Genomic DNA, 144179 nt, shown 5'->3' with positions numbered 1-144179 from the left:
GATTGTTTCAGCTTCATTGACTGTGGAGCAGATTGTGCAGCTTTTGGAGGTATTGAGGGAGTATAGGCGTGCTATTGGTTGGACCATAGCAGATATTCGAGGTATCCCATCTGGGATCTGTGAGCACAAAATTCAGTTGGGGGAGGGCAGCAAACCAAGTGTAGAGCATCAGAGGCGACTAAATGAGAATATGCAAGAGGTCGTCAAGAAAGAAATCATCAAATGGCTAGATGCAGGCGTGGTTTTCCCGATCGCTGAGAGTAAATGGTTGAGCCCCGTCCAATGTGTTCCTAAGAAGGGTGGTATTACTGTTGTACCGAATGCTAAGAATGAGTTGATCCCGACCAGAACTGTCACCGGTTGGAGAGTTTGCATGGATTATCGCAAGCTCAACACAGCCACGAGCAAGGACCACTTCCCTATGCCCTTCATTGATCAGATGTTGGATAGACTAGCAGGGCGTTCTTATTATTGTTTCCTTGATGGTTATTCGGGTTACAATCAGATCAACATTGCTCTGGAAGATCAAGAGAAGACCACGTTCACTTGTCCTTATGGGACATTTGCATTCAGCCGGATGCCTTTTGGTTTGTGTAATGCACCAGCGACCTTTCAGAGGTGCATGATGTCAATCTTCTCTGACATGGTGGAGGATTTCTTGGAGGTGTTCATGGATGATTTTTCCGTGGTGGGTGACTCATTTGATGATTGTCTTGGCCATCTGGGTCAAGTGCTAAAAAGGTGTGAAGAGACTAATCTGGTGCTGAACTGGGAGAAATGCCATTTTATGGTGAAGGAAGGAATCTTCCTCGATCACAAAATCTCTGAAAAAGGAATCGAGGTCGATCAAGCAAAAATTTATGTGATCTCCAAACTACCTCCACCTATCTCAGTCAAAGGAATCCGAAGTTTCTTGGGGCATGCTGGGTTCTACAGGCGCTTCATCAAATATTTCTCTAAAGTTGCCAATCCTTTGTGCAAGCTTCTTGAAAAGGAGGCTATATTTGTGTTTGATGAGAAGTGCCAGAAGGCGTTTGAGGAGTTAAAAGTGCGTCTCACTACTGCTCCTATTATTGTTGCTCCTGACTGGTCCCTACCATTCGAATTGATGTGTGATGCTAGTGGTTTTGTGATTGGTGCTGTGCTTGGGCAGAGGCACAATAAAATTATGCACCCGATCTATTATGCTAGTAGAACACCGAATGCTGCACAGATGAATTACACAGTGACGGAGCAAGAGCTGCTTGCCATTGTGTTTGCCTTCGAAAAATTTCGGGCCTACTTGTTGGGGTCCAAAGTTGTGGTTTATAATGATCATGCAGCCTTGAGATACCTCATGGCAAAGAAGGAAGCAAAGTCGCGACTGATCAGATGGGTGCTACTGCTGCAAGAGTTCAATTTTGAGGTAAAAGACCGAAAGGGCACTGAAAACCAGGTGGCTGACCATATCTCTCGGCTTGAAGAAGCTGGGAAACCGTCTGATGAGCTTGATATAGATGATGCTTTTCCAGACGAGAGGGTGTTGGCGGTGTCAAATGAGGTAGCACCATGGTATGCTGATTTTGCCAATTATTTGGTAACAGGTATAGTTCCCGATGATATCAAAACTTACCAAAAGAAGAAATTCTTGCGGGATGTTCGGCAGTACTATTGGGACGAGCCTTATTTGTTCCGCACATGCGCTGAAAACATCCTTCGGCATTGTGTTCTGGAAAGTGAAGTGATGGAAATTCTGAAGGCATGCCATGACTCTCCTGTTGGGGTTCATCATAACGGAAACCGGACTGCAGCCAAGGTACTTGAGTGCAGCTATTACTGGCCGACTATTTTTCATGATGCTAATCTTTTGGTGCGGTCCTGTGATCAATGTCAAAGGCAAGGGAATATCGGCAGAAGGAAAGAGATGCCTATGAATTTTGTTATGGAGGTGGAAGTGTTCGATGTCTGGGGGATTGACTTTATGGGACCTTTTGTGAGTTCTGGTGGAATGAAATACATCTTGGTAGCTGTGGATTATGTGTCAAAATGGGTTGAGGCGGTGGCTTTACCCAATGATGAGGCCAAGAGTGTTATGGGGTTCCTTAAGAAGAACATATTTACTCGTTTTGGTACTCCGAGGGCGATAATCAGCGATGGTGGATCCCACTTTTGCAATAAAGCGTTCGCGGGACTGATGAAGAAATATGGTGTAAAGCATAGGGTGGAAATACCTTATCACCCTCAGACAAGTGGACAGGTTGAAGTGTCCAATAGGGAGATCAAAAGTATTCAAGCAAAGACAGTGAATGCCAATAGAACTGATTGGGCCCGCAAGCACGATGACGCTCTATGGGCATACCGGACTACTTTCAAGACTCCAATTGGGACTTCACCCTTCAAGCTTGTATTCGGGAAAGCTTGTCAATTGCCGGTTGAACTTGAACACAAAGCTATGTGGGCGCTGAAGAAGTTGAACATGGATTGGGAGGAAGCAACCAAGCTGCGGTTGTTTAAATTAAATGAGATGGATGAATTTCGGTACCAGGCATATGAGAGTGCAGCCCTTTATAAAGAAAGGATGAAGCAATACCATGACAAGAAGATTCTGAAGCGAGAGTTCTACAAGGGCGACTCTGTATTACTGTTTAACTCTCGGCTGAAGTTGCTACCAGGTAAGCTTAAATCCAGGTGGTCGGGTCCGTTTGAGGTGGTAGGTGTTTCACCCCATGGCGCGGTTGAATTGAAGTCCGGAGATGGTACCCGGACATTTAAGGTGAATGGGCAGAGATTGAAGCACTATCACGGAATGGTGTCGGAGGATAGGGTTGTTGATCGCTATAGGTTGAAACACCTCGGAACGAACAATGATCTGGTGTACCAAGACAAGGAGTGATTGGTCACCACCGTCGTGCCGTGACGTTAAATTAAGCGCTTCTTGGGAGGCAAACCAAGTGTAATGTTTATTTTTCTTTGTTGTTCTTCGTCCATATAGGGTAATGGTTGTTTTGGTGCAGGAATATATGACAGGAAAAAAAAATTCTACTGAAATGCAGGTAAGTTCAGTTGTCAAACACTGTTCCGCTACATTGCAAAAGACTCCTGAAGTTTACGGACCGTATTTCACAATACGGCTCGTAAACCAGGGCGTATTTAATAATGCTTCAAAACAATGAGCACTGTAATGTAACATGCTGGTTTACGACCACGTAGGACACATCGTATTTCACAATACGGTCCGTAAACCTGAACGTAAACTAACATGAGACAATACAGTGCACTGCCCACAATAACATCTCTAAATACGGGCCGTAAATCAATTTACGGACCGTATTTAGAATAAAAAAAAAAGAATAACACAGCAATTTAAATGTAACGAGCAGTTTATATCAAGGGCAGAATAACTCAAACACCACCAACTTAATATCACCCCCACGATTTTCGCACCATTAATATTCTCCCTCCATTTTTTTCAACGGAAACGATCCCTCTTCAACTTCCCTTTCATCCCCACGACTTCCCATATTAAACCCATCACTTTCCATCTTCCTCACCACCATAAATACACAAACCCCACTCACCAACTGACCCAGCTTACCATAAATTTGTATCCCCTTCTGCCCTAGGTTTAAATTCGTTTGTGATTCAAGTATGTTCTCTCAAAATCTGTGCCTACAGTGGTCAGTTAGTTCTTCACCAAAAAGGTATGATTGGCTTTCCTTATTCTTCTACATATGTGAGTTTGAACTTGGTGGTAAGTGATTGTTTAGACTGGGTTTGTGAAGTTATGCATTTGATACCTTGGTTAATGATCTTGTGGGGGATAAATATGTTTAACTCTTTCAAATTATTGTGGGTCATTGTTAATTAAACCCAAATGGGTTGGAGGGCATTCCATACTTCAAATTAAAAATTTGAAGTTTTGGTCTGCCCACCAATGGCTTGACTCTGCGGGAATTATGAAAATTGGTAGAAAATGGGTGAAGTCTGAGTAACCTTGGCCCCGAACCCAATGTGAAACCACGATGTGCAATGAAATTTTGAAATCGAAAAAGTGTGTCTGTCTGTGGTGCGTAATACGACTTCACTTTACGGACCGTATTTCACTTTACGGTTTGTATTTAAGCATTTATAATTGAGCATGTTGTTATCCAAAAAGGAATCCCAGTTTACGATCTCACTTTACGAACCGTATTTCACTTTACGGTCCGTATTTAAGCTTATAGAATGGGACAGCATGTTATCCACTACAAAAGCTCAGTTTACGATCGTACTTTACGGACCGTAAACCAGTTTACGGTCCGTCTTTTATGTTTACGACCACAGACAGAACATGTATTCTGTGCACAGTCATATATTCTTATCTTTGGTTTATTGTTCCAAATGAATCACGCCATGCTGCAGATTAGGATAGGTTTACTGGAGACGCGCCGTGATAGGAGCATCGTCGGCGCACGTACTGTGATTATGTGTATATATAGGCGAGGTTTTCTACTGTTTGGTTTGGGTTTTACTGAATGCAGGTGCCGCTAAGGCTTTATGCTATGTTATTCCAATTCTATTATGATTATGTTGTCTAGTTTAGTTTAGCTCAGCCGACATTTTGGCCCTGAGGTCGGGTGCCTTGTCACGCCTCCCGGCGGGGGTGTGACATCTAAGTGTGAGTTTTTGCTTTGTTCCGTCGCATCTAAGGACGAGATTATGGTTGATCCCAAGAAGATCGAGGCTGTTAGGGTATTGGGAGAAGCCTACTTCAGTTACTGAGATTCGTAGTTTCGTGGGCCTTGGAGTTATTATTATCGGTTTGTGAAAGGGTTTTCACCGATTGCTTCATATTTGACTCAGAATAATGTTCCTTTCCAGTGGTCCAACGAGTGTGAAGAGAGCTTCAAAAGCTCAAGGGTTATTTGACTTCAGCCCCGATTTTGGCATTACTCGTGGAGGGTAAGGACTTCCCCGTATATTGTGATGCGTCTCGCATTAGTTTGGGCAGTGTGTTAATGAAAGAGGGCAAGGTAATCACGTATGCTTCGAGGAAATTGAAGATTCAATAGAAGAACTACCCCACTCATGATTTAGAGTTGGCGGTTGTAGTCTTCACCTTGAAGATTTGGAGGCATTATTTGTATGGGGTTCATTGTGAGGTGTTTACTAATAACCGCAGTCTTCAACATGTGTTCAATCAGAGAGAACTCAATTCGAGGCAGTGTAGATGGATGGAGTTACTTAAGGATTATGATATCACCATTCTTTACCATCCGGGCAAGGCATATGTGGTAGCTGATGCATTGAGCTGAAAGGTTGTGAGTATGGGTAGCTTAGCTCATTTGGTTGTTGAGGAGAGTCATTTAGCCATGGAGGTTCTAACTTTAGCTAATGGCTTTATGAGATCGGACATTTCGGAACCTTGCAAGGTTCTAGCTTGTGTTAAGGTGAGGTCGTCTCTTTTGGAGCAGATTAAGGCACAACAGCTCAATGATGTGAAGTTGTGTAAGATTCGGGATAAGGGGTTAAGTGGTGAGGCCAAGGAGGCCATGATTGATAGTTATTGTTTCTTGAGGATTTAAGGGGTGAATTTGCATTCCTTGTGTGGGTGGTTTGACTTGTTTGATATTAGAGGAGGTTCATAGTTCAAGATATCCTATTAATCTGGGTGTAACATAGATGTAGCGTGATTTGAGGTAGCACTATTGATGGTGTAGGATTAAGAGAGACATCAAGGATTTTTTTTCACAGTGTTTGAATTGCCAACAAGTTACAAGGATTCTCATTCACGAGTGGAAGTGGGAGAGGATCCCTATGGATTTCGTGGTTGGTCTTCTGAAGACCTTGGGAAAGTTTGATTCCATTTGGGTTATTGTAGATAGGTTGACTAAGTCTGTGCACTTCATTCCAGTTTAGATGACTTACAATGCAGAGAAATTAGCACGGATTTACATTTGAGAGATTGTCTGATTACATAGAGTGCCCATTTCTATCATCTCAGATAGAGGCACTCAGTTTAATTCTCATTTCTGGAGGACTTTGCAGAAGGAGTTGGGTACTCAGTTGGATTTTAGCACCGCATTTCATCCAAAGACCGATGGTCAGTTTGAGAGGATCGTTCAGGTGCTTAAGGAATGTTGAGAGCTTATGTTGTCGACTTTGGTGGTCATTGAGACCAGTTCTTACAGTTGGTAGAGTTTGTGCACAATGACAATTATCACTTGAGTATCGACATAGCACCGTTCGAGGCTTTGTATGGTAGAAGATGTCGTTCTCCGATTAGGTGGTTTGATGCTTTTAAGGTGAGACCTTGGGGTACGGATTTGTTGAGAGATTCCTTGGAAGAAGTGAAGTTTATCCAGGAAAATCTTCTGGCAGCTCAGAGTAGGCAAAAGAAGTATATGGACCGGAAAGTTTAATTTAGAGTTTATGGTTGAGGAGCAGGTTCAGTTAAAGGTTTCAACCATGAAAGTTGTGATGCGATTTAGGAAGAAGGGCAAGTTGAGCCCGAGGTTTATTGGTCCCTTCGAGATTCTCCGTCATGTTGGTAAGGTGGCTTATGAGTTAGCTTTGTCGCTAGGCTTGTCAGGTGTTCATCCGATATTCCATGTTTACATATTAAAGAAGTACCATTCAAACAGTTCTTAAATCATTCAGTGGGATTTGGTAGGCAGGCGAGGAAGTTGAGGTGTAAGGAGATTGCTTCAGTGAAGGTGCAATAGAAGCACCAACCAGTTGAGAAGGCTACTTGGGAGACCGAGGCAGATATACGAGAGAGATATCCCCAGCTTTTCACTGACTCAAGTACCTTTCTTTCCTTCTTCGTTCAAGGATGAAAAACTGTTTAATTGGTATCTAAGTAATGATTCTTTGGTTGTTATGTGCGTTTTTCCCCTTTTACCCCTGTTGACCTTCCCTGTTATATCCCGTGTTTTCACACGTTTGGAAAAATTTGATAAATATTGGATTCTTGAGATATAAGGTTAAATTTGATAGTTTGTCGAACATAAGAGTTATGTATGAAAGAATATTATCGTGGAAGTGTGGGATAAGGCTAAGGGCAAAACGTGGAATTTCGGAAATTGGTTTCGGGAATTGCAAAAATAAAATTTGTAGCCATTTGGGCTTGCAAAAATAAGAAGCACAATGAGGCCCATTTCTTGATATGGCCCAAACCCATGCCTTTAAGATATTTCCCATGTGCTAATTAGTGAATATTAGTCTTTAACTCTTAAGAAGGTTCAAGAGAAAAATAAGACAAGGAAAGAAAAACAAGAACAAGAGCAACACTAGAGACCATTTCGGGTTTGGCATAGAAAAATTACCCCCTCCAAATCTTGCCTCCAAAATTATTTTCTTGTTGGAATCCTACTAATTCTAGGTCCCTTCTCAACTTGGTGTAGTTGGTTTGGAAGAAAGAGGTCTTGTTCCTTCAAGTTGACCTTATATTCAAGTGAAGAAGATTGAGTAAAAAGGTAAGAATTTATCCCTTATTATTGTGTTATGAAGTCTTGTTTGTGTTGTAGTATGTAGAAATGAGTTGATTGTGTGAAGAAATGGAAGTTTGCAAAGTGGGTGTGTGTTATAGCTATATGGCCGTGAGTATGTATATGTTGTATAGCCACAATGTATAGAATTCATGTTATATCTTAGTTGTGGTTGTGTGAAATGCATATAGGAATTGAAAGTTGCATGAATTTAGTTGATGTTGATAGAAGGGCATATGGCCGTGTACTATGTTGAAGTTGGAATGGAATGGATTAAGTTTGTTTAGTATGTTAGTTGTGTTATTGAGATTCTTGTAATGTAAATGAAGTTAGAATGATAAAAGTTTGTATGGAAATGAAATATGGAAGCTTATGTCGTTTTAGTACGATTTTATGACATTATGAAAATGAAGTTATTAGGTTGCTAATTATGACAAGTATTGATGAACTTGGAAGAAGGAAACATGTTATGAATACGTATGCCAAAGATTAGGAGTTTTGGATAAATTATGACTATGGCGGAAAGTTGTATATTATGTATATCGAGTGTATAACTTAAGGAAAATGATATGAAATGTCTCTAAATCTATATTGTGATGATCTTGAGTGATAATGGATGTGAAATCAATGATGTTAGTTTGAAAGTTTGGGTTAGAATGAAGGTTATGTCAACTTGTGAGAAAAATGACTAGTTGAAGGATAATTGTGTTTTTAATGTTCTTTGTTGATGTTGATGTTGTTGTTTGGGTTGTTGTTGATTGATTTGGCCGAGTTGAATTCTCGGGGGTGCTATATGTATAGGGGAAGTGCTGCCGAAATTTCGGTAGACAAATAAGAGTTGAATTGAACTTGTAGCATCTATAACCTACAATTGGTAAATGTGACCATTTGCAGATTTTCTACGAAACGGAGAGTGAGCTTGGATAGGCTTAAAAAGCTCAAAAGGTATGTAAAGCTACCCCGATCCTTCTTTTGGCATGTCTAAGTGTTTTAGGATCGGATTCGGGCCTCAAAAGACCTTCTTGGCCATCGGAATCCGCAAGAGAAAACCTCAGTTTTTCCTTCAGTAGAATTGAACCATTTTGATATGCTTTCCTGAAATTATGCAAACTTTCTCTAAACTCCTTGAAAAGCTATAGAATGTCCGTAGAACCTTTATAGGTGACCCCATAAGCTTAAAGGGCGTAATTTGAGCCCACCGCCTTGCTTGTTCCGAGGTGGGCCCGCTATTCCCGGTTTTGCCCTTAATGTACTAAAGTCTCCTTTTCGAACGATTTTTGAAAGAAACGTTTCGACTACCCTTTTTATTACCTAACGAATATGGTTTTAAATATTCTATTAAGTCTGATAAATTATTTTGACACTCGGAACGACTTCAGGGAGGTTATGCTTCTGTAATTTATTATGATGTCCGAAATGCTTTTATTATGATCCCGTCCGACTTCATTGGATGTGTTTGTCATTAATATGCCTCATCGAGTCTCTAAAAATATTTATGATATTTTAACTGCATTTAGTTTCTCACTACTCTATTCGTGGATGCCCCAATGATTCCCACACTGAGCCCGGGCCAGGATATGTTGTCAAGCGTAATCCCCTGCATTGTTCGCCGTGCCTCGATGTGAGGGGGCAGGTATACGCGTACATGGGTTTGTGGAGTATGTTGTGCCATGTACGTTTGTTCTGATATGATTTACTATGGCCATCTGATATGACATATTGTGTTATGGGGTTATGCCCCTATTCTGATTCTTCTGTGTTGTGGCACCAGCGTCGGGAGGGTGACCACGTTCTGTCTGCCGAGTCCCTTGGCAGGGGCCGGATTTGATATGACATATGTTTCTGTACACACTCCGCATGTTTTGAAAATATATATTTGATACCTTGTATTTTCTGTTTACTTTCTGTACATTATATACCAGTTATGATTTTGTTTCTGCAACTCAGGCTTTACATATTCAGTACAGATTTCGTACTGACCCCCTTTCCTCGGGGGCTGCGTTTTCATGCCGCGCAGGTACTGACGACAGGTTTGCCGATCCGTCTGTCTAGGATATCTTTTCCGCCATTTGGAGCGCTCTTTTATTCAGAGCCATCTTTTGGTACAGTCTGTCACTTCTATATGTGTATATTCTCGTTCGTGGGTACGGCGGTGCCCTGTCCCGCCATATGATTCTGTTGGTCCATTTAGAGGTCTGTAGACATGTTTGTGGGTTGGGATCTTTCTGTACAGATATGTGTATGTGTTGTGTTTGGGCGATCCCCTTCGTCGCGGCGGCCGGTCCGCATATATCTAGATGTTGCTTTGTTGGCCCTGTGAGGCCTTTGTTGGTATTTTCTGCGTGCAGGGTATTTGGGATAGTCCGTAAAACAAAGGAAACTCTGCCGAAATTTTTCTGGAAATTATCTAAATTTAGAATAAAGCCTTGTTGGCTTCTGCCATATACTAGAATGCGTTTCAGTGCCCAGATCGGGCACTAGTCACGGCCTACGGGGTTGGGTCGTGACAAAAGTGGTATCAGAGCGGTTCGTCCTCGGAATGTCTACAGACCGTGTCTAGTAGAGTCTTGTTTATCGGTGTGTTGTGCACCACACCTATAGACGGGAGGCTACAGGGCATTTAGGATACTACCCTTCTTTCTGTCTTAGATCGTGCGATAGAACTGTGTTATCAGGATGATTCCTCCCTAACAAATTGTTACATTTGCAGTTATGCCTCCAAAAAAGGCGACAGCGGCCCAAAAGGCCAAGGCAACGGCTACGGGAGAGACTAGTCGGGCCCAGAGGGTTACCAGGGCCCATGCTCATATTGCTCCTGATGTTTTGCCCCCGGCAGAGGGCTCTTCCACACCGCCACATGTAGAGGAGATTGGAGCAGCAGCAGCTGCAGGTCGAGGGGCGGCTCCACCGCCAGCTCCCGATATTCCAGTACCTGAGCCTCCAGCTCCACGGCCAGGGACTGAGGATCAGACTATGAGAGAGGCAGTCCAGCTATTGACTAGACTTGTGGCAGGACAGGTTCAGGGGCACGGACTGGGAGGTGACCGGGCTTACAGGCGTGACAGTTCGAGAGCCCGTGAGTTCTTGACTTGTGGCCCTCCAGAGTTCTTTGGGACAAAGCCCGAGGAGGATCCCGAGGAGTTCATCAGGAAGATGCGGCGCACCTTACAGTTTATTAATGCTTCCGCGACAGAGTCAGTCACATTGGCTTCTTACCGGTTGTATGATATAGCGGCAAATTGGTACGAGTCATGGGAGTTATCCAGAGGCGACGACGCTCCCCCAGCAGTTTGGGATGATTTTTCTGAGGCTTTTCTTAGCCACTTTCTGCCTCCGGAGCTACGGCGAGCCAAGGCTGACAGATTCTTATTGCTGAGACAGAGGGGTCGCAGTGTTCGAGAGTACAGTATGGAGTTCGACCCATTGGCCCGATACGCACCTGCTGTGGTAGCTACTATGGCTGACAGGATGCACAGGTATATTATGGGGCTGGACCGTTATTTTGTCGACAGCTGTTTAGTATTGGCTGCTCAGCCCGGCATGGATATTGCCCGGATTCAGGCCCACGCCCAGGGCATGGAGGACCGGCATAGGGAGCGTCATCCTGATAGGAGCCAGGATCGGAGACAGCCCAAGAGGGCCAGATCATCTGGGTATTCTGGAGATTCTCGGGGCAGGCAGCCTCAGCAGCCGCAGCAGCCTAGCAGACATCTATCCCAGCCGGCTCAGAGCGCACCTCCACAGGCTACAGGTCGCAGATTTGATAGCCCAGGTTATTCAGGAGCAGGTCAGAGCTCCAGGGCTTCAGGTTCGCGGACAGATAGGGGTTCTGGTCAGACGAGGCCACCTAGGCCTCAGTGTTCTTATTGTGGCAGATACCATCCTGGGGAGTGCTACAGAGCCACCGGTGCATGTTTTTCTTGTGGCCGTCAGGGCCATTCTGTGAGAGATTGCCCGTATAAGGGTAGTTCGGGTGGTGCAGCGCAGCCTACCGGATCAGCCGCCAGGTCTTCATCTTCATCAGTGGCTATGTGCCCTACGGGGCCAGGTACTTCAGCACCAGCGGGTCGCGGCAGAGGCCGTGGTGGAGCTTCTAGTACTAGCGGTCCTTCGAACCGCATCTATGCTCTGTCCAGCCGCCAGGATCAGGAGGCATCGCCTAATGTCGTTACAGGTACATTATTGGTTTTCTCTCGGTCTGTGTATGCATTGATTGATCCAGGTTCGACTTTGTCATATATTTCGCCTCTGGTTGCTTGTAAAATTGGTATAATATCTGAACCTATAGAGCCGTTTGAGGTAGCCACACCGATTGGGGACTTTATTGTAGCAAAACAGGTATATAAAAACTGTTCCGTAATTGTATGTGGCCGTGACACTAAGGCAGATCTGGTGGAGTTAGGTATGGTCGAGTTCGATGTTATTATGGGAATGGACTGGCTAGCCTCCTGTTATGCTAATGTTGACTGTCAAAATAAGGTAGTTCGTTTCCAGTTTCCTGGGGAGCCAGTTATAGAATGGGCCGGTAATACAGCATCGCCGAAAGGTAAGTTTATTTCATACCTTAAGGCAAAGAAAATGATCAGAAAGGGTTATTTTTATCATCTGGTTAGGGTACAAGACTTGACAGCAGAAACGCCGACTCTTCAGTCAGTTCCCGTGGTTAATGAATTTCCAGATGTGTTCCCAGAAGAGCTTCCAGGCCTTCCTCCAGAGCGGGAGATAGATTTTACTATTGATTTGCTTCCAGATACTCAGCCGATATCTATTCCCCCGTACAGAATGGCACCGGCAGAATTGAAAGAACTGAAAGAGCAGTTGAAGGATCTGTTAGAAAAAGGCTTTATTAGACCCAGTACTTCGCCTTGGGGAGCCCCGATATTATTTGTGCGTAAGAAAGACGGGTCGTTGCGTATGTGTATTGATTATCGACAGCTGAATAAGGTAACCATAAAGAATAAATACCCCCTCCCCAGAATTGAAGATTTGTTTGATCAGTTGCAGGGCGCCAAGTATTTTTCGAAGATAGATCTTCGGTCTGGCTATCATCAGGTACGGGTACGGGAGGCCGATATTCCTAAGACAGCATTCCGGACCAGATATGGGCATTATGAATTCAGAGTTATGTCTTTTGGGCTGACTAATGCTCCTGCGGTATTCATGGATTTAATGAACCGGGTATTCAGGACATTCTTAGACATGTTCGTAATTGTATTTATCGATGATATCCTGGTTTATTCTCGGTCCGAGGCAGAGCACGCAGATCATCTGAGAGCGGTATTGGGGGTACTTCGGCATCAGGAATTATATGCAAAATTTTCTAAATGTGAATTCTGGCTGGCTTCAGTGGCATTTCTGGGGCATATTATTGCAGCTGATGGTGTCCGGGTGGATACACAGAAGATTGAGGCCGTGAAAAATTGGCCCAGACCCACGACGCCCACAGAGGTACGTAGTTTCCTGGGGTTAGCTGGCTATTACAGAAGATTTGTGGAAAAGTTTGCTTCGATTTCAGCGCCTTTGACAAGGCTAACTCAGAAGGGAGCCAAGTTCCAGTGGACTGATACTTGTGAACGAAGCTTCCAGTTGCTGAAAGAGAAGCTGACTACAGCCCCAGTTCTGACTCTTCCAGAGGGACCCGATGGATATGTTATTTATTGTGACGCTTCTGGTGTGGGATTGGGCTGTGTATTGATGCAGCACGGTAGAGTTATAGCTTATGCTTCTCGGCAATTGAAAAAGCATGAAAAGAATTATCCTACTCACGATCTGGAGCTTGCAGCGGTGATCCATGCCCTGAAGATATGGAGACATTATTTATATGGCGTTCATGTTGATATCTATACAGATCATAAGAGTCTCCAGTATATTTTCAGACAGAAAGAGCTTAATTTGCGGCAGCGGAGGTGGCTGGAGCTCCTGAAAGACTATGATGTGGATATTCTGTATCATCCGGGCAAGGCTAATGTTGTTGCAGATGCGCTTAGCCGGAAATCTATGGGCAGCCTGGTAGATTTACAGCCAGACAGGAGAGAGATAGTACGTGACATTCATCAGTTGGCTAATCTTGGGGTTCGTCTGGCCGATTCTGGAGGTACACGGATTTCTGTCCGAGGGGTTTCTGAGTCATCTATTAAGGAAGATATCAAGCGGCATCAATATGAAGATCCTGTTTTGGCACGATACAGAGACACGGCCTATGATAAGGGGAAGACTCCGTTCGAGTTCACTCCGGACGGGACTTTATTATTCAGGGGCAGGTTGTGTGTACCTGATATTGCAGGTCTTCGGCAGCAGGTTATGAGCGAGGCACATTATGCTCGCTATTCGGTCCATCCTGGGTCTACAAAGATGTACCATGATCTCCGATACTTATACTGGTGGGATGGCATGAAACGGGATATCGCAGAGTTCGTCGCCCAGTGTCCCAATTGTCAACAGGTCAAAATTGAACATCAGAAACCGGGTGGACTGTTGCAGGAAATGGAAATTCCGACGTGGAAGTGGGAGATCATTAATATGGACTTCATTACAGGGTTGCCTCGCACTCCACGAAAGTATGATTCCATCTGGGTTATTGTTGATAGGCTGACAAAATCAGCCCATTTTCTCCCCGTCAGAACTACTTATTCCGCCGAGGATTATGCCAGGCTTTATATTAAAGAAATAGTGAAGCTTCGTGGAGTTCCTATATCTATTATCACTGACAGAGGTGCTCAGTTCACAACGAACTTCTGGAGATCTTTTCAGGAAGGATTAGGGACTCAGCTGAGCCTGAGCACAGCTTTCCATCCTCAGAGTGACGGACAGGCCGAGCGCACTATCCAGACGCTTGAAGATATGTTGCGGGCCTGCGTTATTGATTTCAGAGGTAGCTGGGAGGATCACTTGCCATTGATTGAATTTTCTTATAATAACAGCTACCATTCCAGCATCCAGATGGCTCCGTACGAGGCTTTATATGGTAGGAAATGCAGGTCACCTATCGGCTGGTTTGATATTGGCGAGACAGAATTAATCAGCCCAGATATGATCCAGCAGGCCGTTGATAAGGTGAAACTTATTCGGGAACGACTATTGGCAGCCCAGAGTCGACAAAAATCATACGCTGACAAACGGCGTCGTCCTTTGGAATTCCAGGTTGGTGATTGGGTATTTCTGAAGGTATCGCCTATGAAAGGCGTAATGCGGTTCGGCAGAAAGGGTAAGCTTAGTCCGCGTTATATTGGGCCTTATCTGATCATGCGGAAAATTGGAAATGTCGCCTATGAGTTAGATTTGCCATCTGACTTGGAAGCGGTACATTCGGTATTTCACGTCTCTATGCTTCGTAAGTGCATCGGTGACCCTTCCAGAATATTCCCTGCAGATGATATTCAAGTGACGGAGCAACTATCGTACGAGGAGCAGCCTGTATCTATTTTGGATCGTCAGGTACGGAGGCTCCGTAATAAGGATGTAGCCTCTGTTAAGGTACTGTGGCGGAACGAGAATAGGGAGGAAATGACATGGGAGGCCGAAGAGGAAATGAAGAAGAAATACCCTCATCTGCTCCCTATGCCCACAGGTAACCTTGAGTCCCTACTTAATTTCATTTTAATACCAATCGTATGTCATGTGTGTTGTCTATAATTAGAAACTCCCCCAAGTTATTTTCCAAACCTATAAGATTAATTTTACATTCGAGGACGAATGTTCTAAAGGGGGGGAGGATGTTATATCCCGTGTTTTCACACGTTTGGAAAAATTTGATAAATATTGGATTCTTGAGATATAAGGTTAAATTTGATAGTTTGTCGAACATAAGAGTTATGTATGAAAGAATATTATCGTGGAAGTGTGGGATAAGGCTAAGGGCAAAACGTGGAATTTCGGAAATTGGTTTCGGGAATTGCAAAAATAAAATTTGTAGCCATTTGGGCTTGCAAAAATAAGAAGCACAATGAGGCCCATTTCTTGATATGGCCCAAACCCATGCCTTTAAGATATTTCCCATGTGCTAATTAGTGAATATTAGTCTTTAACTCTTAAGAAGGTTCAAGAGAAAAATAAGACAAGGAAAGAAAAACAAGAACAAGAGCAACACTAGAGACCATTTCGGGTTTGGCATAGAAAAATTACCCCCTCCAAATCTTGCCTCCAAAATTATTTTCTTGTTGGAATCCTACTAATTCTAGGTCCCTTCTCAACTTGGTGTAGTTGGTTTGGAAGAAAGAGGTCTTGTTCCTTCAAGTTGACCTTATATTCAAGTGAAGAAGATTGAGTAAAAAGGTAAGAATTTATCCCTTATTATTGTGTTATGAAGTCTTGTTTGTGTTGTAGTATGTAGAAATGAGTTGATTGTGTGAAGAAATGGAAGTTTGCAAAGTGGGTGTGTGTTATAGCTATATGGCCGTGAGTATGTATATGTTGTATAGCCACAATGTATAGAATTCATGTTATATCTTAGTTGTGGTTGTGTGAAATGCATATAGGAATTGAAAGTTGCATGAATTTAGTTGATGTTGATAGAAGGGCATATGGCCGTGTACTATGTTGAAGTTGGAATGGAATGGATTAAGTTTGTTTAGTATGTTAGTTGTGTTATTGAGATTCTTGTAATGTAAATGAAGTTAGAATGATAAAAGTTTGTATGGAAATGAAATATGGAAGCTTATGTCGTTTTAGTACGATTTTATGACATTATGAAAATGAAGTTATTAGGTTGCTAATTATGACAAGTATTGATGAACTTGGAAGAAGGAAACATGTTATGAATACGTATGCCAAAGATTAGGAGTTTTGGATAAATTATGACTATGGCGGAAAGTTGTATATTATGTATATCGAGTGTATAACTTAAGGAAAATGATATGAAATGTCTCTAAATCTATATTGTGATGATCTTGAGTGATAATGGATGTGAAATCAATGATGTTAGTTTGAAAGTTTGGGTTAGAATGAAGGTTATGTCAACTTGTGAGAAAAATGACTAGTTGAAGGATAATTGTGTTTTTAATGTTCTTTGTTGATGTTGATGTTGTTGTTTGGGTTGTTGTTGATTGATTTGGCCGAGTTGAATTCTCGGGGGTGCTATATGTATAGGGGAAGTGCTGCCGAAATTTCGGTAGACAAATAAGAGTTGAATTGAACTTGTAGCATCTATAACCTACAATTGGTAAATGTGACCATTTGCAGATTTTCGACGAAACGGAGAGTGAGCTTGGATAGGCTTAAAAAGCTCAAAAGGTATGTAAAGCTACCCCGATCCTTCTTTTGGCATGTCTAAGTGTTTTAGGATCGGATTCGGGCCTCAAAAGACCTTCTTGGCCATCGGAATCCGCAAGAGAAAATCTCAGTTTTTCCTTCAGTAGAATTGAACCATTTTGATATGCTTTCCTGAAATTATGCAAATTTTCTCTAAACTCCTTGAAAAGCTATAGAATGTCCGTAGAACCTTTATAGGTGACCCCATAAGCTTAAAGGGCGTAATTTGAGCCCACCGCCTTGCTTGTTCCGAGGTGGGCCCGCTATTCCCGGTTTTGCCCTTAATGTACTAAAGTCTCCTTTTCGAACGATTTTTGAAAGAAACGTTTCGACTACCCTTTTTATTACCTAACGAATATGGTTTTAAATATTCTATTAAGTCTGATAAATTATTTTGACACTCGGAACGACTTCAGGGAGGTTATGCTTCTGTAATTTATTATGATGTCCGAAATGCTTTTATTATGATCCCGTCCGACTTCATTGGATGTGTTTGTCATTAATATGCCTCATCGAGTCTCTAAAAATATTTATGATATTTTAACTGCATTTAGTTTCTCACTACTCTATTCGTGGATGCCCCAATGATTCCCACACTGAGCCCGGGCCAGGATATGTTGTCAAGCGTAATCCCCTGCATTGTTCGCCGTGCCTCGATGTGAGGGGGCAGGTATACGCGTACATGGGTTTGTGGAGTATGTTGTGCCATGTACGTTTGTTCTGATATGATTTACTATGGCCATCTGATATGACATATTGTGTTATGGGGTTATGCCCCTATTCTGATTCTTCTGTGTTGTGGCACCAGCGTCGGGAGGGTGACCACGTTCTGTCTGCCGAGTCCCTTGGCAGGGGCCGGATTTGATATGACATATGTTTCTGTACACACTCCGCATGTTTTGAAAATATATATTTGATACCTTGTATTTTCTGTTTACTTTCTGTACATTATATACCAGTTATGATTTTGTTTCTGCAACTCAGGCTTTACATATTCAGTACAGATTTCGTACTGACCCCCTTTCCTCGGGGGCTGCGTTTTCATGCCGCGCAGGTACTGACGACAGGTTTGCCGATCCGTCTGTCTAGGATATCTTTTCCGCCATTTGGAGCGCTCTTTTATTCAGAGCCATCTTTTGGTACAGTCTGTCACTTCTATATGTGTATATTCTCGTTCGTGGGTACGGCGGTGCCCTGTCCCGCCATATGATTCTGTTGGTCCATTTAGAGGTCTGTAGACATGTTTGTGGGTTGGGATCTTTCTGTACAGATATGTGTATGTGTTGTGTTTGGGCGATCCCCTTCGTCGCGGCGGCCGGTCCGCATATATCTAGATGTTGCTTTGTTGGCCCTGTGAGGCCTTTGTTGGTATTTTCTGCGTGCAGGGTATTTGGGATAGTCCGTAAAACAAAGGAAACTCTGCCGAAATTTTTCTGGAAATTATCTAAATTTAGAATAAAGCCTTGTTGGCTTCTGCCATATACTAGAATGCGTTTCAGTGCCCAGATCGGGCACTAGTCACGGCCTACGGGGTTGGGTCGTGACATTCCCCTAGCCCCGTTAGAGTACTTTTGACCCACGGGGATGGTTATGCGCTATTTTGATCATTTTACCCCCATTGACCAATTCTCGAGATTAAAAAACGATTCTAGTGAAAACTAAAGGACTTAGAATCCTTAAATCAAAGCATTTGACAAATTGTTGACTTTTGGGTAAACAAACGTTTTTCAATTTTTCGTCGATCCCGTGAGGTCCGGAGGGTCGATTATGACTTGGTAAGGTGATGGTTTGATTCCCGAGGTATTTGGTTGGGTATTGGGAACTTGGTTGGAAACTTGATTTTATCCGTTTGGGGGTTGACTTGGTAAATTAGACCTCCGTTGGGAATTTTGAGGCGACGAGTGAATTCGTAGCTTATTTTTACGTGTGTCTACATATCTGGTTTGTGTACGGGAGTCCTCGAATTGATGTCGAGATTTTGGGTGACTTGTGAAAGCCAAATTTTCTAGATTGTGGTATGTTCGCAATGGCGGGCTTAGTGCCGCCATAGCGGGACCGCCATGGCGAGGGGTTGTGCTTTAATGATTTTCGCCATGGCCATCCTTGTGACCGCCGTGGCGGATCTACTGGACTAGATCCTTATTTTATCTTCCTATGTTCGAATCATTAGTCCAAAAACACCTAAAACCTATTCCAAGAGCTAGGAGAGCTAATTTTTGAAGATATTAGCGAAAATCATCTATTTGGGGTAAGTTCCAATCTGCTATCTAGCTTTACTACCTTCTTCTTTTAGTTTCCTTCGTAGTTTATGGTCCTTGTACGGGGATGATGAGACTTAGGGTATTATTCGTGAACCCTTTTTATAAATTGATTAAGTGTTGCTTCAATTACTGTTTATATCATCTAGAAGTGTAGATTAGCACATTCTAAGATGGAATTGCTCTATAGTTCAAGAACCTAATCATAAGACTTAGGGTTTCACCCAAATTGGGGGGGGGGGGGGGGTTGACTAATTGATGAAATTGAAGGGTCTAATGTGAATAGAAACCCATGTAATTAAGGATTATGATTGTTGGGACTATGGGTAGGGTAATTTCACCCTTAATTGAACTGGTTCATTGATCTATTCCATAATTGAATATTATGCATTCATTCTCATTCCTCCTGCTTATATATGTGTTGATTTTTTAAATTGGGGTTTCTATACTTGAACCATATTGTCAAATACTCATCTTAATATATATATATATATATATAGGGGGTGAGGAGGTGGCCTATCTTGTGATATGTATAAGGCACATTTGACAAGAGGTGAGGATGTGGCCTACTTGTGAACTAGTGATCCGAAGTCTGCTTCGGAGCGAGTGGACTCGTGATCCGAGGTCTGTTCTGGAGCGAGTTGTACTTGGACACCATGGATTCACCGCGGGTCATGACTATCATGCGAACAAGGTCTTTAGTATGTGTCACGACCCGTCTAGGGGCCGTGACGAGTACCCGATACTTGTACCGAGCACCCCTTGTCTATCGTTTTACCTTTACCTCTTAGCAAGCCATGTAAACAGAGCCATTTTTTTTAACATTAACATTGGCGGCGTCATTCTGAACATAGACTAATAAACTTCGTTATCACTTATACATCAACATTAGCATGCCAAAACACCATATACCTAACTATACTTAACTGACTATACATATCTGTCTACGAGCCTCTAGACGTAGTACACTTATACATAGAAAGGGCTGAGTACTGCCATGCCCGAATATATATACACAAAATAGTACCAAGGAAGTGAGGCTCCGGAATAACTGGAGCACTGTCAACACTGCTAGTAGAGCTTCTAAGGATCAAATCCGCCTGTCTGCTGACCTGCGCGGCATGAAACGCAGCGTCCACAAGAAGGGATGTCAGTACGAATAGTGTACCGAGTATGTAAGGCATGAATAGTAATATACAGAAAATATGAATCATGTATAATGACATAAGAGAGTTACAACACATGTCCTGGGATAAAAACATAACCTGTATATATATATACCCTTGGCAGGTGCTATGCGTACTTAGCTTTCCATTAAGAATCTTTCCTTGTTCATATACATATACATATAAAATAGGACATCTCATATTGCCGAGGCGTCGGCAGCCGATCCATTTAACCATAAATATACACATCCCACGTCCGGGCATCCCGCGTCCGGGACGATATCATATCATGTAATGCCAACTGATCAGGTGGATATGCGTTCATAACGCTCTGCCCTTACCTCCATTTTCCCCGTATACACATGCATATATCATGTACATATATCAGCGTCTATAGCGCTCTAGCTCTTTTATCATATACATATACGTGTGTCGTGTAGGTACATCAGCGTCTATATAGTGCTCTAGCTCTTTCGTCATGTGCATGTTTTAAAAAAATATATACACATATCTTACATTCATTTACATGTCTTATATGCATTTACGTATCCTATATACATATGTCTCATAGGCACGCAGGAAAGCCCAAAGAAGAATCATGTAGTTATCGGAGTGACGTAAGGTCGGTGACCTCCAATTATATTATAGAATACTCGTGATCTCTTTGTCTCACCATGAAGGAACGAGTATTTTAAGGTGAGACTACCAACGGGGAATAATATTAAAGTAAACGTAGAATTAAATCGGGGCATCATAGATGATGGTTCATAGACGTTGAAATATTTAGAAAATAAAGTCATAGCTAGGAAATATAAATAAGATTCAAAAATTAGTTTATCATTTTCATGTTTACATAAGATACTTAGCTTAGTCATCTTAGTCATAGAGTCGTTCCGGTAGTACGTATCATAGGCATATTCTCTTATCTAACATCATTGTTATCATTATCGTCATGGAAGTGCCCTCGTTAGAGGAGTCATAGTATTTATCATTTGGTATTGAAATCGGGATCAAAGGTTCCCTTTGGATTCACTTCAAGTAAGTCAAGCAAGACTGTAAGGAAAAATCCGAGAGTAGCGGGCCCACCTCGGGCCGGATGAGGTAGCGTATACGATTTACGTATGTTACGTGTCATAGCGTTACTTGTGAGGGTCTTAGGGTAATCGGGTCCCATTTATACAAGTTCTAAGGGTGTAGGAGGTTTTTCCAACAATTGGCACACTTTCTAGTTCAATTCTATTGAACAAAAAGTGGGAAATTTAGGTGCGGATTCCGGGGAACCGAGTTGTCCCCGAGGCTCGTACCCAACTTATTTCAACTAAGACATGCCATAGAAAGAAGGGTGAAGCCTTACATACCTCTTTCCGCTTCTTTTGCTATTCCGAATTCACGTTGCAATCTCGTCAAAATCTGCAAATTGGTCACATTTACCCAAACTTTCATTAGGGTACTTAGAGTTAGAATCTTAAGGAACCACTTGGCTACCGAAATTTCGGCAGCACTTCCTCTGTAAATATACCATCCTCAACATTCAACATAGCCAAATTCTCATCAATCACAATCCGGGAATTCAAACCCGGCCAAACTATTAACATAATTCAACAATCACACTAAAAATTCACATATTCCATTCAAGGTGCATTCCAACACTTCAATTAACATTCTACCTCCTTCAATACTCTCCAATTCCAATGAAACAACAATAACCTTATAATACATATATTCCAACAACATCATAGTAATACCATTACATGTCTTCCATACAAAAACATTATTTTCAATTTACACAAACTTCCAATTGCCAATACTTCACCAAACTTGTCAAGTCTTTATTTGCGATATAACATCTACAACACAACGATTAAGATATTAATTACAACTCGCTCATTATTCTTTCACAACTCACCAATATACACGACTATACATCAAGTATACAAGGCCACATATACCATGCACACTCACACGGCTCCAACATGTATACACCACTACAATCTCTCCAAACTCATTCAACTTCCATTTTCCACATATCATTCACAACAATAACAACTAAACACTAATTAAAATAATTGAAGCATGACTCCCACACACATATATATATACACGGCCATATACTATATTTCTCTCCTTCATGAATTTCATCCATTTTAGCATACTACAACACATATAAACCATATATAACACATAAAACAAGATCAAAACTCACCTTTCTTCTTCAACTTCTCACTTGACTACAACTTGACAACTTGTATGATTTTGACTTTTTCTTGCTCCAACAACAACTCCACCTTGTTAATCACCCTTTACTTGGTACAAAATGATTTTTGGAGAATTTTTGCAAATTTTTCTTGTGAAAATTGCTCTTGGCCGAAATGGCCTTAAGTTTTTCTCCTCTCTCTCTTGTTCTTGCTTTTCTTGAAATTTCTAGAACATTATGTGGAATAAGATGACTTAGTCATCTTATTTATTGACCAAATTTTATTTAATATGGGCTTGGGCCATAACCATGGCCGGTTGGGCCTTATTATTTTTTTTGATTTTTTTGGGCCAACTCGGTTTGGTCCCGAGTTGGGCCTAGCCCACTGACCTTTCGACCTTAAAACGTTCATACCTCCTTGTACCGACGTCACCTGGGCACCCACGACCTATGGTTGGAAAGCTAATTCAATTATCTACAACTTCTAGTTCTTGGTACGCTTCCAAATTCCAAACTTATAATACCGTTTTTGCCCCTTGAAATCAGATCACCCAAAAACGTTTTCTTAAAATATTCATTTGGAGGACTTCCACTTTGATTTGGTCCAAGGGTCCTTCTTGAGTTGTGTTTAACTTCTCATATGTGATTCATATGAGTTTTCAGATGTCCCAAACAAATCTCGATGTGTGGGTCCCATCTCAACAAATAATCTGACGTTCAAAAATACGGGATACAACATTCTCCCCCCCTTTAGAACATTCGTCCTCGAATGTTAAACTGGCCTCATAGTGTATCATAATACTTCGGGGAGGTCTCCTTCGTAGACATCTCACATGTCGCTTAGGTCGCTTTTATGTCGTAAGTCCATTGAGTAAGCTCTGAACGTTGGCCCTACGTTAATAAGTCCCCTTTCTGTCACGCTTTCTCCTCTTCCGTTAGTCTTGTCCGTCTCAGCCTACATGACTTTTATAGGGTGTGTAACCACTCCACACACTCTAATTTACATTGGACTACCTAGCTTCACATTCGTCTCTTGTTCCCACATTTGTGAAAATTTCAGCATATTTCCAGGGGGTCACCCATCATGAAATTACTCTCACCCTAGCACGCTTAACCTTGAAACTTTAGTGCATTTCAGCGTCTTAGCGTTAGTATTTTCGCCCGCACTCCCTCGCACTACTTATATCACATATTATGGAACGAGTTGGGGTCTTAGCAGTTTTCGAAACGTCGCGTAACACATCTCTTCTTTTATTTACGGTTCTAACCTCCGCAATCTCTAGTATTCGTCTTTTTACCTGTGCGTATGGCTACCTTTCGTCCTAATTTCTGAATTCTTAATATGATCAGCAATATAAAGGCAACGTAGGATAGGATAGAATCCGAATCAATTAACATACACATCATAGAAGGTGCCGAAAAAGTACCTGTGGCCGCGTCTGCGGAAGGCTAAGGGTCCTGTCGTCCTGTCAATGCATATAGGCAGTGTGGAGGACCAGCTGAACTAGGTGTCCCTCCTCTACCTCGGTCGCGGCCCGCTGGAGCTTGGGAGGTCTGTCCAAGAGGCCGTACGGTCGACGATGAACCAACCGCGGACCCGACGGGCTGGGCTTGGTCTCCCTCATACCTCAGTGGGCAATCACGCATCAAATGGCCAACCCGCCCACAAGTATAACATGCACCTGTACCTGCGTGACACTCTCCAGAATGTGGTCTACCACATCGCGCACACCGTGGCGGGGGTGGCATCATCCTGCTAGAATCAGCTCTATACTGGGATCCTGACGCCTTAGTACCCTGATCTGGTCGTGAGTGAGTAGAACGGTCAAGTCCCCTATCCGTAAATCGAGGCGGTGCACTGGCCGCCGGTTGTTCTGAATGCCTGAATAGCTCTTGTGCCTGTCCCCCTCTGTACTCGCTTCTAGTCCTGGAAAACCTGCCCCTTTTTCTGGAACCCTTATCTGGGTAACGCTCCTCTCGCCGTGGCTGATATTGTTCCACCAGATTTTGGGCGTGGGCCTGGATTCGAGTAATAGTCATCCCGTCCTGGAGTGAAGCTGTCAAACATTCCTTAACCAAATGTGGCCCTAACACACTCACAAATCGGTGTACATGATCTCCCTTATCCGCTATCATGGCTGGGGCATACCGGGCTAATGAATTAAAACGGAGGTTGTATTCTCGAACGCTCATATTTCCCTGTCTCAGGTTCAAGAACATATCGGCTCGAGCCCGTCGAACCTCTGGCGGTAGGAAATGTCGCAGGAACGCCTCAGTGAACTCCTGCCAAACCGGAGGGGGTGCATTTGCTCCCCTCGATGATATCTAGCTACTGTACCACAGAACTGCCACATCCCGCAGCCTGTATGAAGCCAACTCTACGGACTCCGTATCCGAAGCATGTATGATCCCCAGAGTCCTCAGCATCTCATCTATAAAACTCTGCGGGTCATCCTCTGGTTTTGATCCATAAACCTCTGGAGGCTTCAGGGTTATAAAGTCGCAGGCCCTTGCACTTACCACTCTGCCTCCCAGGTCTACATCTTGCCGCTGAGCCTGTGCGGCAACGAGCTGGGTTAATAACTGGATGGCCTCTGCCATCTGCTGGCCCGGAACTGCTGGCGGTGGAACTGGAGGTGCGGGGGCTGGAGCTGGAACTCTTTCCTGCTCTGCTGGTGCAGGGGGAGCAGGAACAGTCTGAGGGGGAGCCTCATTATGAGATTATTCTTCTTCTAGCTCCTGTTCAACTCTGCTGGCCGCCACCCCCTTGGCTTTCTCGGCCATCGTAGCCTTTTTCTTTGGCGGCATTACTGAAACCATAACACAGGTTTAGGAAAAGGAATATGGAAGCCTGGCAACTTAGCTGTATCGCACGATTTCAGAATGCAAAGAAGGTCACATTTCCTAAATGCCCTGTAGCCTTCTGTTTATAAGTGTGGCGCGCTACACACCCATAAACAAGACTCTACTGGACACGGCTCGTAGACAAACCCCTAGGACCGAACTGCTCTGATACCACTTCTGTCACGACCCGTCTAGGGGCCGTGACGAGTACCCGATACTTGTACCGAGCACCCCTTGTCTATCGTTTTACCTTTACCTCTTAGCAAGCCATGTAAACAGAGCCATTTTTTTTTTAACATTAACATTAGCGGCGTCATTCTGAACATAGACTAATAAACTTCGTTATCACTTATACATCAACATTAGCATGCCAAAACACCATATACCTAACTATACTTAACTGACTGTACATATCTGTCTACGATCTTCTAGACGTAGTACACTTATACATAGAAAGGGCTGAGTACTGCCATGCCCGAATATATATACACAAAATAGTACCAAGGAAGTGAGGCTCCGGAATAACTGGAGCACTGTCAACACTGCTAGTAGAGCTTCTAAGGATCAAATCCGCCAGTCTGCTGACCTGCGCGGCATGAAACGCAGCGTCCACAAGAAGGGACGTCAGTACGAATAGTGTACCGAGTATGTAAGGCATGAATAGTAATATACAGAAAATATGAATCATGTATAATGACATAAGAGAGTTACAACACATGTCCTGGGATAGAAACATAACCTGTATATATATATACCCTTGGCAGGTGCTATGCGTACTTAGCTTTCCTTTAAGAAACTTTCCTTGTTCATATACATATACATATAAAATAGGACATCTCATATTGCCGAGGCGTCGGCAGCCGATCCATTTAACCATAATTATACACATCCCGCGTCCGGGCATCCCGCGTCCGGGACGATATCATATCATGTAATGCCAACTGATCAGGTGGATATGCGTTCATAACGCTCTGCCCTTAAATCCATTTTCCCCGTATACACATGCATATATCATGTACATATATTAGCGTCTATAGCGCTCTAGCTCTTTTATCATATACATATACGTGTGTCGTGTAGGTACATCAGCGTCTATAGCGCTCTAGCTCTTTCGTCATGTGCATTATTTAAAAAAATATATAAACATATCTTACATACATTTACATGTCTTATATGCATTTACGTATCCTATATACATATGTCTCATAGGCACGCTGGAAAGCCCAAAGAAGAATCATGTAGTCATCGGAGTGACGTAAGGTCGGTGACCTCCAATTATATTATAGAATACTCGTGATCGCTTTGTCTCACCTTGAAGGAACGAGTATTTTAAGGTGAGACTACCAACGGGGAATAATATTAAAGTAAACGTAGAATTAAATCGGGGCATCATAGATGACGGTTCATAGACTTTGAAATCTTTTAGAAAATAAAGTCATACCTAGGAAATATAAATAAGATTCAAAAATTAGTTTATCATTTTCATGTTTACATAAGATACTTAGCTTAGTCATCTTAGTCATAGAGTCGTTCCGGTAGTACGTATCATAGGCATATTCTCTTATCTAACATCATTGTTATCATTATCGTCATGGAAGTGCCCTCGTTAGAGGAGTCATAGTATTTATCATTTGGTATTGAAATCGGGATCAAAGGTTCCCTTTGGATTCACTTCAAGTAAGTCAAGCAAGACTGTAAGGAAAAATCCGAGAGTAGCGGGCCCACCTCGGGCCGGATGAGGTAGCGTATACGATTTACGTATGTTACGTGTAATAGCGTTACTTGTGAGGGTCTTAGGGTAATCGGGTCCCATTTATACAAGTTCTAAGGGTGTAGGAGGTTTTTCCAACAATTGGCACACTTTCTAGTTCAATTCTATTGAACAAAAAGTGGAAAACTTTAGGTGCAGATTCCGGGGAACCGAGTTGTCCCCGAGGCTCGTACCCAACTTATTTCAACTAAGACATGCCATAGAAAGAAGGGTGAAGCCTTACATACCTCTTTCCGCTTCTTTTCCTATTCCGAATTCACGTTGCAATCTCGTCAAAATCTGCAAATTGGTCACATTTACCCAAACTTTCATTAGGGTACTTAGAGTTAGAATCTTAAGGAACCACTTGGCTACCGAAATTTCGGCAGCACTTCCTCTATAAATATACCATCCTCAACATTCAACATAGCCAAATTCTCATCAATCACAATCCGGGAATTCAAACCCGGCCAAACTATTAACATAATTCAACAATCACACTAAAAATTCACATATTCCATTCAAGGTGCATTCCAACACTTCAATTAACATTCTACCTCCTTCAATACTCTCCAATTCCAATGAAATAACAATAACCTTATAATACATATATTCCAACAACATCATAGTAATACCATTACATGTCTTCCATACAAAAACATTATTTTCAATTTACACAAACTTCCAATTGCCAATACTTCACCAAACTTGTCAAGTCTTTATTTGCGATATAACATCTACAACACAACGATTAAGATATTAATTACAACTCGCTCATTATTCTTTCACAACTCACCAATATACACGACTATACATCAAGTATACACGGCCACATATACCATGCACACTCACACGGCTCCAACATGTATACACCACTACAATCTCTCCAAACTCATTCAACTTCCATTTTCCACATATCATTCACAACAATAACAACTAAACACTAATTAAAATAATTGAAGCATGATTCCCACACACATATATATATACACGGCCATATACTATATTTCTCTCCTTCATGAATTTCATCCATTTTAGCATACTACAACACATATAAACCATATATAACACATAAAAAAAGATCAAAACTCACCTTTCTTCTTCAACTTCTCACTTGACTACAACTTGACAACTTGTAAGATTTTGAATTTTTCTTGCTCCAACAACAACTCCACCTTGTTAATCACCTTTTACTTGGTAGAAAATGATTTTTGGAGAAATTTTGCAAATTTTTCTTGTGAAAATTGCTCGTGGCCGAAATGGCCTTAAGTTTTTCTCCTCTCTCTTGTTCTTGCTTTTCTTGAAATTTCTAGAACATTATGTGGAATAAGATGACTTAGTCATCTTATTTATTGACCAAATTTTATTTAATATGGGCTTGGGCCAGAACCATGGCCGGTTGGGCCTCACAAATTTGGGCCTTATTATTTTTTTTGATTTGTTTGGGCCAACTCGGTTTGGTCCCGAGTTGGGCCTAGCCCACTGACCTTTCGACCTTAAAACGTTCATAGCTCCGTGTACCGATGTCACCTGGGCACCCACGACCTATGGTTGGAAAGCTAATTCAATTATCTACAACTTCTAGTTCTTGGTACTTTTCCAAATGCCAAACTTATAATACCGTTTTTGCCCCTTGAAATCAGATCACCCGAAAACGTTTTCTTAAAATATTCGTTTGGAGGACTTCCACTTTGATTTGGTCCAAGGGTCCTTCTTGAGTTGTGTTTAACTTCTCATATGTGATTCATATGAGTTTTCAGATGTCCCAAAAAAATCTCGATGTGTGGGTCCCATCTCAGCAAATAATCTGACGTTCAAAAATACGGGATACAACAGTATGTGTGTACAGGTTTGAGATATTTGGCCAGTGCATTTCATTGTATCGCATTGAACATCATTACATTTCATCATGCATCATCATATGACTCTTTATTTTTAATTTGGTATAGGTTGTTTGTACAATTGTTGTGGCATAGATCTGACTATGGACTGGACCAGATTGTAGATTAGTGACTCTGCCTAGGTTCAAAATTTTAATTCATGATTATCGATTTGAGATTGTTGAGACTCGAAAAACTTGTGGTTTAGAAGCTTCACATAGGCTTATCACTTGGAAAGTGAGCTTCTGTATGATGTATGTGTGGGTAGAACTCCTTGATTAATATGATAATGTGATTTGTGAGTATGCTTAATTGCCTATTTTCCTACTTGTTGATTTCTTTCTTCGTAAATGTTAACTAATTGTTGTCGGACGGTCTATGATACCTACCAGTACTTGTTGTTTGTATTGATGCTACTCTTGCTGCACTCTTCCTTTGAGTGCAGAGTCTGTTACTAGTTCTAGTTCCCGTCCTCGAGAGTGATTAGAGTCTACATAGATTCCAGGGTGAGCTTTTGAGCTAGATCCGCAACTAGGAGACTCTTCTTTGTATTTAACGGTGTACTTTGTATTACTGAGACGGTATTGATATTTGAGATTTGCACTTTCTATCAGACTTGTATCTATGTAATAGTGGCTCTTGTACTAGTCCAGAACAGATTTTAGGGTTATTATTAATTCCATACTTATCATTTATATAATTTGAATCTGTTAGCTAAATCATTATTTATTTCCGCATGATTCTTATAGATGACTAAAATGATTTGGGAATGGTTCGCCTACCTGGGGGGAACAATGTATGTGCCATCACGATTCACGAATTGGGTCGTGACAATGGGCAACACGGTTCCCGAGTTCGTCGACCGCGTTTTGATAGGATTTGAGGAAGTTAGAACCTTAAAGTGAACAATGTTTTATCGATAATTGACTTTTGGGTAAACAGACCTTTATGGGAATTCCGTCGATTCCATGAGGTTCGGAGGGTTGATTATGACTTGATGAGAAGTTTTGTTCGGTTCCCGAGGCTTCAGGAGAGTTTTGCACCTTTGGTTAGAAACTTTGTTTTGGCGTTTGGGGGTTGATCGGGCCAAGGTGTCCTTCGTTGGGAATTCCAAGACCACGATGGACTTCGTAGCATATTTTTACATATGTCCGCATGCTTGGTTTGTACCTTGGAGGTCTCGGGTGGATGTCGGGATTTTTGGTGAAACTTGGTGAAAACTAGAAAAATCTGGTTTTCTGGTGTCCCGCTTTTGCGGGAGTGTCTCTGCCTCTACGGGTCCACCCATGTAGGACCTTGCCTGCATACGCGAGAGCTGACTCATTAAATGTGATCCGCCTTTGCAGAAGGTTATCCGTCGATACGGGATCGCGTAAGCGGGTCCTGCACCGCGTAAGCGGGCCGCTGAACAAAATTCCGTTATATTTCCAAATTCGAACCATTCCACTTCCATTCACCAAATTTAAGCCTAAAGCGTTCTAGAGGCAATTTTAAGAGCATTTAGAGTTGAATCATCTTTGAATAAGTTCCTTTGACCCTAATTTATTTATTTCCTAAGTTAGAATCTATGACAAATTAAAGGGGTTAGTGGGAAAGTAAGCTGTAAACTCTAAGTTATCATCTTGAAATCTTATGCTATAGAATTCGGTTTTGTTGATAAATCTTGTTTAACCTGGTCATGAATTCTTGGATTGAGTTGTTACTAAGTTGAATAATTCTAAATTTCTTGGTTTATTAATATGGAGAGTTAGGGTTTCATCCTAAATTGGGTGTTTTTGATTTAGGGTTGAGGTTGATGATTGATTAAGTTTATATAGCAATTGAGGTATAGTATTGGACATCCTAAGTATGGATTAACCAATTTTTGTCTAAAATGCTTTGCCCTTGTGGGCTCGGTTTCCTATTTAAAGAGGGTTTTTGTTACACCTCAGAAATTTCCCCGTGAACATACAACGAATAGACTAACGAAGAATACGAGTATATGGTGTTTTAATAAGAAGGGAACGACGTTTGACGACCCTCAGTAAGATTTCAAAGGTAATTGCAATAAGAGATAGGTTATGCTCCACAACGACTACTTATGGGTCCTGAAAATGTGAAAAGTCGCAGATTTGCACTTTGGCCCAATCGATCGTAAAATGAAATACGGACCGTAAAGTGGTATATGGCCCCGTAAACTGCCATGTCGTATTCCAACTTACAAAACTTCAACTTTCTGCGAAATGTTCAAATGGTTTAATACGACTTGGAATACGGACCGTAAATTGAAATACGGCCCGTAAACTACGATCGTAAATCACCATGATCCCCAACATACCTTTCTGGTTTTGTTATGCTTAAATACGACCACAAAATACGGCCCGTAAACTGGAATACGGATCGTAAACTGGGTTTACGACCACTGTGCACTTCAACTACTGTTCATTCTGGATTAGATTTTAAGTCATTAAAAGGAGACCCAAGCTCATTAAATTCATTTCATTTCCATGATGCTTCTCTCTAGAAACCTCCAGAATACTCTCCACTCTTCATTTACAAGAAAATCAAAGGAAATCCATGATCAATAACACCAAATCCATGAGACAAAGTGTATGAAACCTAGCTAAAGTTCATCTCTCTAAAGAAAACCCAAAGGAAGTGAAGTAGGGTTTTGATGCTAGAGGAGTAATTCCATTCAAGGCTTTTTCAAACATCATCTATGGTAAGTTTCATGACTAAACCATGTTGTTTAAAGTATTGGAAGGTTAAGATACTTGAATTGTAAAAAGACATAGGAAATGGGTCATTCATGAGTGAATATTGTCATGGTTGGATGGTAGTTGGGTTGAATTATGAATGTTGGAGTGTTGTGATTATGAATACATTATAAATTACATTTAGACCATGAAATAAGTATTATATATGAGGAAACGCGATAGTAAGCTTTAACCATAAATGTGGAGAAATTGAAGAGAAATGGTGGATTGTGGTCAATGTATATAAATGATGATTGTTGATTGCGATATTGTGAATGTTGGTGTGAGCGTGTGGGAGTTGATATAGCATATGGGAAAAGTAGTATAAACAAAGGAAGTGCTGCCCAATTTTCCCTAGAAGCAGTAGCGCGTTCTAACGTTAGTGCGAATTCTTTCTTGAAGGTAGAAACGTGGTATCGAAGGAGAACAAGCAAGCGGTAGCTTAGTCAAACGTCAAAGGTATGTGAGGCTAGTCCTTTCTTTCTAATGGCATGATTTTCTTTCCTCTTCGTGAGTTCTTATGTTTCAGAAAGCTAAAAGCCTATGTATGTGAGTAACTATATAAGATAAGAGATACGTCATGAGTCCTATAATGATAATGATGTTATTTATTACTTACACTCACCTTATGTGCTAATTCCTTCAAGGTGAGGCACAATATCAATGATTGCTCCATAATGAAATTGGGGGATCACGACCTTACGTCACCCCGATAAAGTAAAGTCGTTCTTAAGCCTTATGCATATATTATGATAAGTATGTTACGATAAGCATATGATGATGAGCATGTACGATGATGATATAACACCGCGCCTATTTGGCCGGGCAGTCACCGCTAAGGCGGGCAGCTATACGATACACCATAGCCAAATGGCATAGGCAGACACTACTAGTGGGCGGCATGAGATGGTACCCCGGACGGGGGATGCCTGGACGCAGGCTAATGTTATGATTATTACACCGATCCTATGTGGACGGGCAGCTTATATATCTATGCATACATGACATGATGAGGATTATGAATAAGCCAGCATGCATTATTTTCTTTATACTTGACAGTCAGATACAGATGTTCCATATCGATGTTTCCTTTATGTCATTGTCTTATTTCTTTGTTTATGCCTCTCATATTCAGTACAATGTTCGTACTGACGTCCGTTTTCTTTGGACGTTGTGTTCATACACACAGGTAGATAGGGAGGAGAGCTTGACCCTGATTCGTAGTAGCTGTCAGCTGATTGAAAGCACTCCTTTGTTCCGGAGGTGCTTGATTATCCTTTTGCCTATCTAGCCATGTATATGTATTTTTGGGCATGATGGGGTCTTGTCCCGTCCTTATGTTTAGCACTCCAGTAGAGGTTCGTAGATGCGCAGTGTGGGTTAGATGGTCTCACGAGATGCTATTATATGTATATATTATTTTGATGGCCGAGAGGCACATGTATATAAAAGTAATTATGTTTCCATATGAAATATGATTTTCTTACCATTTGAGTATAAAAGTTGATAAAAGAGCATTAAATGAAAAAGATGAGTAGTAGATCGAGTGGTGCTCGGTGGCTAGCCCCGGGTACCCGTCGCGGCCCCTAGCTGGGTCATGACAGTTTTTTTTGTTCGATTAGAATTGTAGCTTTACGAGTATCGTTAATCTTCTTTTCTAATATAGAATGTATTGTTGAATAGACTTCGAACATTCAGAAGCTCTCCGGAAAGGCAAGCTCGTGTTGGATAGTTCGTGGCATCCGCTCGACATCGAGGTAGGTTATGGTTTACCTTTCGGTTAGAATCCAATTAGTGAAACATATGTAGGAGTTAAATGGTACCATTTATTCTAAAAAAAATGATGTCGAAACCTTTATTAAAATTGCGAAAAAACCCAAACCTATCCGAAACAAATTAGAATTTCACCAAAACTTGGGGACACGTTTCAAATCATCATACAAGCTAGAAGGAACAATCAAATCATGAACCCAAGCTTGTTTAATCAACAGTTTGACCATTGCCAACTATTAACTTACATTTCTACTAGAATGCAACTCAAGTGTCTGAATCACTCCCTGACCCGCTCGGGTTTCGTCCCAACCATCCAACTAAGTCATAAAATGTCTTTCATATAATCATAGAACTGTTGAAATTCTTGTTCGAATTTTGAATTTTAAATAATTTTGTCATAGGGTATTAACAAGTCTATTATGTATCTATAAATATATTTCAATGCTCCTCTTCAACCATCAAAATTTGGTGTTAATTCGTATATTTTGCTCCCAAAGAAAGTGCTATTTTATTCTTCTTCTTTTAGTGTGCCTCCAAACATGACTAGGAATTTAGATGAAAGACAAAGAAAAGCCAGAAGAATAGCTAGGTTTCCCAAACAAGCATAAGAATTGTCTATCCTATGTGATATACCTATTTCCTTAATTATATTTAGTCCCGGAGAGACCATTGCTTCTATTTAGGCAACAAGTACATCACATAGTATAAACAATTCTTTTGCTTGTTTGGACAAACTAGCTATTTTTCTAGATTTTCTTTGGCGTTCATCTAAATTCCTAATCATGTTTGGTAAGACAAAAAAATGAGAACTTTCTATGGGAGAAAAATATATGAATGATTGCCTAATTGTATAGCTAGAAAGGAATCATTGGAATGTATATATAGATGCGGAATGGGAGTTGTTAATACCATATGGTAAATGATTTCAAGTAAATCAAGATAATTTGGTCCGAATTTGGTTATAATTTTATTAGGACATATTGAATTTAAAAGAATTAAGTATTTTTCTTAAAATGCTTGAATTTCAAAATTCAAACAACAATTTCAAAAAAAGATTCCAATTCCCACAATGCATCGTTTGGGAGATGAAAATCCAAATGATCAGCTTTTGAAGTTGCATATTTGAAGCATTCATGTAACCACTCGCTGGGTCATTTTGAGCGCTAAATATCTTTTTTCCTAAATGATGCTTTCTGGCGCTTCAATTTGGTTTTCTTGACTTGCAGGGATGGGTGGCACGATTCTCGAGGCTATCGGGTGAGTATCGGAGAAGAAAATCTTTTTTTTTGAAGTTGTTAAGTTATGGATGACCAAATTCAACATCGGAGGTCAACGATCTCAGATCTACTTTTTGATTGTTCCATGGGGTTTCGAACGTAATTTATGACTTAATCGAGCATCTCGGACGAGTCCCGGAGGGCTCGGGTGTGATTTAGACTTTTGATGGGAAAACTAGGTGAGTTCATGAGTTTGAGTTGACCATGGTCAACATCGGGTCAAGATAACCCGTGATCAATGTTTTGAGTATTCAACCAAGTTCATATGATAATTTTGGACTTGTCCATAAGTTTTGGGGATATTACGATGAGTTTCGGGTGAGTCTGGGTCGTGGCACACTTGTATTTGAAGATTCAATGTCGTTTTGAGCATAAACATTTCAACAACAAGAAAACGAGCTCTAAATTGTGTTTTGATTGAACTATTAGCCGGCGTGAATTGAGAAACATGAATATTTAAGCCATAAGGTATATTTCCTTGGTACTAAGTTGATGAGTTAGGTAGAATTTAGCTTTTAAATTCGAGATGATAGCTCTTCTTTGCCAAGGTGTCACGACCCATAAATAATAGCCGTGATAGAACCTACTCCTAACCCCATAGGTAATAAAAAATTTATTAACACCAATTCATTAAATTAATTAAGAGAAAATGTAAGTGATAACACGATATAAGTCAAATCAAGTCTTTACCCATAAAATTGCGGAAAATAATAAAATACCACCCAAAACCTTGTGTCATGAGTAGAAGAGCTACTAAGAATACTATTACAAGTTTGAATCGACTAAACACATTTTTCCGAATGTAAAAGAAGATGAAATATGTAAAAAGTAGGTGGAGACTGTCGTTGCAAATCACCCACAAAGCTCACCACTAAGATCTCCTAAATCAAAACCCTTAGACCAGATGGCTCAGCGAAGTCCATTAGTACTCGAGACAGACTCTACACACAAAAAGGGCAGCTAGTGTAGAGTTATTATGGAGAATGAACGTGTACTCAGCAACATTTTGGACCGACCCTAAACTGAAGCAGTGGTGATGGTTGGACTTCCAGATACTCATTCCCACACTTTAACGATTACTATCTCTAAAAGGTATAAATGTAATGCGACATGTAAAGGACAAGTAAGTCTCAACAGATCAACTAGATATCCAGATAAAAAGACAAGATAGATAATCACGAACCAATACACTTCTTTAAATTAAGCTAATATGCAGAGAGTAGTTAAAGATGATCTGATATGGAATGCAATGCACATGCCTGGGCGCAACTGGTATACACATGCTTCTTTAATAGGGAAGCGTTACTCGTAGGTGACTCAAGAGGTTAATACGCCATCCGACACTATTTCCCATCGAGTTCTAAGCCTATTAGGATATCAATCTCAATACACCGCTATGCCCGAAAGTATTTCCCATCTAGCATCACCATATGTATCCTCAAGTGCGATATGCATTAGATACTATCTGAAGGTATGAATGTAACAGGCAAAAATAAGAAATAACACTATAACAGGCAAAGGCTATAATTAGCACTTTGTCCTCCTTAAGGGAAATGGATTAGATTGCTCATGTGGATATGAATCTCATGATTGATTGCTCATGTGTTCATAAGAGAACAGTACCAGCACGGAACCTCCCTGTTTACCCATTTCCAATAACTATAGTAAATTACCAACCCCACTTCAAATAGATTCAACTAAGGTCTTAACTTGCCTTATGTCATGACCCAACCCCGTAGGTCGTGACTGGTGCCCGACCTGGACACCCGTATACATACCTACCAGACATAGTCAACTGAAACTACGAACAATATGGAACTTTACAAAAGAACTCCGGATGTTCATAGCGTTATCATATATGTATATTCAGATAAATTGTCTCCTGAGGAGTCACAACTAATCATATCATGAAAAAATATGCAAGCTGACAAGGCTGCCATCACATATCAATATCATATGCAAGCCGACAAGGCTGCCACTATAGACGAACATCATACCACAGCACATCGTATAGACACAGCTGAAACGCAGCCCCCCGAAGAAAGGAGGTCAGTACGGAATATATACTGAGCATGTAAAGCATGAATTACCATAAACAGGATCATAGCTGAAATAAGGAGTGCAGAAAACGTGTACAATAACTAGAATACCAAAATACTTGCCTTTGAAACATAAATCATGCATATCAATATCATATATCATATTCGGCCCATTATAGGACTCGGTGAACATGGTCGCTACCCCGTCTTTGGCGCCATAACACAGCATACTCCAGAATATAACATAACTCCGTAACACAGCATAACTCCATAACACAGCATAACACCATAACACAGCATAACACCATAACAGATCCTGACCCGGGACTCAGTGAAAGACATATTGAGGGATGCATGAGCAGAGTAGTGAGAAACTATATGCAATTTAAAATATTTTCAAAGACTAATTAGAATAATCAACATGAATTACCATTTGAAAATTAAGACAACAGTCGTATCAAATACCTTTCGAATGACACTCGGAAACATATCAAACATCCCTTGAACGTCATCGTAGGTATATCACAAAGCCTTAAGGATAATAGTAAAATGGCAGTATAGTATGAAACACCTTATAGAAGTCCAGTCACTAGTTATCATGGAGTTCGCAAGATTAAGAACGGATATATATCGACTATTATCCAACGTACAGAAAACTGAAAAGGGAGGCTCAATCACTTGAGAATTGCAATATCAAGAAGTGAATAAGAATCATAAATATCACTCGAAGTCTGTGAGTGGAATTACCCCAAAGTTCATATCATTCATCAGTTAAATCTAAGACATGTCAAAAGAAAGAAGGGAGAGCTTTACATACCTGTTGACGACTAATTGCAAAACCGTTCGCTTTGTCGCTCTTTTAGCCTATTTAACATAAAGGTAACGTTATCGTCAGTAACCATACTTTCTAGTTCGTAAACCGTAGCCCATCACTTTATAGAACTTGTTATTTAACCTATACATTCTCATTTAGGGTTTTCCACTAGTTAAGGGCTTAACGAAAATTGGGCAGCATTTCCCCTATATAGTCGCCTAACCTGAATTTCTAATTGTCCTCCCGTAAACACAAGAAATACCAACAACAACAATATACACATACAATTCTCACAATTCAGCCCATAACAATTCTAATAATCTAATAATCCTTTTTAACCCACAATTTCGTATAACAACGATTTCATGTGATTTCTTACTTCCAATTTCATTCAATACAATTTAGTCCTTGCATTACAACACCATCAATACAATTATACTACAAAACAAGAAAATCTTACCTTAATTTTTTGGAGCTTAATCAAACACGGAAAACAAAAATTTTCTTCAACAACCATGGCTAGCCGTGAGCAGTGGCAGCCATGGTTGCTCATGCTTTTACTTCAATAATCCACTATAATGCATTTCAGGTCTCTACATAGTCATTCCTGTAATATCTCCTCTTTCTGTTGCTTCCCGAGGTAATAATTTCACGTCATTGCCTTTACTCTTATCTTACTTCGCAGTCCGTTATCAGTTGTGTTGCGAGCTTTTCCGCTGAAATTTTACTGTCTTCCTTGTGCGCTTAGTCTTAACTCGCCTCCTTCTCCTCCTATAGTTATTCCCTTAAGATATCGTTTCCTTGATCTTACCTCTCAGACCTTAAATATGAATTTTATAACGTGCAGACGTCCCTCGTCGATTCATTAGACTTTAGTATCCCTGGAGTATCGCATGCCTCTGGTAACCTGTGGACCCTTCGCAGGTTCTACGAGTAAAACGAAATTCCATAGAGGGTAACATTTTTGTACTCCAATATCCTTGCTTTACTTTATTCTGGAATTCTCAACATCATGTGTTACTTTCTGACTTTCTTTTTAAAGGTCTTTAACTTCTTGATCTCGATCTTTAGGGTTGGCTATCAAATAGTGCTAGGATCCCCTCATATTATGGCTTCACTGTCATCCAGTAACCAGTAACCTGCTTGTCCTAACTGTCTCGGTTAAATCATTTCGTAATTTCCCTTAACATAACTGGCACTACTTTAGGCATATTACCTCGTGTCGTTTCTTTATTTTTGACTCAAATTCTTCTATTGCCCCTTTGCTCAAATTTGCTCTTAGCTCTCCTTTCACGCATCCTATTGCAATCTTTACACAAGCATGTGTAGGTGCTCAAATCAGCCTAGTAAATACCTTAGCGTTGCCTCACTTGTATTTATGCAGACCCTATATTCTTCTCTTATATCATTCAATTGATGTCAAGGCTCAACTATGGCTTTTGCCCTCAATACTAATTTCATCTCTGTAGTTTCGCTTCAAACCCTCTTACACCTTTCTTTGATGTACCCAAAATTTGCAACCGCATTATTGTTACTGAATTTTTACCCTCCTTATCAAGTACTCACTTGGCCTCGTTCTTAGTATACAAGTATTCGTAGGTTGCATAACTATTCCTGTACAATTTGTACAAAATGCGTCCAATCTTAGTCATAGTCTTTCCTTCTCCTGGCTTATTCTGCCCTACGCATCTTATTGTACTAACACTCACTTGATGCCTATTTTTCCATATTCTTTCCCCTTCCTCTATTCACCATTTGGTGTTTCTCATGTCCTACTACAGGAGAGATTTTCTATCCTTTCTCCTTTGCTACCTATGTGTCACGATATCATTAGCCAATAACTCCGTTGTCAACATCTTAACCTCTAATCCAGTACAGCCTTGCTATCCTTTATAATATCCTTTTAAGTTACTTGTTACCATTCTCTTGTCATATTTTTTCGTGTTATAAGCATCCACCTTCTGATGTCATATTATCCAAAGTCTGTACCAATAATTCTCAACACTGTCTCAATTAGCATCTTGGCTTCTATCCGTTTATCGCTGGCTTTCAGATCTCACTAACTTGTTTCAACATGGGATCTCATTTGAAGTATAAGTATTCACATCAAACGTGTTGTAGTGTCAGCTGATTTTATCTTACATTTGCATCTCTCTCATCCGCTTCCCCCCTTTTGGGTGTACTCACATCATTATCTACTTATATTCCGCTCTATGCCTTCATTTCCAACATTCAAATTCCTATGATCCTTTTTCCAATACGTTTGGTATACTGTGCCATATCCATGTATTTTCTTTATCACCTATAACTTAGCTTACCCATGTATGAAAGCCTAACACAATCACGAGGCGATGAGAACTCTCGATATATAGTACAAAATCTTATCTGATGGTTGGTACTCGTGTAACGTAATTAATGTAGCAATTTGTCAGAAGCCACATCCCATTCATCCCAATCAGTAATTAGGTAGTGCTTATCGTCGTTTCAAATTCTCCATTCAGTAGCACCTATATTTTAGTGTTAAGTGTCTCAAGCTTTCTCATAACACTATCTTTATCCCAACGGATATCGTTTGTTCCTTCTAATAAATTTATAATACATCAGTTGTTTTGCAAATCCACAACCCTTTGTCCTTTATGGATTTTCCCCCATTTCCGAGGTGCAATCACATATACATAGTACTTTTTTATACCTCATGCTCTTTCATTCTTGTTATATACTTCTAACTTACTCAAAATCATATCAAATTCGTCTCAATAGTGGTCTTGTCTTATCACCTTCTCGTCGTGCTACATCTTAAGTTCCTAGCTATATATTTCCCCTTTTGTCCTATACTCATACTTAATTAGTTATGTCTATATTGAGTGTTTCCTTTAGTATTCCTTTCATTTCCCCAGTCTATGTCCATCTTTTATTTGTGCGTGAGCAATCTCATGGTACCCCTACATCCTTCGGAAAGCACTACTTTTACATAATCCCTCTTTCGTTTTCAAAATATATTCTGTTCATTTCTATTTGTCCTTATCATGCCAGTCATTCCTGGCATTCATTCTGTCTCGTTGCTCATCTTTCTTTAGGTTGGTCTTTCACAGTTCTGTCACTTGTATTACTCATTTTCCAAGCTATACATGTCATAACGCATCGCTATGCTGTAATCTGACTCGCTTTCTCCTTATCTTCCTCTTTCTATTAACTCCTTCTCTTCCTGTGCTCGCTTTCACTTTCGTTACCACTTGACTTTTATTCTGTACTTTCCCTATAGAACTTTGTGAGTCTTTCTTATTCGTTCTACATTTGCTTTCCCATTTCACACTAATCACATCATATCCTTTAGTTACTTCCTTGCTAGGCTTCACTCACTTCTATAACACTCCTTATGGTATTCACATTACATCCTGTTCGCCATCCATCCTATAATGTAACACTTCTTAATCTTATTCATGATTCTTACTATGTTTTAATTGCACTCTGTGAAGTAGGCGTATTTAACCCTTCACCCTTTCTGGTCAATCTTATCCTTAATATCTCACAAGCTGTCTTATCAATACCTTCATAATTTGTCATAATTCTTTTTCTTCCGTACTTTTATCTCAATCATACTGTCACCCCTTTTAACTGTAAACTCGTCGTAATTTATCCCTACTTATCAGTTCATTCGATACCTGAATAAAATGTTTTGTTAAGATTTACCACCTATTCCTAAATCATCCCTTAGTATCACAAGCCCTTCCGAATTATTCTAGCATTTCATCAACAACATATGAAACACATGATCCTAGACAGCCCACAAGTTTGAGTTTTCCTTCCACAAATTCCATCTCCAATTAGTTTATTAATAACTAATAAAATGTCTCCATGAGGCATTCTCCAACCACCACCAGAAGAAAAACTAGAATCCGACAAGCACCACAGGACTTCTAGTGCTTCATTCACATAGTTTACCTCCAGATTTATTCATGAGTCGTGAACGAACCATTTAGTTCACAAACTACTTGTCGTATTCTTTGTACTCTTCCAATAGTGGAACTTAATTGCTGGACGGTTTTGCCCTTTACCCTAAGCTTTTTTTTTTGGAAAAAATTTGGCTATAAGGTATTCTAGTCCATTCAAATGAATTCCGAATTCTGCTGCTCATGTACGCTTCTTCGAAATAAGGTCTTCCAAACAAGAATGATGTCTCTTATGGATGACGTGGGGGTGTTTATTAACTCTTTAGTCCAACATAATAGATTTACCGTGTCGGTATCACCCTTCAAAACACATTATGAACCTATGTCTCATTCTCTTTCTTTTTCCTATTTCTGGGAAAATTTGGGCAGAGTTTCCTCTGTACTTCTTACTATCCCAGAACCTGCACGCAGGAAATACCAACAATGCCTCACAGGGCCAACATATGTATACATATATCATATCATATTATATCCACACAGGGCTTCCCAGTTTCCAGAAAAAGTAAAAAGGTGTCGGGACTTACCTCACATATCGCACCCCGAGGCGTACCTGATCCTTTAACGATCTGTCCTGTTATACCTTCCTATCTGCCTTCTCTTTCATCCTTCAACTTTACATTTCAATCGTATTTCAATATTCTTACCTTATCCAACATGCCTCTTTCGCACCGTAACTTACCTGCGTACTTTGTAGCTTCCAATATGATCGGTCGTTTTCTTCTGTCGATGTCGTTCTTCAGCTGAAATCAAGGGTTAGTATAAGGAATTTCATTTCCTATGGCTGGGCTCTATCGCACGATCTTAGATATGAAAGAAAGGTAACATTCTAAATGTCCTGTAGCTTCCGGTTTATAGATGTGGTGCACAACACACCGATAAACAAGACTCTACTAGACACGGTCTGTAGACACTCCGAGGACGAATTGCTCTGATACCACTTTTGTCACGACCCAACCCCGTAGGCCGTGACTGGTGCCCGACCTGGACACCCGTATACATACCTACCAGACATAGTCAACTGAAACTACGAACAATATGGAACATTACAAAAGAACTCCGGAAGTTCATAGCGTCATCATATATGAATATTGAGATAAATTGTCTCCTGAGGAGTCACAACTAATCATATCATGAAATAATACGCAAGCCGACAAGGCTGCCATCACATATCAATATCATATGCAAGCCGACAAGGCTGCCACTATAGACGAACATCATACCACAGCAGATCGTATAGACACAGCTGAACAAAACTCATACACAACCCACACATATGTCTACAGACCTCTAAGAGTACGAATAGCGAAATATGACGGGACAGGGCCCCTTCGTACGCCTGGATAACATATACATATATATATCATAAGATTCAAACCAAAAGTCTAGACTCCGGAACAACGGAGCTCTCCAAGACAGCAGAAAGGGAATCCTAAGCTGGCGGATCACCAGAGCGAGCATCTGCACCTGCGGGCATGAAACGTAGCCCCCCGAAGAAAGGGTGTCAGTACGGAATATGTACTGAGCATGTAAAGCATGAAATACCATAAACAGGATCATATCTGAAATAAGGAGTACAGAAAACGAGTACAATAACCAGAATACCAAAATACTTGCCTTTGAAACATAAATCATGTATGTCAATATCATATATCATATCCGTCCCATTATGGGACTCGGTGAACATGGTCGCCACCCCGTCTTTGGCGCCATAACACAGCATACTCCAGAATATAACATAACTCCGTAACACAGCATAACTCCATAACACAGCATAACGCCATAACACAGCATAACTCCATAACACAGCATAACGCCATAACACAGCATAACACCATAATATATATATATATATACCGTACCCGGCCCTCTAGTGAGGGACTCGGTGAACAATGCAGTGAAACTGTGCACGATAACAGATCCTGGCCCGGGACTCAGTGAAAGACATATTGAGGCATGCACGAGCAGAGTAGTGAGAAACTATATGCAATTTAAAACATTTTCAAAGACTCAATAGAATAATCAACACGAATTACCATTTGAAAATTAAGACAATAGTCGTATCAAATACCTTTCGAATGACACTCGGAAACATATCAAACATCCCTTGAATGTCATCGTATGTATATCACAAAGCCTTAAGGATCATAATAATATGGCACTATAGTATGAAACACCTTATATCACAAAAATTGGGCAGTATTTCCCCTATATAGTCGCCTAACCTGAATTTCTAATTGTCCTCCCGTAAACACAGAAATACCAACAACAACAATATACACATACAATTCTCATAATTCAGCCCATAACAATTCTAATAATCCAATAATCCTTTTTAACCCACAATATCGTATAACAACGATTTCATGTAATTACTTACTTTCAATTTCATCCAGTACAATTTTAATCCTTCCATTACAACACCATCAATACAATTATACTACAAAACAAGAAAATCTTACCTTAATTTTCTCGGAGGAATTTTCTACACTTAATTGCCCCAATTTCACAATTTCTTCTTCCTCAATTCAATATCCAATGTTGCTATCACCTCCTTGAACTTGCAAATTACTTGGAGCTTAATCAAACAAGGAAAACAAAAAATTTCTTCAACAACCATGGCTGGCCGTGAGCAGTGGCAGCCATGGTTGCTCATGCTTTTACTTCAATTACGTTCAATTTCCATGAAAAGAGGTTCTTGTATACAAATTCTATGTGAAGCTTCCCAAAGGTGAAATGTTACCTCTTTGCAAATCTTATTGTATATACATATCGTGTTAATCCTTTTCCACCAAATGATGCCACGACCAATTACTTAAGACATTAGTCACCATTTGTTCTTTTACCATGCAACACCTGGAATCACTTTATAACACTTATCCATTATTTAATTAATGTCTTGTCTCCACTACACTCCATATGTGACTAATTGCACACATAATTAATTCCTTGATGTCAATTGACTTCAATAACAATTATTTTTAATACACTTTATATACTCATTGCCATGATTATGTGACATAGCGCTAGTCCATAGTCCCTTTTGGTACACATAAAATATTATTCTCAATCACCGTGGTCACACTTGTCAAGTCCTAAATTATTTCGGGACCTCAAACTCTTTGTACACCGAGCTCTCGATTTTCATCCTTGAATATGATCGAATTTTCCGGGCTCGGGAAATTTTTACTCATATTGGACGATTAAATTTTTCTAGTCCCGAAATACGAGATATTATATCTTGGACCGTATTTCATCAAATAAATTTCGAACCTTGACAAAACTTATTTTCCTAGATTTGTTTAACTTTAAATATTTATAACACATCTGTACCATTACTACAACCGCCCACAAGCTTGGAAGACAACCTCGTTTCCATTACTAATGTCATTTAACTCGCACACCTTCCAACGCATGAGAACACGGGATGTAACACCTTAGATTTAAAATCCCAAAGCGCACGAATGGACTTGCCTTTCGTCAAAGCTTTTGAAAGATCCCAATCTCGATATGAGCAAAGATACAGTCTTTCTAAGCTCTTCCACAACTGAAGTCACCTAACTCGTTCCATCAAGTCAAAGTAGTACTCAATGAGGATCAACGAGTCCAACGATACCCATATTTATATTGTAATAATCATGGCCCAAAAAGTCAAGCCCAAGCCTCCAAGGGCAAAGCTAGAATTTTATTCGAAACCCATATGGTCTACATCTAGAAAATTGATCAACTTCATCCATGAATTCACACTCAAATCAAGGATTTACATTCTCTTAAATTTAGGGCTCAAAATCCCCCATTCTTTCAATCCAAACACGAATAAAACACTAATTAAATGATAGGAATCATGGGCAAATACAGTAACAAGAGTTACAACTTACCCTATCTTCTAGATAGGAAGAACAGTACCAAAATTGCCCTAATCGAAACTCTAGAACACCCGAAAATTGAATTTGAATGAATGAAATGAAGTCAGACTTTTAATATCCACGGTTGCCGCTGTTACGACACTTTTTACTGCATTTGTGGTCACACTGTATTAGCGCACCCACCAAGTAATTTTAATCGAACAAGCGCTAGCAACAGCCCGTCAAGACAAAATGGCCATAACTCTCTCATACGATCTCAAAATTCGGCGATTATTGTTGCTATGGTTCCAAAATCACGATATGGATCAAATGGTTAAATAAAAACAAAATTTAGTGCTCATATGCTTAAAGTGGTACAATTTATTCTAAAAAAAAATGACGTTGAAACCTTTAGTAAGACTGCGACACAACCCAAAACTAATCAGAATTTCACCAAAACTTGAGGACAAGTGCGAAAGCATCATAGAAAAAAGCAGGAACAATCAAATCAAGAACCCAAGCTTGTTTAATCAACGGTTTGATCATTGCCAACTCTTAACTCACATTTCTACAAGAATGCAACTCAAGTGTCTGAACCACTCCCCGAGCCCCTTGGGTTTCGTCCCAACCATCCAACTAAGTCATAAATGTCTTTCATATAATCATAGAACTGTTGAAATTCTTGTTTGAACTTTGAATTTTAAATTTTCAAGCATTTTAAGAAATACTTATTTCTTCCAAATTCAAATTTTCCGAGTAAATTAAAACCAAATTCGCACCAAATTATCTAGATTTACTTGAAATAATTTTACCATCGAGTATTAACAAGTCCATTATGAATCTATAAGTACATTTCAATGCTTCTCTTCTACCTTCAAAATTTGATGTTAATTCATATATGTTGCTGCCAAAGAAAGTGCTCTGTTTTTCTTTTCTTTTTTAGCATGTTACCAAACATGATTAGGAATTTAGATGAAAGACAAAGAAAAGGTAGAAGAATAGCTAGGTTTCCCAAACAAGCATAAGAATTTTCTATCCTATGTGATGTTCCTGTTGCCTTAATTATATTTAGTCCCAGAGAAACCATTCCTTCTATTGAGGAGCTAGGTATATCACATAGGATACACAATTCTTCTGCTTGTTTGGACAAACTAGCTATTCTTTTGAATTTTCTTTGGCGTTTATTTGAATTCCTAATCATGCTTTGTCACACAAAAACAACAAGGAGAAAATTGAGCACTTTCTATTGGAGCAAAATATATGAATGACTACCTAATTGTGTAGGCAGAAAGGAATCATTGGAATGTATACATAGATTCGGAATGGGAGTTGTCAAGACCATATGGTGAATGATTTCAAGTGAATAAAGATAATTTTGCTGGATTTTGGTTATAACTTTATTAGGATTCAAACAATATTTTCAAGAAAATTATTCCAATTCCCACGATGCATCGTTTGGGAGATGAAAAATCCAAATGATTAGCTTGTGAAGTTGCATATTTGAAGTATTCATGTAACGACTCGCTAGGTCATTTTGAGCATTAAAGTTTTTTCCTAAATGACCCATTCTATTGCTTTAATAGGATTTTGTTGACTTGCAAAGATTAGTGGAACAATTCCCGCGGCTATCAGATGAGTATCGCAGGAGAAACCTATTTTTTGAAGGTCTTAAGTTATGGAAATGGAAAGGTTTGACCAAAGTCAACAACGGAGGTTAACGATCTCGGATCTACTTTTCGATAGTTCCATGGGCTCTCGAACGTAATTTATGAATTAATCGGGTTTCTTGGAAGAGCCCTGGAGGGATCGAGTGTGATTTAGACTCTTGGTGGGAAAACTAGGTGAGTTCACGAGTTAGAGTTAACCATGCTCAACATCGGGTCAAGATGACCCCGGATTAGTGGTTTGAGCATTCTAGAAGGTTCGTATGATGATTTGGACTTGTTAACAAGTTTTGGGGAAATTCGGATTAGTTTCAGATGAGTTTGGGTTGTGTCACGCAGCTCGTATTTGAAGTTTCAATGTCGTCTTGAGCATAAACGTTTCCACAATATGCAAGTGAGCTCTAAATAGTGTTTTGATTGAACTATTAGCTGGTGTGAATTAAGAATCATGAATATTTAAGCCATAAGGTATATTTTCTTAAAATTAAGTTGATGATTTGTGTAGAATTCACCTTTTAAATTTGAGATAATATCTCTTCTTTTCCAAGCTGTCATGGCCCATATATAATAGCCGTGATGGCCCCTACTCCTAACCCGATAGGTAATCCAAAATTGATTAACACCAATTCATTCGATAAATTAAGAGAAAATGTAAGTGATAAGATGATATAAGTCAAATCAAGTCATTATCCATAAAAGTACGAAAAACAACAAAGGACCATCCAATACCTAGTGTCATGTGCACAAGAGCTACAAAGAATACTATTACAAGTATGAATTGACTAAATACGTTCTTTGGAATGTAAAAGAAGATAGAAATAAGTAAAAAGTAGAAAGAGACTGGTGTTGAAAATCATCCACAAAGCTAACCACCGAATCTCTTAATTAAACACCCTCTGTCACGACCCAAATCACGGGTCATGATGGCACTTAATCTATCCCTCCTGGTAGGCGAACCATCGCCAATAATATCTTGAATTAATTACACAATGCGGAAAATAACTACATTAAAGCTAGAAGAAACATCATAAAACTATAAACATACGGAAAACAACTTTATTATAAACTTTCCCTAAATCTAGTCTTAAACGGTACAAGAGCTTCTATATGAATTTACAAGGCTTGAAATGACATTCAGACTCCAATTAAAATAAAACATGTTCCCTAGAAAAATAATGGGACAGAATACGCAAGAAGAGGATTAGGGTTGCAGGTCCGGCTAGTAGCTCACTCGAACATCTCTGATGACATCCTCGGCCTAACACAAGGACTCGATCACAAACCTGGAATCAGCTCTACACTCCACAAGGAATGTAGCAAGAGCAGTATTAGTAAAACCACACGTAGTCGTAGGTATCATAGGCCAACAACGATTAGCTAATGCATATAAGTAAGCAGAAATTGACAGATAGAGCAGATAGGTAGTCAAGCATAGAACTAAGCACATTAACATAACATTTCACTACTCATGGAACATAAAAGTCTCACTATTCTCAGATCATAGGCCTAGAAGCAATTTCTAATCCTTAATTTTGTCACATTTCTAAGTAAGTACCATACAAGCAAGCATTGATGAGATAATTCACTATGCAGTAACTCACAACCAAGAATTGATGAGATAATGCACTGAGCAGTGATATGAGGATACAGATGAAATTGGATGCAATACAATGCCCCCGAGGCCTCCTCTTCGTACCATACACACATGTTAAGGACAATGTCACAATAGCCATGACCCATGGGAGACCTACGAAGTCTATGTACACCCTCTCGCTCCGGCATATGACCTCAGATCACGAGTACTCACACCGCTCTAGTAAACACCTCAGATCACGGCTTTCATATCTCTTTTGTCATCATTACCAACCAAATCATAGCAAGTCACATTGTGAAATAAGGAATGCAATGCCATGCATGATTGTTAATCTCAACACATAATGATTAAAAGAAATTAAATATCATATGACCAATGTCCGAAAACCAACCAGGTTATAACTCAATTCACCATAAAGATAATCACAATGGGTCTCAACAACTCAAGTCATAAGCCTAGGTGGAACCTCTAATCCACAAGTCCTTTAAGTCATTAATTAAGCCTTCAGAACAATCAAAAATTTAATATATCAATCAACCGAAAATAAATAAATAACGTGCCATGCGGTTATGTGGAATGAATGGAATAATATGCCATGCAAGGGATACCAAACACAACAAAATATAATCCAAACTATACATCCTATAGTCATAAATAAGTAGGAGATCTCTTGTAAGCGACTTATATATGCCATGCCACGACCCAACCTCGTAGGCTGTGACTAGTGCCCGAGATGGACAATCGTGCACACCTATTAGCCAAAAATCTGCTTGCGTTTAACATATTAAGGACTTCGTGCATACAAGACAACATATCGTTTAAATCATTACTTATAATATAACACATAAACCGATCAGGTTATGGTAGTGTAGGGGAATGCCGAACAAGAACCATGTAAACACTACTGAACAAATACGACCCACAACCCACAAACATGTCTACAGGCCTCTAACAAAGACAACAGAATCATATGACGGGACAGGGTCCCGCCGTACCCCTAAATAGTCACACATACATAAATATGTACAACATATGGTTCTATACCAAAAGTATGGGCTCCGGATCAAGGGAGCACTTCAAACAGCAGAACGGATGTCCTAGGTTGACGGATCACCGTAACGAACGTCTGTACCTACGGGCATGAAACGCAGCCCCCGAAGAAAGGGGGTCAGTACGGAATAAGTACTGAGTATGTAAGGCATGAAATACAGAAAACAGAAACATACCCGAAACAACGGTACAAAAAGTAAGTACATTAGCCCGAATACCAAGGTGCTTATTTTCCGAACGTGAATCATGCATATTGATGTCATATGTTAGAAGAAGTACAAAAAATGAGTAAATCATCCAGAGTACCAAAATACTTACTTTCCAAACACAGATCATGCGTGCCGACATCATATGTGTTACACCTCGGAAAATTTCCCGTTGGGATGCAAGTAAATGGACTAATGATGTGTGCGAGGAGTGCGAGTGTATAATGTTTCATGGGAAATGTATGTGAAGGGATGTGGATGATTAGAATGAAAAGTCGAGAAATGAGAAAAAAATTAAAAGTTGGCAAAGCTGCCCAGTGGTCGTATATTGCAAAATACGGACCGTAAAGTGCAATACGGTCTGTAAAATGGCAGTCGTAAACTGCCATGCAAAAGCTTCAGCCTTCTGCCAGTGGTCGTATAGTGCAAAATACGAACCGTAAAGTGCAATACGGGTCCGTAAACCTGAAGTCGTAAACTGGCATGCCCAACTTCAACTTTCTGCCAGCTGAGGAAGAGGTATAATACGACCTGGTGGATGGACCGTAAAGTGATTTACGGCCCGTAAACCATGGTCGTAAATCCCATGCATGCAGGCCAAAGTCTCTGGTCCTGCTTAAGCTTAAAGACGACCATGAGGGACGGTCCGTAAAGTGGAATACGGACCGTAAACCACCATGGACGACCACTGTTCACCCAACACAAATTTTCCAATTCATTAAATATGAGGATCAAGACTTGTCTTATTTCATTTCCACATTACACCACTTCTCTCTACATGTATTATATGAGTTTTCAAGGATTATAAGCCATCAATAACATTAAGACAAGTGAATCAAGGATAAGGGAATCATCAAGGACCATCCAAGTCAAGAAATCCAAATGGAGAAAAACTAGGGTTTTGCTCAAAGAAGAGTATTATCAACCAAAGCTTGTTCCTACAACTTCTATGGTAAGATTCATGATTTTTACAAGATGTTTAAGGTATTGGAGAATTAAAATACATTGATTGTAGAAAATGTGGTCAACTAGGTCATGAATGATGAATAGTGACATTTTGAGAAATAATTTGAATTGAGTTATGAATGTTGTTGTGTTGTGATATGAATGGGTTATAAATGGTATTAAGATCATGAACTAAACACTTTAGACGAATGGACGAAGATGGGTGTTATAACCATGAATGTGGGTGAATTAGAGGCAAATTGAGGAATCTAGATAATGTGGATAATGTGAATGACTAATGGTCATTGTTATGATATTAATGAAGGTATAAACGCTAGCATTGGAAGGGAACGTGCAAGTGTAAAATAGTTCGACGGAAAGGTATGTAAGGCTAACCCTTCTTTCATAAGGCATGGTTCTTGGCCAAATTCCTAATTCCTCTATATGAGTATGTTGTCTTCACATGGTTGTCATTCCGAGCTCATAAGCTCACGACCCTTGATATGTACTATGATTATACTATGTTCCTCGTATGACGAGTAAGTCCATAATGTAGATGTAACGATAATGATGAGGATAGTAATGATGATGAGAGTAAAATGAGATTAGAGATGCTTACGAGCTATGATATATGCATATGTATACCTATGAAGGGCTATGATAAGACCCCGAGCTTATGATGCCGGGTAAGACTATATGTATATGACTATGTATAAAGTATGTATACGATTACGTAACGCGCTCACACATCTGCAGATGGTACGGATAACCCCGAAGCCTTGGTAGGGCCAGGTAGAAATAACATTGAGCCTTGGTTGGCTAAGTACGTATGAAACACCGACCCTTATGGTCGGGCACGCTATGTATGTATATAAGTGTATGGCTATGTATATAATATGAATATGAATGTGAAAAGACTATGTATAAGAATATGAATAAGGACATGTATACGAATATGAGCACAAGTATGGTACGAGTATTATTATGGGATACGAACGACGATGTATGCAAGTAAGCGACATGATGATGATGATGATATTACTGTCTCCCCTCCTAAGCCATTTTCATATGATATCTATTATGTTTCTATATTGATGTTGATCATGCTTTACATACTCAGTACATTCTTCGTACTGACGTCCTTTTGTTTGTGGACGCTGCGTCATGCCCGCAGCTGCACAGGGAGATAGACTTGATCCATAGCTGCTTATTCAGAGATTGCATAGCAGAGCTCCATTTCTTTCGGAGCCGTAGCTTTTGGGTACTTATTCTTTTGTGTATATAATTATGGGCATAGCGGGGTCCTGTCCCGCTCATAGGATATGTCATACTCTTAGAGGCTCGTAGTCATGTGTATGTAGGTAGAGATGTTCGGCCATGTCGGCCCATGTTTTGTACATCTTTTGTTGGCCTCGTCGGCCTTGTACTTATGATGTGGCATAAATGCCTATGATATGTTAAATGATGATGGTCGTCTAATGGGATCAGTATGATTAACGATAAGAAAAGCACGAATTGACTTATGGTTCACCTAGATGTTATGTTATGTACGATAAGGGGGTGCCCGGGTGGGGTAGCACCGGGTGCTCGTCGCGGCCCCCTAGCCGGGTCGTGACAATATGTCATCATATACATTAGCCAGAATACCAAGGTGCTTATTTTCCGAACGTGAATCATGCATACCGATGTCATATGTCAGAAGAAGTAAAGAAAATGAGTAAATCATCCAGAGTACCAAAATACATACTGTCCAAACACAGATCATGCGTGCCGACATCATATGTCATCATATACATATACATAAAACAGATCCCAGCCCTCTAGTGAGGGACGCGGTGGATGGAGTCATCATGTATGCTGACATCATATATCATATACACATATAACAGATCCCGGCCTTCTAGTGAGGGACGCGGTGAATGGAGTCATCATATATGCCGACAGCATATATCATATAAGCATATAACAGATCCCGGCCCTCTAGGGAGAGACGCGGTGAATAAGATCATCATATGTCATCCTGGCGGCCATCCCCATATCATCATATCATCATATACAGACATACATATAACAGAGTCCGGCTCTCCAATGAGGGACGCGGTGAACAATGCAGAGAAGACACACGATAACAGAACCTGGCCCGGGGCGCAGTGAAGGACATACTGAGGCTTGCACGAACAGAATAGTGTGAAACCATATGCACATAATTCAAGACTCGATAACAAGTATACTTGCCGACACCTGAAGGCTCAGAAACAAGTTTCGGGTCAATCTGATTTAGTATAAGAAAGTTATGAGCGTTTGAAGTACAGAACGTTCTACGGATGTTTCAGAAACCATTTTTGGAAAATCAAAGCAACAATCATATCAAGTACCTTTCGGATATCGTTACGGATAAAATCAAATAGAGCTTTTGGAACCATATGTACGTATCAAAATATATCAAAGACTCAATGGAATAATCGAACGTGCAAGCATTTGCAAATCAAAATTTTAGTCATATCAATTATCTTTCGAATGCCATTCGGAAACATATCAAATAGATCTTCGGACATCATAGATATGCATCAAAATCATATGAAATAGCTTATGGAAGTCAAGAACGTTAGCCATCCTAGTGGCTCTAAGAATAGGAGTATCTTTGAAATCATACGTATACGTCATCTGCTCGTTTCATAAGGATCATGCCAAAAGAAAGAAAGGATAAGCCTTACATACCTTGCCCGCTTCCTACGCTAATCCGAACTTAAGTCTTTGGCTTCGCAAAATCTACAACAATATTCGTACATACTAAACATTAGCCATAAACACTTAAGAGTCTAATTCTAAACCAACACTTTATTTACAGATATTTCGGCAGCATTTCCCCTGTAAATACAACAACCCCGAGAATTCAACTCGGCCAAAATACAACAATACCAACAGTCAATTCAAAACGCATTCCAACATTAGCAACATTCTTTCTACAAACTTCAACCGTGTTTCACTTATATTCAATTCATATTTGCTCACATATTCAAGTACTAATCCGAAACCATTCAAACAATATTCAAGAACGCTTCAAACAATCCGCACAATATTCAAAATAATCTAACCGATATTCCACTCCACCCAAAACCTTCCAAATTCAACAAGAAAAATAACAACACATTTCCTTCTTTCAAATTCATGAACTACACCAACAATTCACACACTAACAACATTATCTTCCATAAATACAAGAAGACTATATTCAAATCACATTAACTTCTAAAACAACTCTCAAACTATTACAACTTCACTAGAATCATTAAACTTTCATTTTCATCATAGAATTCATGACAACAACAACCAAAATACTAAGTAAAAATTGGTTCATGATTCCTACACAACACAACCACCCACACGGCCACAACATAACATCCATATTTTCATGAATTTCATCAATTTCTACATACTACAACATACACAACCATCCATAACATATAAAAGAAGATTAAATCTTACCTTTTTCCACTTACTTCTCACTTGGCTAAGATTTGTAGCTTGCAAGAATAAATGTTTTACTTGTTCCAATGACCACTTCACTTTGCTAGGGACCTTCCAATTGGTTGTTTAGCTAGAAGAAAATAATTTTTTGATCAAAATTTCCAAGGTCTTTGTTTGGGGAGCTATGGCCGAATGGCCTTCTCCTTTTTTCTTTTCTCTCTAAGTTTCTTGAGTCTTCTAAAGATGAAGATGATAAATATGGAAATTATGTCATCTTTTATCTTATTTATTAAACATTCCATGTGGGCCTAAGCCCACTCCAACATGGCCGACCACTTGGCCCATTCACTTAAGCCCAACTTTTTTTGTTTTGTTTTGTAATTCATGAAAAATTATTCTCCAAATTCCAAATTTGCCCTTAGTCTTCGTCAATATTACCATGAAACACCTTGTGAAATTCCCTTTTTACCCCTAGCCTTTCTTAATATTTCCACATCAAAATTTTCATAAGCAACTTGTGTGTTAAACAAGATCAAAATATAGCCTTGCTTTTAACTTCCCGCAATTATCTTGAATTATCCGAATGTACAAAATGCGAGATATAACATCTTCCCCCCCTTTAAAACATTCGTCCTCGAATGTTAAACTGGCCTTGTGGGGTCTCATAACACTTCGGGGAGATTTCCTTTCTATCACATACCGTTCCCGTGTGGGTTTCACTTTATCGACTGCCTGCTGAATCATATTTGCCAATTAGCTTAGTTCCGATAATATCGAACCAACTGATCTGTGACTTGCACTTCTTGTCATGCAGAGCCTCATATGGTGTCATTTCGGGCTGTCCTTTTATATTCGTCATTATTCATTCTAAGTCTAGTGTGTTCACCCCCCTTATTATGAGGGTCTATATACGCCTATGCCTCTTAAGTAATAATCACCTTCCGCGATCTCCTTACAATTGAAGTTCCTTTATCGCGGGGCCTATCATGTCTATCTCTTTGCTAACTACGTTCTCATATCTAATCGAAATACTTATAAGGGCATTCATTTCCGACGCTTGCTCTTTCCACTTTGACGTACCCCTGTCCTTTATGTCTAATAGTGTCATTACCATTTTAATGCGTAACCGTTTTCAGCTACTTTCTTCCTAACCACTCTCTTTTTTCCCTTGATCAAACCATTAGTATCCTTAATCTTTCTTGGGGAGTAGCTTTCGTCTCTTGTTGTTTGTAGCATTGGTTCTGGGGTTCGCAAGGTATTCTTTTATACACGCGAATGGTTCCATTCTTAAGTCGCCCTCCAGGAAGGCTTCTCTATGTTCGAAGCAATCATATCGATATGGCTACGCATTTTTTTTCCTTTTTGTCCCTTACTATCACACTCTAATTCTCTTACAGATCTGTTCTTCAAATTTCTACTCGGATAATCTCATGCTTTGCCTGTCGCTTCCTTTAGAGGCTTTACTTCTCATATTCCTTTCTTTCAACACTTCTGATACTTCGAATCTCCTTGCCCTTCACGTACTGGCTTTCTTTCTGTTCCCGAATATCGTTGCATTAGGACTTTCCAGCCTTAACTAGTGGTAAATTCAGTATCATCTTACCTTGTAACATCTGTGCTATATCTTTCGCTTCGTCTCTTGAATTCCATTTAGTTAATGTCTTCCCTACATCGTAACACTGGTTACTGGGTTTCACCCATCGATCGATACAGTCATAAATGGGATATCATATGCATACATATACATTTACTACCATTTCGCTTACAAAACATTTCCAAACGCTATTCAAACTTACTCTGATTCCAGAGCTGCATTGCGCTTTCTTCCTCTTCACCGGCCTAGTCCGCCTTAGTCTACGCGACCTCTTTAAGGTTTCTAACCACTCCGCACCTTCTAATTTCCGTTAGGTTACCCCAATTTCCCATTTGTCTCTTATATCTACATTTGTGGAAATTTTAGTACACTTCCCAGGGGGTCACCCATCCCAAAATTGCTCTGGCCCTAGCACGCTTAACCTCGAAACTTTAATGCATTTCGATGCGTTAATGCTGGTATAATTGCACCCACTTCCCCGCACAACCTTTTTCACATAATCTAGAGCAAGTCGGTGCCATAGCAACTTCCAAAATGTTCTCGTAACGTGTCTCTCTCCGATCTAGAGGGGGTCTTTTACTTTTCTAATTATGTAATTACCGAGTTAGCCTTTTAAATCCTCAACATTCACTTTTCATCTGTATGTATGACTACCTCAAACGGTCCTATAAATTCGAGTTTTATCCCAGTTCTACTAGCAATCGGGGGAAAATATGTGATAAAATAGAGTCTGGATCTATCAATGCATATACATTTCAGAAGAAGATCAACAGTATACCTGTAACCACGTCTGGTGACGCCTCCTGGTCCTGTCGGCCGACCAAGGCATATAAGCGGTTCGAAGGACCGCTAGAACCGAGAGCTCCGCCTCGACCTCTACCGCGGCCTGCCGGTGTCGGCATACCCTGCTCTGTAGGGCGCATAGCTACAGAAGGGGAAGATGAACCAGCAACCGACCCAGTGGGCTGGGCTGAACCACCGGGACCATTCTTAAATGGGCACTCCCTCAAAACATGGTCCTGATGGCCATAAAAGAAACAGGCACCCGTAGCACAATAACACTTCCCTGGGTGGGGCTTCCCACAGTTAGAACACCGAGGCATGGGTGGCTTTGACTGACTAAAACCTCTGCTCACCTGCGAACCCGAAGCCCTGGAACTTTGTCCAGCTCCTGAGTAACCGGTGCTATCAAATCTCCCACCAGTGGACTGTGGGGGTGCACTTCGCGCTGGCTGAGAAGACTGTGTAGTATGCTGTTGAGGCTGCCCGCCTCGAAACTCCCCAGAATAACCAGCTGATCTGGCCCTCTTGGGCTGGCCCCGGTCATACTCTCTGTCGGGCTGATGCCCTCTACGTCTATCCTCCATTCCCTGAGCATATGCCTACACCCGAGCAATATCCATGCCAGGCTGGGATGCCACCGCCATACAGCTATCAATCAGGTAATCATCAAACTGCATCACATATCGGTGCATCTTGTCAGTCATATCGGCTACAATAGTGGGTGCATACCTAGCCAACGAGTCGAACTCCAAACTGTAGTCCCAAACTCTTCTGTCCCTCTGTCTTAACTGTAGAAATCTGTCAACCCTAGCACGCCGCGCCTCGGGAGGCAGAAAGTGGCAAAGAAAGGCCTCTGTAAACTCGGCCCACACTGCTGGGGGAGCATCCTCACCCTTAGACAGCTCCCAAGACTCAAACCAATTAATAGCTACATCACGCAATCGATACAAAGCCAGCTCGACAGACTCAGAAGCCCTGACTAACCTCAGCGTACGCTGCATCGCTCGAATAAAGTCCTGGGGATCCTCCTCGGGCTTTGACCCGTAGAACTCTGGGGGATTACAAGTCAAGAAGTCAAGAACCCTCAAGCTGTCATGTCTATCCACATCATCACCCCCTAGCCCGCGTCTTTGAGCCTGCCCTGCTACTAATCTTGTCAACAACTGTACGGCATCTCTCATTGCCCTGTCCTCTGCTCCTGGCTGAGGAGCTGGTGGCTTGGGCGCTGGAGCCTCTGGAGCTAATGGTGGAGCCGCCTCCTGATCCATAGTGGCAGCGGCTGCTGCTCTAGGCTCCTCTGATAATGGTGGCGTAGTAGAGCCCGCTGACTGGGGCATAACCATGGGCATAGTCTGGGCACGGGCCTGGTAACTCTCTGGGCCTGGCTAGTTTCTCCAACTGCTGCTAACTTGCCCTTATGGGCAGCTGTCACTTGTCTCGGAGGTATCGGTGAAAACATAACATTTCGTCAGAAAGGAACTATCCTAATAATACAGATCTATCGCATGATCTAAGATCGAAAGAAAAGGATACACCCTAAATGTCATGTAGCCTCCTGTTTATAGATGTGGTGCACCACACACCGATAAACAAGACTCTACTAGACACAGCCTGTAGACATTCCGAGGACAAACCGCTCTGATACCACTTTTGTCACGACCCAACCCCGTAGGCCGCGACTAGTGCCCGAGATGGACACTCGTGCACACCTATTAGCCAAAAATCTACCTGCGTTTAACATATTATGGACTTCGTGCATACAAGACAACACATCGTTTGAATCATTACTTATAATATAACACATAAACCGATCAGGTTATTGTAGTGTAGGGGAGAACAAGAACCATGTAAACACTACTGAACAAATACGACACACGACCCACATATATGTCTACAGGCCTCTAACAAAGACAACAGAATCATATGACGGGACAAAGCCCCGCCGTACCCCTAAATAGTCACACATACATAAATATGTACAACAGATGGTTCTGTACCAAAAGTATAGGCTCCGGATCAAGGGAGCACTTCAAACAACAGAACGGATGTCCTAGGCTGACGGATCACCGTAACGAACGTCTGTACCTGCGGGCATGAAATGTAGCCCCCGAAGAAAGGGGGTCAGTACGGAATATGTACTGAGTGTGTAAGGCATGAAATACAGAAAACAGAAACATAACCGGAACAACGGTACAAAAAGTAAGTACATTAGCCAGAATACCAAGGTGCTTATTTTCCGAACGTGAATCATGCATACCGATGTCATATGTCAGAAGAAGTAAATAAAATGAGTAAATCATCCAGAGTACCAAAATACTTACTTTCCAAACATAGATCATGCGTGCCGACATCATATGTCATCATATACATATACATATAACAGATCCCAGCCCTCTAGTGAGGGACGCGGTGGATGGAGTCATCATGTATGCTGACATCATATATCATATACACATATAACAGATCCCGGCCCTCTAGTGAGGGACGCGGTGAATGGAGTCATCATATATGCCGACATCATATATCATATATGCATATAACAGATCCCAGCCCTCTAGGGAGAAAAGCGGTGAATAAGATCATCATATGCCATCCTGGCCGCCTTCCCCAGATCATCATATCATCATATACAGACATACATAAAACAGAGCCCGGCTCTCCAATGAGGGACGCGGTGAACAATGCAGAGAAGACGCACGATAACAGAACCTGGCTCGGGGCGCAGTGAAGGACATACTGAGGCTTGCACGAACAGAATAGTGCAAAATCATATGCACATAAATCAAGACTCGATAACAAGTATACTTACCGACACCTGAAGGCTCTGAAACAAGTTTCGGGTCAATCCGATTTAGTATAAGAAAGTTATGAGCGTTTGAAGTACAAAACCTTCTATGAACGTTTCAGAAGCCATTTTTGGAAAATCAAAGCAACAATCATATCAATACCTTTCGGATATCATTACGGATCAAATCAAATAGAGCTTTTGGAACATATGTACGTATCAAAATATATTAAAGACTCAATGGAATAATCGAACGTGCTAGCATTTGCAAATCAAAATTTTAGTCATATCAATTATCTTTCGAATGCCATTCGGAAACATATCAAATAGATCTCCGGACATCATAGATACGCATCAAAATCATATGACATAGCTTATGGAAGTCAAGAACGTTAGCCATCCTAGTGGCTCTAAGAATAGGAGTTTCTTTGAAATCATACATATACGTCATCTGCTCGTTTCATAAGGATCATGCCAAAAGAAAGAAAGGATAAGCCTTACATACCTTGCCCGCTTCCTACGCTAATCCGAACTTAAGTCTTTGGCTTCGCAAAATCTACAACAATATTCGTACATACCAAACATTAGCTATAAACACTTAAGAGTCTAATTCTAAACCAACACTTTATTTACAGAAATTTCGGCATCATTTCCCCTGTAAATACAACAACCCCGAGAATTCAACTCGGCCAAAAATACAACAATACCAACAGTCAATTCAAAACGCATTCCAACGTTAGCAACATTCTTTCTACAAACTTCAACCGCGTTTCACTTATATTCAATTCATATTTGCTCACATATTCAAGTACTAATCCGAAACCATTCAAACAATATTCAAGAACGCTTCAAACAATCCGCACAATATTCAAAATAATCTAACCGATATTCCACTCCACCCGAAACCTTCCAAATTCAACAAGAACAATAACAACACATTTCCTTCTTTCAAATTCATGAACTACACCAACAATTCACACACTAACAACATTATCCTCCATAAATACAAGAAGACTATATTCAAATCACATTAGCTTCTAAAACAACTCTCCAACCATTACAACTTCACTAGAATCATTAAACTTTCATTTTCATAATAGAATTCATGACAACAACAACCAAAATACTAAGTAAAAATTGGTTCATGATTCCTACACAACACAACCACCCACACGGCCACAACATAACATCCATATTTTCATGAATTTCATCCATTTCTACATATTACAACATACACAACCATCCATAACATATAAAAGAAGATTAAATCTTACCTTTTTCCACTTACTTCTCACTTGGCTAAGATTTGTAGCTTGCAAGAATAAATGTTTTACTTGTTCCAATGACCACTTCACTTTGCTAGGGACCTTCCAATTGGTTGTTTAGCTAGAAGAAAATAATTTTTGATCAAAATTTCCAAGGTCTTTGTTTGGGGAGCTATGGCCGAATGACCTTCTCCTTTTTTCTTTTCTCTCTAAGTTTCTTGAGTCTTCTAAAGATGAAGATGATAAATATGGAAATTATGTCATCTTTTATCTTATTTATTAAACATTCCATGTGGGCCTAAGCCTACTCCAACATGGCCGACCACTTGGCCCATTCACTTAAGCCCAACTTTTTTTGTTTTGTTTTGTAATTCATGAAAAATTATTCTCCAAATTCCAAATTTGCCCTTAGCCTTCCTCAATATTACCATGAACCACCTTGTGAAATTCCCTTTTTACCCCTAGCCTTTCTTAATATTTCCACATCAAAATTTTCATAAGCAACTTGTGTGTTAAACAAGATCAAAATATAGCCTTGCTTTTAACTTCCCGCAATTATCTTGAATTATCCGAATGTACAAAATGCGAGATATAACAACTTCACTAGAATCATTAAACTTTCATTTTCATCATAGAATTCATGACAACAACAACCAAAATACTAAGTAAAAATTGGTTCATCATTCCTACACAACACAACCACCCACACGGCCACAACATAACATCCATATTTTCATTAATTTCATCCATTTCTACATACTACAACATACACAACCATCCATAACATATAAAAGAAGATTAAATCTTACCTTTTTCCACTTACTTCTCACTTGGCTAAGATTTGTAGCTTGCAAGAATAAATGTTTTACTTGCTCCAATGACCACTTCACTTTGCTAGGGACCTTCCAATTGGTTGTTTAGCTAGAAGAAAATAATTTTTTGATCAAAATTTCCAAGGTCTTTGTTTGGGGAGCTATGGCCGAATGGCCTTCTCCTTTTTTCTTTTCTCTCTAAGTTTCTTGAGTCTTCTAAAGATGAAGATGATAAATATGGAAATTATGTCATCTTTTATCTTATTTATTAAACATTCCAGGTGGGCCTAAGCCCACTCCAACATGGCCGGCTACTTGGCCCATTCACTTAAGCCCAACTTTTTTTTTTGTTTTGTAATTCATGAAAAATTATTCTCCAAATTCCAAATTTGCCCTTAGCCTTCCTCAATATTACCACGAACCACCTTGTGAAATTCCCTTTTTACCCCTAGCCTTTCTTAATATTTCCACATCAAAATTTTCATAAGCAACTTGTGTGTTAAACAAGATCAAAATATAGTCTTGCTTTTAACTTCCCGCAATTATCTTGAATTATCCGAATGTACAAAATGGGGGATATATCATGCCACATCAAAATCATCTAAAATTCCTTCAAATATAGGAGGCACAATGTTACATCCGACATTTTTGTTCATTCAGAAAATTCAGGATAAATGGGCTTGTGATGAATAAGGCCATAATTGGACATTCCTTGGTATGCACGTGTAGGTTATGAATGTGATGGTGTGGAATTACGAAAGTCGGCCAAGGGCAAAAATTGGAATTTTGGGAACTTGTCCCATAAATTGCAAAATCTAGCCATTTTGGGCTAAAAAAAAAATAGGTGGAGAAAGGCCCAACTTAAGGGGGCCCAACCGGCCAAAGGAGTCCAAGCCCATGGAATAATTAAATTCCATGGGGAATTATATATGTATTGATAAGTATTGAGAAGGTTCAAGAAACAAAACATAAAGCAAGAACAAAGAAAAGAGAGAGAGGTTTCGGGTGGGTGAAGAAAAAAAAAGAAAAAGAAAAAAAAAATTGGAGCCAATTCCTTGGTTCAAAAATTCATCTCTTGTGAGATTTGAACTAAGCACAAGGTACTCTTCAAGTTGGTATAACTATTGTGGCAAGAAACTACCTATTGTGGCAAGTGGAAGAATTGGGAAAAGGTAAGAATCCATCTCTTTTTATTATGTTATGGAGCTTTGTTTATGTTGTGAAATGTAGAAATGAATAGAATTTGTGAAAATATGGAAGTTTGCAAAGTGGGTGTGTTTGTTGGAAAGTGGCCGTGTGTGTGTGTTGATGTATTGATGTAATGAGTTGAATTTTTATGATGTATTCTAGTTGTTGTTATGATAGAAATTATATTAGAAATGGAAGTGGAATGAATTAGTGAAGATTGGAAAAAAAATAGTATGTGGCCGTGAGATTCAAGGAGTGAAATGGAAATGAAAGTATCGAGATGCAAATTATGGTTATTGTTGATGAATTCGGAAGATGGCAATGTATAACGAACTTGTATGTTGAAAGTTAGGAAAAATTGGACAAGTAGTAGCTTAATGGAAAGTTGGTATGTGTTGCATATCTTGTGTATATTGTGTGGAAATGGTATGATATGCCTCCGACGTATGCTATAATGATCTTGATGGATAATAGATGCGAAAATAATAAGTTTGGTTTGGAAATGTAAGTTTGAAACGGAAAAGGTTTCGTTATGTTGGAAGATAGCTAATGATGCCTTAATGTATGTCTTGATGTTTGTTGTTGTTTTGATATCATTCTCTGGGTTGTTGTGTTGGTTGTTGGCTGTGTTTTAACTTTTGGGGATGTCGTATATACAGAGGAAATGCTGCCGAAATTTCGGTAGGCAATTATGTGTAAAGATAGAGTATTGAAAGAATGAAACTAACCAAATGGTAAACTTGACCATTTCCAGATTTTGGGCGAAATTTGGATTGACGCCAAGAGAGCATAAGGCGCCATCGAGGTATGTGAAGCACTTCTCTACGTTCCTAGGCATGTTCTGGATGTGGTAGGCTCGACCGCGAGCCTTAAGTCCGACTCCGTTCCCCGGAATTCGAGACGGAAAAACGCTCCAATTCCTTCAATTCAATTGAAACTATTTTATTGCAAATTGCCCTTAAAGTGAGATTTTGTACAAAACTTCCCCAAACGGAGTCGGAACACTTCCGAATGAGTATGGGTGACCTCATAAGGTCAATCATCAGTAATTTACGTATGTAGCCTCGGGTTGGTCCGAGGTGGGCCCACAAGGCCCGATACTTCCGGTACGATTTTTAAAATACTTCTGTTTTGGTCCGATCTTCTCCAAAAACTTCTGAACTATTATTTTGTGAATATTATGGATATTTTTGTGTAATTTATACAATATTATTTCTGAACATCCGAGCATCCCACTCTGATAATCTGTCGTGCCTTCCTAATTAGGATATGAGCGCGTGCTATGCATACTATCTGGATATTCTGATTTTGGCTCGCCGTTTGGCACCCTTCTGATTGATCGAGTCTGTATGTTGAGTCTGTAGGTAGGTGGTTTCTCATTTATCGATTCGTGTCTGTCTCAATGCATTCTTTCACTGCGACCCGGGCCAGGTTCTGTTATCGTGCATATTTCTCTGCATTGTTCACCGCGTCCCTCGGCGTACGGGCCGGGATCTGTATGTCTGTATGATCTGTGTATGGGGATGGCAGCCAGGATGGCATATGATCTGATATGATTCTGTCTGTCCACCGCGTCCCGTACTAAGAGGGCCGGGTTCTGTTACCGCGCCCCCAGACAGGGCCGGGATCTGTATGAATATATGCGTGTGCCATCTGTATTTATAAAGCACACGCCTTTGTATGATTTTGTGTGACTCTGTGCTACTCTGCATGCATAATTCTGTCCGTCATACTACTGGCTGTCTGTCCGTCTATGTTACGACTATTTCTGTTTGTCCGTATGGCTTCTGCTTCTGTATGTCCGTATGGATTCAGATTCTGCTCGTCTGTCCGTATTATGATTCCGTCTGTCTGTCCGAACTATAATTCTGTTCATTTGTGTAAAACGATTCTATATGTCTGTCTGGATCATAATTCTGTCCGTTAGTTTGACTTATGATTTTGCCCGTTATATTTCTGTGACTCTAGTTCGGACTATGTTTATATCTGTTACGTTTCTGCTTTACATACTCGGTACATTTTCCGTACTGACCCCCGTTCTTCGGGGGCTGCGCTACATGCCCGCAGGTACAGACGCACCAGGTGATACGCCGCCCGCGTAGGTTTCCGACTCTGCTTTTTGAAGAGCTCCTTTGACCCGGAGCATATCTTTTGGTATATATTTTCTGTCTTCTGTGTACTCCGTATGTGTGTATATTCTGGGTACGGCGGGGCCCTGTCCCGTCATATGATTCTGTATGTCTGTAGAGGCCTGTAGATGGATATGTGGGTTACGGGTTTCGTCTGTATGTTAGCCTCATCGGCTTATCTGTAAATGTCTGTATGTTCAGGTATATATGTATATATACGTATGGTTGCGCGCGTGCCGTATTTGCATCGGCCTATTTCCGTACTTCTGTTTTGAAACGAAAAAAAAAAAATCTGTATGATTCGAATTCGATCAGATAGGTACGTATGGGTATCCAGTTAGGGTACCAGTCGCGGCCCACGGGGTTTGGGTCGTGAAAAAAGTGGTATCAGAGCGGTTAGTCCTCGGTATGTCTACAGGCCGTGTCTAGTAGAGTCTTGTTTATCGATGTGTTGTGCACCACATCTATAAACAGGAAGTTACAGGGCATTTAGGATGTTACCCTTCTTTGGATTCTTAGATCGTGCGATAGAACTGTATTAGTAGGATGATCCTCTCCTAACGATCTGCTATGTTTCAGCGATGCCTCCGAGGAAGGCAACAGCCGCCCAGAAGGGCAAGGCGAGGATTGAAGCAGGAGAGACTAGCCAGGCCCCGAGGGTTACCAGGGCCAGTGTTCAGCCTGCACTTGAGGATGTGCCCCCGTCGTCTGGGTCTGTTACACCCCCTTCGCGAGAGGATATCAGAACAGCAGGGGCTGCTAATCGGGAGACGGCTCCACCGCAAGCTCCTGAGGTTCCAGCGCCCGAGCCTCCAGCTCCACCGGCAGGGGCGGAGAGTAGGGCCATGCGAGATGCGGTTCAGCTATTGACCACATTAATGGCGGAGCAGGTTCGCAGGCATGGATTTGGGGGCGGTCGTACGGACAGGTATGAGAGCTCCAGGGCTCGTGAGTTTCTGACATGTAATCCTCCAGAATTCTCCGGGGCAAAACCTGAGGAGGATCCCCAGGAGTTCATTAGAAAGATGGAGAGCACACTACGACCGATTAAGGCTTCGCCGACTGAGTCTGTGGAGTTGGCTTCGTATCGATTATATGAGGTGGCAGCAAATTGGTATGAGTCTTGGCAGCTCTCCAGGGGTGACGATGCTCCCCCAGCGGTATGGGCCGGATTTACTAAGGCCTTTCTTGACCATTTTCTACCACCAGAGCTACGAAGAGCTAGGGTCGATCGGTTCTTGAACTTGAGACAGAATGGTAGGAGTGTTCGCGAGTACAGCCTAGAGTTCGACTCACTGGCTAGGTATGCACCCACCATAGTAGCTGAGATGGCCGACAGGGTGCACAGGTATGTGATGGGACTGGACTCTTATCTGATTGATGGTTGTTTGGCTGTGGCTGCTCAGCCAGGGATGCATGTAGCCCGGGTACAGGCACACGCCCAGGGCATGGAGGACCGACGTAGGGAACGTCGGCCTGATAGGGGTTACGACAGGGGCCAGCCTAAGAGAGCCAGATCGGCTGGGTATTCAGAGGGATTTCAGAGCGAGCCTTCCCAGCGGCAGAGAAATAGGTATTCGTCCCAGCCAGCCTACAGTACGCCCCCACAGTTCGCAGGACAGAGCTCCAGAGGTCCCGGTCAGTCGAGGCCACCCATACCCCCGTGTTCTTATTGTGGGAGGCCCCACCCGGGGGAGTGTTACCGCGCTACGGGCGCTTGTTATTTTTGTGGGAGCCCAGACCATCGAGTCAGAGAGTTCCCACTTAAGGGCAGTTCGGGTTCAGCCCGGCCTGCTGGGTCCGTTGCAGGCTCATCTTCTCCTTCAGCGGCCATGCGCCCTGCGGGGTGAGGAGCACCAGCACCAGCACCAGCACCAGCGCCAGCGGGTCGTGGCAGAGGACGTGGTGCAGCTTCTGGTTACAGCGGTCCTTCGAACCGCGTGTTTGCTTTAACCGGCCGGCAGGACCCAGGAGCGTCTTCGAGTGCACGCCCAGGTACGCCAGCCAATCCTTTTTGAGAAATGTATGTATGGATAAGTTTGTATTTTGCTGAATTACGTGATCTTATACTTCTGGGTATTGGAAATAGTAAGATAAATGTTAATTTGGTAGATACCGAGATTCAGAAAAGCAATATGGTATGGGTATGACTTAGCCGGGGGTGGGACCCGCTACCAAAATTTTTCAGAAAATCTGCGAAGACCCCGATTTACTCTAAAATTACGTGACAAAGGTCGTGAGGGGCAATCGACGAAATTATATTAGCCCTAACGTGTCGAAATGCATGAAAGTTTCGGAGTTAAGCGTGCTCAGGCCATAGCAATTCTGGGATGGGTGACCCCCTGGGAAGTAATGCAAAGTTTTGCACAAGTGCAGGTATGACTGATATAAATGAAAATTTGTGGTAATCTAAAGGAAAAGAGAATGTATGGAGTAATTAGCGCCTCTATAAAAACCACACAGTCCGACGCGGATTAAGTGGGCAAAAAGGAAAGGTGTGATACCACTCGGAAAAATTTAGCGAATCTGGATAACAGTCAGCGACGACCCGAATGTTGTCAGGGGGTAGAAAACGCCCAAGTACATCATAAGTTAGTCTGGTATGACGATAGCTGTAAAAGGAAAAAGAGTATGGATAGTAGGGAAAGAGAGAGATAAGAAGGGCGAGTAAGCAGAATCTTTGAAAAAGTCGATAAGCGACACCCAAGACGATTTGTATGGTTGATTCTGAATACGTTCCTGTCTGACATATTTCCGTATCTCTTCTTTTGATTATGAATCCATCCGCCAGAGTTTAGCATGTCAGCTTCCGGTTACGAACCCGTCCGATATGCTTCTACGTGTCCGGTTCCAGTCCTGAATCTGTTGGTAAGAAGTGTCTGGTATGAAGTGGGATTATATTGATGTGGTAGAAATCCCCGGAGTGTAACAAGAAATGATACGGACTATGACGTCTGGAAAGCGTTCGTCAGTTACAAGAATATAGCTTATGGTTCGACGATTGCGTGGGGTACGAGAAGATATATTATGAAGGTATTTAAATCAGTGATGTGAAAAAAAATTACCCCATAATGTTGGCAGAGAAGCCATGTCGGAAAGTCGGTAAAGGACGATTGTAAAGAGAACCCTCCCGAAGTAGTATGACGCCCCATAAGGTAAATTTAACATTCGAGGACGAATGTTCCTAAAGGGGGGGAGGATGTTACATCCGACATTTTTGTTCATTCGGAAAATTCAGGATAAATGGGCTTGTGATGAATAAGGCCATAATTGGACATTCCTTGGTATGCACGTGTAGGTTATGAATGTGATGGTGTGGAATTACGAAAGGTGGCCAAGGGCAAAAATTGGAATTTTGGGAACTTGTCCCATAAATTGCAAAATCTAGCCATTTTGGGCTAAAAAAAAAAATAGGTGGAGAAAGGCCCAACTTAAGGGGGCCCAACCGGCCAAAGGAGTCCAAGCCCATGGAATAATTAAATTCCATGGGGAATTATATATGTATTGATAAGTATTGAGAAGGTTCAAGAAACAAAACATAAAGCAAGAACAAAGAAAAGAGAGAGAGGTTTCGGGTGGGTGAAGAAAAAAAAAGAAAAAGAAAAAAAAAAAAATTGGAGCCAATTCCTTGGTTCAAAAATTCATCTCTTGTGAGATTTGAACTAAGCACAAGGTACTCTTCAAGTTGGTATAACTATTGTGGCAAGAAACTACCTATTGTGGCAAGTGGAAGAATTGGGAAAAGGTAAGAATCCATCCCTTTTTATTATGTTATGGAGCTTTGTTTATGTTGTGAAATGTAGAAATGAATAGAATTTGTGAAAATATGGAAGTTTGCAAAGTGGGTGTGTTTGTTGGAAAGTGGCCGTGTGTGTGTGTTGATGTATTGATGTAATGAGTTGAATTTTTATGATGTATTCTAGTTGTTGTTATGATAGAAATTATATTAGAAATGGAAGTGGAATGAATTAGTGAAGATTGGAAAAAAAATAGTATGTGGCCGTGAGATTCAAGGAGTGAAATGGAAATGAAAGTATCGAGATGCAAATTATGGTTATTGTTGATGAATTCGGAAGATGGCAATGTATAACGAACTTGTATGTTGAAAGTTAGGAAAAATTGGACAAGTAGTAGCTTAATGGAAAGTTGGTATGTGTTGCATATCTTGTGTATATTGTGTGGAAATGGTATGATATGCCTCCGACGTATGCTATAATGATCTTGATGGATAATAGATGCGAAAATAATAAGTTTGGTTTGGAAATGTAAGTTTGAAACGGAAAAGGTTTCGTTATGTTGGAAGATGGCTAATGATGCCTTAATGTATGTCTTGATGTTTGTTGTTGTTTTGATATCATTCTCTGGGTTGTTGTGTTGGTTGTTGGCTGTGTTTTAACTTTTGGGGATGTCGTATATACAGAGGAAATGCTGCCGAAATTTCGGTAGGCAATTATGTGTAAAGATAGAGTATTGAAAGAATGAAACTAACCAAATGGTAAACTTGACCATTTCCAGATTTTGGGCGAAATTTGGATTGACGCCAAGAGAGCATAAGGCGCCATCGAGGTATGTGAAGCACTTCTCTACGTTCCTAGGCATGTTCTGGATATGGTAGGCTCGACCGCGAGCCTTAAGTCCGACTCCGTTCCCCGGAATTCGAGACGGAAAAACGCTCCAATTCCTTCAATTCAATTGAAACTATTTTATTGCAAATTGCCCTTAAAGTGAGATTTTGTACAAAACTTCCCCAAACGGAGTCGGAACACTTCCGAATGAGTATGGGTGACCTCATAAGGTCAATCATCAGTAATTTACGTATGTAGCCTCGGGTTGGTCCGAGGTGGGCCCACAAGGCCCGATACTTCCGGTACGATTTTTAAAATACTTCTGTTTTGGTCCGATCTTCTCCAAAAACTTCTGAACTATTATTTTGTGAATATTATGGATATTTTTGTGTAATTTATACAATATTATTTCTGAACATCCGAGCATCCCACTCTGATAATCTGTCGTGCCTTCCTAATTAGGATATGAGCGCGTGCTATGCATACTATCTGGATATTCTGATTTTGGCTCGCCGTTTGGCACCCTTCTGATTGATCGAGTCTGTATGTTGAGTCTGTAGGTAGGTGGTTTCTCATTTATCGATTCGTGTCTGTCTCAATGCATTCTTTCACTGCGACCCGGGCCAGGTTCTGTTATCGTGCATATTTCTCTGCATTGTTCACCGCGTCCCTCGGCGTACGGGTCGGGATCTGTATGTCTGTATGATCTGTGTATGGGGATGGCGGCCAGGATGGCATATGATCTGATATGATTCTGTCTGTCCACCGCGTCCCGTACTAAGAGGACCGGGTTCTGTTACCGCGCCCCCAGACAGGGTCGGGATCTGTATGAATATATGCGTGTGCCATCTGTATTTATAAAGCACACGCCTTTGTATGATTTTGTGTGACTCTGTGCTACTCTGCTTGCATAATTCTGTCCGTCATACTACTGGCTGTCTGTCCGTCTATGTTACGACTATTTCTGTTTGTCCGTATGGCTTCTGCTTCTGTATGTCCGTATGGATTCAGATTCTGCTCGTCTGTCCGTATTATGATTCCGTCTGTCTGTCCGAACTATAATTCTGTTCATTTGTGTAAAACGATTCTATATGTCTGTCTGGATCATAATTCTGTCCGTTAGTTTGACTTATGATTTTGCCCGTTATATTTCTGTGACTCTAGTTCGGACTATGTTTATATCTGTTACGTTTCTGCTTTACATACTCGGTACATTTTCCGTACTGACCCCCGTTCTTCGGGGGCTGCGCTACATGCCCGCAGGTACAGACGCACCAGGTGATACGCCGCCCGCGTAGGTTTCCGACTCTGCTTTTTGAAGAGCTCCTTTGACCCGGAGCATATCTTTTGGTATATATTTTCTGTCTTCTGTGTACTCCGTATGTGTGTATATTCTGGGTACGGCGGGGCCCTGTCCCGTCATATGATTCTGTATGTCTGTAGAGGCCTGTAGATGGATATGTGGGTTACGGGTTTCGTCTGTATGTTAGCCTCATCGGCTTATCTGTAAATGTCTGTATGTTCAGGTATATATGTATATATACGTATGGTTGCGCGCGTGCCGTATTTGCATCGGCCTATTTCCGTACTTCTGTTTTGAAACGAAAAAAAAAAATCTGTATGATTCGAATTCGATCAGATAGGTACGTATGGGTATCCAGTTAGGGTACCAGTCGCGGCCCACGGGGTTTGGGTCGTGACACACAAAGTAGTGTCAAGAATTAATTTACTCTATGTAACACCCCGAACCTTTAAACTAGGCTATATTCATGATTCTACACTTAGAAAACCAGATAAAGAATTTGAGAATTAAAATTTCTCTTCAATTGTCAGATGGCGATTTAAGCCCCAGAACACGGATCGTATTTCAGTATACGGCTCGTATTTCAAATCGTAATTTGGCATCTAAACCACTGTGTATTCTGGAATTTGGCTTGGGGAATATATACATTTAAATTCGGACTGTATTTTGAAATACGACCCGTATTTGATGGTTGTATTTGCGAAGGAGGTCTTACCGTGTTTCTGTCCTGTTGAACATGCTTAATTACAATCTAGGTTTACGGACCGTAATTCAAAATACGGATCGTATTTTTGTCCATATTTCCCACGTCGCACCAGAAACTTTAAATACCTGGTTTCAGTTCTAATTTTTATTTTTACAAGTCCCTAAACCCCCAGAGCGAAGGTATTTCTTCTCCCAACAATCTAAAACATCTAGGTAAGTCAATCCAAGCCCTTCCAAATCAATTCTAACATGTGTTCTTATAATATAACAATGAGATCACTGTTCTTAGCATAGGGTTTTCAAGAAAACCCATTTAAAGGACTCAAGACATAAACCTTGGAATTCTTCTTCCAAGTTCAGATTTTTATTTCAAGCTTGGAGCATTACCAGGTATGTAGGGTTACTATCTACGTGTCGGAACATCTTTGTTCTTCCCCACGCTTCTTCTTCCATAAACAATGAAGCTTTACGAAAACTAGGGTTTTTAATAGACACTGAACTAAAACATGATCATGAACATGAGTACATATACATATATAACATGTGTAAAGTATCGTGAGTAGGGAGAGTAGTAAATATAACTAAAAACTAGGGTCTTTCATACTCTAGATCGTTCAGTTATAGCAGTACTTTCAAGAAATCTTCTAACTCGTGCGAATTATGTATTTCAGAAATGGCTCCAAAAAGAAAGTACACGAAGAGGAACTCAGCTAACAGCCAAAGAGCAGCTGCTAATGCTGCAGGGACAGAGGCTATCCAAGCCACTCCGGATCAGGCACCTCTGCTAGGGACTACGCCACCAATGACTAATACTCCAACAGAGACTCTAGTTCCTCTACCCAGAACTAATGATACTGATGTGAGAAGCTCCATTAACATGTTCCCTCAGTTAGTAGCAGCTCAGGCCCAGCGTCAGGAATCTTGGTCAAGTTCAGGGAATAATGGAGAGTGTTCTAAGACTAAGGACTTTCTCAGGATGAATCCCCCAGTCTTCACGGGGACAAAGAAAGATAAGGACCCTCAGGACTACATTGATGCTCTTTAGAAAATCTTCAGGATTATGACTGTGATGGAAATTGAAGCAGCTTCTTTTGGAGCTCATCAACTGTAGAGCATTGCTAACACTTGGTATAAATCTTGGGAATTATCCCGAGGTGAGGATGCACCTGATGCTACATGGGATGAATTTACAAGCGCATTCCTAGACCACTTCATGCCAATAGAAGTTAAAGAAGCTAAGGTTGAGCAATTCCTGAAGCTTAAGCAGAATGGTAGGCCAGTTCAGGACTACTATTTAGAATTTATTAGTCTGGCTAAGTATGCTCCACTTATGATACCGGACATGAGGGCAAGAGTGAGGAGGTCAGTTCAGGATTACTATTTGGAATTTGTTAGTTTGGCTAAGCATGCTCCACTTATGATATCGGACATGAGGGCAAAAGTGAGGAAGTTTGTTGGTGGTCTGGATCCCCATATGTACGATAGGGCCAATATTGCTGCACTGAACGGGGAATGACGATCTCTAAGATGGTTGCTTTCATACAGGATAATAAGACAAGGCTAAAGGAGGAGGAAGCCTTGCAGAAAGAGAAAGCCAAAGAGTTCAAAAAAAGGGTCAAGTTTACTAGACAGTTCAGCGGTAATGGGAATAGGAAATTCTTTAAGAACGAGTCAGCAGGACCTGCTCCATCCAGAGCAAGTGCCCCAGTCCCTAATTTCCAAAATAACAAGAAGCATAACTTCGGACCATTGAGTTCTTATTCTCAGGCTAGTGTGGGCCAGTCAGCGTATACTATTCTAGCTTGCAGCAAGTGTAGCAAGAGGCACTTAGGTGAGTGTCGTATGGGTACAGATATGTACGATGGTTGCGGCCAGAAGGTCACATTCAGAGAGATTATCCATCAGCTAGATAGGGTACCAGAGGTTATGTGGCGCAGTCCACGAATCCAGCAGTCCTTCCTAATAATCAAGCCCAGCAGGGGCACAATGCAGCTATGTCTGGAAACGCAAGTAGATGACGAAACCATTTGTATGCGTTGACAGGTCGTCAGGATACAAAAGCTCGTGCAAATGTTGTCACAGATACACTAACAGTTTTCACTTTTAACGTATATGCCCTTATTAACACAGGATCCACCTTTATGGTAAGTAATCCCATTTGTTGCTAAGAAGTTTGGTATTGAACCAGAAAATTGCATGAACCCTTTGAGGTGTCCACCTTAGCGGGAAAGTTAGTCATAGCCATACGTATTTATAGGGGTTATCTAGTTCTAGTTTATCACCGTAGGACCATAGCTGACTTGGTAGAATTAGAAATGGTAGACTTTGATGTGATCATAGGCATGGACTGGCTAGCTTCATGTTATGCCAAGGTATGTTGTAAAACCAAAGTTGTAAGATTCGAGTTCCCAAATGAGCCAGTCATAGAATGAGAGGGTAATTCAGTAGTACCCAGGGGTAGATTTATTTCTTACCTAAGAGCTAAAAAATGATTTCCAAGAGTTATATCAACCCTAGTTCAAGTCAAGAATTCAGATGCCCAGACTCCAACTCTCCAGTCCGTCCCAGTTGTAAATGTGTTTTTAGAGGTCTTTTCTGAAGATCTTCCAGGAGTCCCTCCTGGCTGGGAGATTGACTTTGGAATTAATATACTTCCCGGCACCAAGCCGATATCTATTCCGCCATACAGAATGGCTCCAGCAGAGTTAAAAGAGTTAAAAGCCCCGTTAGAAGATCTTCTCGATAAGGGGTTTATTAGGCCAAGTGTTTCACCTTGGTGTGCGCCAGTCTTATTCGTCCGAAAAAAAGACAGTTCCTTACGCATGTGCATTGACTACCGCCAGTTGAACAAAGTCACCATTAAAAACAGGTACCCTCTTCCCAGAATAGAAGACTTATTTGACCAACTTCAGGGTGCCCAATGTTATTCCAAGATTGACCTCAGATCAGACTACCATCAGTTAAAGGTCAAGGAAGTTGGTATTTCGAAGACCACTTTCAGAACCCGTTAGGGTCATTTTGAATTTCTTGTTATGTTATTTGGGTTGACAAATGCGCCAGCTGCTTTCATAGATCTTATGAATAGTGTCTTCAAGCCTTACCTCGATTTATTCGTCATTGTCTTCATTGATAATATTTTGGTGCCCGTAGAGAGGCTGATCATGCAGAATATCTATGAATAGTGTTGTAGACTCTTAAAGATCGAGAACTTTTTGCAAAATTCTCAAAGTGTGAGTTTTGGCTTAAGTCAGTGGCATTTTTAGGCCATTTGATCTCATGTGAAGATGTTAAAGTTAATTCTCAGAAGATTGATGTTGTAACGAGTTTGCCCAGACCCACCTCAGTTTTCTAATATAAAAAGTTTATTGGGTCTGGCGGGCTATTATAGACGTTTCGTAGAAGCATTTTCCTCTATTTCTGCTCTATTGATAAGTTGACTCAGAAAAAGGTTGAGTTTCAATGGTCAGATGCTTGGAAGCGAAGCTTTGAAGAGCTGAAGAAGAGACTAACTTCTGCTCCAGTTTTGACGCTACCACAAAGAACTGAAGAGTTCGTGGTTTATTATGATGCTTCGGGAGTTGGTCTAGGATGCGTCTTAGTGCATCATGGTAGGGTTGTTACTTATGCGTCTAGATAGCTTAAGACTCATGAAAAGAATTATCCGACTCATGACATAGAGTTGCCAGCTGTGGTGTTTGCACTTACGATATGGCGTCATTATTTGTATGAAGTGCATGTTGATATTTTCACAGCTTATAAAAGCCTGCAGTATATCTTCAAGGAAAGGGAGCTGAATCTTAGGCAGAGAAGATGGCTCGAATAGCTTAAGGATTATGATTTGGATATTCTCGGTCATTCGGGGAAAGTGAATATTGTAGCCGATGCTCTTAGTAGGCGTTCCATGGGGAGTTTAGCCCAAGTTGATGTAGATAAGAGAGTTATGACCAAGGAAGTTCACCGTTTGGCCAGTCTTAGAGTTCGACTTTTGGACTCCGAGGACGACTGCGTGGTTGTTCAGAATAGAGCTCTTTCCTCCTTAGTGGCTGAAGTAAAAGAGAAACAGTTTATTGATCCCTACTTGTTGCAGCTTAGAGAGGGGATTCACAAGCATAAGACGATGACTTTTGAACAAGGGGGAGTTGATGGTACCTTGAGGTACCGAGGCAGATCATGTGTTCCAGATATAGATGGGCTCAGAGAGTGAATCATGTCAGAAGCTCACAACTCTAGGTATTCCATTCACCCAGGTTCCACTAACATGCAACATGATCTTAAGGAGATTTATTGGTTGAATGATATGAAGAAGAGTGCAGCAGATTTTGTAACTAAGTGTCTGAATTGTCAGCAAGTGAAAGACGAACACCAGAGGCATGGTGGCTTAGCTCAGAATATTGATATTCCTTTCCGGAAATGAGAAATGATCAATATGGACTTTGTATTAGGTCTACCTCGTTCAGCCAGGAGGCATAGCTCTATTTGGATGATCGTTGACGGGCTTACTAAGTCGGCGTACTTTTTGCCAGTCAAGACCATAGATTCAACAGAAGATTATGCCAAGTTGTATGTTAATGAAATTGTTAGATTGCATGGGACCCCAGTGTCGATTATTTCAGATCGTAGTACTCAGTTCACAGGGAACTTCTTGAAATCATTTCAGAAAGGATTGGGCACCAAGGTGAACCTCAGCATAGCTTTTCATCCGCAGACATATGGCCAGGCAGAGCATACTATTCAGACTTTTGAGGACTTGATGAGAGCATGTGTCCTAGATTTCAAAGGTAATTTGGACGATCACTTACCCCGCTTGAGTTTTCTTATAATAAGAGTTATCATTCTAACATTGGGATGGCACCATTTGAAGCTCTGTATGGGCGAAGGTGTAGATCACCAATTGGTTGGTTGGAAGTTGGTGAAACCAAGTTGTTAGGACCAGATTTGGTCTACCAGGCTATGGAGAAAGTCAAGTTAATTCAGGAGCATTTGAAAACAGCTCAGAGTCTCCAGAAGTCTTGCACAGACGTTAGGCAAAGGGACTTGGAATTTCAAGTTAATGATTGGGTGTTCCTTAAAGTCTCACCCATGAAGGGTGTTATGAGATTTAGGAAGAAAGGGAAGCTTAGTCCCAGGTATATTGGCCTTATAGGATTCTGCGAAAGGTCGGTCTAGTACCTTATGAACTTGAGTTGCCCCGAGAGTTGGCTGCTGTTCACCCAGTGTTTCATGTATCTATGTTGAGAAAGTGTGTCGGAGACACATCGTTGGTTGTTCCTGCTGATACTATAACAATTAAGGATGGCCTCACCTATGAGGAGATCCCCGTAGCCATTCTTAATTGTCAGGTTCGCAAGTTGAGAACTAAGCAAGTGGCCTCAGTAAAAGTGTTATGGAGAAGTCAAAAATTTGAAAAGGCTACATGGAAAGCCGAAGAAGACATGAAATCCAAGTACCCATTTTTGTTTGAAGAGAAAACAGAGAACACTCAAGGTAACTTTCCATAGTCCATGTCATGTTATGTCTCATGTTTCACGCTCATGTCATGTATCCAATGCCCATGTTCCATGTTTTGGTATGCATGTTTCCATTTAACCATGTCATGTTAATTCAATCTCCATGTTTCATGTCATGTTTCCTACACGTTTATGTATTCAAGCCATGTCCAGCAATATTCTTAACCATGACCCATCATTCGATGAAAAATGATCCCAAGGGGGAGATATTGTAACACCCCGTACCATTAAACTAGGCTATATTCATGATTTTAGACTTAGAAAATCAGATAAAGTATGTGGGAATTGGAAATTTCTCTTCAGTTGTCAGATGAGGATATACGCTCCAAAATACGGACCGTATTTCAGTATACGACCCATATTTCAAATCGTAATTTGGCAACTAAATCACTGTTCATTCTGCAATTTGGTTTGGGGAATATATATATTGTTAAATATGGATCGTATTTTGAAATAGGCCCATATTTGATTATCGTATTTGTCACGACCCATCCCCGTAGGGCGTGACTAGTGCCCGAACTGGGCTCCCCTACGCGCTCATTTACCAAATTCAGCATACAGACGACTCGTATATAAATGAATATCAGACATGGCTCCACACTGGTGCCTACAACCATATATACTGCATAGAAGCCGGCAAGGCTATCATACTATACATAACGTACCGAAACATACATACACGCGGCCGATAGGGCCGCCACGGCAGATGGGCCACCCAAACACAATTTACACAACGCGTCCAAACAAAACTGTACATTACCCACGTCTATGTCTACAGACCTCTAGTACGGAACAACATAATCAGATGGCGGGGCAGGGCCCCGCCGTACCCTGAATAAACATAAAGATATACATCAGAAGAGTATGTACCCAAAACGTCGGCTCCGGAACAAAGGGAGCTCTCCGAACAGCAAAAGGGAAATCCTACACCGGTGGGTCACCAAAACGTGAATCTGTACCTGCGGGCATGAAACGTAGCCCCCCAAAGAAAGGGGGTCAGTACGAAAGATGTACAGAGAATGAAAAGCATGAAGTACAGTAAACGAAGACATAACCGAAGTAAAATGTACAGAAGGTGAGCACAATAGCCAAAATACCAAAGTGTTGCATCTGACGTACAAATCATACACAAAAGGTTCCAGAAGACAAATACGGCAATCAAAATTCCAAAATACTTTGCTTTCCTTTGAGGAACATCTCCGTCTCATACACACAGAAAATCAACACACAATTACCGCGGCCAAGAGTCCCGCGGTCACTATCACACATACCGCGACCAAGTGTCCAGCGGTTAGCATCCCAAACACGACATACCGCAGTCAGGGGTCTAGCGGTCAATGTCGCAGATACCGCGGTCAGGGGTCCAGCGGTCAATACCACACAGTGCGCACAATAATACAAGTGCTAACTTTATTACTTTCCAAACATAAGTCACATATGCCAGAATCATGCATCACACATGAATCGTATATCAGGAAAAATACAGAAGGTAAGTAGCTTATCCAGAATATCAGAATACTTACTTTTATATCATACAAGAATAGCTCAAGTGAGACAAGCGAAGGAAGTTTCGGAATTTGTAAGCCCACCTCGGGTCAAGTCGAGGTGGCGGATATAAATTACAAACATTGGACTTTATGGGGTCATCCAAGAAAGTTTCAAAGCAATCCGAATACACTTGTGGAAGTTATGGATGTTTAGACACTTTTCCAACAAAACATAAGAATTATAGTTCAATTACATTGAACGAATAGTATTAAAAATCAATCTCGGGTTTCGATGGACAGAATTGTTCCCGAGGCTCAAGTCTTGACCTAGTATACATAGGACATGCCAAAAGAAGGAAAGAGTGAGCTTTACATACCTTAGTTGCGCCTTACGCTCGTCCAAGTCCAATTCCCGTTTCGCCCAAAATCTACAAATGGTCATGTTTACCAATTAGAAATTTCAGGCCTTTAAAACTCGAATCTTAACTTATACTTTTCTACAAAACTTTGGGCGGCATCTCCCCTATACATACAACATCCCCGAGATTCAACTCGACTCAAATAACAACAACCATATCAACAACAATTCCAACAACATCCACAATCGACTAGAAACGCAATTTAACATAAATAGTCTTCTTTTCCAAATAATGCAACAACTTCCAATTCAACGTTGCACTTTCAAGTCAATATCAATATTTCCATATTCATAGACTAATTTACGATCATTCAAACATAGGCCAAGAATATTCCAAGCCATATATCCAATATTCAACAATTCCATCAATTCCATATTCCATCCAAAACTCTTACATATACAACAAAACCATCACAACTCATTTTCTACTTACAAATTCATACTCAACAACAACAATCCACACTTTAACAACTTCATTTCCATAATATCATAAAATCATACTAAAATGACATAATCTTCTACAATCAATTTCAATGCCAACTTAACCCATTTAACCTTCATTTACACTATAAGGATCACAACAACACAACCAACATATTAAACAAAATTAGTTCATTTCCATTTTAACTTCCATATACCACACGGCCAACACTTATATTTCCAACTTCAACCAAATTCATTCAACATTCATTTCCAATATAAATTTCACCATAACCACAACTAGAATACAACATAAAATTCAACTCATCATATTCATACAACATTACACACACACGGCTACATGCCTACACACACACCCACTTTGCAAACTTTCATATTTCCATAATTTCTACTCATTTCCACATACTACAACACAAGCAACCCTTCATAACACAAAAAAAAGGAATTAATTCTTACCTTTTTCTCCCAACGTCTTCACTTGACTAAGTGGTTAAATTGATGAAACAAGTGCCCTTTCTTCCAAAATAACTACACCAAGTTGTAAAGGACCCTTGAATTAGTGGAAATATCACAAGACAATAATTTTTGGATCAAGATTTTTGAGGGGTGAAAATCCCTTGCTAGGGCCGAATGGTCTCTTAATTTTGCTCTTGGTGTTCTTGCTTTCTCTCTTTCTTTGTTTCTTGAAGTTTCTAAATGAGATATGACTCATTAATAGATCCTTTATATTAATTATCACATGGATAATTAATAAAATCATGGGCTTCGGCCATGTTGGCCGGCCACCCCTCACAAATTTGGGCCTCATTTTCCTTTTGTTTTTTTTGGGGCCTCACCCGGTTGGTCCCGAGTTGGGCCTAGCCCACTGACCTTTCGACCTTAAAACATTCTTATCTCCTTGCACCGACGTCACCTGAGAACCCACGACCTATGGTTGGACAGCTACTTCAATTACCTACAACTTCTACTTCTTGGTACTTTTCCAAATTCCAAACGTATAATACCGTTTTTGTCCCTCGAAGTCAAGTCACCCGAAAATGTTTTCTTAAAAATATTCGTTTGGAGGGCTTCCACTTTGATATGGCCCAAGGGCCCTTCACGAGTTGTGTTTAATTTTACATATGCCATTCATATAACTTGTCACATGTTCCAAAAAAACAATCTTGACGTGTGGCCCCCACCTCAGCTTACAAATAATCCGACGTTCGAAAATACGGGATATAACATCCTCTCCCCCTTTAGAACATTCGTCCTCGAATGTTCAACTGACCTTATGGGGTTCATCGTACTTCGGGAAGGTCTCTGTCTTTCCTTCAAGAAATTTTCAAACGCTACCATAGTTATTTTCCCCTACTCATTTCCTTCCATTCCCAAGCATCGCTATACTAAAACCTTTCAGCTTTGCCTGATGGTGGGACTAGCATCCGTCTACTCATAACATCCATACCATATTTATAGCTATCTCATATAGTTCTATTGGGTTGAAAATTACCTTAGTTTTACTAACACCCAGAAGAAGAAAATCACATAATATGATAGAGTACAGATCTATCCATACCCATATCTCTTAAGAAAAGATTAATAATATACCTGGGTCTGCACTTGGTGACGCTCCTGGGTCCTGCAGGCTGGTCAAAGCATATAGACGATTCGATGGACCGCCGGAACTGGAGGCTCCGCCACGGCCTCGGCCATGGCCTGCTGGGGCCGGTGTACCCCGTCCCATCGGGCGTATAGCTACGGAAGGGGAAGACGAACCGGCGACTGACCCGGTAGGCTGAGCTGCTCCCCCGGCATTGTCCCTGAGTGGGCAATCTCTCATATAATGGCCCTGCTGGCCGTAGGTAAAGCAAGCACCCGTGGCATGACGACACTCCCCCTCCTGGTGGTGTCTCCTACAGTGAGGACATCGGGGTAGGGGTGGCCGCCACTGACTGGAACCTTTGTCCATCTGTAAGCCTGAAGCCCTAGAGCTCTGGCCTGCTCTTGGATACTCTGCACCATCCGGTCCCCAACCGGGGAACTGTGGGGGTGTGCTCGGTGCTAGTTGGGGAGGATATCTGCTCTGCTGCTGCTGAGGCTGCCTGCTTCACGATTCTCCAGAATATCTCGCGGATCGGGACCTCTTGGGCGGACCCCTGTCATAATCCCTGTCAGGCTGACGCCCTCGGTGTCGGTCCTCCATACTCTAGGCGTGGGCCTGTATATGGGTAATGCTCATCCCTATCTGGGCCGCCATCACCGTGCAGCTGTCAACCAAATAATCATCTAGCCCTATCACATACCGATGCACCCGGTCAGTCATATCAGCGAAATAAGCGGGCGCATATCTGGCAAGCGAATCGAACTCCAGGCTGTACTCCCTGACACTCCTGCCCCTCTGTCTCAATAGCAGGAATCTGTCTACTCTGGCCCGCCTCACCTCCGGAGGTAGAAAATGGGCCAGGAAGGCCTCTGTAAACTCTCCCCATACGGCTGGAGGGGCACCCTCGCCTCTGGACAACATCCAAGACTCGTACCAATTAGCTGCTACATCGTGCAACCGGTACGACGCCAACTCAACCGACTCTGTCTCGGAGGCACTAATCAATCGCAGGGTACGCTGCACTTGTCGGATGAACTCCTGAGGGTCTTCTGCGGGCTTTGACCCGGAAAACTCTGGTGGGCGACAAAGCAGAAAATCATGGGCCCTCTGGCTATCGCGTCTGTCTACACGATCATCCCCTGCTCCCTGTCTGTAAACCTGCCCTGCTACCAATTGAGTCAATAGCTAGACTGCCTCTCGCAGGGTCCCATCATCCGCCCCTGGCTGGGCGGCTGGAGGTACAGGTACTGGTGTCGCGGGAGCTGGCGGTGGAGCCGCCCCCTGTGCTGCAGCTGTGGCTGCTCCAAATCCCTCCGATACTGGTGGCATAGCAGAACTGGCCGTCGAAGGCACAATATCTGGCTCAATCTGGGCACGAGCCCTAGTAGTCACCTGAGCTCGGCTGGTCTCACCTGCCGCTGTAGACTTGCCCTTCTGGGCGGCTGTGGCCTTCTTCGGAGGCATCGCTGAAAATATAACAATTTGTCAGGGAAGAACCATCCTGATAACACAGCTCTATCGCACGATCTAGGACCAGAAGGAAAGATAACACCCTAAATGCCCTGTAGCCTCCTGTTTATAGATGTGGTGCACAACACACCGATAAACAAGACTCTACTAGACACGGTCTGTAGACAATCCGAGGACGAACCACTCTGATACCACTTCTGTCACGACCCATCCCCGTAGGCCGTGACTAGTGCCCGAACTGGGCTCCCCTACGCGCTCATTTACCAAATTCAGCATACAGACGACTCGTATATAAATGAATATCAGACATGGCTCCACACTGGTGCCAACAACCATATATACTGCATAGAAGCCGGCAAGGCTATCATACTATACATAACGTACCGAAACATACATACACGCGGCCGATAGGGCCGCCACGGCGGATGGGCCACCCAAACACAATTTACACAACGCGTCCAAACAAAACTGTACATTACCCACGTCTATGTCTACAGACCTCTAGTACGGAACAACATAATCAGATGGCGGGACAGGGCCCCGCCGTACCCTGAATAAACATAAACATATACTTCAGAAGAGTATGTACCCAAAACGTCAGCTCCGGATCAAAGGGAGCACTCCGAACAGCAAAAGGGAAATCTTACGCCGGTGGGTCACCAAAACGTGAATCTGTACCTGCGGGCATGAAACGCAGCCCCCCGAAGAAAGGGGGTCAGTACGAAAGATGTACAGAGAATGCAAAGCATGAAGTACAGTAAACGAAGACATAACCGAAGTAAAATGTACAGAAGGTGAGCACAATAGCCAAAATACCAAAGTGTTGCATCTGACGTACAAATCATACATAAAAGGTTCCGGAAGACAAATACGGCAATCAAAATTCCAAAATACTTTGCTTTCCTTTGAGGAACATCTCTGTCTCATACACACAGAAAATCAACACACAATTACCGCGGCCAAGAGTCCCGCGGTCACTATCTCACATACCGCGACCAAGTGTCAAGCGGTTAGCATCCCAAACCCGACATACCGCGGTCAGGGGTCCATCGGTCAATGTCGCAGATACCGCGGTCAGGGGTCCAGCGGTCAACATCACATAGTGCGGCATACCGCGGTCAGGTGTCCAGCGGTCAATGTCGCACATACCGCGGTCAGGAGTCCAGCGGTCAATACCACACAGTGCACACAATAATACAAGTGCTAACTTTATTACTTTCCAAACATAAGTCACACATGCCAGAATCATGCATCACACATGAATCGTATATCAGGAAAAATACAGAAGGTAAGTAGCTTATCCAGAATATCAGAATACTTACTTTTATGTCATACAAGAATAGCTCAAGTGAGACAAGCGAAGGAAGTTTCGGAACTTGTGAGCCCACCTCGGGTCAAGTCGAGGTGGCGGATATAAATTACAAACATTGGACTTTATGGGGTCATCCAAGAAAGTTTCAAAGCAATCTGAATACACTTGTGGAAGTTATGGATGTTTAGACACTCTTCTAACAAAACATAAGAATTATAGTTCAATTACATTGAACGAATAGTATTCAAAATCAAACTCGGGTTTCGATGGACAGAATTGTTCCCGAGGCTCAAGTCTTGACCTAGTATACATAGGACATGCCAAAAGAAGGAAAGAGTGAGCTTTACATACCTTAGTTGCGCCTTACGCTCGTCCAAGTTCAATTCCGTTTCGCCCAAAATCTACATATGGTCATGTTTACCAATTAGAAATTTCAGGCCTTTACAACTCGAATCTTAACTTATACTTTTCTACAAAAATTTGGGCAGCATCTCCCTTATACATACAACATCCCCGAGATTCAACTCGACTCAAATAGCAACAACCATATCAACAACAATTCCAACAACATCCACAATCGACTAGAAACGCAATTTAACATAAATAGTGTTCTTTTCCAAATAATGCAACAACTTCCAATTCAACTTTGCACTTTCAAGTCAATATCAATATTTCCATATTCATAGACTAATTTAAAATCATTCAAACATAGGCCAAGAATATTCCAAGCCATATATCCAATATTCAACAATTCCATCAATTCCATATTCCATCCAAAACTCTTACATATACAACAAAACCATCACAACACATTTTCTACTTACAAATTCATACTCAACAACAACAATCCACACTTTAACAACTTCATTTCCATAATATCATAAAATCATACAAAAATGACATAATCTTCTACAATCAATTTCAATGCCAACTTAACCTATTTAACCTTCATTTACACTATAAGGATCACAACAACACAACCAACATATTAAACAAAATTAGTTCATTTCCATTTTAACTTCCATATACCACACGACCAACACTTATATTTCCAACTTCAACCAAATTCATTCAACTTTCATTTCCAATATAAATTTCACCATAACCACAACTAGAATACAACATAAAATTCAACTCATCATATTCATACAACATTACACACACACGGCTACATGCCTACACACACACCCACTTTGCAAACTTTCATATTTCCATACTTTCTACTCATTTCCACATACTACAACACAAACAACCCTTCATAACACAAGAAAAAGGAATTAATTCTTACCTTTTTCTCCCAACTTCTTCACTTGACTAAGTGGTTAAATTGATGAAACAAGTGCCCTTTCTTCCAAAATAACTACACCAAGTTGTAAAGGACCCTTGAATTAGTGGAAATATCACAAGACAATAATTTTTGGATCAAGATTTTTGAGGGGTGAAAATCCCTTGCTAGGGCCGAATGGTCTCTTAATTTTGCTCTTGGTGTTCTTGCTTTCTCTCTTTCTTTGTTTCTTGAAGTTTCTAAATGAGATATGACTCATTAATATATCCTTTATATTAATTATCACATGGATAATTAATAAAATCATGGGCTTCGGCTATGTTGGCCGGCAACCCCTCACAAATTTGGGCCTCATTTTCCTTTTTTTTTTTGGGCCTAACCCGGTTGGTCCCGAGTTGGGCCTAGCCCACTGACCTTTCGACCTTAAAACGTTCTTGTCTCCTTGCACCGACGTCAACTGAGAACCCACGACCTATGGTTGGACAGCTACTTCAATTACCTACAACTTCTATTTCTTGGTACTTTTCCAAATTCCAAACGTATAATACCGTTTTTGTCCCTCGAAGTCAAGTCACCCGAAAACGTTTTCTTAAAAATATTCGTTTGGAGGGCTTCCACTTTGATTTGGCCCAAGGGCCCTTCACGAGTTGTGTTTAATTTTACATATGTGATTCATATAACTTGTCACATGTTCCAAAAAAAAAATCTTGACGTGTGGCCCCCACCTCAGCTTACAAATAATCAGACGTTCGAAAATACGAGATATAACAGTATTTGCGAAGGAGGTGCTACAGTGTTTCTGTCCTGTTGAACATGCTTAATTACTGTCCAAAATTACGGATCGTAATTCAGAATACGGACTGTATTTTGGTCCGTATTTCCCATGCCGTACCAGAAACTATAAATACTTAGTTTTAGTTCTAATTTTTATTTTTACTAGTCCCTAAACCCCTGAACGAAGGTATTCCTCTCCCGACAATCCAAAACATCAAGGTAAGTCAATCCAAGCCCTTCTGAATCAATTCTAACATGTTTTCTCATAATCTAACAATGAGATCATTGTTCTTAACATAGAGTTTTCAAGAAAATCCATTTAAGGACTCAAGGCGTAAACCTTGGAATTCTTCTTCCAAGTTCAGATTATTATTTCAACCTTGGAGCATTACTAGGTATGTAGGGTTACTATCTATGTGTGGGAACATCTTTTTTCTTCCCCACACTTCTTCTTCCATAAACCATGAAGCTTTACGAAAACTAAGACTTTTAACCATTTTTATGCTAACCCTAGGTCCATGCACCATGTTATATAATGTATTAAATTGTTATAAATTCTTCATTGTGTTCTTGATACATCATTTTGATTATTGAGAATCAATCTGTAATCCATGAAAGCCCATACTTTGCATTCCATGGGTTCTTACATGCAAGTTTATGAACTATTATGATATTTTCAAGAAAAGCTATATATGTTTTATAAGTTCGTGCAGGAATAATACGAATGATATCCATGTACATGCAAGTTATGATTCATGAAAAGCCATGGGCATCAAGTGCCACTTATTTTTCGTGTTCATGTTTTTGGGTGTTGTATTAATTACCGAAAAGGCTTCAAACAGCCTGAAACTACGTAACCACCGTAGGATGAGGATCGCTCCACCCATGCTCAGGATGATCTCTCATAATGACTGGATGCTTTCATAATATTATTAAATCTCATGTCTGTGGCAAGGTATGAGTATTTTGTTAGTAGGACGCAAGTACCAGACCATGTTGTTGGTTATATTTACTGCTATCCCTACTCACGATAGTTTACACATGTTATATATGTATATGTACTCATGTTCATGATCATGTTTCAGGTCAGTCTCTATTATGTTATTTCAATGTCACATGTTATTTTATTCAGTTGCTTTACATACCAGTACATTCAATGTGCTGACTTCCCCTTTTATTGTTTGGGGGCCTACATTTAACGATGCAGGTACAGATTTATAGGAAGCCACATCTGCTCAGTAGGATTCGCTCGTATCAGCTTATTGGTGAGCCCCATCTCATTCGGGGTTTTAGTCAAATATTTTTATTTTGTCAGTTATGCATTTAAAGGTATGCTGGGGGCATTGTCCCAGCAAGTACTTTTTCTAGTTAAGACTCGTGATTAGAGGTTTCATAGACTAGCCTGTTTAGTTATGTCTGACATGCAAGTTGTTTAGCCATCTTTGGCTCAATTCATAGTAGTTGTGCATTCGTGTTTTAAATAAGTATTTTATTAATTATTATGACTTCATGTATTTTCTTAAAGCTCATCATATTTCATGTTCTATTCTGATCATGTATGCCTCATAATGATTCAGCAAGCCATGTGGTTTGCTCGATCACAAGCAGTAAGGCACCGAGTGTCGTGTTTCGCCCAGGTCATGGTTCGGGGCGTGACACTCTAACCCTATTCATAATCGCAAGCAAATATGGCGACAAGCCCACATAACAATTGATGATACAAACCTATTTGGAATTCACCTCCACACCATGCCCGAAGGACTAATCATACCTTCTCAATCAATAACTACTAATTACATACGTATCCCTCATCAAAGTCTAGACGTAACTAAGCCATAACATACCTTGAAAGCCGAACAGGAGCCACAAACCATCCATCTGGAACTTCTTCCCTTTTTGGAATGCATCCGAAAGAAATAAGTCTAATCAAATAAGTATCTCATATTATCAACGAGTCTATGAACACCCTAATAGCTATATTCCTAGATGAATTCGGAACGACCCTTAGAAGATAGCCCTGGGCCCATAATGGCAAAATCAGAACTTTAGTTGAAACTTAATTTACTCAAGTCTGAATAATCACCACATCTTATTGTTGGTGTTTTACTTGTTGTGTTACTATGAATTGTTGTTATTGATATGTGGAGTTGGATGAAGTCAATGTTATAGGGATATGCCGCCCAAATTTATATAGATAGTTTCTAACGTAGGGATTCGATTAAGTCTCTCCCCGACATTAAACATAATCCTTATTGTACTAATGTAGATTGAGTTATATTATAGGCTACATTGGAAATACTGTAAAGGAGATTGAGGTATGTTAAGGCTAACCCTCCTTCTTTTGGCATGATCTAAGGTAAAACCGAACATAAACGATACGGTATTCCATAACGAATCTACTCTTATTAACAAAGGTTGTCCATGTTGTTCCTTTCCTTATAATGTTGTTCCAAGTATGTCTATATATATGATCCTTACGATCTATTGAGGCTTATATTAATGGTATTGATTTTCATAATGTAATTGAAGGTGCAATGACCTTATGTCACTCCGATAGGCTCTAACTGTATCTCTATCACACTCATGCATCTATGTATATATGATTTTATGATGAGGAAGCCTACAGAGGCTTGAAGGAATTATATAGGCATATATATGTATAAAGGTATTATATACACATGTATACTGTACTTATGCATAGCATGGCCCTTAGAGGCATTTCAGATGTTCAGGCTATTTTCTACCTTAAATGCTCGGTACTTTATTCATACTTACGTCACTTTGCCTGGGGACGCTATGTTTTATGCTTACAGGTTCAGATAGACAGGGTGACGGTTCACATCAGTAGGTTTCCCAACTCAGCGTTGGTATTGGAGCACTCCACTTGTCCCGGAGTTGTTGTTCTCTTATTGGTATTATTTTTGTATACTCATGGGTATGGTGGTGCCTTGACCCGACCTTATGATGTTTATGCACTCCTTTAGAGGCTTGTGGACAATTGTCATGTATATAGATGTTGTATGGCCGTGCCGGTCTATGTTTTGTCATATAGATGTTCATGACAGCCTTGTCGGCACGTACTAGCATGTCCAGTTATGTATATATTTATATGTATGTCCTTTTGGCTTGAGAGTTTTTTAGTCTACTTTACACGAATTAGTAGGTTGTCGTATAATGGCCCTTCTGGCCCACCTATGTATATTTTTACAATTATAAATGTATGTCATGTTAGTGCTCGATAAATAAAGCCCGAGTCCCGCAGTGGCCCTCTGATTTGGATCGTGACATGGCTGGACAGGCTCGATCTAGATCTGTATCGCCCTAGCCAGTGTTTCAGGACAATGATGAGCCCATGGACGAGGATGAGCTGGGACCAGCCCAGGCTTAGCCAGAGGTTATTTCCACGCCCGTAATGCATGATGCCATGGTTCACATATTGAATCTTCCTGAGAGGTCCTATATTGAGTGTCGACCAACTGGGTCGCCTCCTTTGATATGGACTCAGTTCTATCAGGTGTTTCTGGAGATGTACGTTCCCTGGACTTTGAAGGACAGGCCAAAAGATGAGTTCAACAGTCAAAAGCAGAGAGGGATGTCGATCACTGAGTCCAAATTTCATTCTTTGACTCGTTATACAGTTTAGTTCCTCCCCACAAAAGAAGAGCGTGCGAGGAGGTTCGTCAAGGGGTTGGTGCTTCTGTTGAAGCTGACGACCTTACAACCAGTAGCTTCTGGGTCTTTTTTCCATTCTGTGATTATTCATGCTACCGAGTTAGAGTCTGCGAGGATTCAAGCTCATGGTGGCGGTAATGATAAGAGGATTAACCAATTCGGTAATTTTAGTGGTTTGTCTTCAAGGGGTGGGGGCCATTTGGGCGAGATCCATCAGTACCATTATGGCCGCTCCATTCAGCCAGCATTGTATATTTTAGCTTGTGGTCCTTCTGGGCAGAGTGTTTTTCAGTTCTAGACAGACTTCTCGGGGTTCTTACCCATGATCCTCAGACCGTGGAGGATATTCTAGTTCTTCGGCTTCAGTGTCACAGCCCTGATTGATTAGAGGTTGCTTTGAGTGTGGTCACCTAGGACATTCTGTAAGAGAGTGTCCTAGACCCAAATAGAGTAGAGTTCAGCAAGGCTCTTAATTTCATACTCCCAAGATTCCAGCACCATCGGTTAGCAGAGGTGGATCTTGGGGTAGAAGTGGTTCACAGCCTAGCAGGGTCGGCTATCAATCTGAGAGAAGTGGTCAACAGCTCGACAGGGGCAGTTATCAAGTAGCGAGAGGGAAAGCCCAGTCTGGTTAGGGTGGTCATGGAGGCGCATAGTCTGAGGGCGGATGAGTTCATTGTTATGCTTTTCTAGGCAGATCAGAGGCAAAGGCTTTTGTCTAGCTATCACAGGTACTATATTTGTCTGTCACCGGGTAGCTTCAGTATTATTTGATCCGGGCTCTACTTTCTATTATATGTCCACATATTTCTCTATGAGTTTGGATATGATTTGTGATCTACTTGATGTGCCTATTCTTTTTCCTACTATGATAAAAAAATTTGTGGTAGTGGATCTGGTCTATCGGTCATGTATAGTTACATTTATAGGTTATAGTACTTGGGTATATTTGATGATCCTTAATACGGTAGATTTCGATGTCATCTTGGATACGAATTAGTTGTTTCCCTATCATGTGGTTCTAGACAGTCACGCCAAGATAGTCACGTTAGCCATGCCAAGCATTTCGAGATTTGAGTGGAGGGGTACTCCTATCACTGCTCCCCCGAAGATTATATCATTCCTTCAGGCGAAGAAGTTGGTGGATAAGGGGTGTTTGGCTCACTTGGCGTATATCCGGGATACGAGTGCAGATACTCCGTCCCTTGAGTCAATTCCTATAGTCAGCGAGTTCACGAAGGTCTTTCCCACAGACTTGCCCGGTATGCCACCTGATTGTGATATTGATTTCTGCATAGATTAGGAGCCAGGCACTCGACCTATTTCACTTCCACCTTATCATATGGCCTCGACAGAGTTGAGGGAGTTGAAGGAACAGTTGTAGGATTTTTTGAGCATGGGGTTCATTAGATCTAGTGTTTCCTCTTGGGCTGCCCCCATTTTGTTCGTGACGAAGAAGGATGGTTCTATGCGGATATGTATCGATCGGCAGTTGAACAAGAATACTATTCAAAATAAGTATCTGATACCCCATATAGTTTGATCAGGTTTAGGGTGCGTAGGTCTTCTTTACGATCTACTTGAGGTCAGGGTATCACCAGTTAAAGATTAGAGCGTAGCATATTCTGAAGACTACTTTGAGGACACTCTATGGTCACTATAAGTTCTTGGTGATGTCTTTTGGGCTTAACAACACCCCTACAGCTTTCATGGATTTGATGATTAGGATCTTCAAGCCCTATTTGGATTCGTTTGTGATTTTATTCGTTGATGACATTTTGGTGTACTCTCGGAGTAAGGAAGATCATGAGAAGCACTTGAGGATAGTACTTAGGTTGTTGAAGGAGAAGAAGTTGTATGCCAAATTTTCTAAGTATGAGTTCTGGCTCAGTTCTATGGCGTTTTGGTGGCATGTTATGTCTAAGGATAGGATTATGGTGGATCCCAAGAAGATTGAGGGAGTTAGAGATTGGTCTAGACCTACTTCGGTGATGGAGATTTATAGTTTTATGGGCTTAGCGAGTTACTATTGTCAGTTCGTGCGGGGGTTCTTATCTATCACTTCTCATTTGACTTGGTTGACTAAAAAAAATATACCTTTTCAGTGGTCCGATGAGTGTGAGGAGAGCTTTCAAAAGCTCAAGGCTCTATTGACTTCAGCTCTGATTTTGCCTATAGCTGTAGAGGGAAAAGACTTTACTGTTTATTATGATGCTTCTCGGATTGGTTTGGGTTGCGCGTTGATGCAAGAGGGTAAGGTGATCGCGTATGCTTTGAGGAAGTTCAAGGTCCATGTGAAGAACTACCCCACTTATGAGATAGAGTTCGCGGCAGTAGTATTTGCTTTGAAGATTTGGAGACATTACCTGTATTGGGTCCATTGTGAGGTATTCACGGATCATTAAAGTCTTCAACATGTATTCAATCAGTGAGATCTAAATTCGAGGTAGCGTAGGTGGATGGAGTTGCTAAAGGATTATGAAATTACCATTCTTTATCATCCGATCACGGATAATGTGGTAATTAATGCATTGAGCCGAAAGGCAGTGAGTATGGGTAGCTTACGGCATTTGATTGTTGAAGAGCGCCCCTTAGCTACGGAGGTTCAGTCTTTGGCTAATAGTATGGTGAGGCTTAATATTTCGGAACTGGCAAAGTTCTAGCATGTGATGCGGCGAGGTCGTCTCTTTTGGAGCAGATTAAGGCTCAGCAGTTTGAGGTTGCCAAATTATGGAAGATTCTAGATAAAGTGTTAAGTGGAGAAGCCAAGGAGACTATTCTTGATGATGAGGGTGTATTCAGGATTATGGGGTGAATTTGCATTCCTCATGTTTATGGGTTGATTAAGTTGATTTTGAAGGAGGATCATAGTTTCAGATATTCCATCCATCCTGGTTCAACTAAGGTATATCGTGACTTGAGACAACATTATTGGTGGGGTAGGATGAAGAGGGATACTGTATAGTTCATTTCTCAGTGTTTGAATTGCCAGCAAGTTAAGTATGAGAATCAGAAACTGGGAGGTGTTACTCGGAGGATGCCCAATCCTGAGTGGAAGTGGGAGAGAATAGCTATGCATTTTGTGGTTGGTCTAATGAAGCCAGTTTGAAGCCATTTTGGTTATCGTGGATAGGTTGACTAAGTCCGTGCACTTCATTGCAGTTCAGACTACCTGCAATTCAAAGAAGTTGGCAAGGATCTATATTAGAGAGATTGTCAAATAGCATGGGGTGCCCATTTCTATCATTTTAAAGAGAGGCACTCAGTTCACTTCCATTTCTGGAGGACTTTGTAGAAGGAATTGGGGACCTAGTGTTACACCTCGGAAATTTCCCCGTGAACGTACAGTGAAAAGTTGCAGGTTTGCACTTTGACCCAATTGGTCGTAAAGTGGAATACGGCCCGTAAAGTGATTTACAGACCGTAAACTGCTATCGTCCTCCAACCTTTCAAAAATTTCAACTTTCTGCCAAATGTCTAAATGGTTAAATACGACCCAGAATACGGACCGTAAATCGAAATATGGCCCGTAAACTGTGACCGTAAACCACCACGACTCTAGTAAACCTTTCTGGTTCTGTTATGTTTAAATACGGTCGCGAAGGACGGACCGTAAACCAGAATACGGCCCGTAAAGTTGGTTTACGACCACTGTACACCTCAGTCACTGTTCATTCCGGATTAGATTTTAAGTCATTAAAAAGAGACCCAAGCTCATTCAAATCATTTCACCTTCACGATATTTCTCTCTAGAAACTCCTAGAATACTTTCTACTCTTCATCACAAGAAAACCAAAGGAAATTAGTGATCAACTACATGAAACCCACGAAATCAAGTGTAAGAATCACACTAAAGTTTATCTTTCTCAAGAAAACCCAAAAGAAGTGAAGTAGGGTTTTGGTGCTAGAGGAGGAACTCCACTCAAGGGTTGTTCAACTATCATCCAAGGTAAGTTTCATGACAATCGCATGTTGTTTAAGGTGTTGAAAGGTTAATATACCCGAATTGTCGAAAAGTATAGCAAATGGGTCATAAATGAGTGAATAGTGCCATGGTTGAATGGTAGTTAAATGGAATCATGAATGTTGATGTGTTGAAATCATGAATACGTTATAAATGACGCTTAGACCATGAAATAAGTATTACACATGAGAAAATGCGATAGTAAGCTACAACTATGAATGTGGAGAAATTGAAAAGGAACGGTGGATTGTGGTCAATGTATATAAACGACGATTGCTGATTGCGATATTGTGAATATTGTTGTGAGCGTTTGGGAGTTGATATAGAACACGGGAAAAGTAGTATAAATAAGGGAAGTGCTGTCACGATCCAACTAGAGCCGCGACAGGTACCCGATACTATCATACCGAGCACCCCTTATCTATCGTTTTACCTTTACTACTCAGTGGGCCGTATGAACTATACCAGTATTTCTTTACTTAACACTATCATTACTAGCATAATTATAAACAAGTTTTAATAAACTTTGTGAACATATTACACAACCACAAGGACGAATAAGGGTACAAAGCATCTAACTGTACATATCTGTCTACGAGCCTCTAAACAAAATACATATATTAACAAGGAGGGCCGGGTGCTGCCGTGCCCGAATATGTACACAAAAGTAGTACCAATGAACTGAAGCTCCGGAACAACTGGAGCGCTCTCAAAGTACCGCGGTTGGAGCTCCTAGGAACCGAACTCGTCTACCTGTTTACTTGCGTGGCATGAAACGCAGCGTCCACAAGAAGGGATGTCAGTACGAGTAATGTACCGAGTATGTAAGGCATGAAAAGCAGCATAATAAGGAACATAAAGTTTGAATAACAATGTCATGGGATCATAGAGCATATAGTGAGATAAGAGAGTAACCTGTACATATGAATGCCTTTTTGGCCGGATGCCATGCATGCTTATCTTTCCATTGAAAACATTTCTTTATCACATACATAGAAAATAGAACATGTCATAGCGCCGAACAACGCCGGCTCGCCCACATATGTCCCGCGTCCGGGATGATAAATCACGCCAGCTGACCAGGTGGCAATGCGTCTATAGTGCAACATATATCCCTTTCCCCATATCCCCCATATACATATACATATATCATATAGTCAGCATGCATGAGAGCCTAAAGAAAATCATGTATCCATCGGAGTGACGTAAGGTCGGTAACCTCCGATTACATTACGGGATAACCATGGCCTCTTTGTCTTGCCTCGAAGGAACTAGTACTATAAGGCGAGACTATAAATGAAAAATAGTTTCAAGAGAAAACATATAATAATATCATAAACCTCATAAGGCGTCAACTTATAGTCTTGAAGTCTTTAGAAAGTAGAGTCATATTCAAGGAATAAAGTTGAGGATCAAGAACTAACTCTATATTCTCATATTCATATTGTATCCATAAATTGAGTTTTTCAACCATGAAACCATATTCATCATAATCATCATAGACATGTTCTCATCTTTAACAACATCGTTTTCATTACAAAAACATGTCCGTCGTCATAATCATAAAAGCTTACAAAATCATAAACCATTGTTTTGGAAGAATATAGACATTTTTGGATAATATTTACGGGTTATCAGGGATAGAATCATGCTTTAGAATTCTAAACATCTAACTTTTAAAACCAAGGAAAATATGGAAACAGTTATAAAGCCATAGCGCAGGAATCATGCCTTTGAAAGAAAGGGACAAGTCTTAACATACTTTGTCCGCTTCCCTAGTCAATGCAACTTAACTCTTGGCCTTCCCAAAATCTATAACAATGTTAATGAATACAAACATTAGCTATAGATATCCAAGAATCTCATCCTAAACTAACACTTTGTCTACCGAAATTTCGGCAGCATTTCCCCATTAAATACACCATCCCCGAGAATCTAACTCGGTCAATTTTATCAACAACAATCCGAGAATTCAACTCGGCCAAACTATAAATAACAATACCAACAATCATACTAACAATTTCAACAATCAATCCAAAATATATTCTACATCAACAATACTTGCCACACAATTCATCGGCACTTTATGTGTATTCAATTCAATCACATATAATCCGACTAACACCAATGACCCCACATTTTAGTATTAATCCGAAATCTTTCTAACATGATTCAAGAATACTTCAAACCATTCATATGACATACAAAACAACCCGATTAACATACTACTTCCCCCGAGACCTTCCAACTTCAATAAGAACAATAACAACCTAATTCCTTCTTTCAAATTCAATTACAACAACCCAATAATTACACTCTAACAACATTACACTAACAACATCACACTAACACTTCATCTCCCATAAATGCAAGAACATTATATTCAATTCACATTAACTTCTAAAACAAGTTTCCCAACTACTACAACTTCACTAAGATCATTAAACATTCATTATCAACATGGAATCCATGACAACAACAACCAAAATACTAAGTAAAATTGATCCCTTATTTCCACAAAATACACACGGCCACAACATACATAATTACCCATAACATATAAGAAAAGGATTAAACCTTACCTTTTTCCTTGATTCTTCACTTGGCTAGAATTTTGCAACTTGTATAAATATATGTTTTTCTTGCTCCAATAACCACTTCACTTTGCTAAGGACCCTTTAATTAGTTGTTTGGCTAGAAGAGAATAATTTTTGATGAAAATTTTTCCAAGGTTCTTACTTTGTTGGGGTATGGCCGAATGGCCCCTTATCTTTTCTCCCTCTCTTTGTTCTTCAAAGTTCTTGAAATTTCTAGGAATATAATGAATAAGATGACTTATTTATTTTATACTCATGTGGGCTTTGGCCCATTTGTTGACCGGCAACCTTGGCCCAATTGGTCAAGCCCATTTTTTTTTTGTTTTTTCACTTCATGAGAATTTAAATTTTTTCCAAATTCCAAATTTACCCTTCGCCTTCCTCCATATTTCCACGAGTCATATTGTGAATTTCCCTTTTTGCCACTAGCATTTCTTGATATTTCCACTTCAAAATGTTCATACACAACTTTTGTGGTAAACCAAAAATCAAAATATAACCTCGTCCTTAACTTCCCACTAATATCTTAAATTATCCGAATGTACAAAATGCGGGATATAACATCCTCCCCCCTTTTAGAACATTCGTCCTCGAATGTTGGACTGGCCTCATGGTGTATTATAATATTTCGGGGAGGTCTCCTTTATAGTTGTCTCGCACGTCACTTAACACATCTTTTTAGAAGCTTAGATTGCCTGTAGACCATGGGCCGATTAACTTAGTTCCGTCAACTCCGAACCAACCGATTTGTGACTTGTACTTCTTGCTATACAAAGCCTCATAGGGTGCCATCTCGGTTGTCCTTTTTATATTTGTTGACCTCTCCAAGTACCTTCCATATTTGCCCCCTATCTCTGCCTCATATTACAACCATTGCCAATTTATTTCTACGCCCTTTCGTAACCTTCACGATATGCCAACATACTCCAAACCCTGGCCCTGAGTTAATAAGTCCCCTTTTTATGGAGCTCGAATCGTCATAGTTCATTTTAAGTCTAGCATGTTCTCCCCCCCCCTTTATTAATAGGGTCTATACACGCCTATGCCCTCTAAGTAGCCATCGCCTTCCGCGACCTTCTTACAATTGTAGTTCCTTCATTGCGGAGTCTGTCACGTCTATCTCCTTGCTAACTATGTTCCCGTGTATTACTGTGTTAGGAATTCCTAGCCTTAACTAGTGATGGATCCAATATCAATTTTTGCCCTGTAACTTCTGTACTTATGTCTTTCACTCTGCCTCTCGAATTCCGTTCAGTTAGTATCTTCTATATATCGCTACACTAGTTGCTGGGATTCTACAGTCACAAATGAGATGTTACATGCATATATATATTTACTACTATTTTACTTACAAACATTTCCAAACGCTATTCGAACTTACTTTGATCTCAGAGCTGTGTTGCGCGTTCTTCCTTTTCACCAGTCTAGTCCGTCTCAGCCTACGCGACCTCTATAAGGTTTCTAACCACTCCACATACTCTAATTTTCTTTAGGTTGCCCTAATTCCACGTTCGTCTCCTATACCTACATTTATGAAATTTTCAGTACACTTCCCAGGGGGTCACCCATCCTGAAATTGCTCTCACTCTAGCACGCTTAACCTCGAAACTTTGATGCATTTTGGTGTCTTAATGCTAGTATTTTTTGCCTCCACTCCCCCGCACTACCTTTATTACGTAATCTGGGGCAAGTTGGGGTCTTGACAATTTCCGAAACACTCTCGTAACACATCTTTCCCTTTTAATTACTATTTTAGCCTTCGCAATCCCCAGTATTCACCTTTTACCTATGTGTACGGCTGCTTTTCGTCCTGAATTTCCAAATTCCCAATACATTCAGCAATACAAAGAGCAGTATATGATAGAGTAGAATCTAGATCAATTAACACATACATATCATAGGAAAATGCTGATAGTGTACCTGTAGCCGCGTCTGGGGAAGGTTCAGGATCCTGCCGTCCTGTCAATGCATAGATACGGTGCGGAGGACCGGCTGAACTAGGTGCCCCTCCTCCTCTGCCTCGGCCACGGCCTGCTGGAGCCTGGGAAGTCTGTCCAGGAGGGCGCACGGTCGATGACGAACCAATTGCTGATCCGGCGGACGGAGCTCTGTCTCCCTCATTCCTTAGTGGGAAATCACGCATCAAATGGTCAGTCCGACCACAGGAAAAACATGCACCTGTATCTAGGTAACACTGTCCAGAGTGTGGCCTGCCACACCGAGCACATCGTAGTGGGGGCTGCCCCGTCTTGTTAAAATCAGCTCTATACTGGGACCCTGAAGCTCTGACACTCTGATCTGGTCCTGAATAGGTAGGGCGATCAAATCTCCCACTCGCAAATCGAGGAGGTGCGCTGGCCGCTGGTTGGCCTGAATGCCTGGATTGCTGCTGTGTTTGTCCCCCTCTATACTCACTTCTAGTCTCGAAAGGTCTGGCCCTTTTTCTGGAACCCCTATCCGAATAACGCTCACCTCTCTGTAGCTGGTGTTGTTCCTCTAGGTTTTGGGCATTGGGCCTGGATACGAGCAATAGTCATTCCATCCTGGAGTGAAGCTGTCAAGCATTCCTTAACTAAATGTGGCCCCAACCCACTCACGAACCGATGTACATGATCTCCCATATCAGCCACCATGGATGGGGCATACCTGGCCAAAGAGTTGAAACGGAGACTATATTCCCGGACGCTCATATTTCCCTGTTTGAGATTCAAAAACATATCGGCTCGAGCCCGTCGAATCTCCGGTGGTAAATAATGTCGCAGGAATGCTTCAGTGAACTGTTGCCAAACCGGGGGACGTGCATTTGCTCCCCTTGAAGATACCCAATTATTATACCACTGAACCGCTACATCCCGCAATCTATATGAAGCCAACTCTACTGACTCTGTATCTGACGCATGTATTATCCTCAGTGTCTTCAGCATCTCGTCTATAAAACTTTGCTGGTCTTCCTCTGGTTTCGATCCATAAAACTCCGGGGGTTTCAGGGTGATAAAATCACGGGCTCTTGCACTCACTGCCCTGTCTCCCTGGTCTGCATCTTGCCGCTGAGCTTGTGCGGCAACTAACTGGGTTAGCAACTGAATAGCCTCTGTTATCTGCTGGCCCGAAGCTGCTGGCGGTGGAACTGGAGCTACTGGGGCTGGAGCTGGAGCTCTTTCCTGCTCTGCTGATACAGGGGAAGCAGGAGAAATCTGGGGAGGAGCCTCGTTGTGAGACTCGCCTTCTTCTACTTCCACCGCTGGCTCCTGTTCAACTCTTCTTTCAGCCACCGTCTTGCCCTTGTGGGCCGCCGTAGCTTTCCTGTTCACCGGCATCACTGAAACCATAACACAAGATTAAGAAAAGAACATGGAAACCTGGTAACATAGCTCTATCGCACGATCTAGAGTACAAAGAAGGTCAGATTTCCTAAATACCCTGCAGCCCCCTGTTTATAAGTGTGACGCGCTACATACCCATAAACAGGACTCTACTGGACACGACTCGTAGACAATCCCTAGGACAAACTGCTCTGATACCACTTTTGTCACGACCCAACTAGGGCCGCGACAGGTACCCGATACTATCATACCGAGCACCTCTTATCTATCATTTTACCTTTACTACTGAGTGGGCCGTATGAACTATACCGTTATTTCTTTACTTAACACTATCATTACTAGCATAATTATAAACAAGTGTTAATAAACTTTGTGAATAAATTACACAACCACAAGGACGAATAAGGGTACAAAGCATCTAACTGTACGTATCTGTCTACGAGCCTCTAAACAAAATACATATATTAACAAGGAGGGTCGGGTGCTGCCGTACCCGAATATGTACACAAAAGTAGTACCAATGAACTGAAGCTCCGGAACAACTAGAGCGCTCTCAAAGTACTGCGGTTGGAGCTCCTACGAATCGAACTCGTCTACTTGTTTACCTGCGTGGCATGAAACGCAGCGTCCACAAGAAGGGACGTCAGTACGAATAATGTACCGTGTATGTAAGGCATGAAAAGCAGCATAATAAGGAACATAAAGTATGAATAACAATGTCATGGGATCATAGAGCATATGGTGAGATAAGAGAGTAACATGTACATATGAATGCCTTTTTGGCCGGATGCCATGCATGCTTATCTTTCCTTTGAAAACATTTCTTTTTCACATACATAGAAAATAGAACATGTCATAGCGCCGAACAACGCCGGCTCGCCCACATATGTCCCGCGTCCGGGCATCCCGCGTCTAGGATGATAAATCACACCAGCTGACCAGGTGGCAATGCGTCTATAGCGCAACATATCTTCCTTTCCCCATATCCCACATATACATATACATATATCATATAGTCAGCATGCATGAGAGCCCAAAGAAAATCATGTATCCATCAGAGTGACGTAAGGTCGGTAACCTCCGATTACATTATGGGATAACCATGGCCGCTTTGTCTCGCCTTGAAGGAACTAGTACTATAAGGCGAGACTATAAATGAAAAATAGTTTCAAGAGAAAACATATAATAAGATCATAAACCTCATAAGGCGTCAACTTATAGTCTTGAAGTCTTTAGAAAGTATAGTCATATTCAAGGAATAAAGTTGAGGATCAAGAACTAATTCTATATTCTCATATTCATATTGAATCCATAACTTGAGATTTTCAACCATGAAACCATATTCATCATAATCATCATAGACATGTTCTCATGTTTAACAACATCCTTTTCATTACAAAAACATGTCCGTCGTCATAATCATAAAAGCTTACAAAATCATAATCCATTGTTTTGGAAGAATATAGACATTTTTGGAAAATATTTACGGGTTATTAGGGATAGAATCATGCTTTAGAATTCTAAACATCTAACTTTTAAAACCAAGGAAAATATGGAAACAGTTATAAAGCCATAGCGCAGGAATCATGCCTTTGAAAGAAAGGGACGAGCCTTAACATACCTTGTTCGCTTCCCTAGTCAATGCAACTTAACTCTTGGCCTTCCCAAAATCTGTAACAATGTTAATGAATACAAACATTAGCTATAGATATCCAAGAATCTCATCCTAAACTAACACTTTGTCTACCGAAATTTCGGCAGCATTTCCCCTGTAAATACACCATCCCCGCGAATCAAACTCGGCCAATTTTATCAACAACAATCCGAGAATTCAACTCGGCCAAACAATCAATAACAATACCAACAATCATACTAACAATTTCAACAATCAATCCAAAATATATTCTACATCAACAATACTTGCCACACAATTCATCGGCACTTTATGTGTATTCAATTCAATCACATATAATCTGACTAACACCAATGACCCCACATTTTAGTATTAATCCGAAATCTTTCTAACATGATTCAAGAATACTTCAAACCATTCATATGACATTCAAAACAACCCGATTAACATACTACTTCCCCTGAGACCTTCCAACTTCAATAAGAACAATAATAACCTAATTCCTTCTTTCAAATTCAATTACAACAACCCAATAATTACACTCTAACAACATTACACTAACAACATCACACTAACACATCATCTCCCATAAATGCAAGAACATTATATTCAATTCACATTAACTTCTAAAACAAGTTTCCCAACTACTTCAACTTCACTAAGATCATTAAACATTCATTATCAACATGGAATCCATGACAACAACAACCAAAATACTAAGTAAAATTGACCCCTTATTTCCACACAATACACACGGCCACAACATACATAATTACCCATAACATATAAGAAAATGATTAAACCTTACCTTTTTCCTTAATTCTTCACTTGGCTGGAATTTTGCAACTTGTATAAATATATGTTTTTCTTGCTCTAATAACCACTTCACTTTGCTATGGACCCTTCAATTAGTTGTTTGGCTAGAAGAGAATAATTTTTGATGAAACATTTTCGAAGGTTCTTACTTTGTTGGGGTATGGCCGAATGGGCCCTTATCTTTTCTCCCTCTCTTTGTTCTTCAAAGTTCTTGAAATTTCTAGGAATATAATGAATAAGATGAATTATTTATTTTATACCCATGTGGGCTTTGGCCCGTTTGTTGACCGGCCACCTTGGCCCCATTGGTCAAGCCCATTTTTTTTTGTTTTTGTTTTTGCACTTCATGAGAATTTAAATTTTTTCCAAATTCCAAATTTACCCTTCACCTTCCTCCATATTTTCACGAGTCATATTGCGAATTTCCCTTTTTGCCCCTAGCATTTCTTAATATTTTCACTTCAAAATTTTCATACACAACTTTTGTGGTAAACCAAAAATCAAAATATAACCTCTTCCTTAACTTCCTGCGAATATCTTAAATTATCCGAACGTACAAAATGCGGGATATAACAAGTGCTGCCCCATTTCCTCTAGAAATGGTAGCACGTTTTTTTATAGTCGATTAACTAACGTTAGTACGAATTCCCTCTTGAAGGTAGGGACGTGATATCAAAGGAGAACAAGCGAACGATAGCTTGGTGAAACATCAAAGGTATGTGAGGGTAGTCCCTTCTTTCTAATGGCATGAATCTCATAGCCTAATTTTTCCTTGTTATAGCCCGTACTTTGTACGCTCGGATATTCCAAGGTAGTTGTGGTAAGTTAAGGGAATGACCATCCTCCAAAATTATTTTAATGTACAAGTGGGTTATGAACATTATTAATGAATATTATTAGTATGGAAATATTGAGAAAGGTTAAGGGTAAAAAGGGAAATTCATAAAATGGCTCATGAGAATATTGCGGAAGTCTAGGGGCAAAATGGGAATTTCACAAAATTCAAGAAGATTCTTGAAAGAGGCCATGTTGGCCGTGTGACATATAGATATATGTCAACATTTTATTTAATATGGATATGGACCAAAGTGTATATAATAAGACAAGTGGCCACATTTGGCTATTATAAGAAAATTAGTCTTCTTTGACTATTTAAGAAAATTTCAAGAAAAAGGAAGAAAACTCTAGAAAAAGAAGGAAGGGGGGCATGTGGCCATTTCATATTTAAAAGGGGGGCAAATATATATATGGATAAAGATGACTAATTCATCATTTTAAACCAAGAACCTTGGAGAGGAAAAAAAAAAGAAGAAGAGAGGAGAGAAAGGGCCATATTCGGCCAAGGCAAGAAAAAAAAAATGGAGCCTTCAACTTTGATTCCAAAAATTTTTCTCCAAGAATTCCCACTAATTTGAAGGTCCTCTATAATGTGGTGTAGTTGTTGGAGCAAGAAAATCATTCATTCTTGCAATTACAAGTCTAGCTAAAACAAATGAGTGGAAAGGAAGGTATGTGTTCAATCCTCTTTTACATATGTTATAGATGATTTATGTATGTTGAAGTATATAGAAATGGATGGAATTCATGGCATATATGTGTGTTGTTGATGTGGCCGTGTGTGTGTGTGTGTGTGTGTGTGTGATGTTGTGCAAGAAGAATGGATTAATTTTATGTAACATGTTGGTTGTTGTTGTTGTTGAAATGAAATGTATAGAAACGGATGAAAGACTCATGAAAATATGCATGTAATTGTTGTGGCCGAATGGGGTGGTATGGTGTAGAAAAGATGATTTGATTTTATTTGGTAATTTGATTGTTGTAGTATGTGGAATTGGATGAAATTCATGAAAACATGGTTTTGGATTAATACTTGAGAATGTGAGAAATCATATTGGGTTGATCGTATGCGGTTGAATTGAATATAATTGTTGGTATTGTTGTTGATAATGTGGCCGAGTTCCATTCTCTGGTTGTTGTTGTTAAACTGGCCGAGCTAGATTCTCGGGGATGTTGTATTTATAGGGGAGATGCTGCCGAAATTTCGGCAGACTATGAGTGAGTTTATTTGAAAGACTAAGACAAGTACATGTCAATGAGTCTAATGATTAAGTCGACTCTCTTGAATGTAGACTAACAAGTTTGGGCGAATAAGTGTAGCTAGTAAGGCGCGACACAGGTATGTTAAGGCTTATCCCTTTCTTCCAAGGCATGACTGTGATGCTATGATTTCATAATTGCTTCCACATTTTCCTTATTTTCAAAAGTTACATGTTTATGATTTCAAGGTACGATTCTTATGTTGTGATTCCACATATGTTTCCATAACCTTGTTATTTCCAAGAGTTAGAAACTTACGATTCTTGAAAGCTTCCTATGATGTTAAAGATGAGATATTTTCCCATAATGTTTTACCCTCAAAAGTTAAAGTTTCATGAGTTCAAGAATTTCTTATGACACTAAGGATGAGTGAGCTTTATAAGGATAAAGAAGATGAGATGTTTTCTATGATGAGATATTTTCTATGATGCGCATGATGACAATGATTTTGATTCTAGAAGTTCCAAAGCTTATGATTTTAATGCTATTACTAGATTATCGAGTTTATTTCATGATTTCCTTGAATTGCTCATTGTTGTTGGTCTCATCTCATAAATTGTTCCTTCGAGGTGAGATATATCGATGGTGATTATTCCATAATATAAATCGGAGGTTACCGACCTTACGTCACTCCGATAGAGTTGTGGCTTTCACTTGGGCTCTCGTGCATGCTTTATAATTGTGTATATTTTTTTTTATAATAACACCGTGCCTACATGGCCGTGCAGTATAACACCGCGCCGTCCAATAGGCGGCCGGGCAGACAAACCACTGCAGTGGGCAGCTTATACCCCGGACGCGGGAGGTCTGGACGCGGGCTAATGATGATCACACCGTGCCTAAATGGCCGGGCAGCATTACACCGTACCTATATGGTCGGGCAGTTTATTTGCAGATATTTATATATTTTTAGAAAGAAGTGTTTTCAATGAAATGTTTTTAAAAGAATGCTAAGCATGCATGGCATCCGCCCTAAGAGGCACTCAGATGTACAGGTTACTCTTTTATCTCATGATATGTCTTATATCTCCGTTCTGTTATTATTCATATTTATATCCCTTACTATGTTACTATTCATGCCTTACATACTCATTACATTACTCGTACTGACCCCCCTTTCTTCGGGGGCTGCATTTCATGCCGCGCAGGTACACCCAGATGAGCAGAAGCTATTATAGAAGATGTTCCAGCGGAGTTGGCAAGCTCCATTTGCTCTGGAGTGTTGCCGAGTCAGAGTACTATGCTATGATGTCTTGTTCGAAGTTAGAGACTTTGCAGACAGAGTCGGGGTATTGGGAGTCAGTCTGTCAGCTGCTCCATCAGCTGATGTGTCAGTTTGTATTATGATATGAGTTCTACATGGTTACAGATTTTATTTGATTTGAAAGAAATAAAAGAATATTTCGGAAAGCTTTATTATGTATTCATGTTTATTTGATTTAGAGGTCCGAAAGATTATGTATGTAATAGGAGTCGGAGGGTTCGCTCGGCCCTAAGTAAGGGTCGGGTGCCCATCACACCCTAGTAAGGTTAGGGTGTGACATTCCTCCTCTTCATGGGTTCCTATCTTCCGGAAAGTTAAAACGCCTACATCTATGAATGGTAACATAAGATAAGAAATATGATATGATGAACCTAAAATGGCATGATGATATTTATTGCTCACACTCACCTTATATGCTAGTTCCCTCAAGGTGAGGCAGGATGTCAATACTTGCTCCATAATGAAATCGAGGGATCACGACCTTACGTCACCTCGATAAATTAAAGTTGTTCATAAGCCTTATGCATGTATTATGATAAGTATGTTACGATGAGCATATTATGATGAGCATGTATGATGATGATATAACACCGCGCCTAGTTGGCCGGGCAGTCACCGCTAAGGCGGGCAGCTATACGATACACCATGGCCAAATGGCATGGGCAGACACCACTAGTGGGCGGCATGAGATGATACCCCGGACGCGGGAGGCCTGGACGCAGGCTCATGTTATGATTATCACACCGATCCGATATGGACGGGCAGTTTATACATTATGCATGTATGATACGATGATGAGCATGAGTAAGACAGTATGACTTATTTTTCTTATACTTGACAGTTAAATTCTGATGTTCCATATTAGTATCTTCTTTACATCATTGTCCTATTTCCTTGTTTATGCCTCTCATACTAAGTACAATATTCGTACTGACGTCCGTTTTCTTTGGACGCTGTGATCATGCCCACAGGTAGACAGGGAGGAGAGCTTGACCCAAACCAGCAGTAGCCGTCAGCTGATTGAAAGCACTACTTTGTTCGGAGGTGCTTATGATGATTATTTTTTGTATATGTATTTTTAGGCATGACAGGGTCCTGTCCCGTCCTTATGGTTAGTACTCCAGTAGAGGCTCGTAGATGCGTAGTGTGGGTTAGATGGTCTCACGAGATGCTATTATATGTATATATTATTTTGATGGCCGAGAGGCAAATGTATTTAAAAAGTATTTATGTTTCCATATAAAATATGATTTTCCTACAATTTGAGTATAAAGTTGATAAAAGACCATTAAATGAGCAAGATAAGTAGTAGCACGAGCGGTGCTCGGTGGCTAGCCCCGGGTACCCGTCGCAGCCCCTAGCTGGGTCGTGACATCCAGTTAGATCTTAGCACTGTGTTTCACCCTCAAACTGATGGGTAGTCCGAAAGGACTATTCAGGTGTTAGAGGCTATGTTTCGAGCTTGTGTGATCGATTTTGGTGGTCATTGGGACTAGTTCTTGCACTTTGTGGAGTTTGCTTACAACAACAGTTATCACTCGAGTATTCACAAGGCTCCATTTGAGGCTTTGTATTCTAGGATATTTCATTCCTCAATTGATTGGCTTGATGCATTTTAGGTGAGACCTTAGGGTACCAACTTGTTGAGAGAGTCCTTGGACAAGGTGAAGTTGATTTAGGATAAGGTTTTTGCAGCTCAGAGTAGACAGAAAGAGTATGTGGATGGAAGATTCATGATTAGGAGTTCATGGTTGGTGATCGGGTTCTATTGAAGGTTTCACCAATGAATGTTATGATGAGATTTGGGAAGAAGGGCAAGCTAAGCCCGAGGTTTATTGGCCCATTTGAGATTCTTCGTCGTGCGGGTGAGGTGGCTTATGAGTTTACTTTGCCACCAGGTTTGGTATGTGTTCATCCGGTGTTCCATGTTTTAATATTGAAGAAGTATCATTCTGACGTGTCTTATATCATCCATTCCAACTCGGTATTGTTCGATCAGAATTTGTCACAAGCATGTAAGAACCAGGGTTTTTCAAATTAGGCAACTGGTGCTCAAACAAATATCCAAATCAATAAGAATACAAAGGAAAGTTCGCACCAAATTGGCAAGGGCCCTATATGGTGCGAAAGGTACTATCAGGAGGAGAAGTGGTACTTGCTGAAATGGATGGTCAGGAGTGGCCAAGAGCAACAAATTCAGATGCCATCAAGAGATACTATATGTGAAGAAGGAGACGGCTACAAAGATTCAAAATTTTTATAGTTTATGTTGCTTTAATTGCATTTCTTTTGCTTGTAATTTTCGCATTTTCTCTTAGAAAAACCAAATCCAAATTATGTATGAAACTATGTGAGGACCTGATTCCCTATCGAGCACTTTAAACCAAAAATCTAAAATTATGTATTCTGAACTACATTATGACCTGATTCCCATTTGGGATACGTAGGCGCTCTATTGAGTTGGGTCTCACCAAAAATTCCAGTATGTTTACCTTGAACTACTTTTCGACCTGATTCCCGAAACGGGATACGTAGGGGCTCTCTCGAGCTCGATCATTCCAAACAAAATTCCCAATAAACCTTAGGAAATCTCAGAATTGATCTAGCAAGAGAGAGATAAAGGCAACCCCACAAGAAAACTGGGGCAGAATTTTTGAGAGGACCTCAAAAACTCGTCAAATATATTAGTTCAAAGGAACGAACGGATTAAAGCTTCTACACTGGGGCAAAACTTTTGACAAGAATCTCGAAAATTCCTCAGGCGCAGTAAGATTCATAATTGACAAGTACACACTTACACTGGAGCAGATTTTTTTTTAGAGGGTCTCAAAAATTCCTTCGACATAGCGAAATTCGAGTTGGTACAAAGATGTATACAAACTGGGCGAAAGGGATTCGAAAATTTTACAAGTCGAGATCAAGAAGAAGGAGAAGAGACGGAAGACATTGTTTGAGTAATTAATGTCATGAAATTAAAAGCCTGTGTATAAATATATCACTTTCAAAAAATACCAAATACATATGTTTTCCAAAATCATCGCCCAAAAAATTTTCAACTTTGCTAAAAAATAATAAATTTTTAAGGAAAACGAGCATTCTTTCCTGCCAAAGTATGAACGAAAAAAGTCTATGTGTTGGGAGAGCAGTCGACCATATAGGAAACTGATGAATTTTTCTGTGGATGCAGGAACAAACAAGCATGGATGCTTTTACACTAACTTGTTTGCTAAGATGGTCGAAACAGGATGACAACAACGAGCAAAGTGCAGAAGAAATTTCAAGGAATAGCGGCAAAGAAGAGCATACAAAAGGTTAACGAAGAGCTCCCTAAGTAAAGTTTATTTTACGCTGAGAAGTTTGTTTGTATTGCAGAGCACAGAGAATTTCATAAAAGAAAAATTTTAAGATTACAAAAAGATATAATCACGATTTACCGAAGTCTAGTCTCCACTAAACAGTATTTTATCAAAGTATTGAGACCCCGGCCTAGACGTCGCATGACTTGCCTTGATAGAATGACTGATTAGACATCTTAAATTTGGCAAGCACTGTCCTCACTTGAATCAGGTGGTGTAATTCTGACATCAAATTTAAGATCGTCGACACAGAATGTCAGCAAAGATATGGATTATTTTTTAACCGAAGGGTGGTCACAATATTCATCCATACATTATGTGATTTGAAGACGATGCATTGATATCGGCATCGAAATGTCGTATTCAATAGAGTCTAGTCCTTTCGGAAGATGTGAACCCTGTCGACGGGCGAGTAATCTTCCCCGGAGTCAAAAAGGGATGGTGTCAGTCTTACCACCGAGGTAAGCTTCATTCCTCAAGATGATGATATGGATTAAATGACTACGTGTCGAAGGGGCTGAGTCGTCATCCATATATATAGCAAAGAAATAGGTAGCGTAATTCCGAGGTTGATGACCACAATCGTTGAAATACGAATGTGATTCCTACATCAAGATTTGCGGTCGCTACTTCAATTTATTTCAAAAAAAAATTCAAAAATCCCGAGAAAATTGTAAAATCGGGCATTTAAATATTATTTCATAAAAATTGACAATTATAAGAAAATTCTGAGCTATTTACTTTCACGAATATCTTTTGAAAAAAAGATATGTATCCTGCTCCGTATAACTCAGAAAAATTGTAAATTAAGGCAACGTATGAATTACGGCTCATTTTGACCGCATTTTTCACATCTTTAAATATTCCCTGGAACTATATCGATATTGGGCTTGTTTTAAAACTTGTATTTTAAAATTAAGTATTATAAATCTTGTTTTCGTCAAAATTTATTTTACGAGGAAGGTTTAGACGAATACGTTTTAAAGAGCATATATTTTTTTTTTGTTAATGAGTACAATGTTGGGAGGGGTTAATTAAAACTTTTAAAAACTTTAGGGGGGAATTTACTAAAAGGGGGAGTGAGAGTTTAATAAAATAAAACTTTCACCCCCTCCCCCCCACTTCTCATTTTTCTTTTCCCGTCCATTCCTTCTCTTCTCAGGCGATTGTAGAGGCGACTTAGGGTTTCCTTCATTTGCAGCCAATTCGTGGTGATTCTACGCTAATTCTCGCTGGATGTTTGAGGGCTTTTGCCCTTTGTCTTGTTTTCTCATCGTTCCTAGGTTATTTTTCGTATTTATCGCACTGAATGGACTCGAATTTAATGGTTTAGTTAGGATGTTGCTCGGATCTTCTGAGTATGTGGTTGCCATGGGCAGGGCCTTGAGCCCTTGGCCAACTTGTGCATCACGTGCTAAAACGGAGGATCTAGGGCAATTTCCCAAAAACTTCTGCACAATTTGAGTACAATTTTAGGGGTTTCTATCCTATTTGTACAATCTAGACATTGGAAGATACTGGTTTTTATCCTATTGATGACTAGCTGTACTATCCTAGTAGTTTGCCAATTTTTTTTTATTTTTATTTGTATTTTAGGATATAAATTCGATATATTTGTCACGACCCAACCCCGTGGGCCATGACTAGTGCCCGAGCTGGACACTCGTATGCGTACCTGTTAAATATAGGCAAACTGATTCTTAAGAACAATATGGAAACTTGCAAAAGAACCTCAAAGGTTCATAACGTCATCATATATAGGTATCCAAATAACCTGTCTCCTGAGGAGTCACAACTAATCAAAATATAATATGATACGCAAGCCGACAAGGCCGCCACAACATATCAATACCATACGCAAGCCGACAAGGCTGCCACAACATATCAATACCATACGCAAGCCGACAAGGTTGCCACAACATGTCAATACCATACGTAAGCCATATCGACACAGCTGAACAAAACTTATACACAACCCACACATATGTCTACAGACCTCTAAGAGTATTGATAGTGAAATATGACGGGACAGGGCCCCTCCATACCCCTGGATAAGCATATATATACATCAAAAGATCTGTACCAAAAGTCTAGGCTCCGGGACAATGGAGCTCTCCAAAACAGCTGTGTCGAAATCCTAAGCTGGAGGATAGCCAAATCGAGTATTTGTACCTGCGGGCATGAAACGCAGCCCCCCGCCATAATCACATCATCATATCATCATATCATATATATATATATATATATATTTATATCGTACCCGGCCCTATAGTAAGGGACTCGATGAGCAATGCAGTGAAACTGTGCACGGAAACATACCCGACCCGGGACTTATACCGTACCCGGCCCTATAGTGAGGGACTCGGTGAGCAATGCAGTGAAACTGTGCACGAAAATATACCCGGCCCGGGACTCAATGAAAAATACATTAACAGCATACACGAGCAGAGTAGTGAGAAACCATATGCAAACTAAGTCATAGCTGAGACTCAATAGGATAATCAAAATGAACTATCATTTGAAAATCAAGACAATAGCCATATCAAGTACCCTTCGAATGGATTATATCAAAATAGGACGTCTGAAATCATAGACACGTATCAAGACATAATAAAATAAGTTCTGGGAATCAAGAATATTAGCCATCCTAGTGTCTCTAAGAATAGGAGCTTCTTTGGAGTCATATACACGTCGTCTATTTGTTTCATAAAGATCATGCCAAAAGAAAGAAGGGATAGCTTTACATACCTTGTCCGCCTCTTAAGCTAATCCACACCTAAGTCTCGGGCTTCCCAAGGTCTACAATAACGTCAGTAAATACCAAACATTAGCTAATGGTACTTAGGAATCCAACCCTAAGCAACCACGTCATTTATAGAAATTTGGACAACATTTCGTTTAGAAATTCAACAAACCCCGAGAATTCAACTCGGCCAAATCATCAACAACAATACTAATAACCATATCAACAACATCAACAATTAATCCCATCGATCTATCCCCTCAACAATATAAAATAGTTTCAATAATTCAAACAATAATGCGACGAGCGGCAAGCTCGGCTTGTCAATTAAACAATAGTATTAAACCCCATCTTCATTCCGAAATTTCTCAACAATATTATCAATAACAACAACACCTCCAGGTTATTCAATTAATTTCCAGTCATATAATTTCATAAGGACAACCTCCCAAAATAGTCCACCGAACTACAACACCAATTTATCCGATCTCCGATATAATCTTCGTATTTCTTTCATCTAGCAATGTAGATATGACTTGGATAAATCCAATACATCTAGGAGAGAGAATTTCTTACCATATATGCCAAGATTTAATCTTCTTCCACCTTACTTTATTTTGAAAAAATCATAGACTCGCTATGATCCGTAGGAAATTGACGTAATGAATCACGTAATTGACCTCGACATAACCTTTATGTCGTTATTCTATTTTGCTGCTTCATCGACGAACTTAGGGCTCATTTGTGAGGAAAATATCCTTTGTATCAAGGGTATATAACGTTGCTAGCTTGAAGAGGAAGTTGCTGCCAAAAAATTCTCTTAAGGAATATATCTCTCACTAAGGGAACAAGATCACCAAAATGAAATATCTTTTTTTTTTCTTGTACACATTGTCCCGCCTTATCACATTATCTCTAATTGGGATCTTATCCTTTAATGTGGAAAGTTATCCACAGATCTTTGGAAATATGAATAGTCACTTATATGACTTGCATGATGGATCCACGTGGATTGCATTCACAACACACTTACCCAAATAACGTTAATTAAATTTCTTTTTTATCTTCCACTACAATCCAACACTTAGTCAATTACACACATAATTAATTTCTTGATCTCAATCGACTTAAATAGTACTCATATACACTCATGTGATATAACACTAGTCCATAACCTTATTTTCCACACATAAAATATTATCTCCAATCCCTATCATTCCACTTTTGAGTCTTAAATATTTTCGGGACTTTATCCTTTTATACACCGAGCTCTTATTTGCATGTTTGAATATGACCAAGCCCTCTGGATTCGGGTAAATTAATCATATTGGACGGTTCAATTTCCCAATCCTAAAATACGGGATATTATAGCTTGATCCACATTTCATTCAATAAATATCAAACCTCGACGAACCTTTTTTTTTCAATTCGTTTAACTTCTAATATTTACAACACATCTGTACCATTACTCTAACAACCTATAAGCTTGGGGATAACCTCGATTCCATTACTAATTTCATTTAACTCGCACACTTTCCAACACATGAAAATACGGGATGTAACAATATTGTGTTATAAATTCTTTATATTGTGTGATATGTGTAATTTTCTGATTGGTAGTAGTACAATTAGTACAAATTTGTTGAAGAATTTGCTTGCCTTTTATTGGGAATTTGAATATTTGGAATTAGGTTTTCAAATTAGGGGGAAATTCTGTTGTGAATTTGTTTCCTTTCCATTTTTGTCCTTAAGACCTATTTCTACTCCTATAAATAAAAAGAAAATGGCCATTCGAAGGGATCCTCTTCTTTTTGGCTAGGCAGAAAAATCTGAAGTGTTAAAGAATCATATAAATCTTTTATTAATTATATACTACCAGATATACCACCTATATACTATAAAACACTGCTAATATATCACTACTATACTACATAAGAACATTACAAATACATACTCTACTAAGACTATTCTAGAGATACTGATATTATTCAAAAATTCAAAGAAAAGGGTTGTTTTCCAAAAGTTTAAGTGTTGGTGTTGAAGTGTTGATCTAACCCCTCCTCTTTGATCTTTAGGTTTCCCCAATAAAAGGTAAATCTTATTCTAACGCTTTTCCCTATTTTCAGTCATGATTAATCCTTGTTTAAACTTGTTTACTATTTGAAATGCCATGAATGCTTAGTCTAGTACTTAATATTGTTATTTCTTTGCTTTTTTTGCTATTCAAAGTCATAAAATGAACTAAGTGTTGGATAATGTTATGCTAAGCAGGTATTATAACATACTAGTTTGAAGAATAGAAAGAAAATGACTGAATATGGGGTCTAAGTTTTCTTAAAGTTTATTTTAAGGGTAGTTAGTTAGATTCTATGATAAAAAGTTTAGTTGGTTATAATTTATACTTGAAACTGTAATATCATGTTTTCTTTTTAGTTTTGTGTATTGAAGCTGTGGTGTTTTTTTAGAGACTGTTTTGATAGGATAGGAGTATTTAACTTGATTTTTGAGTGAGACATAGCTGTTGTGAAATCTGGGAATTACTTCTATGTTTATTTCAGTTCCTAGACTTTATTTTGCCCATGTGTAGTTGGATTTGATTCTCTGTTAGTTGCTTAAGAGGGTACACTTGTTTTGATATATTGAAAACTGTTTTCTTTCCTTCAAAAAATAAATCATGAAGCTTTTTTGTTTAAACCTTGAATGAAGTGTTGCTTAGAAGATCAGACATCTTGAAATTGTTTTAGGTTTGAGTTTAGGGTCTATTACCTTCTCTGTTGTCAAACTGTTAAAATGGTATACACTAGTGCCTAGTACTTGATAGTTTGATTTGGATTGGCACACTTACAGCTTTCTCTTATGAAAATGATCTTAATTCATCATTATAATCTAGTTTTTGTTAATTTGAAGTCTTGAAAACTGCTTAAGTGTTTATATTATTCTAAATGGAAACTGAATAGCTTTGACTGGACTTGCTATCTGGTTTGAGCAAGTTTAATAGGAATAAAAATGGAATTTGGTGTCTATCTTATAAAGATTTTGAAACCCAAGAGTTGTTATGAGAAGTTGATTAAAGATTGAGGTATGTATCTGCTAAAAATGAGTTTTCATCATTCTATGGGGAATTTATGCTTGCCTTATCTGAGATTTGCATAGTTAGAACTTGAAAGATAGCTTTAAAGGTGCCAAACTTTTTTGAAAGGAAACTCTGTCCCTTTTTTATCTTAAAAATAAGCTAAAATATGAACTTGTTTTAACTTCTTGTACAATCTGCTATGTGTTTTTTGACTCTAGTGCATCTTCATGGCTTAGGATAGAGGTCATACAACCTTTAAGCTCCCTGCCTTAAAGTTTATGTAGTTTAGTATGATGTCTGTGGAAAATTTTCAAGCCATGTGACTAAAAAATGGAAACTTACCTTGAAATCAAAAATCTAGACCAAACTGTGTTCATCTAGGTATTGTTTGAGGATTATTGTGATCTATTTTAGATGATATTGTCTCTGAATGTTATTATTTGCTTCAATTTATAATTTGACACTCCTCAGAACTTGTCTCTTGGAGATTGAGACTGTGACTAGCCAAGTGTGGCCTTTAAGGACTAAAAGTCGTAAAATAAACCTGTTTTGACCATAGGATGCTAAAATGTGACCATAAGATACCTTGAAACCTGTAATTCTAATTTGTTTCATCCTAAGTCTGAAAATTAGAGACTAAATGGAGCCTATTGATGCTGAGAGCTTCTAAAATGTACTTTAACTTCTTATTTTTGTCACTTGATTTTCATGACTGTAAGGAAAGGATTGGTGTTATTAGTGATTTTATCTTCTTTTTACCTTATGTCCTGTTTGCAACTTGACTGCAGTGTCCACATAAGTTGCCATTTGTGCCTTACATTGATATTGCTTATAGCTTCTTTAGTTCCTTTGCTTGACATGACTACTTAGTAGATTAAAATGAATCTTAAAACTGAAACCATGCTTAGGTGATCCTGTTTGTACTTGATTTACTTATAATGTTTAGTCACCTAGCCTTGTCTGTTTCTTGAAACCTGTCATTCTTCCTACTTGAAGTTCTTTTTCACCTCTGATTTGCTGTTGACTTACAGACCATTTGTCCTGTCCCATATTGGTTATTAGTTTGCAATGTCCATGATTGGGTTGTCACCTATGACCTGTGCTTTGCACTTGTATTGCTTATGGACTACCTGGTTCTCTTTACGTAATATGATCACCTAATAAACTAGGTGTAGGGAATCTAAACTAGGACTAAGGTTGTTTAAAAGATTGAGTATGATACTTTCTTTTGGGATGCCCCTCCCCTTGTCATTTGCTTGTGAAATCTAAGATTGTCTCATTTGCATTCTTCTTCCTTGCCAACTGTTGAACCATGTTACACTTGGCATTTCATTTCTAGCTTAGGATAGCATTTACGCACCCACTGTGATCTGCATAGGTTCCTATTTGTATATGATGCCTTTTCTGGAAGTTATGGAAATAGAACAAGCTTATGGTGTCCTGGAGATTCCATTGTTAGTCTGTTGTACTTGCTATATGCTGAGGTGATTTTGGGGAATTAGAAATGGCTGAAGTTGATTACAACAGACCTTGACTGAAACCTGGATGGTTTGTTAAACTTACAGACCTGTTAATTAGTATTTGAAATAGCTTAAGGTTAAAACTAGTTTAAAATGGTTTAAAACTATGTTGCTAAGTCTATATTGATTACTCTGTGTGCCCTCTTAGAATCGTGCTTGATTCTACATCAGTGTTTGGGTCTATTTTCTTAAATTTTGAGAATGAAACTAAGCTAAAGCTACCATCTTAAGACCCTGCAGTTAGACATAATTCTTTCATAGTATTGTCATTTAGCCTAAAAACTGGTAATTGATCAGAGTTGGCATTTCACATAGTGACTATAGGATCTTGTAGAGGATTCAATTCACATTAGCTGGATTCTTTTGTATAAGGTAGGTGCATTTCTGCTATTTTAAAATGTCACAACCCAACCCCGTGGGCCATGACTAGTGCCCGAACTGGACACCCGTATACGAACCTGTTACATGTAATCAAACTGAATCTACGGACAATATGGAAGCTTACAAAAGAACTCCAACGGTTCATAACGTCATCATATACGTATATTCAGATACACAGTCTCCTGAGGAGTCACAGCTAATCATATCATAAGAGGATACGCAAGCCGACAAGGCTGCCACTACATATTAATATCATGTCATATGCAAGCCGACAAGGCTGCCATTACAGACAAACATATCCATAGCACATCGTATAGACACAGCTGGACAGAACTTTTACACAACTCACACATATGTCTACAGACCTCTAAGAGTACTAACAGTGTAATATGACGGGATAGGACCCCGCCGTACCCCTGGATAAACATATACATATACATCATAAGATCTGAACCAAAAGTCTAGACTTCGGAACAACAGAGCTCTCCAAAACAGCTAAGTAGAAGTCCTATGCTGAAGGGTCACCAAACCGATTGTCTGTACCTGCGGGGATGAAACGCAGCCCCCCGAAAAAAGGGGGTCAGTACGGAATATGTACTGAGTATTTAAAGCATGAAATTCAGTAAAAAGGATCATAACTGAAATAGGGATTACCAGAAACAAGTATGACTTTTAAAACATCAATACACTTGCCTTATGAAATGAAAATCATGCATATCAATATCATATATCATATATATAACGTGTCCCGGCCCTCCAGTGAGGGACTCGGTGAATAAAGTCATCATATGCCCTCCTAGCCGCCATAACATATCATCATATCATCATATCATCACATCATCGTATCATATATATATATATATATAACGCGTCCCGGCCCTCTAGTGAGGGACTCGGTGAACAATGCAGTGAAACTGTGACACGAAAACGTGTCCTGGCCCGGGACTCAGTGAAAGACATATTGAGGCATGCACGAGCAGAGTAGTGTGCAACTATATGCAATTTAATTCATATCTGAGACTCAATGGAATAATCAAAACGAACCATCATTTGCAAATCAAGACAATAGTCATATCAAATACCTTTCGAATGTCATTGTGAATTATATCAAAATAGAAGTCTGGAACCATATGTACGTATCAAAACATAATAAAGTAAGTTCTGGAAATCAAGAACATTAGCCATCCTAGTGTCTCTAAGAATAGGAATTTCTTTTGAACCATATACACATCGTCTGTTCGTTTTATAAAGATCATACCAAAAAGAAAGAAGGGTTAACTTTACATACCTGTTAGCGACTATTTGTAAATCCGTTCGCCTCGTCACTCTTTTAGCCTATTTAATATAAGAGTAACGTTATCGTTAGTAACTATACTTTCTAGTTCGAAAATCTGTAGCCAATCTCCTATAGGACTCATTCTTTAACTTATACTTTCTCGATTAGGGTTTTTCATTAGTTAAGGACTTAACGGAAATCGGGCAGCATTTCCCCTATGTATTCGCCTAACCCGAACTTCAAATTATCCTCCTGTTATCACAGAAATACCAAGAATGACAGTAATAGCAATATTCATATAGAACCCTTACAATTCAGCCCATAAACAACTCCAACAATCCAATAACCCTTTTTAATCCTTTTCAACCCACAATTTCGTATAGCAACAATTTCATGTATTTTCTTACTTCCGATTTCGTCCAATTCAATTTTAATAACTCCATTACAACACTATTAACAAAATTACACCATAAAACAAGAAAATCTTACCTTAATTTTCTCGGAGGAATTTCTACTCTTAATTGCTCCAATTTCGCAATTTCTTCTTCCTCGATTCAATATCCAATGTTGCTATCACCTCCTTGAACTTGTAAATCACCTTGGAATTAAATCAAAGCAATTTTTTTTTTAAAACAGCTGTGGCTGGCCGTGAACAGTAGCAGCCATGGCTGCTCCTCTTTTTTTTCTTAAGCAAAAATTTGATAAATGAGAATGAATCCTCAATTTGATCCCTAGCCTACTTCTTATATGAATTCTACTAGGCCTACACATTCCCTCCATGGTGACACATCATTCTAATTTAGTTTATTTAATTTTTTTTTGGATCGGGTGGGGCCCACCTTAATTAACTTAATTAACTTTAATTAGTCACTAACCCCTATTTAATAATCTAATCATAATTAATTAGTTCCTAATCTCCAATAATATTTTTACACTTAAATTTTATAAACAATTTATGTACTAATTAAAATTGAAAATTAGAGGTTCCTATTTCGTGTCCGAAAATAATGCCGTCTTTAACTTGAGTCGATTTGCTTGCGAATAATTCGACGTATAAAAATACGGGATATAACATTCTTCCCCCCTTTAGAACATTCGTCCTCGAATGTTAAACTGATCCTGAACTCCCAATACTTTCTCAAGTGTTTGCCCTTCACATACCTTTTCCGCTTGTCGATTCGCTATAATTTACTATAACGCATCCCAGATCTCTACATAGTCATTCCTGTAATATTTCCTCTTTTTGTTGCTTCTAGAGGTAATTATTTTACGTCGCTGTTTTTGTTCTCCTCTTTATTTCGCAGTTGGTTGTTAGTTGTATTTTGAGCTGTTCTGCTGAAATCTTACTTTCTTCCTTGTGCGCTTAGTCTTAATATTATATCCTGTATTTTTGAACGTCAGATTATTTGCTGAGGTGGGACCCACACATCGAGATTTTGTTTTTGGGACATCTAAAAAAAATTCATATGAATCACATATGAGAAGTTAAACACGACTCAAGAAGGACCCTTGGGCCAAATCAAAGTGGAAGTCCTCCAAACGAATATTTTTAAGAAAACGTTTTCGGGTGATCTGACTTCAAGAGGCAAAAACGGTATTATAAGTTTGGAATTTGGAAAAGTACCAAGAAATAGAAGTTGTAGATAATTGAATTAGCTTTCCAACCATAGGACGTCTGTCCCTAGGTGACGTCGGTACAAGGAGATATGAACGTTTTAAGGTCGAAAGGTCAGTGGGCTAGGCCCAACTCGGGACCAAACCGAGTTGGCCCAAAATAATAAAAAAAAATAATAAGGCCCAAATTTGTGAGGCCCAACCGGCCATGGTTATGGCCCAAGACAATATTAAATAAAATTTGGTTAATAAAAGGATGACTAAGTCATCCTTATCACAATAAGTTCTAGAGGTTTCAAGAAAAGAAGAACAAGAGAAAGAAGAGAGAAAAGCTTAAGGCCATTTCGGCCATAGAGAAAGTCCATGAGAAAAATTGATAAAAATTCTTCAAAAATCAATCCCTACCAAGTAAAGGGTGCTTAACAAGGTGGAGTTGTTGTTGGAGCAAGAAAGATTCAAAATCATACAAGTTGCCAAGTTGTAGTCAAGTGAGAAGTTGAAGAAAGGTGAGTTTTGATCTTTCTTTATGTGTTATGAATGGTTTATATGTGTTGTAGTATGTTAAAATGGATGAAATTCATGAAAGAGATAAAAATAGGGGTGTGGCCGTGAGGTATGGAACATGTATATGTGTGTAGAAATTGTGTTTTAATTAATTTATCTAGTGTTTGGTTGTTATTGTTGTGAATGATATGTGGAAAATGGAAGTTGAATAAATTTGGAGAGGTTGTAGTGTGTATGCTTGATGTTGGCCGTGTAGTTGTAGAGTAATATGGAAGAAAATGAGTCAATTCTATTTAATGTTTTGGTTGTAGTTGAATTGTGGATGCTAGATTGCTAATGAATGCATAATAATCTTGTGAAGTTGAAGTAGGTGGAGGTTTGTTTTAGAAGTTATGTGAATTGAATGTAATGTTCTTGCATGCATGGAAGGTAATGTGGTTAGTATGATGTTGTTGGAATATAGATCATGAGGTTGTGATTGGTTCATTAAAGTTAGAAAGTTTTTGGAAGAAGTAGTAAGTTGATTGAATATGGAAGTTGTTAGTATTGTTGTTGTTGGAATTGTGGTTGATATTTTGGCCGGGTTTGAATTCCCGGGATTGTTGTTGATTGAAATTAGCCAAGTTGAACTTGGTGGGATGGAGTATTTATAGGGGAAGTGCTGCCGAAATTTCGGTAGCCAAATGTTTCCTTAAGAATTCAACTCTAAGTATCCTAATAAGAGTTTTGGTAAACATGACCAATTTGTAGATTTTGACGAGATTGCAACGTGAATTCGGAATAGCAAAAGAAGCGGAAAGAGGTATGTAAGGTTTCACCCTTCTTTCTATGGCATGTCTTAGACAGAATAAGTTGGGTACGCGCCTCGGGGACAACTCTCTTCCCCGGAATCCGCATCCAAAGTTTTCCACTTTTTGTTCAATAGAATTGAACTAGAAAGTGTGCAAATGATGGAAAGACCTCTTAAACCCCTAGAACTTGCATAAGTGGGACCCGATTACCCTAGGACCCTCACAAGTAATGACATGACACGTAATATATGTAAATCATATACGTCACCCCATCCGGCCCGAGGTGGGCCCGCTACTCTCGGATTTTTCCTTACAGTCTTGCTTGACTTACTTGAAGTGAATCCAAAGGGAACCTTTGATCCCGATTTCGTTACCAAATGATAAATACTATGACTCCTCTAACGAGGGCACTTCCATGACGATAATGATAACAATGATGTTAGATAAGAGAATATGCCTATGATACGTACTACCGGAACGACTCTATGACTAAGATGACTAAGCTAAGTATCTTATGTAAACATGAAAATGATAAACTAATTTTTGAATCTTATTTATATTTCCTAGCTATGACTTTATTTTCTAAAAGATTTCAAAGTCTATGAACTGTCATCTATGATGCCCCGATTTCATTCTACGTTTACTTTAATATTATTCCCTGTTGGTAGTCTCACCTTAAAATACTCGTTCCTTCAAGGTGAGACAAAGCAATCACGAGTATTCTATAATATAATTGGAGGTCACCGACCTTACGTCACTCCGATGACTACATGATTCTTCTTTGGGCTTTCCTGCGTGCCTATGAGACATATGTATATAGGATACGTAAATGCATATAAGACATGTAAATGTATGTAAGATATGTGTATATATTTTTAAAACATGCACATGACGAAAGAGCTAGAGCGCTATAGACGCTGATGTACCTACACGACACACGTATATGTATATGATAAAAGAGCTAGAGCGCTATAGACGCTGATATATGTACATGATATATGCATGTGTATACGGGGAAAATGGAGGTAAGGGCAGAGCGTTATGAATGCATATCCACCTGATCAGTTGGCATTACATGATATGATATCGTCCCGGACGCGGGATGCCCGGACGCGGGATGCCCGGACGCGGGATGTGTATATTTATGGTTAAATGGATCGGCTACCGACGCCTCGGCAATATGAGATGTCCTATTTTATATGTATATGTATATGAACAAGGAAAGATTCTTAAAGGAAAGCTAAGTACGCATAGCACCTGCCAAGGGTATATATATATACAGGTTATGTTTCTACCTCAGGACATGTGCTATTATTCTCGTATGTCGTTATTTCCGTTTTATACTTTCCGTATGCTACTATTCATGCCTTACATACTCGGTACACTATTCGTACTGACGTCCCTTCTTGTGGATGCTGCGTTTTATGTCGCGCAGGTCAGCAGACAGGCGGATTTGATCCTTAGAAGCTCTACCAGCAGTGTTGACAGTGCTCCAGTTATTCCGGAGCCTCACTTCCTTAGCATACACATATTCGTAGGTTGCATAACTATTCTTGTACAATTCGTACAAAGTGCATCCAATCTTAGTCATAGTCTTTCCTTCTCCTGGTTTATTCTACTCTACATATCTTATTGTACTAAAACTCACTTGCTGTCTATTTTGTCATACTCCTTTCCTTTCCCTTCTCCTTTGCTACTTATGTGTCACAATGTCATTTGCCAATAACTCCCTTACCAATATTTTAACCTCTAATCCATTATAGCTTTGCTATTCTTTATAATATCTCTTAAGCTACTCGTTACCATTCTCTTGTACCATTCTCCCTTTTTATAAGCATATACTTTCTCATGTCATATTATACAGAATCTTTACAAATGATCCCTTAGTCTTGTCTCAAATACCATCATGTCTTCTATCCATTCATTGCTGTCTACCAGAGCTTATTAACTTGTTTCTGCAGGGGATATCAATTGAAAGTTAAGCATCTGTATCAAATATATTGCAGTGTCAAATGTTTCCATCTTACACCTACATTCCTTTCACCCACTTCCCCCCTTTAGGGTGTACTTATATCCTTATCTATATATACTCTGTTCTACGTTCCCATTTTCAATCCCAAATTCATCTGACTCTTTTCCAATTCATTTGATATACTGTACCATATCCATGTCCTTTCTTTATAATGTATAACTTTGATTATGCTCGTACGAAACCTTAACAAAACCACGAAGAGACGAGAACTCTCGATATATAGTCTTATCTGATGGTTGGTACCCGAGTAATGTAATTAATGTAGCAATTTATCCGAAGGCACATTCATTCCAATCAGTAATTAGCTAATGCTTATAGTCGTTTCAAATTTTCCTTTCGGTAGCACTTATATTCTAATGACAAGTGTGCCAAGCTTTCTTATAACACTATCTTTATCCCAACGGATATCACATGTTTCCTCTAATAACCTCACAGTACATCAGTTGTTTCGCAAATCTACAATCCTTGTCCTTTAAGGATTTCATTATTTCCGAGGTGAAGTCACATACACGCAGTACTCCTTTATTCCTTATGCTCTTTCACCATTGTTGTATATCCAACGATAATTTCTGACTTACTTAAAACCATATCAAATTCGTCTTAATAGTGGTCTTGTCTTATCATCATTTCGTCGTACTACATCTTTAAGTCCATAGCTATATGTTTTTTTCTTTCGTTCCATACTCGTACCTAATTAATTACGTCTATCTTGGGTGCTTCCTTTAGAATTTCCTTATCATTTCTCCTGTCTATGTCTATCTTTTATTCTATACACGAGGAATCTTATGCTATCTCTGTATTCCTTCGAAACATATTACTTCCGCATAATCCTTTTCTCAAAAATATATTCTGTTCATCCACGTCTATTCTTATCATACCAGTCATTTCGTAGCACTCATTCTACCTCGTTACTCATCTTTCTATAACTTGGTCTTTCACAGTTCCGCCACCTATATTACTCGTGTTCTCAGCTGTACTCATCATAACACATCGCTACACTGTAATCCCACTCGCTTTCTTCCTATCTTCTTCTTTCAATTAACTTCTTCTCTTCCTGTGCTCGCTTTTACCTTCGTTACCACCTGACTTCTATTATGAACTTTCCCTATAGGACTTGGTAAGTCTTTCTTATTCATCCTGTGTTTGCTTTTTCCGTTTCGCACTAATCACATCATATCCTTTAGTTACTTCCTCGCTAGTCTTTACTCATTTCTATAACAATCCTTATGGTATTCACATTACACCCTGTTCGTAGCCCATCCTATAACGTAACACTTCTTAACCTTATTCACGATTCTTACTATGTTCTAATTTCAATCTATGAACTAGGCGTACTTAACCCGTCACCCTTTCTGATCAATCTTATCCTTAATATCTCACAAGCTGTCTTATCAACACTTCCATGACTTGTCATAATTCTTCCGTCTCCGTACTTTTATCTCAGTCATACTATTACTCCTTTTAACTATAAACTCGTCGTAATTTATCCCTACTTATCAGTTCACCCGATACCTCAATAAAATGTTTTGTTAAGAGTTGCCATTTTTTTCTATATCATCCCTTAGTATCATAAGCCCTTCCGAATCATCCTAGCATTTCATTAATAACACCTGGAACACATGATCCATGACAGCTCACAAGTTTGAGTTTTCCTTCCACTTTGAGTTTTCCTTCCACGAATTCCATCTCCAATTAGTTGATTAAGAACCAATAAAATGTCACCATGAAACATTCTCCAACCGCCACCAAAAGGAAACTAGAATCCGACAAGCACCACAGGACTTCTAGTGCTTGATTCACATGGTTTACCTCCAGGTTTATTCTTGAGTTGTGAACGAATTATTTAGTTCATAAACTACTTGTTGTATGCTTTGTACCTTTAAATAAAGTGAAACTTAATTGCCAAACGTTTTTTCCCTTCAACGTGAGCCTTTTTCTAAGGCACAATGTGGTTGGAAGGTATTCTGGTCCGTCCAAATGAATTCCAAACTTTACTGCTCATATATGCTTCTTCGAAATAAAATTTACCAAATAAGGATGATGCTTCTTACGAATGACATGGAGGGTATCTCTTAAGCTTTAATCCAACATGATTAATTTACCATATCGATACCGACCTCATAATTACTATCACTATCAATTCAATGGTTAACTTATTCCTCGAAGTCAACTGTGCTCACCACTTAGTCAAATCCTATCGTTACCATCGACACGGCCTTTCAAGAATATTACGAACTTATATCTCATTCCCTTTTTATTTCTAGGAAAATTTTGGCAGAGTTCCCTCTGTATTTCTTACTATCTCAAAACCTGCACGCAGGAAATACCAATAATGCCTCACAGGCCCAACATGTATACGCATATATCATATCGTATCATAGCCACACAAGGCTCCCAATTTCCAGTAAAAGTATAAAGGTGTCGGAACTTACCTCACATATCGCACCTCGAGACGTACCTAATCCTTTAACGATCTGTCCTGTTATACCTTTCCATCTACCTTCTCTTTCATCCTTCAACTTTACATTTCAATCATATCTCAATATTCTTACCTTATCCGACATACATCTTTCGCGCCGTTGCTTACCTGTGTACTTTGTAACTTCCAGTATTATCAGTCACTTTCTTCTGTCGATGCCGTTCTTCAGCTGAAATCAAAGGTTAGTATAAGGAATTTCATTTCCTATGGCTGGGCTCTATCGCACGATCTTAGATATGAAAGAAAGGTAATATCCTAAATGTCTTGTAGCTTCCTGTTTATAGATGTGGTGCACAACACACCGATAAACAAGACTCTACTAGACACGGTCTGTAGACACTCCGAGGATGAACTGCTCTGATACTACTTCTGTCACGACCCAACCTCGTGGGCCATGACTAGTGCCCGAACTGGACACCCGTATACGAACCTGTTACATGTAACCAAACTGAATCTATGGACATTATGGAAGCTTACAAAAGAACTCCAAGGGTTCATAACGTCATCATATACGTATATTCAGATACACAGTCTCCTGAGGAGTCACATCTAATCATTTCACAAGAGGATACGCAAGCCGACAAGGCTGCCACTACATATCAATATCATGTCATATGCAAGCCTACAAGGCTGCCATTACAGACAAACATATCCATAGCACATCGTATAGAAACAGCTGGACATAACTTATACACAACTCACACATATGTCTACAGACCTCTAAGAGTATTAAGAGTGAAATATGACGGGATAGGGCCCCGCCGTACCCCTGGATAAACATATACATATACATCATAAGATCTGAACCAAAAGTCTAGACTTCGGAACAACGGAGCTCTCCAAAACAGCTGAGTAGAAGTCCTATGCTGAAGGGTCACCAAACCGATTGTCTGTACCTGCGGGGATGAAACGCAGCCCCCCGAAGAAAGGGTCAGCACGGAATATGTACTGAGTAGTTAAAGCATGAAATTCAGTAAAAAGGATCATAACTGAAATAGGGATTACCAGAAACAAGTATAACTTTTAAAACATCAATACACTTGCCTTATGAAATGAAAATCATGCATATCAATATCATATATCATATATATAACGTGTCTCGGCCCTCCAGCGAGGGACTCAGTGAATAATGTCATCATATGCCCATCTGGCCACCGTAACATATCATCATATCATCACTTCATCATATCATCATTTATATATATATATATATATATATATATATATATATATATATAACGTGTCCCGGCTGTCTAGTGAGGGACTCGGTGAACAATGCAGTGAAACTGTGCACGAAAACGTGTCCTGGCCCGGGACTCAGTGAAAGACATATTGAGGGACACACGAGCAGAGTAGTGAGCAACTATATGCAATTTAATTCATATCTGAGACTCAATGGAATAATCAAAACGAACCATTATTTGCAAATCAAGACAATAGTCATATCAAATACCTTTCGAATGTCACTGTGAATTATATCAAAATAGAACTCTGGAACCATATGTACGTATCAAAACATAATAAAGTAAGTTCTAGAAATCAAGAACTTTAGCCATCCTAGTGGCTCTAAGAATAGGAATTTTTTGGAACCATATACACATCATATATTCGTTTTATAAAGATCATGCCAAAAAGAAAGAAGGGTTAACTTTACATACCTGTTAGCGACTATTTGTAAATCCGTTCGCCTCGTCGCTCTTTTAGCCTATTTAATATAAGAGTAACGTTATCGTTAGTAACTATACTTTCTAGTTCGCAAATCTGTAGCCAATCTCGTATATGACTCATTCTTTAACTATACTTTCTTGATTAGGGTTTTCATTAGTTAAGGACTTAACGGAAATCGGGCAGTATTTCCCCTATTTATTCGCCTAACCCGAACTTCCAATTATCCTCCTGTTATCACAGAAATATCAACAATGACAGTAATAGCAATATTCATATAGAACCCTTACAATTCAGCCCATAAACAACTCCAACAATCCAATAACCCTTTTTAATCCTTTTCAACCCACAATTTCGTATAGCAACAATTTCATGTATTTTCTTACTTCCGATTTCGTCCAATTCAATTTTAATAACTCCATTACAACACTATTAACACAATTACACCATAAAACAAGAAAATCTTACCTTAATTTTCTCGGAGGAATTTCTACTCTTAATTGCTCCAATTTCGCAATTTCTTCTTCCTCGATTCAATATCCAATGTTGCTATCACCTCCTTGAACTTGTAAATCACCTTGGAATTAAATCAAAGCAATTTTATTTTTAAACAGCCATGGCTGGCCGTGAACAGTAGCAGCCATGGCTGCTCCTCTTTTTTTTCTTAAGCAAAAATTTGATAAATGAGAATGAATCCTCAATTTGATCCCCAACCTACTTCTTATATGAATTATATTAGGCCTACACGTTCCCTCCATGGTGACACATCATTTTAATTTAGTTTTTTTTTTTGGATTGGGTGGGGCCCACCTTAATTAACTTTAATTAGTCACTAACCCCTATTTAATAATCTAATCATAATTAATTAGTTCCTAATATCCAATAATATTTTTACACTAAATAAAATTTCTAAACAATTTATGTACTAATTAAAATTGAAAATTAGAGGTTCCTATTTCGTGTCCGAAAATAATGCCGTCTTTAACTTGAGTCGATTTTCTTGCGAATAATTCGACGTATGAAAATACAGGGTATAACAATCTTCCCCCCTTTAGAGCATTCGTCCTCGAATGTTAAACTTGTCCTGAACTCCCAATACTTTCTCAAGTGTTTGCCCTTCACATACCTTTTCCGTTTGTCAATTCGCTATAATTTACTATAACGCATCCCATATCTCTACATAGTCATTCCTGTAATATTTCCTCTTTTTGTTGCTTCTCGAGGTAATTATTTTACGTCGTTGTTTTTGTTCTCCTCTTTATTTCGCAGTTGGTTGTTAGTTGTATTTTGAGTTGTTCTGCTGAAATCTTACTTTCTTCCTTGTGCACTTAGTCTTAACTTGGCTCCTTCTTCTCCTATAGTTTTTCCTTAATGTATCGTTTCCTTTATCTTACCTCTCAATCTTTAAATGTGATTTTAATAACGCGCAGACGTCCCTCGCCGGTTCATTAGACTGTAATATCCCTGAAGTATCGTATGACTCTGGTAACCTGTGGACCCTTCGCAGGCTCTACGAGTAAAACGAAATTTCCTAGAGGGTATCATTTTTGTATTCCAATATCCTTTCTTTACTCCGCTGTGATAGTCCGTATTCTGGAATCCTCAGCATCACGTGTCATTTTCTGACTTTCATTTAAAGGTCTTTAACTATCACTTGCTTTTACTTCTTGATCTCGATCTTTAGGGTTGGCTATCGAATAACGCTAGGGTTCCCTCATATTATAACTTCACTGTCATCCTTAGCATACACATATTCGTAGGTTGCATAACAATTCTTTTACAATTCGTACAAAGTGCATCGAATCTTAGTCATAGTCTTTCCTTCTCCTAGTTTATTCTACTCTACATATCTTATTGACCTAATACTCACTTGCTGTCTATTTTGTCATACTCCTTTCCTTTCCCTTCTCCTTTGCTACTTATGTGTCACAATTTCATTAGCCAATAACTCTGTTACCAATATTTTAACCTCTAATCCATTATAGCTTTGCTATTCTTTATAATATCTCTTAAGCTACTCGTTACCATTCTCTTGTCGCATTCTCCCTTTTTATAAGCATATACTTTCTCATGTCATATTATACAGAATCTTTACAAATGATCCCTTAGTCTTGTGTCAAATACAATCCTGTCTTCTATCCATTCATTGCTGGCTACCAGAGCTTATTAACTTGTTTCAGCAGGGGATCTCAATTGAAAGTTAAGCATCTGTATCAAATATATTGCAGTGTCAATTGTTTCCATCATACACCTACATTCCTTTCACCCACTTCCCCCCTTTAGGGTGTACTTATATCCTTATCTATATATACTCTGTTCTACGTTCCCATTTTCAATCCCAAATTCATCTGACTCTTTTCCAATTCATTTGATATGCTGTACCATATCCATGTCCTTTCTTTATAATGTATAACTTTGATTATGCTCGTACGAAACCTTAACAAAACCACAAAGTGACGAGAACTCTCGATATATAGTCTTATCTGATGGTTGGTACCCAAGTTAAGTAATTAATTTAGCAATTTATCCGAAGCCACATTCATTCTAATCAGTAATTAGCTAATGCTTATAGTCGTTTCATATTTTCCATTCGGTAGCACTTATATTCTAATGACAAGTGTGCCAAGCTTTCTTATAACACTATCTTTATCCCAACGGATATCACCTGTTTCCTCTAATAACCTCACAGTACATCAGTTGTTTCGCAAATCTACAATCCTTGTCCTTTAAGGATTTCATTATTTTCGCGGTGAAGTTACATACACGCAGTACTCCTTTATGCCTTATGCTCTTTCACCCTTGTTGTATATCCAACGATAATTTCTGACTTACTCAAAACCATATCAAATTCGTCTTAATAGTGTTCTTGTTTTATCATCTTTTCGTCATGTTTTTTTTCTATCTTGGGTGCTTCCTTTAGAATTTCCTTATCATTTCTCCTGTCTATGTATATCTTTTATTCTATACACGAGGAATCTTATGCTATCTCTGTATTCCTTCGGAACACATTACTTCCGCATAATCCTTTTCTCAAAAATATATTTTGTTCATCCACATCTATTCTTATCATACCAGTCATTTCCTAGCACTCATTCTACCTCATTACTCATCTTTCTATAACTTGGTCTTTCACAGTTCCGCCACCTATATTACTCGTGTTCTCGGCTGTACTCGTCATAACACATCGCTACACTGTAATCCCACTCGCTTTCTTCCTATATTCTTCTTTCAATTAACTTCTTCTCTTCCTGTACTCGCTTTTACCTTCGTTACCCCCTGACTTCTATTCTGAACTTTCCCTATAGGACTTGGTAAGTCTTTCTTATTCGTCCTACATTTGCTTTTTCCGTTTCACACTAATCACATCATATCCTTTAGTTACTTCCTCGCTAGGCTTTACTCATTTCTATAACAATCCTTATGGTATTCACATTACATCCTGTTCGTAGCCCATCCTATAACGTAACACTTCTTAACCTTATTCACGATTCTTACTATGTTTTAATTACACTCTATGAACTAGGCGTACTTAACCCGTCACCCTTTCTGATCAATCTTATCCTTAATATCTCACAAGCTGTCTTATCAATACTTCCATGTCTGGTCATAATTCTTCCTTCTCCGTACTTTTATCTCAGTCATACTATTATTCCTTTTAACTATAAATCTATCCCTACTTATCAGTTCACCCGATACCTCAATAAAATGTTTTGTTAAGAGTTGCCATTTTTTTTATATCATCCCTTAGTATCATAAGCCCTTCCGAATCATCCTAGCATTTCATCAATAACACGTGGAACACAAGATCCAAGACAGCTCACAAGTTTGAGTTTTCCTTCCACTTTGAATTTTTCCTTCCACGAATTCCATCTCTAATTAGTTCATTAAGAACCAATAAAATGTCACCATGAAACATTGTCCAACCGCCACCAAAAGGAAACTAGAATCCGACAAGCACCACAGGACTTCTAGTGCTTGATTCAAATGGTTTACCTCCAGGTTTATTCTTGAGTCGTGAACGAATTATTTAGTTCATAAACTACTTGTTGTATGCTTTGTACCTTTCAATAAAGTGAAACTTAATTGACGAACATTTTTGCCCTTCAACGCGAGCCTTTTTCTAAGGCACAATGTGGTTGGAAGGTATTCTGGTACGTCCAAATGAATTCCAAACTTTACTGCTCATATATGCTTCTTCGAAATAAAATTTACCAAATAAGGATGATGCTTCTTACGAATGACATGGAGGGTATCTCTTAAGCTTTAATCCAGCATGATAAATTTACCATATCGATACCGACCTCATAATTACTATCACTATCAATTCAATGGGTAACTTATTCCTCGAAGTCAGCTGTGCTCACCACTTAGTCAAGTCCTATCGTTACCATCGACACGGCCTTTCAAGAATATTACGAACTTATATCTCATTCCCTTTTTATTTCTAGGAAAATTTTGGCACAGTTCCCTCTAAGAGTACTAACAGTTAAATATGACGGGACAGGGCCCCGCCGTACCCCTGGATAAACATATACATATACATCGTAAGATCTGAACCAAAAGTCTAGACTCCGGAACAACGGAGCTCTCCAAAACAACTGAGTAGAAGTCCTATGCTGAAGGGCCACCAAACCGATTGTCTGTACCTATGGGCATGAAACACAGCCCCCCGAAGAAAGGGGGTCAGTACGGAATATGTACTGAGTATATAAAGCATGAAATACATTAAAAAGGATCATAACTGAAATAGGGATTACCAGAAACAAGTATGACTTTTAAAACATCAATACACTTGCCTTATGAAATGAAAATCATGCATATCAATATCATATATCATATATATAACGTGTCCCGGCCCTCCAGTGAGGGACTCGGTGAATAAAGTCATCATATGCCCTCCTGGCCGCCATAACATATCATCATATCATCACATCATCACATCATCATATCATATATATATATATATATATATATATATATATATATATATATATATATATATATATATATATATAACGTGTCCTGGCCCTCTAGTGAGGGACTCGGTGAACAATGCAGTGAAACTGTGCACGAAAACGTGTCCTGGCCCAAGACTCAGTGAAAGACATATTGAAGCACGCACGAGCAGAGTAGTGAGCAACTATATGCAATTTAATTCATATCTGAGACTCAATGGAATAATCAAAACGAACCATCATTTGCAAATCAAGACAATAGTCATATCAAATACCTTTCGAATGTCACTGTGGATTATATCAAAATGGAACTCTGGAACCATATGTACGTATCAAAACATAATAAAGTAAGTTCTGGAAATCAAGAACATTAGCCATCCTAGTGGCTCTAAGAATAGGAATTTTTTGGAACCATATACACATCGTCTGTTCGTTTTATAAAGATCATGCCAAAAAGAAAGAAGGGTTAACTTTACATACCTGTTAGCGACTATTTGTAAATCCGTTCGCCTCGTCGGTCTTTTAGCCTATTTAATATAAGAGTAACGTTATCGTTTGTAACTATAATTTCTAGTTCGCAAATCTATAGCCAATCTCCTTTAGGACTCATTCTTTAACTTATACTTTCTCGATTAGGGTTTTCATTAGTTAAGGACTTAACGGAAATCGGGCAGTATTTCCCTTATGTATTCGCTTAACCCGAACTTCCAATTATCCTCCTGTTATCACAGAAATACCAACAATGACAGTAATAGCAATATTCATATAAAACCCTTACAATTCAGCCCATAAACGAACTCCAACAATCCAATAACCCTTTTTAATCTTTTTCAACCCACAATTTCGTATAGGAACAATTTCATGTATTTTCTTACTTCCGATTTCGTCCAATTCAATTTTAATAACTCCATTACAACACTATTAACACAATTACACCATAAAACAAGAAAATCTTACCTTAATTTTCTCGGAGGAATTTCTACTCTTAATTGCTCCAAGTTCGCAATTTCTTCTTCCTCGATTCAATATCCAATGTTGCTATCACCTCCTTGAACTTGTAAATCACCTTGGAATTAAATCAAAGCAATTTTATTTTTAAACAGCCATGGCTGGCCGTGAACAGTAGCAGCCATGGCTGCTCCTCTTTTTTTTCTTAAGCAAAAATTTGATAAATGAGAATGAATCCTCAATTTGATCCCTAGCCTACTTCTTATATAAATTCTACTAGGCCTACACGTTCCCTCCATGGTGACACATCATTCTAATTTAGTTTATTTAATTTTGTTTTGGATCGGGTGGGGCCCACCTTAATTAACTTTAATTAGTCACTAACCCCTATTTAATAATCTAATCATAATTGATTAGTTCCTAATCTCCAATAATATTTTTGCACTAAATAAAATTTATAAACAATTTATGTACTAATTAAAATTGAAAATTAGAGGTTCCTATTTCGTATCAGAAAATAATGCCCTCTTTAACTTGAGTCGATTTGCTTGCGAATAATTCGACGTATAAAAATACGGGGTATAACATAAAAGATGCACTACATCTTGTTTTTTTTTTGGAAAACTTCAAATTGACTTGAGACTAAGTGAAGACTGTATGTGCACCTGTCTCAACTGGGATGTTTGTGAAATTGTTTCCATTACTTTTCTGTGAATGATTTGCCACATTTAAAATTGAGAACCTGTTTTAAAGGCAGAAAGACTGAAAATGATAAGTGTAAAGACTGAACGTTTGTTACTTGTGCTAGAAAAAAATTTGGAAAAGGAACTGTAAGTTTGAAATTATGAAGGTGCTTTTCCTGTTTGTTGATTAGCTTGGTTGTTCCTTAACCTTCACTTAGTATCTTATCTTGTATTAATTCTCAGTGACACTACACATTTCCTGAGTACTGTTTGGAATTGACCACTTTGTTTGATTAGGAAAACTTATAAGAATAATGCAGTCCTGTTTTTCTTAGTTGTTGGGCATTATTGTTTTTTTTTTAAAACAACACCACTGCTAAGTATGGTCTTTGCTTATGAATCCCCAATCCTCCCTACTTGAAACTGCATAAGACCTGTAAGATTAATTCCCTTAGCCAGCATTAGAAGACTACGTGTAACTGAACTTTGAAAACAGACTGAGAATTGAAGTCTTGTAATCTCAAGAAATTGAGTACTGCTCCTGAATGATCCTGTTTGGCACTATCCTAGATTTAACTTTAGGTACACCATTCTATTTTTTATCACCTTTGGACACTGTTAAAAAATAGGCTTAGCTTGACTGGAAGTTTTGTTGGTGGGCTGCATTTGTGGAAACTGTATACCGATCCTTAAAAATTGGAACTTTGAAAAGCTTTTATTTGACTAAGTGTTGCCTCTACTTTAGTCTACATTAATCATGAGTTTAAAGTGAGAAATTGACTCTAAAAATATGACGTGTGCACTGTGTGTTGGACACTGTCTCATATGCATTTGTTTTGGCCTAAAAACAGCTTTGTTACTCTCTTATCTTTGACTGAGTTGTTACTTGCTGTGCTTGTCTGAGTTTTCTAGCTTAGAATCCATAACATTAAGTTGCCTATAGGCTTGATTGCTTGATAAAATCTCGATATTTTGAACCTGAAAAGTCTGGGCAATTTTTGGAAAATTTTTGAGTTTTTTTGGGTATTTAAAGGAGGTTTATGTAGAGTGAATATTAAAGGGTAAATAGTCCATGTAGGTTGTATATGGAGGGCATTCCCTTTAAAGGGTTTTGCTGTCCATATGAGAATATATCATCTAGTATACCATGTATATCATGTTTTGACACTTAGAGAATTTTATGCCTATTCCAATAGTTATGCCTTAAGTCAAATACTAATACATTGTATGCCACATTTTATTTGTAAACACCCTATCCGTTGGTGGGTCTAACGAGACCCACCAACTCACTTAGATCTAGTCAACCTCATTATGGACAAGCTAAGAATTTGGAGCCGACATAATTTTAATTGCTTTTTATGTTTGTTGGGCTTGGTAGGCCTAACTCCCTCACTTTATATTATTTATTTGGTGAAATGCATTTATTGGAACCCTTTAAAAATTGTCACGAATTTAGAATTGCCAAAAACTATTTTTTAGGATATAAAACCTGATTTTGGACGAATGATAATGTGCAAAAAATTGACTTAAGACTAAAACTGCCATTTGGTTAAAAATGAAAATTTTATGCAAATCATGATTTAAGACAAAAAAATGACTTGATAAATTTATGGATATTGAGACAAAAAACATATGGACTAATTTGGATTTATTGGACTAATATTCACCTCCAAAACTTGGATTAATATTGATAAAGAAAAAATAAATATAGTTGACAAAAGGGACACTAATAGTATGCCTTAAACTATTTCCTACACTTAAATAAAAACCCTTTAAAAAAACATAAAACTTAAAAGGGCGGGCTTACGTGGTGTTCTACCTAGGTTAAAGGCCTTCGAGAGTTAGCATAGGTGTTCTAGTCCGAAACCCAAACGCCCAATTTTGGACAAAACTTTACCACTTTCGTCTCTTGAAACGTGATATATTTCGCATGAATGACTAAACTCTTTGATGTGGAAATATAAGCCGAAAGACGTTTTTCACTATAAATAATTTATATCTACAAAGGCATACTGTTAGAACCCATAGGTCAACCATATTTTACGGATCTTTAATACCGGGGTGTCTAACACCATCCTCGGGGGATCACCAGAACTCTTACCCATACTTTTGTTAGATTAGGTTTCTTTTAAAATTTAACCGTTTTGAATGAACCCTTTGCGAACTGGTTTTCCTAATTTCCTAAAAATTAGGTGGCGACTCTAAAATACAGTCCATTTAGAGCACCATCCATGTAGAAGTATATTTTTTCCTTTTTCCCGGTACAATTGACAACTGTATTTCCACGGGACACTTTCCTTTTTAAATGAGGCAAATGCAAATACGAATCGAAAAAATTAAAACCGCTACACTCACCCTAGAATGCTCGTCAGACGACCTCGAGACTCAGTCACAAAGTGAGGAAGTAAAACCAATCACGAACAAAGTGGGGAAGTCGAACCGGTCACAAACTGTGCCCTCAGAAAAGGATGCAACAAGGCAGAATCAGTACAACAACACGTATTGAGTAGGGATCATATGCCGACAACAGTTAGATAATCATATACATAAGCAAGAGACTGAAAAAGTAGACATGCTCACAATCAGATATAACTCAACACGGTTCAAAATATCAAATCCAGTACCAAATTATCAAGTCTAGTATATCACCTCAAAATCCTCTATACGTCCGAAACACAATCTCAAGAACCACTATTAGGAACACGTATCACCAAAGATCAACCATCAAGTCCAATACAACGCCATCCGTAAATATGAGAGGAATGCAATGCAAATGCAGTGATACACATACGCTGCGGGCGGAATATCTCATTGCCTCGACAGTCATGACCCATGGGTGACCGCTAAGTCCATGTACATGCTGTGGCGCACAACCCGATCCAATAGTCAATATGTGGAACGTGCAACCCGATCCCAGTCAGTGTTGCGGTACATGCAGCCCGATGCCAGTAAGTGTTGTGGCGCGCAACCCGATCCCAATATTTGTATAAATAAGTGAATGCATGATAACAATACCAATAAGAATAAATGAATCGATGGTGCCACACATGGACACATATCTCAATCACGATATCAATATCATAACCTTGCCCTTTTTAACAACCTCAATCATGATGAATATGCTCTATGAAACATAAGGCAATCACTAAGCATCAACTCTAGAATCAATCACGTAGCAACAAGACAACAACTCGCAAATAAGCAACAACTCAGTAGAACGAAATAAGGTGACAAGCCATAGTCAACAACAATACAAACCTAAGTATTCCATTACAACTCCATACCCAAAGGTTTCCATGCTTTCTCAACAATCACTAACTCTACATATGATTCGGTATAGATCAAAATGGGACACCTAAAGAATTGACTACTGAGCCGTATGAGGTAAGAAATTCTCAAGTACGGTTCTAAGGAAAGGAATTGAACTACCTGTTCCGGCCGGTAAGCCGTAACCTACCGGAAAAGCCGAATCGGAGCCTAGAATAATAAAACCTTGGCCTTGCCCTTTCTTCGTGCCTCCAAGTACTCAAAGTCTGTTCATAATCGAATTCTACATTAGAAATCAAGAAGAACGATACCCATATTTCTATACTTCTAGTTAGGTCAAATTTTAACCCAAGGAATTGGAGAAACGGGCCCATAAGGGTAAATCGAGAAATTGAATGATAGAACATGCAATTCAAGCTCCAGGTGATCAAACCCACTAATCAATTGCTAAAAAACTTAAGATTAAGCCTAAATCGGATTTACAACAAAACCTCCAAATTTGGGTATGAACCCTAACTTTTCAATCCTCAAATTAATCACTAATATTTGAAGAAATAAGCTTAACAACAAGGAATTCATCGGATTTTATCGTTATACTAGTCAATTTCTCCATCAATTTCTATTTAGAAAGTCTAAAACCTATTTTAATAATTTATCATAAGACTCATCTTCTCCACTTTGATTCTAGTGATTCTAAGCATGGATTAAGGACCTAGGAGGGTAAATGATGAAGTCTAGGGTCATAGATCTTACCTCAAAGAAGAATCAGTCCAAAAGCTAATCAATTCTCCCAAAGTGTGGTTAGAAAGTGATGAAGGGAAATGATAGGGTTTAAGGGTTTTTAACTTGAGAAAAAGAATAGAAATCTGCCCGACATAGGCTGTAGTAGTTCAAAGCTCGCTGCAGCGCACTCGCTGGGGCGACAAAATGCCCGTTATGGCGGCCAACAGATAGTCCTCATAGTAGCTATAGCGGCACCCACTACCACTACCACGAGACTGCCACAGCGGACGTCCTCACCTCTAACTCGCCTAGCTCGCTACAGTCGTCAGCCCCTCACTATTGCAGGGCTACTGCGGCGGTTCTGGTGTTGCTGTGGTGGACACCAGACACAAGAAAATTACTGATTTTTGACCATTCTCAACCCGAAATTTGACTATCACCCGAGGCACCATAGATATAAAACAAACAAGCAAACACACATAAGACTGCGCCACGAACTCACCAGTGGCCTTGGATTTCCCAACGGAGGTCTATTTGACCAAGTCAACCCCCAATGGCCTAAAGCTAAGTTTTCAACCCAGGTCCCAAAGCGCTCCTAAGTGCATTTAGAACCGAACTAAACGTCCGACCAAGTCACAAACGGTCATCCAGACCTCTCGGAATCCACAGAATTTCAAAAAAAGTCTATTTTCTCAAAAGTCAGCTTTGGGTAAAACATTTTGAACTATAAGGCTTCAACTTCCAAAAGTCACACCAAAACTCGGCCGATGACCTCAGAAAAGGTTCAACAGGGGTTAAAGGGTCAACAACTATATAACGACCAATCGGGTCATTACATGCATGCTCCTACTAAAGTCCTCGTGTGTCTCCACCAAGGTGCCTTTGCTTAAATTCCCTTAACTCAAATTCCGGCATGTTCTCCACAGCTCGAATAAATTCAAACCTGAACATTGATTTACCACTTAGAACGTCCCAATTGTCGAACCTGAACACCTATAACCATTCGCGTGATTATCTCTTTCATTCAATCAACTCAATCGAGCAGCAACACCAGAAATAGCAGGAGCTAACCGACTTACACAACATGTAGCAAGCTCTCAACCCTAATCCAATATTAGATGCAATAACCACTAGCTCCTTGAGTACTAAAACTTTGCAGTTGTCCAACACTAGATTCATCCTTATTAGTCAACCACTGGCTCCCATTAGTCCATGCCATAACCCATCATACCAACTCAACACAGAACCAACAGAATTGACTACTGAGCCGTATGAGGTAAGAAATTCTCAAGTACGGTTCTAAGGAAAGGAATTGAACTACCTGTTCCGGCCGGTAAGCCGTAACCTACCTGAAAAGCCGAATCGGAGCCTAGAATAATAAAACCTTGGCCTTGCCCTTTCTTCGCGCCTCCAAGTACTCAAAGTCTGTTCATAATCGAATTCTACATTAGAAATCAAGAAGAACGATACCCATATTTCTATACTTCTAGTTAGGTCAAATTTTAACCCAAGGAATTGGAGAAACGCCCCATAAGGGTAAATCGAGAAATTGAAGGATAGAACATGCAATTCAAGCTCCAGGTGATCAAACCCACTAATCAATTGCTAAAAAACTTAAGATTAAGCCTAATTCGGATTTACAACAAAACCTCCAAATTTGGGTATGAACCCTAACTTTTCAATCCTCAAATTAATCACTAATATTTGAAGAAATAAGGTTAACAACAAGGAATTCATCGGATTTTATCGTTATACTAGTCAATTTCTCCATCAATTTCTATTTAGAAAGTCTAAAACCTATTTTAATAATTTATCATAAGACTCATCTTCTCCACTTTGATTCTAGTGATTCTAAGCATGGATTAAGGACCTAGGAGGGTAAATGATGAAGTCTAGGGTCATAGATCTTACCTCAAAGAAGAATTAGTCCAAAAGCTAATCAATTCTCCCAAAGTGTGGTTAGAAAGTGATGAAGGGAAATGATAGGGTTTAAGGGTTTTTAACTTGAGAAAAAGAATTGAAATCTGCCCGACATAGGCTGTAGTAGTTCAAGGCTCGCTGCAGCGCACTCGCTGGGGCGACAAAAGGCCCGTTATGGCGGCCAACAGATAGTCCTCATAGTAGCTATAGCGGCACCCACTACCACTACCACGAGACTGCCACAGCGGATGGACGTCTGCTGTGGCGACTCACCTCTAACTCACCTAGCTCGCTACAGTCGTCAGCCCCTCACTATTGCAGGGCTACTGCGGCGGTTCTGGTGTTGCTGTGGTGGACACCAGACACAAGAAAATTACTGATTTTTTACCATTCTCAACCCGAAATTTGACTATCACCCGAGGCACCATAGATATAAAACAAACAAGCAAACACACATAAGACTGCGCCACGAACTCACTAGTGGCCTTGGATTTCCCAACGGAGGTCTATTTGACCAAGTCAACCCCCAATGGCCTAAAGCTAAGTTTTCAACCCAGGTCCCAAAGCGCTCCCAAGTGCATTTAGAACCGAACTAAACGTCCGACCAAGTCACAAACGGTCATCCAGACCTCTCGGAATCCACAGAATTTCAAAAAAAGTCTATTTTCTCAAAAGTCAGCTTTGGGTAAAACATTTTGAACTATAAGGCTTCAACTTCCAAAAGTCACACCAAAACTCGCCCGATGACCTCAGAAAAGGTTCAACAGGGGTTAAAGGGTCAACTACTATATAACGACCAATCGGGTCATTATATGCATGCTCCTACTAAAGTCCTCGTGTATCTCCACCAAGGTGCCTTTGCTTAAATTCCCTTAACTCAAATTCCGGCATGTTCTCCACAGCTCGAATAAATTCAAACCTGATCATTGATTTACCACTTAGAACGTCCCAATTGTCGAACCTGAACACCTATAACCATTCGCGTGATTATCTCTTTCATTCAATTAACTCAATCGAGCAGCAACACCAGAAATAGCAGGAGCTAGCCGACTTACACAACATGTAGCAAGCTCTCAACCCTAATCCAATATTAGATCCAACAACCACTAGCTCCTTGAGTACTAAAACTTTGCACTTGTCCAACACTAGATTCATCCTTATTAGTCAACCACTGGCTCCCATTAGTCCATGGCATAACCCATCATACCAACTAAACACAGAACCCTAATGTCTATCCTACCATGTATGACCGCAACATAACTCTCAAATCAAGTACCTCGTAATTCACAATATCCTTACCATTTGTCTAAACACGAATGTTAGACCCCGTATTTTATACGTCGAGTTATTCGCGAAGGAATCGACGTGAGATAGAAACCTCGGATTTTTAATTTCTAAACTAGAACTAATCGGTTATAAATTTTACTTAGTATAAAAATGTTATTGGAAATTAGGAATGACTTAATTGTGCTGTTAAGTAAAAATTTGTGACAACAATGAACCAAGAAGGACATCAACGTGCAAGGTCCAAAAGATGACTCAAAGTCATCTAAAACAAGGCTATTATGGAAGACATACAAATATGCATTTAATGTTGATTCATCCACTACATTTTCAATATATTGTGGACAACAAAAATAAACTTCATAACCAAGTGTGAAATTCGGCCAAGAGCTGAAAATTTGAGGAGAAAAAGTTGAAGCATGCAATTGAATATTGAAGCATCCACTACTTCATGAAAGTATACATTATTTTAGGAAGACATAACATGGTGGAGGGATCATTTCACATTAAATATGGATCATTCATCTTGTAATGATTACAATGGACAAAGGGTGGTGTGTGAATCATTCACCACACATGATATTGTCTTGTAAACAATTGAAAAGAAAGAAGAAGAAAGGAAACAAAGGGAGACAAATTCGGCCATATAGCCAAAAGTAGAGGGGAAAAGAAAGAAAATTTTAGGTGTAAAGTTAAAGGAGTGACTCATGCCATAAGTGGAGCATGTTCCAACTTGTAGGCATCAAAGTTGAACCAAATAATGACCAAGAAATCATCCATCACAATTCATTTCAACTACACAACACAAAGAAAGAAAACCTAAGCCTAGAGAGAGAGAGCATTCGGCCAAGCTTTGCTGATTTTTGAGCTCTTTGAGTCTTGATCCAAAAATTATTTTCCAAGGTGTTTCAAACCTTTATAAGGTCCCTAAAACGTGAATATAGTCTTTGGAGCAACAAGAACCATTTTCATCTCAAGTCACCAACTCTAGCCAAGTAGAGAAGTCAAGTTGTCAAGGTAAGATCTAACTTTCTTTTCCATGCATTAAGGGTGATGTAGATGAGTAGATATAAGTTGTATGTATGAAATAAGGTGTGTTGATGTTGGAACATGATAGTAACCATGAGGTTATATGTGTTGATGTTGAAGTATGATTGTAACTTGAAGAACATGAATCGCATGCATAAAATCATGAATGTTGGTGTTGGAATGACTATGTGGCCGAGGGGACTGTTTTGGTGGAATTAATGAACTAATTTTCTTTACTAAATATGGATGTTACTATCATAGATCTCATGGTAAAAAGAATGAAAAGAATTGGAAGGTTAAAGGTGAAGTTGTGTTAGTATGAAAATAAAGTGAATCTATGATTTTATGTGAGTGATGTTGAAGCATGTTGAAACCGTGTGTGGACTGTTTTGTGAGGAAGTTAGTGAACTGTTTTTACTTGATATTTTGATTGTTATTATCATGAAATTTATGATGGAAATGAAGGTGTTTAATGGTTGGAGTTGAAACTAAAGTCGTTTGTGAGTTGTTGTAAGGATTATAGAAATGACGATGTAGCATAGTTGCGTATGAATTGATGTTGTACTTGTCGTGTGGATAGCTGGTCATAACTTACTAGAATTATATGAAAATAAGACATGAAATTATGTGTAAAAATCGTATGTGGTTGGCTTAGTATGTTCATAAACGTTTGCAAGAATTTCGAACATTGTTATGTTGTCGGTTAGGGACTGTTTTGGATGTGTTGTTGGTTAGGGACTGTTTTGGACTTGTGTTTTCATTAAGTTGGAAAGACTAATTATAAGTTAAGAGTATACATAATATTGTATGTTGGATGGGCTGTTATAAGTTGTTACATGCAAACGTTAAGGTTACAAACTATTAGAAGTAACTTGCGAATGTCGTAGCCGTATGTGAATCGTTATTGCATGTTATGAATGTGGGCTGTTTGGAATGTTGTGTGGGCTGTCCGGATTGATATTGAACATATAATTATTGATGTTGGGCTGGTTGTATGTACTTGGTTTGGATACAAGAGCAAACGTCGCCTAAACATCTAGAAAGGAGTTACTAACGTTAGAATACGTTTTGAATCTCCCGGTAACTTAAACGTAGTTGTTGGCATCTTAATATAGGTTGAAGTATTATTGGGCAGCGTATACATATTGTGTGACGAATAAGCGCTAAAGGTATGTGAAGCTAACCCTTCTTTCTTTTTGGCATGATCGTTGTGAAATGAATATACGATATATATATATATATATATATATATATATATATATATATATATATATATATATATATATATATATATATATATATATATATATATATATATATACGATTCCAAAGGAATTCCTACTCCTAGAGCCACTAGGATGGCTATTGATCTTGATTCCCATAACTTATGTTTTGATATATATATTGATATGTACATATGATTCAAGTTCCATTTTGATATAATCCACAGGGACATCCGAAAGGTATATGATATGACTATTATTTGAAATTGCGAACGATGGTTCGTGTTGACTATTCTATTGAGTCCTTAAAAATGTTTTGAATTGCATATAGTTTCTCACTACTCTGCTCGTGCATATCTTAATATATATATATATATATATATATATATATATATATATATATATATATATATATATATATATATATATTCTGGAGTTATGCTGTGTTATGGTGTTATGCTATGTTACGGAGTTATGCTGTGTTATGGAGTTATGTTGTGTTACGAAGTTATGCTGTGTTACAGAGTTATATTATATTCTGGAATATGCTGTGTTATGGCGCCAGAGACGGGGTGGCGACCATGTTCACCGAGTCCCATAATGGGGCCGGATATGATATATGATATTGACATACCTGATTTATGTTTCGAAAGCAAGTACTTGGTGTTCTGGTTATTGTACTCATTTTCTGTACTTCTTATTTCAATTATGATCCCGTTTTCTGTGTTTTATGCTTTACATGCTCGGTACATATTCCGTACTGACCCCCTTTCTTCGGGGGGCTGCGTTTCATGCCCGCAGGTGCAGATACTCGCTTTGGTGATCCGACAGCTTAGGATTCCCCTTCTGCTATTTTGGAGAGCTCCGTTGTTCCGGAGTCCAGATTTTGGTACAAATCCTTCTCAGATATATATATATATATATATATATATATATATATATGCATATGTTGATTAAGGGTACGACGGGGCCCTGTCCCGTCATATGTTACGTTACTGTTGATACTCTTAGAGGTCTGTGGACATATGTGTGAGTTGTGTATGGGTTCTGTTCAGCTGTGTCTATACGATGTGCTGTGGTATGATGTTCGTATATAATGGCGGCCTTGTCGGCTTGCATATGATATTATTATATGATGGCAGCCTTGTCGGCTTGCATTTATATGAATATTTATGTAACAGTTCTGAGACCATGGTTTGGTCGTTATAAGATCCATATTGAGTTTGATGTGAAATGAACATATAGCTAAAGAGTATGTATACGGGTGTCCATGTCGGGCACCAGTCACGGCTTACGGGGTTGGGTCGTGACAACGAAGACCCAGTGAACATACCCTTTACAGAAGGACCAGGACCACAATTGCCCAACATCGTAAGTCTCCACTCGTTACAAGTAACCTTGCTTTGGAATCTTGAACCGATAGCCACTTTTCTGAAAGAACCCATAAACCACTACCATATAGTCACGTCGAAGTCCAACTTTACTTTTCACGACCGAACATGAAATTACCACGAAATCCTCTTCTTTATGCCTTCATTCCATTAAGCCATAAATGCACTTTTTGACTTCTGAGCAACCCAATGCTAAAACATGGAGATCATTTGACCTTCCGTACTATCTCTCCTATTTCTCAAGGAAACCCCCACAACAAACGAGTCTTAACCTCGATCCTACACAACTGAAACCTTAAGTTATAGCTAGAAACTGAACTTGATCGCGTGCCCGAATCATAATAACACATCTCGTACCATACCACAACACGTCATAACACACCACTTGCATAAGAATTTAAGAAC

General features: G+C 39.7%; 1 long non-coding RNA gene across 1 annotated transcript; it reads right to left on the bottom strand.

Moving 5' to 3' along the window:
- Nucleotides 1-110069: 110069 nt before the first annotated feature.
- LOC132614203 (uncharacterized) lies at nucleotides 110070-111978 on the bottom strand. Its single transcript, XR_009572214.1, has 3 exons — nucleotides 111593-111978; nucleotides 111022-111072; nucleotides 110070-110445 (listed from the first exon to the last, which is right to left on the bottom strand). It is a non-coding gene; the product is annotated as an uncharacterized LOC132614203 (long non-coding RNA).
- Nucleotides 111979-144179: the final 32201 nt, after the last annotated feature.

The sequence above is a fragment of the Lycium barbarum genome, chromosome 10, assembly GCF_019175385.1.
Source record: "Lycium barbarum isolate Lr01 chromosome 10, ASM1917538v2, whole genome shotgun sequence".
Classification (NCBI taxonomy): Eukaryota; Viridiplantae; Streptophyta; class Magnoliopsida; order Solanales; family Solanaceae; genus Lycium; species Lycium barbarum.
Note: the sequence above shows the minus strand (reverse complement) of the source record. Positions and strands in the feature narration are given on the sequence as shown.